The sequence below is a fragment of the Felis catus genome, chromosome B4, assembly GCF_018350175.1.
Source record: "Felis catus isolate Fca126 chromosome B4, F.catus_Fca126_mat1.0, whole genome shotgun sequence".
Taxonomy (NCBI): domain Eukaryota; kingdom Metazoa; phylum Chordata; class Mammalia; order Carnivora; family Felidae; genus Felis; species Felis catus.
This window is the reverse complement of record NC_058374.1, coordinates 41,676,834-41,792,454: the sequence shown is the minus strand read 5'-3', so window position 1 is coordinate 41,792,454 and position 115,621 is coordinate 41,676,834. Positions and strand designations below refer to the sequence as shown.

The following is a 115,621-nucleotide window of genomic DNA, read 5'->3' as shown; positions in this document are numbered from 1 at the left end:
GGAAGAGGCACAGTATCCATTTGGCTCCCAAACTCCTACTCTTTGCAGTACTTTCCACTGTCTCTCCCCTTTCTCGGGCTTCCCACCTTCTCATGGCTCTGTCACATCCACCCTCCCTGGGTTCCTTACTCCTCCTTCCCTCCTCATGCAGGCCACCTCTCTTGATGACTTCTCTCCCCCTGAATCTGCTGTATCATCTCTGCTCCCTCTTCCCGCTACTTCCTCCCTGCTCCTAACCCACTCACCCTCCAGCACACCTTCCCCCTCCCCCTCCCCCTCCCCTTGCCTCAGATTCCTGTGCAGAACACAACACGGCTGTGTCAGTGCAGAGAACTGGACCCGTTCAGGGTTCCAGTTGTGCTGAGCCCTGAGATACGTCCCATCGAGGCTTCAGAAGGGAGTAGCAAGTTGGTGGAACACCCAGGCAGGATGGCCGTGACTCCCCTCCCCCAGCCAGGAGGTACCCAACATCTCCAAGGCAGCACTCTTGATTGCCTGCCAACTAAGCTGAAGAGGGGACCTCCCCCTGGTTCTCCTCAAAGTCGGCCTCCTCTGTTGGATGGTCCCTCCACAGGGTGAGAGTAGGTGGGAGTAGACACACAATCATTGGTCTTGAAATAAAACAAATTCAGGAGAATCACAGCCAAGGTAAGGGGTCCCAAAGGGGCAGAGAGGCTTCTCTCTCAGCCCTGAAAGATCTTGAGGAAAATTCCTACTGGGTTGCCACCTGGGGTCCCATGGAGGAAATGGGGGGGGGTGTTTAATCTCACAACATGGACTTTCTTCTTCACTCTTAGGAGACCCTGAGACAGAGGGAGGCTGGGTGGTCACTGTGCCATATCCTTTCCAGAGGAGATAGCACTGAAAAGTGGTTTCTCACACAGGCCTTGGGGAACACAAAGGCTCTCAGAACTTCAGAATCGAACCAACCTAGGTGGTACTAATTTCAGCTCTGTCACTTCTTGACAATGTGACTTTAGCAAGACACTTAAACTCTCTGAACCTCTGTTTTCGCCTCTGTGAAATGGGGATCATAGTATCTACTTGTTGGGTTGTTGAGAGATCCATGAGATCACCTTTGAAGGGCACCTGAGAGAAATCCCATAAGGGGGAGCTCTCTTTTCAACAGGAGTGTGGGGAGGAGATGCTATTGGTAAAGTCTGTTTGTGATGCCCAAGGGGAGTGTTTCTGGAAGGCAGCAAGGGCTCCAAGGTGAATCCTCACCCAGACAGAGCTCTGCCAGCAATCAGAACTAGGGCCAGGGGATGGGTGGGCAAGGCAGGCTGGGCAAGTTTCCATGGTGCTAGGTCAAGTAGACAGTTTCCAGGGGCAGTGACTGGCCTGTTGCCCTCTGGGGGCACTCTCTCCCCACTAGGCCTAATAATGTCCATCCCACAGACAGAGGAGTCTCGGGTAGAAAAGTGCCTGAAAGGGAGAGGAGAGGGGGCATGGGATGAAGAACCAAGCAAAGGAGAAAGGGCAAGAGAGGAGGCTGGAGGGGAAGTAAGGGCCCAGGCAGGCACAGGGTGGGGCCCGGAGAGGGGCCTAGGGCAGGAGGGCGGGAGAGAGCCCGGGAGGGAAAGCGCCGAGGAGGGAGGAGGGAGGGACAGGGAGGGAGACCAGCGGCGCTGACACAGCCTCGATGTGTGGAACGGGCTGGGGTTTGGCCCACAGGTCAGGCGTCTGGCAGTATTATGGGATGGAGAGGCCTTAGGAGACAGGGAGAGTATTATGGGCTGGAACAGCCTTAGGAGACTGGGGAATATTATGGGCTGGTGAGGCCCGGATCCAACTGGAGGCGGGAGGAAGGGGTGCGGGGCGGGAAGGGGGGGTGGTGGTGGAAGGGAATATTATGGGCTGGAGGCCTCCTGCGACCAGAGGCAAGAGTATTATGGGCTGGCAAGGCCTTCGGTGGCCAGAGGGGGGAGCAGCGGGGGATGGCACCGGCTGCATGTGACTGAGGGGGGGGCCAAGTTGGGGGGGTGGCGAGTGGGGGTGGGGGAGCATATTATGGGATAGCTCTTTGTACCTACTGCGGGGACTGCTTCTCCAGAAGATATTATGGGATGTCGTGTGTGGGAGGGGGAGTGGGGCTGGGGGGATTATTATGGGATGGTGGTGCAGAATGGGGAGGGCCTGAGGAGCTCTTCTCCAGCCCCCCCACCCCTTATTCTCTTTCCATCCACTCTAAGGTCTGCCTTCTCTCTCAAACGGTCCAAGGGGAACACCTGAAATGCACCCCCCCCACACACGCACACACTTTGAGCACCTCAACCCATCCTAGGCATCTCCCCTGACTAGCAGACACCTCCAGGGTGCTCAGGGGGAAAGGCAGCCCCTGGAGAATGGGGAGCAAGCCCCAAAGCAGGGCTGTGGTGGCCAGTGGACCACACCTCCCACCTGCACGGTGTCCCCTTGGCTTCCTATCCCCTTGGGCCACTCTCCTCCCTCTTCTTCCTCCACAAAGTGGGGGCCCTTGATCCTCTTCCCCTCCCCCCTCCCCTCCATTTCCTCTCCAGCTCCCTCCACAGCCGTAACCAGTAAAACAGGCGGCCAGCTATTATGGGATGGCTGCTCCCGGCAGCTCTGCAGGGAGGGGGCGGTCACCGCGGAATGTCTCTTGTGGGTGGCTATTATGGGATGGCCGCCTCTCTTTTTTGGGGGGGGTGGGGGCTAGCAAGGAGAAGGATTATTATGGGATGTGCCCTGCACAGCTGGGTGGGGCTGTCCTGGGTAGGTGAAGCTCTGGGGAGGGGTGGGGGGTGGGGAAGGAAAGGAAGGAAGAGGGAGGGAAAGGAGCTGTGGAGGGTGGGGTGAGCCCTGGAGCCAGACCTGAGGCCTGGCAAGAGTAACTGGCTGGAGAGGTTCTTCTGTGACAGATGTTTGAAGGGGCCCCTGGGGCAGGCTGGAGCTGGTCAAATTTGAACCCTGGACACCTGGGTCCTTTTGCAGCTTGTGAGCTGCATGGTCGCTGAGTCCAGGGCCAGCAGAGCTGGGCTGGCGGTGAGAACGCCTGCGTTCTGGTGTTCTGGCTGTGTGGCACATCAGTGGGAGTGGTGCTCCTGGGTGAACACAGTACCCAAGTACTCTCCTCCCCCTTGGCCTTCCTGGATTTTGAGCCTTGGGACCATAGCTCGGGTAGCAGGGTTGGGCCAGGGGGGCTTTGCAACCTTGCAGTCATACCCAGGAAACAGAGGCTCTGTTGGTTTCTGAGGGGCAAATGCCTAGCCTGTCACTACAGCTCTCCCCCCCCCCCCCACCCCCCAAGCCCTGCGCGACCTGCATCCTGTCTAGCCATCAGAATGCACTGTCACTGTGGCTTTTTTTTTTCCCTATGTTGTCTTTCCAAACTCCTTTTCTGATAAAGCAGGAGAACACTGGTCTCTTAGACCTCTTATGTGCAGAGTTTCTGGGGCTTACACAGAACGGAGATGCAGAGAGAGCATGTGCTGAAAACTCCATGGACAACCCACTCTGAGTGTTATTCTAGGTTCTTCTGTACCACGGGATGGAAACAGAACTCTAAGGTAACCGGCTAGAGAGGCTGTCCCCCTGGGTGCGTTAATCAGGAGATTATCCCACCCTTAGTCTCTGTGGGCCAATCATGCTAGTGGTTTATTTATAATTTATCTGGAAGGGTAGCATGGGGCCAGGGTAGGGAGTGGGGGAGCATAGAAGCATAAAGACCACAAAAGCAATACATAAACACGTCCCAGCCTTCTCTGGAATTCAAGAAGAGAGAAAGGGATTCTAACATTCTTGTGGCGGTAGCAGGGAGAGGTGGGGAGTAAGATGACAAGGGGATAAGTGGGTAGAACTTACAGGGATAGGGGCAGGGAGGGCTGTGGGGGACAAAAGCTATCAGTGTTTATATCACGCACAAAGCTGTGACTACCCAGTTATAAAACTGTCTTCCTGGTTTACATTACGAATCATTGTAGTAATGTGGTATATATATGATGAAAAGTCTGTGGGGCAGATGGAGATATTACAGAAGGGAATTTGAGGCTGAGAGGCAGGCTGGATCCCCTAGAGAAAAGGGGAGAGAGGAGGGCACAGTAGATACTTGCAGCTCTGTATACAAAGGAGTTAAAAGAAGGTATACCCACATTATGGTATCTTAAAAGAGCTCCCTCCTCTCCCCTAAATGAGTACAAGGTTCATCTTTAGTACTCGGAACAATCATGGGGGAGGATTTGCACAAATGAATGGGGCCCAATCTTGGTGTCATGAGAATTGAATGAGGAAGACTGTGGCAGCTTTGCAGAATGGGGTAAGGGTCTGCATACCACATGGATGTGGCAAAAGGATTGTCCAGGGAGTTAAGTCAGGCAGGAGTTGGTGGAAAGATGTATCAGCATCACTTGTGCTCCGCTTAGAAACAAAGGGATGTTGACTTCCTAAAGCAAGCTCTTGTCTCTCCTGAATTTATTTGTCCTTGCCAGATCTCCAGCCCTGGGTTCCAGGAGGAGGGCAGAGTCCTCTGGCCGGGCCCTTTCTCTAGGAAAGTTGAGATTAGGAGGGCAACACAGAGATGGTGTGAGGTTGATCCTACTCACGTCTGATCAGGAAGGCCCCTCCTAGGAGGAAGTTCAAGTTTCTCTTCAACCTGTCCCACTGCCACAGGTCTTGGATTTGTGTGAAAAAGGCATATGAAAGCAAAGACAGACATGCTCTCGGGCTTGGGGGTTCAGAGCGGCCAGGCAGTGGTGATGGGACACTCATTTTCACTTGGATCCTGGTTCTCTGGGGATCAGAAAGAGGGCAAAGTGACAGGTTTATGGGTTCAGGTTCTCTGAGAGCTAAAGGGTTTTAAGATTGGGCTCTTGGACTTTCTAGGGCTGGGTCCCCAAGGTACCTGCAGGCCCAATTAGGGAAGGGGAGGGTATATGTTGAAAGGCTACCTTGTGACAAAATTGAATGAAGAAGGCATCCTGGAATGCTGACTTGTACATGGGAGGAGGGAAGATGGTGAATATTACACATCAAAGGGATTTTTTTTTTTTTTTGGATGGAGAATGAGGCTGCAACAAGATGAGGTCATGATCTCATGGTTCATGAGTTCCAGCCTTGCGTCCAGCTCCGTGCTGAGTGTGGAGCCTGCTTGGGATTCTCTCTCCCTCTCTCTCTGCCCTTCCCCTGCTTGCTCTCTGTATCTTTCTCAAAATAAATAAAAATAAACTTTAAAAAAAAGGAGGGCAGATGATATTATAGGATTTCAGTATTAGAAACACTGGATAGTTGAACATTGCTTTCCAATGAAAATCCCTTAGTTTGGTAGGGAACAGATGGGAGATATCTTGATTACCCATCTATATTGTAAATCCTTTTGGAATACCTTCCACCCTCTAGAAGGACTATTAAGAACCTCTACTGGGATCTGATCTCTCTCTCTCTCTCTCTTTTTTAGTTTATTTATTTATTTTGAGAGATAGAGCAGGAGAGAGGCACACAGAGAGAATCCCAAGTAGGCTCTGCACTGCCAGCCCAGAGCCTGACTCGGGGCTTGAACTCACGAACCATGAAATCACTACCTGAGCCGAAATGAAGAGCTGGATGCTAAACTGACTGAGCCACCCTGGAATCTGATCTTTCCTGAGATCAGTTGGGATTTGTTTTATTCTCTGTAACAGGAAATGGGAAATAGCACTCAGTAGTTCTTCCTGGACACCGGATATTCTATCTTCTCTCATAGTTTGATGGATTATTTGTACTTCTTGGAGGGAGGCATCTGGGGTCCTTGCATTCCCCATGGTGTCCAGCTTGGTGCCTTACTAGGTACACAGTTGTCGACGTCTGTTAGATGAACATGAGTAGTAGCAGTGAGTGAGTAGAGGGAAAGCAGGTCTAGACTCTTGGTATCTATATAGAAGGATCCTCATTTCACATTATGGTGGAATGTCCATCCATAGGAGTGACCCACGTGTGTTGATGAATGGACCACCTGACCTGGGGGAGGCAGGGTGAGGTGGGAGGAGGACTGCTGGAATGTTGAGAAATAGTCTAAAGACTCCTTTCTAAAATAGGAGTTTATAATTATTATGGGATGCTGTGGGTAAATGAAACTTTATCTAAATGGCTCATTTGGCCAGCATGGTATTTGATTGGTCTTATTCAAAACTAAGAGCTGGAGGTAAGTATCTGGAGAATAACTGGATTTTGGTTGGATTGCGTGGGACCCTGGGTTGACTCTCAGTTCCTGAGTGTCTGGAAATGGTGAGATGAGGAAAGGTAGGGTTTGTCCTAGACAGCAAGAGGCTTTATGCCTGGATACTGCTTTGGCCCAGAAAGGGATGAAGGTGTGTACAAGTTGGGGCGGGCACAGGGCAGTGTGGGTAGCCTGCTTCACCCTTGTGGCTCTGGTTGTTAGAATAGACTGACAGCCAGTGGAGGTGGGGGAGGTATGACTATGAATATTATGGGATGCCTGGCTGGAAAGGTATAGGAGTGGTGGCTGGAGATGAAGCATTATGGGATGTGAGGCTGGGTTGTGCTAGGAGTATTATAGTATGTCTGGTGGACCACAGGCTCCTTGACATTATTATGGGATATCAGGGTGTGGGGTAGGGGAGTAAAATTACGGGATATCTTTCCAGTGTTAGAGGAAAGGAGATTAGATGACCATCTCTGTAGGGTGCTGATCATTATGGGATATGTCTTTGACAGGGAGAAGTGGTTATCATGAGCTGTGGAGTTAGAATGAAATGTGTGAAGGCTGAGGGTGCTGGTGTGAGGATCTAGACCCTAGCCTGAGCTGCCCTCAGCCCCTGCAGGCTAGGGGGTTGGTTATTATGGGATGCCAGTATAGAAAGTAGGAAACTGATTATTACGGGATGTGTGTGGGAGGAGGCCGAAGTGTCCGTTGTTGTAATGTGGTGGGGGGGTGCGTTTCTGACTATTATGGGATATCAAACTGGGGGTGGATGAAGAGTGGTTATTATGGGATGTCTGTGGGGGATGGGGATGAATATTATGGGATGTGAGGCTGAAGTGCTGGGAGGGGTGCTTATTATGGGATGGCCATGAAAAGGAGAGGTGACGAATTATTATGGGATGTCAGCATTAGGGCCAAGAGTGAAGAAGTTGGCAAAGGGTGGCTATTATGGGATGTCTGAGGTGGGGAAAGGGTTAGTTGCAAAAGGTCTGCAATATTATGAGATGTCAACAGCCTTGGCATATAGGTGTATGGAGTGCGTGTGTGGGGGGGGTGGTGTGTGTGTGTGTGTGTGTGTGTGTGGTGGGGGGGGGGGGTGTCCGTGTGTATTATGGGATGGCCAGGAGGTGGGTGGTTGCCCGGGTGACACGCGCGCGCGCGCTCGAAGGGGGCGTGGCCAGTGGTTGCCTGAGCGACGAGGGGGCGGGGGTTGCCCGGGAGACCTAAGGAGGAGGGTGGCGGTAGTGGAGGGGGGGTTAGAGTTGGTTGAGGTTATTATGGGCTGTCCGTGGGGGGGCGGGGCCTGTGCGGTGGGATTTCCCGGCCGGTGTTTCGGGCCCTTTAAGAGGCGACGCCGGAGCCGGAGCCATTTTCCCCCCTTCGGCCGCGGCGAGGAGGAGCCGGAGCGGGAGTGACACCGGGCCGGACCCAGCGCGACCTGCGGCGGCTCCGGGGTGAGGAGAGCGCGGGGTTCCCAAAGAGACGCCCCTCTCAGCCCGACCAGCCCCCAGGCTCATCCCTCCACCCACCCCTTCCTGAGACGTCCGGGACTCGCGGACCGCCCCCTGCTTGGAGGAGCTGACCCTTCCTTTCCTTGGCCTGCAGGGCGCCCTGCCCCCCGCCCCCCCCTCCCCCCCCGCCCTAAGCCGGCCGGAGTCTTGCTCCCCTCGACTCCCACCTCGGGCTTGGTCTCCCACAATGCCCGGCGCCCGCCCCCTCGCCCTTTGCTCACTTGCCCCCCGGGACACGTGGCCCGGCCCCCTGCCTGGTGGGCGCTCCCTCGGCCCCCACGTCCCTACCTCCAGCCCCCTGGAGCCCTGAGCCTCCACGCCCCCTCGGCCCCGCGGCTCCTCTGGAGAACCTGAGTTTGTCCCAGAGGACAGCCTTTGGAGAGCTGCCCTGTCTGGGGACTGGCCCCTCCCCAGGCGCAGGGAGGCGCCCCCCCACCCCCAAGTGACCTTGTGTCCCCGAGCGCCTCGCTGCCTGCCGCCTCCCCCGGCCCCCCCCGCGCCGCGGCCACTCGGACACCCCCTCCCCCCGTCACACCCTGCTCGGTCCAGCCCGGTTTCTCCCCTCCCCAAGCCTGCACCAGCCTGCCCTCGGGGGCGTCGCTCCCGCTCATCTGGGGGGGCTCCAGTTGGGGAGCCGGCTTCCGGGCTGCCCTCGAGGAGTGTGGAACTAAGTTCAGCCTGAGTGGTTCGGGTGCCCTGCTAGGGTGGCTGGGGTGGGGGGGCCGCTGGTGGTGGTGGGCGGAAAGAGCGGGTGGGTGTGGGGGAGGGGGACAGTGCGCGTCACTGACTGTTCTCTCTTTCTTCCCCCCCTCCCCCGCACAGTGACTCGGGCCAGTGTAGAGGGCCCCAGGCCGCAGGCAGGAGCAGCTGGGCCAATTCCCTGGCCGGGAGCGGAAGGGGATGGCGTCGGGCCTGGGCTCCCCGTCCCCCTGCTCGGCGGGCAGCGAGGAGGAGGATATGGATGCACTTTTGAACAACAGCCTGCCCCCACCCCACCCAGGTAACATCTTCCCCAAGGGCCCAGGGCAGGAAGGAGGCATTTGGGCCCTCCCTAGCGACTCTGGTGAGGCAGGGTTGAGTTTCTCTCTCTCTCTCTCTCTCTCTCTCTCTCTCTCTGTCTGTGCAGAGTCTGAGGTGGAGGGCATCCGAAGGGAGTGGTTCCCTTCTGCGGAGCTCTTGTGGGAGGGGGTGGAAGCCATGTGCCTCCTGGGCTCTGGGACCAAGATGCAAGCTTGCTGCACTGTCTGGTCTTGAGGAATGCTATGCAGGTCCCCGTTGAGGGAGCTCTCTGGGCTGGCAGACCTTACCTTGTGTGGGTCCTTGGAGAAATGCAGGTGGCTGGGACCCCGGGGGGGGGGGGGGTGGGGGTGGGTGTTGAGGATTGCTTGCTGGAGACCAGCCGGGCATCTGTGTTAGCAGGATCTTGTGGTTGCTGCTGTGGAAAGGAGAGAGGGAGTGCTGGTTACTCTCTATCTGATTATTTTTAGCTTCTGATCAGTTACCGGTTTTCTGTGCTGTCTCAACTGTGTGAAGTTTGAATTGCGCTCCTCAGCTGGGTTGTAGAGCGCTTTTAGCCTGCAGATTGCTGGAATGTTTCGAGTGGGGAAATGATGGGGGCTAGGGGTAGGATGTCACAGCCTGAAGGTTATACTAGGGAGCACCCCCTTTCTCTGGCAAGTGGAAATAATCCAGACTTTTTTTTTCTTAGAGGCTTCTACCTCTGCGCAGGTAGCCTGGGGTTTGGGCTGGTGGCCTGAAGTGTTTGTGTAGGTGTGTTGGGGGTTGTTCTGTCTGTGTTTGGGGGTGGCTCCTTGGACTGGCCAAACTCGTATGGTTATAACCATCCTGCCTGATTGGAGTAGCCCTTGTCTGTTCTCAAATGGTGATTGATGTCATGCATCTAAGTGGATGTCTCTCTCTCGCCTGTCTTTCCTTTTTCAGAGCCCTTAGCTAAGTCACCTATTTGTTTCCTTGACTTTTTTTTCTCCAGGTGTTTGTTTTTTTGGTTTTTTTTTGACATGCCATTTCTTTATTCTCTCTGTTTATATTTACTTATTTTTTTTAAGTTCCAGAGCTTGCTGGTTCTGTTTTTGTTTCCCATCAAACATTTTTCACTTCTGCCTTCTTCTTAGCTCCAGCAGCAAGTTGAGGTGGTCTGGGAAAGATGTTTCTACATTGGGCATTTTCTAAGTGGAAAGTCTTCATTTGAAACTGGGGTCTCTTTGGAGAGGGGCAGTCATGTTACTGAGTCTTCAGCTGTTGGGATGAGAAACTTGGGCTTGAATCTCATCATCCTTGTGTAGGGCAAGGTGGCAAATTTCTGTGCTGTTGCCCAAGGTGGGGGTGGGGTGGTGGTATTAGTAACCTGATCTGATCCTTTCTGTGAGGGGCGAGAGAAGTAGACTAGTGCGATCTAGCCAATATTGGTTCCACATCTTGGCTTCCCATTGGGCCCTTGGTCTGGGGCTGCCCCCCCATGTTGATTGGGAGCTGTGCAGGCTCCCAGGGTGAACTCTGCCCCAAGCTGTAGCATGACCCAGTTTTTCCACTTGCCACACCCCATTCCTGCCCCTTTCCCAAATCTTCTTTTATGTCTCAGCCACTTTGCCGCTTGTCATGTCAGCACATTATCTGCCGGAGAAGTTTGGGGGTCTTATGTGGATGGGTGTCCCCTTCACTTGCTTGGGTTTGTCCTTGTGCCCAGCTCCAGCTTTTATGGAGGGGAGGAGGACGAGGAACCGAAAGATGTAACTGATTAGTGAGGGGGACGACATGGGGATTGCTGGGGAGCAGCCTTAAGAAAATGGTTCTTTCTGGTAAGATCCAGGCTGGTGTTCCTTTCCCAAGGGAATGGGAGGGGCTTTCTTGTGCCTGGCCTGATCCTGGGCTGAGTGGGGGGAGGCTGATGGTGCTTTGTCAAGCTTAATGTCTCATGTTCCCTAGTATCTGCCTTGCTCAAGAAGGGCGGAGTCAGAAGCATATTAGGGCTAGTTCTGGGGGTCAAGAGCGAAGAGCATGTGTAGGATTGAAGGAAGCATATTATTGTCCAGCACTGTCCAGGTGCTGCTCCTTTTTTTTTGGTGTAGACATCACTCCCATATGTTGGATAGGTGGCTCCTTCTAATCTGTGAGAGGTGGTTTAGGATCTATTGCTTGGACTCTTGGGGAAGGTAGGTGGTGAGGAGGAAACTGAGTTTCAGAGACTTCTGGTGGGTTCCCATTCCTCAACGTAAATCTTTTGGATATCAGAAATTTGAGGTTTTATGTTCTGACCGCAGCTCTACTGAGCCTTTGTTAAATCTTAGTACTGATGATTGAAACAATTATTATGATTGAGGGAGTAATCTCGTCCCTCTTGTAGTATTACCTTCGTGTCTGTCTTGGGTTTCTTTGCGTAGGACATTAGAGTGGCCTCTTGAGAACTGTGTCATCCCAGAATAGGTGTTAGGAGAAGTGGCATGTGGACTTGGGGCCAGGTAGTAATTTGGGAAGTCTTTGTGAGGGTAGTCTTTCCCCGGCTACCTCTATCAACCCCACCCCCCTCCCCTGCTACTTCCTGTCTGTCCTATGTTGGCAGCTGGGTGCCCTGGGCTGGCTTCTGCGGTCAGGAGCCATTTTCCCTCTCTTCAGTGGGTGAGGCACTCCCTCCTTCTCTCCACTCCCTTCTCCACTCCCCCCCCTCCCAGGGCGGGGGTGGCTTAGGAAGAAGGAGAGAGAGGAGGGAGGAGGGAGCTGGTGTGAATGTGTGTTAGTTACAAAGGAAGCTGCCTCCTGGCCTTCTCCTCCCCCTCTGTGCCCCTTCCCACCTATCCCTGCCCAGGAGCTCTCAGTATTACCCCAGGCTTTGTGTGTGCTCCCAGCCAGGGGAGGAGGTGGAGCCAGATGGGAGGAGGATGGGGGGGGGGGGGGCGGTGTGTGTGTGTGTGTGTGTCTGTGTGTGTGTGTGTGTGTGTGTGTGTGTAGGGGATGGTGACAGCTGGGCTGATTTGGGCCCCTGGGGAGAAGAGGCTACTGACCCAGGAGAAGCTGGGAGGAACAGTGGAGCTGGAGATGGGGAAAGGAAATTATGTTTGAGAGTGGGTGTGATATTGGGCTGGCAACTGAACCTGGGGCTTGGTGGGGGGTGGGGTGGGGTTGGTGGTTTTGAGCAGTGATGACCCAAAGTGGGGAGTGAAGGGTGTGGTTTATGGGACCCCTGAACTGATACCATTCTGGGAATGTCGTGAAGGTGTATTCTGTTGTTTCGGCCTTCTGGGTGGGACCTTTCATTCTCACTCCCTGGTTTATAGAATACTTGGTGGCCAGTTACAGGAGAGCTAGACCTATTTCTTTTATTTGGTTAACTCTCAGCAGCTTGATTTAGCTGCACTGGTGAACATACAGAGGACTCCTATTAGGTATGAGGGAAAGGAGGCAGGGGTCTGGACAGCTGCCTGAGGTGGGCCTGCTCTGGCCTGGCAGGCCTATTTCGGGTATATACAGCTCTCTCTTTGTCTGTTTTTGTCCTGAGTATCAGCTTCCTTCTGTGGAGAGTATAGCAGTTCTCTTCAGTGGAATCTGGGACAAGAGGTGGGGGAATAAAGTCTAAAGCCTCTGGATTAGGCTCTAACCTTTTGCTATTGATCTATTCTCTACCTACCTTTCTCTGCCAACTATGTGTAGAAAATGAAGAGGACCCAGAAGAGGATTTGTCAGAAGCAGAGACTCCAAAGCTCAAGAAGAAGAAAAAGCCTAAGAAGCCTCGGGACCCTAAAATCCCTAAGAGCAAGCGCCAAAAAAAGGAGGTGAGTGGGTGACTGGATGTTTTGGGGAATAAGAGGAAGAACAGAGGAGCTCTGTGAAAGGTTGAGGCGCGGGGTGGGGGGGGGGGCGGTGGCGTGGCATTTGTTTCTTCTGGAGTGGTGGGCCAGGTCCTGGGGATGAACCTCAGGGCTGTCCTGAGGTCAGCATGTGTGTAGCATGTGTGTGTCTGTCTCCCTCTCCCTCTCCCCCTTCCCTGCTCCAGCGTATGCTCTTATGCCGGCAGCTGGGGGACAGCTCTGGGGAGGGGCCGGAGTTTGTGGAGGAGGAGGAAGAGGTGGCTCTGCGCTCAGACAGTGAGGGCAGCGACTATACCCCTGGCAAGAAGAAGAAGAAGAAGCTTGGACCTAAGAAAGAAAAGAAGAGCAAATCCAAGAGGAAAGAAGAGGAGGAGGAGGATGACGATGATGATGATTCAAAGGTGCCTGGATCTCTGTCCTCTTCCCTGTGCTTGCTGTCAACTTCTGTCTTTTGTCTCCCAGATACTCCACTGCCCCTTAGAATGTTTTCTCTTCCTGTTTATAATGATTTTCTCTCCACTCTCCTCCCCTGGTCTTGCAATCTTTTGTTTCAACTCATTCCCTGAGCAGGGGTGGGCACTAGATGTCAGGTGTTTGACCTTGCTCTCTCTGCAGGAACCTAAATCGTCCGCTCAGCTCCTGGAAGACTGGGGCATGGAAGACATTGACCATGTGTTCTCAGAGGAGGATTATCGCACCCTCACCAACTACAAGGCCTTTAGCCAGTTTGTCCGGTAACAAGAGGGTTTTGGGGCTAGGGGAGGAGAGTGCTTCTGTAATCTCTTTTCACTTCTCTTTCTCTCTCTCTTTTATTCTTAAACTTTTCCTTCTTTGCTGTTCTTGTCCATCTCTCCACCAGACCCCTCATTGCTGCCAAAAACCCCAAGATTGCTGTCTCCAAGATGATGATGGTTTTGGGTGCAAAGTGGCGTGAGTTTAGCACCAACAACCCCTTCAAAGGCAGTTCTGGGGCATCAGTGGCGGCAGCAGCGGCAGCAGCGGTGGCTGTCGTGGAGAGCATGGTGACGGCCACTGAAGTTGCACCACCTCCTCCCCCTGTGGAGGTGCCTATCCGCAAGGCCAAGACCAAGGAGGGCAAAGGTGAAATGGGACCCAATGGGACTGATGTGGGCTTGGGATATGAGGACAGAGAAAACATGGAGATGTTCTTCTGTCAACCTAAAGATAGAAGTGGGAGGGAGGAATGAATCTTGGATTTAGGAGGGACATTTGGGAAGCTGGACACGGGGAAACCAGCTCAGGTAGAGGACACTTTACTGTCTTCCCCTCTTTCTGCCCTTTGCTGTGCATTTGGATTGTATGATCTTACTTGCACTCTTCTGGTTTTAGGTCCCAATGCTCGGAGGAAGCCCAAGGGCAGCCCTCGTGTACCTGATGCCAAGAAGCCTAAACCCAAGAAAGTAGCTCCCCTGAAAATCAAGCTGGGAGGTTTTGGTTCTAAGCGTAAGAGATCCTCGGTGAGAGCCCAGCCTATCCCGTTGGTGAGGGTGCCGTATCTGATAGGATGTTACCTATGTCGGGATCTAGCCTTCACAGTAGGCATGTAAACATGGGGAGAGTTGGCCCTAGAACAAGGTGACTAGACTCCTTATGTGATAGTCCTTGCTGGGATTCTAGCATCCCTAGTAAAAGAGGAATCCCTTCTCTAGCACTCCCCTTCCCTTGGCTTCAACCTCTAACCTTCTCCTTTTTTATTCTGTCAGAGTGAGGATGATGACTTAGATGTGGAATCTGACTTCGATGATGCCAGTATCAATAGCTATTCTGTTTCTGATGGTTCTACCAGCCGTAGTAGCCGCAGCCGCAAGAAACTCCGAACCACTAAAAAGAAGAAGAAAGGTGTGTTTCTTTTTTGTATCTGTGTGTGATGGGATGGGGTGGGGATGACTGGGGAAGAATCTCCCTAAGGAGATAGGAGTTGGTTTATTTTAGAGGGGGTGGGGGGAGGTAGTTTTTTTCTAATAACTGGGCTTTCCCTCTTCCTTGCCCAGGCGAGGAGGAGGTGACTGCTGTGGATGGTTATGAGACAGACCACCAGGACTATTGCGAGGTGTGCCAGCAAGGCGGTGAGATCATCCTGTGCGATACCTGTCCCCGAGCTTACCACATGGTCTGCCTGGATCCGGATATGGAGAAGGCTCCTGAGGGCAAGTGGAGCTGCCCACACTGCGTGAGTACCTGGCCATTGTGGCTTTTTGGAACCCTCAAGAGGAAGGGTGGGGTGATCAAAGATCTTTTGGGCTTGGGTGGTGTTGCTGGTGTGGACTTTGGGAAACATTCAAAAAAATGATGAGTGTGGTTCAGACTTGGGTGGGTGGGTGGGGGGTGGTAATAATCTGACTCTGGACTTTTACTGCAGGAGAAGGAAGGCATCCAGTGGGAGGCTAAAGAGGACAATTCGGAGGGTGAGGAGATCCTGGAAGAGGTTGGAGGAGACCCTGAAGAGGAGGATGACCACCATATGGAATTCTGTCGTGTCTGTAAAGACGGTGGGGAGCTGCTCTGCTGTGACACTTGTCCTTCATCCTACCACATCCACTGTCTGAACCCCCCACTTCCAGAGATCCCTAATGGTGAATGGCTCTGTCCCCGTTGTACGGTGAGTTAACTGACCCCAGCCAGGGTGGGATGTGTGGATAGTGTAATCTAGCAGAAGGGTTTATCTCTTCTATATGTAGGCATCAGGAGGCTGAGGTGCAGGAGAGGTCATTGGAGAACTGTATCTTTTAGCCCTGAGATAGGTATTTTCCTTTCTCATGCAGTCTGGGGATACTTTTGTCTGGGAAAATGTAAGACTAACTTTGAACGGAGGAGTTGATGCTCTGCCAGCTCTCTTAAGGAGAGTAGAGCAGTGTTCTTCCATCCTAGAGCATCCATTAGGTCTTGGTGGTTTAGAATGGTTTAATAGGGTCACTTAATTGCTTTTCAGTTACTTCATAGAGAGGAGTTCTAGGCTCCAGAAGTGGAGAGAGGGAGTTCTGTTATTCTTCACTAGAATGGTTCTTTTTAAAATGAGAAGTGTTATTTTAATAATTCTTTGATAATGTTGAGGCTGTGGGCTGTATCATTTCCTCCCCTTGGTAATGATTTGGTGTTGAATCATCTTTTTCTCTCAGTGTCCAGCTCTTAAGGGCAAAGTTCAGAAGATTCTAATCTGGAAGTGGGGTCAGCCACCATCTCCCACACCAGTGCCTCGGCCTCCAGATGCTGATCCCAATACTCCCTCCCCTAAGCCCCTGGAGGGGCGGCCAGAGCGGCAGTTCTTTGTGAAATGGCAAGGCATGTCTTATTGGCACTGCTCCTGGGTGTCTGAACTGCAGGTAAACCTGGGAAGGCTAGAGATCTGGGGGCCACAATGGAGAGGGTCATGAAAAACAGCCTTGTGGATGGAAGGAGTGAATGCCACTTCTCAGTGACTGAATCAACCCCTTTCTGTTTGCAGTTGGAGCTGCACTGTCAAGTGATGTTTCGAAACTACCAGCGGAAGAACGATATGGATGAACCACCGTCTGGGGACTTTGGTGGTGATGAAGAGAAGAGCCGAAAGCGCAAGAACAAAGACCCTAAGTTTGCAGAGATGGAGGAACGTTTCTATCGCTATGGGATAAAACCTGAGTGGATGATGATCCACCGAATTCTTAACCACAGGTACCAGAGGAGCTGGGCCAGACTGGTGGCTGTCTTGGGCATGCTGGAAATAGGCAGCATGTCCACTGGGAGACTGCTGCCAAAGGAATTGAGGAAACAGATGTCACCAGTAACTTAAACTTGGAAGAGATGTATGCTCCATACATTACTATTAACTGACTGAATCCTGGTATTTGAACCATAGAAGACTAGAGTAGATGTAATTTTAGGTCCAGAGACTGGTATGGTAGAGACTCCATATATGTGGCATTTGGCCTTCCTAGAAGTCTGTTTGGAACATACATTACTGGCAGTATTTGAAAGCGAGGCTTACTTAGGAGAAGAGGAGCATGGCCTTCTGGTTCTGAGGACTTTTTTTCTCCTTGACCTTGCAGTGTGGATAAGAAGGGCCATGTCCATTACTTGATCAAGTGGCGGGACTTACCCTATGATCAGGCATCCTGGGAGAGTGAGGATGTGGAGATACAGGACTACGACCTGTTCAAGCAGAGCTATTGGAACCACAGGTGGGTGACTTTGGTGAGGTGTGGAGTTGGTTCTTACTGAGAAGGACCTTAGGCAGCCTTGTGTTGTCTGTCTTCTTTAGGGAGTTAATGAGGGGTGAGGAAGGACGACCAGGCAAGAAGCTCAAGAAGGTGAAGCTGAGGAAGTTGGAGAGGCCTCCTGAAACTCCAACAGTTGATGTGAGTTGAGGCAGAAGAGGGAGGGCACAATTTGTTGGGTTGGGCGATAAATCTTGTGTGCACCAGTCTATCGATGGCACTCTGCCGGTAGGAACTTCAGAGCTAGAATGCTTCCCCACTTCTCCACATCTCTGTGAACAAGGGAAATACTAGGATCATTTTCTCTTTGCATCATCAGAAAAATAAAAACATAGGACATATGCTTTCTACGATTGAGAAAGTGTTAAGAAACTTATCAGAACCTGGGTCTTCTAACCCTTAATTCAGGGTTCAGTTCCTGTGGGTTTTATTTGTGTAATATAATATGAGGACTGTTAAAGTGAAAAAGATGACTCTAGGGGGAACATATGATTATTTACCTGGTGGCTCTTGTGTAGTAGAATTATTGTATTGCTAGGGAGGCTATGATGTGTCTTTCGTGAGATTGTAAGACCAAGATCTCTGATCGCCTGATAGGTTAGTTGCCTTGCGTCCTGGAGGATACTAAATAAAACACAAAATTACAATAGCTATTAAGGATATTTTCCCCCTCCATTTCTTTTCTTTTTTTCTTTTTTTTTTTTTTTTTTAGTGTTTATTTATTTTGAGAGAAGGGGGCAGGGAAGGGCAGAGGGGGGGAGACCGAGGATCCAAAGTGGGCTCTGTGCTGATAGCAGAGAGCCTGACGTGGGGCTCGAACTCGCAAACTGTGATCATGACCCAAGCTGAAGCTGGATGCTCAACCCACTGAACCACCCAGGTGCCCCTCCCCACAATTCTTTGTGGCTCTTGAGGATCTAGTGAGGATGTGTGAAGAGGAGGCAGCTTCTGTCTTACGGAAGGAAGGGAGCTCCTGGCCAGCTCTTCACTTCTTCCTTTCATTCTTCAGCCAACAGTGAAGTATGAGCGACAGCCAGAGTACCTGGATGCTACAGGTGGAACCCTGCACCCCTATCAGATGGAGGGCTTGAACTGGTTGCGCTTCTCCTGGGCTCAGGGCACCGACACCATCTTGGCTGATGAGATGGGCCTTGGGAAGACTGTCCAAACAGCAGTCTTCCTCTATTCTCTCTACAAGGAGGTACGAAAGTTGGGGCTGTGAGGTTTTTGTGTATGGGTATTTCGTGTTCGTGGTCTTTTCACACAATGAGGAGAAAGAAAAAAGGAAGAAAATAATTGGTCCCAGACCTTGAAGAACACTGTGGAATGACATGAAGATAGACGCTTTTTTTTTTTTTTTAAGTTTGTTTATTTAAGAGACAGAGACAGCACGAGTTGGGGAGGGACAGAGAGGGAGAGAGAGAGAATCTCAAGTAGGTTCCACACTGTAGCTCAGAGCCTGATGTCGGGCTTGAATTCACAAAACGGAGATCATGACCTGAGCTGAAACCAAGAGTCAGATGCTTAGCCAACTGAGCCACCCAAGTGCCTCTAAGACAGACATGTGTACATAGAGACAGACTGAGTGGATGGAACCTTGGGTAGAATCAGTGGTGGATGCATAGAGCCTCAGTCCTTGGGGGGAGAATACCTGTTGAGAGGAGCAGAGTTGTGGGTGGAATTAGCATGGAAAGACTTCTAGGAAGAAGTTGGGTTTTAAACTCCCTGTAAAGGCGAGTGTGACTTTGTGGGAAGGAGTAGGCAGGGTGGCGTTGAAAAGGTGAGGATAGGAGCAGCAGCACACGTGCCAGCCCTCAGCTGGTCCTAGTGTAGAGGTGGGCGCTGGGCCAGCATTGTGTTGGGGCCCTCAGTCCTTATTCTGCCACTTCTCTTCTTTCTCCAAGGGTCATTCCAAAGGCCCCTTCCTAGTGAGTGCCCCTCTTTCTACCATCATCAACTGGGAGCGGGAGTTTGAAATGTGGGCTCCAGATATGTATGTGGTGACGTATGTGGGTGACAAAGACAGCCGTGCCATCATCCGAGAGAATGAGTTCTCTTTTGAAGACAACGCCATTCGTGGTGGCAAGAAAGCCTCTCGCATGAAGGTATCTCACTGGGAGGGAGACCACCTTAGAGAGTTGTTGATGTGGGCTTAGTCTGCTTAGAGTGGGGTGAGGCCGAAGGATAACAGTTGGGGGGAGGGAAAGTCCCTTGGGTTTGCCTGCACTGGAGGAGTTGAACATTAGTGACCGGGTCACCTCCTTGTGCAGAAAGAGGCATCTGTGAAATTCCATGTGCTGCTGACGTCTTATGAGTTGATCACCATTGACATGGCTATCTTGGGTTCCATTGATTGGGCATGCCTCATTGTGGATGAAGCACATCGGCTCAAGAACAATCAGTCAAAGGTGAGAAGGAAGGGGGGAGGGAGGTTATGGCCTCCAGTTTTAGTTTTTTAGTGCCACCTACTCATTAAGGGGAGTGTTAGGAGGAGAGGAACTGGTCAAATGGCTTCTGCACTCCTTCCTTACTTGTGATACTCCTTGGTGGTCAGACCTTAAAAGGGAGATGGAAATGGAGGGGAGATGGCAGCTTAACCATTGGGCAGCAAAATAGCTTAGTTTGCAAAGGTATACTGGAGCCCTCTTTTCACTGAATTTTATCTTCTCCATCTGCTTCTCCAGTTCTTCCGGGTCTTAAATGGTTACTCACTTCAACACAAACTGTTGCTGACCGGGACTCCATTACAAAACAATCTAGAAGAGTTGTTTCATCTCCTCAACTTTCTCACCCCAGAGAGGTTCCAGTAAGTGTGTGTTTATCTGTAATCAGCTGATAATTCTGCTTCTAATTCTTCCTGTTGCCCATTTCCTATATGACTGTCTTTTCTTTTTCTGAAGCAATTTGGAAGGCTTTTTGGAGGAGTTTGCAGACATTGCCAAGGAAGACCAGATTAAAAAACTGCACGATATGCTGGGCCCTCACATGTTGCGGCGGCTCAAAGCTGACGTGTTCAAAAATATGCCATCCAAGACAGAACTGATTGTGCGTGTGGAGCTGAGCCCCATGCAGAAGTAAGTCAGAAGGGACAGAAGCACTGACTCCATTTTGTGGATAGACATCTACTAGTTTGCCAAGTGTTTCTTATTCCTCCCTGCATTCTGCTTCAAGGCATCTGGTGACAGGAACAAGCAAAGTCTACAGAAACCTAATTGTTTCTAGTCATAGTTCTTACTTAGTTAAGTACTTTATTTAACATGATGGTGTTTGTGCTGTTGGTGTTGGTGGTGCTTGTTAGGTTTCCTTAGTCCTGAAGCAAGATATGTTGGAAGGAAGATCTCAGACCTTGGGACTGTCTTGGGAGTTGTATAAAGGTTGTAAGTCCTATGAAGGCTCTTGAATCTGACTTCTCTTTCTGTCTTGCCCATGTAGGAAATACTACAAGTACATCCTCACTCGAAATTTTGAAGCACTCAATGCTCGAGGGGGTGGCAACCAGGTCTCTCTGCTGAATGTGGTGATGGATCTTAAGAAGTGCTGCAACCACCCATATCTTTTCCCTGTGGCTGCGATGGTATGTTGTGCCTCCTCTCGTTCTTTGCTGGGTTGGAATTGCTCCATTTTGTTCAGTGTTCTTTTCTTTTTGCTTCTTTCTTCAGGAAGCCCCTAAAATGCCCAATGGCATGTATGATGGCAGTGCTCTAATCCGAGCATCTGGAAAATTATTGCTGCTACAGAAGATGCTTAAGAACCTTAAGGAGGGTGGGCACCGTGTACTCATCTTCTCTCAGGTATTGTGTGGGAGGAGCTGGGAGCTTTGAGAGGGAGCAGTAGACAACCCTCAGTGACGTGAGGAAAGCAATTACCATCTGACTCCCCTTTAATTAAACTCTGCTCCTTTTCCAGATGACCAAGATGCTGGACTTGTTGGAGGATTTCTTGGAACATGAAGGTTATAAGTATGAACGTATTGATGGTGGGATAACTGGGAACATGCGACAAGAGGCCATTGACCGCTTCAATGGTAAGAGGAAAGGAGTACCTTCAATCCAGGAATTCTCCTTGACTCATGTCTTTGGATGGATTACTTGTTCTTGTGTATCTGCTTTTCTGTGTGGTTCTTTTGAGTTTTTGTCAATTGATATGGAAGAATTAAAGCTTTTGAGTGCCTTTGATTGGAAGAATGTGTTGAACTATTCCTAGCAGATTTTTTTTCTTTTGTTGGAGTCTTCGTTCTTTCTGCTGGAAGAAGAGCGTTGTATTTAATTAACCTTTTTCATTGTATCTTGAGGCCCACAGAGGGAGCAGGACTTAACCCAAGCTCAATTAGCAATTTCGTGGCAGACTTGTCTCCGTAGCCACCCCTCCCCCCTCCTCATTTTTTTATATTGTTTATTTTTTTAAAAGGTTATTTATTTTAGTAATCTCTACACCCACCATGGGGCTCAAACTCATGACCACGAGATCAAGAGATGTACGCTCTTCCTGATTGAGCCAGCCAGGCGCCCCCTCATTTTTTATTTTAAAATAATTTTGGACTTAAAAGTCGGAAGAAAATAATACAGAGTTCACATATATCTTCGCTCAACTTCTCTTAACGATAACAACTTATATAACCACAGTACAACTGTCAAAAGCAGGAAATTATGAGTGATGTCATACTACTAAGCTGTAGACCTTAATTGAATGTCACCAGTTTTCCTCCTAATGTCCTTTTCCTGTTTCAGGATCCAGTACTAGATCCCACATTGCATTTGGTTGTTGTGTCTTTTTCTGTCTGACATATTTCTTCATTCTTTCCTTTGTTGTCGTGCCATTGATACTTTAAAAAAAAATTTTTTTTTAACGTTTATTCAATTTTGAGAGACAGGGACAAGAGTGTGAGACGGGGAGGGGCAGAGAGAGAGGGAGACACTGAATCCAAAGCAGGCTTCGTGCTCTGAGCTGTCAGCAAAGGGTCTGACATGGAGCTCGAACTCACAAACCAGGAGATCATGACCTGAGTGAAGTTGGCTGCTTAACCCACTGAGCCACCCAGGCACCCCTATTGTTGATACTTTTTATGATTGCTGGTTATTTATTGTGTAGAATGTCTGTGAGTTTGGGTTTGTCTGATGTTTTCTCATGAGTAGATTGAGGTTTTTAGACTTGGACAAGAATACCATAGAAGCAATGCCGTGTTCTTTTTTCCCCCCCATTTATTTTAAAGAACTTTTTAAAAAATGTTCATTTATTTTGAGAGAGAGTGTGCACGCTTGCACACGCACATGGAGGGGAGGTGCAGAGAGAGAGAGGAGAGAATCCCAAGCAGGCTCTGTGCTGCCAGCGCAGAGCCTTTTGCAGGGCTCGGTCTCACAGACTATGAGATCATGACCTGAGCTGAAATCAAAAGTTGGACGCTTAACTGAACCACCCAGGTGCCCCTCCATGTTTTTTAAATTTATTTATGTTGAGAGTGAGAGAGAGGAAGAGAAAATGAGTGGGGGAGGGGCAGTGAGAGAGAGGGTGAGAGAGGATCCCAAGCAGGCTCTGCACCGTCAATGCAGAGTTGGATGTGGGGCTTGAACTCCCAAATCATGAGACCATGACCTGAGCTGCAACCAAGTGTTGGTTGCTTAACCGACTGAGCCACTCCGGTGCCCCACAGTGTTATTTTTGGTGTATCATGTCAGGGGGAGGACATGATGTTGATAATGTCTCATTACTGGTAATGTTAACCTTGATCCTTCAGTTCAGGTGATACCTGCTTAGTTTCTCCACTGTAAAGCTACTCTTTTTCACATTGTAATTGATAAATATCTTTTTTTTTTTAGTTGAAGTATATTTGACACAGTGTTAACATTAGTGTCAGGTGTGCAAGGTAGTGAACTTAGAGTGTAACTCTAAAAGTTACACTCTGCTCACCACAAGTGTAGTTACCATCTGTCATACAACACTATTACAGTATCACTGACCATATTCTCTATGCTGTGCCTTTCACCCCCACGATTTATCTGTTACATAACTGGATGAAGAAGGTATTTGAGAGTATGGTCATGCACTGTTTCTCCTCAAACTTTTACTACTCTGATGTTTGCCTGATGAGGTTTTGTATTTCTGACATTTTTTCTACATTTATTAATTGGAATTCAGGAGACACTTTTTTTTTTAAGATTTTTTTATTATTTTTAAGTGATCTCTACACCCAACTTTGGGATCGAACTCCCAACCCTAAGATCAAGAGTCAAATGCTCTACTGGCTAAGCCAGCCAGGTGCCCCTCAGGAGACCCTTCTAATGATTTTTGTTCCTTCCTTAGCACCGGGTGCTCAACAGTTCTGCTTCTTGCTTTCTACTCGAGCTGGGGGCCTTGGAATCAATCTGGCCACTGCTGACACAGTTATTATCTATGACTCTGACTGGAACCCCCATAATGACATCCAGGTGAGCAGAGGTAGTGGCCTTCATATACAGTAACTTATTGGTAATGCAGTGTTCTCTGTGAGGGCTCCACCATCTGGAATTAGTTGTTTCAGGGGAAAACAGTAGATTCTTTTTGTGTCTTTTACCTTATTGTGAACCAGAGAGTTTGGGTTAGCCAAGGTCTTAATTTGGGGGTAACATGAGAGAAGGTGGGGTCTGGGGGGAGGAAGTTTGTGTGAAGGCAAACGCAGAAGCAGGAAAATAGGATTACTTCAGTTTCTGACTTTGCATCGTGCCCACCTTCAGGCTTTTAGTAGAGCTCACCGTATCGGGCAGAATAAGAAGGTGATGATATATCGGTTTGTGACCCGTGCGTCAGTGGAGGAGCGCATCACGCAGGTGGCAAAGAAGAAGATGATGCTGACGCATCTAGTGGTTCGGCCTGGGCTGGGCTCCAAGACTGGATCCATGTCCAAACAGGAGCTTGATGACATCCTCAAGTTTGGCACTGAAGAACTATTTAAGGATGAAGCCACAGATGGAGGTGAGCTAGTCAGGAACTTGTTTTGGTGTGGGGCTTGGCCTCTCTAGAGGGTATATTTGATACTTAGGGTCCTGAGACTTGGACCTAGGGTCCTGTGGGACTTGCTTTTTCACTGCAGCTGCTGAATCTGACTTTGAGGGTATGGACCCCTGATTCTTTGTAGGAGGAGACAACAAAGAGGGAGAAGATAGCAGTGTTATCCACTATGATGATAAGGCCATTGAGCGACTTCTGGACCGTAACCAGGATGAGACAGAAGACACAGAATTGCAGGGCATGAATGAATATTTGAGCTCATTCAAAGTGGCTCAGTACGTGGTGCGGGAAGAAGAGATGGGGGTGAGTATGAGTCCAAGGCAATGCTGTGCTTGATGACTGGTCTGGAATTTGTTATTGCGACCAGGATGGTATTTGAGACAAGAGGAAAACATCTGTAGGTAAATCAGTACATTGAATTGATACACCTCTTTGAGAGTAAATATTATCACACATGGGCAGTCACATTCTCATTTTTGCCATGGCTATCAGGAAACTCATAGCCAGATTTCACACTCAAAACATTTATATATATATTAGCTCTTCCTTATCAGAATCTCATTTTATCTTCTGTAGTTTATTGATCCTACAAATAAACTTTTGATTTCTATCTCAAATCTCTTGGGAGAAAAGGCAGGAGATGAGATACATATCTGGGCAGCCTATTTCCCTGTACTTCTTTTTTTTTAGTATTTTTATTTTGGAGAGCAGGTGCTCGCATGTGTGTGCAATGAGTGAGTGGAGGAAGAGCAAAGAGAGAGAAGGGGACAGAGGATCTAAATCGGGCTCTGTGCTGACAGCAGAGATCCTGATGTGGGGCTCCAACTTACAAACTGTGAGATCATGACCTGAGCCGAAGTCAGTTGCTTAACCAGCTGAGCCTCCCAGGTGCCCCTATTTCCCTGTACTTTTTATAGCAATAGAACTGTTTTCCCTTTTTCTTTTCTTCCTTTCCTTTTTTACCAAAAACAAAACAAAAAACCCTAAAACTGATGAATGTGTGGCTTCTTTAATAATTTTCTCCCCCAAAAGTAGAGTATAAAATGAAAAAAACAAATTGACTTTTTCTTCTGGTCCTCTTTAGACCATTCAACTCGGAGTTCTTTGAAAATTGGCATAGCTTTCTGGCAGTCTTTGCCATCTTTTCCCAGCTTTCCAACTCAAAACCATCCCCCCTTATTGCTGTGTTTTTCTGATATATACCTGTTCTCTTTGTTTTCTTCTGGAGATGATGCTACTAGACTCTGTTGGAACTGTGACTGAGAAGTCTGACATAGGTGTATGGGCTGTAGTATTCAGTCAAAACCGCCCTCCTGTAAGGTGCTTTGTGTTTCTGTTGGGGCAGTGACTGCACGGGGGGGTGATTGGCTTGGGGCAGCACATGCTGAATGGTTGGGAAGGGAGGGTGATCCTCCCATTGATAACCTCTGCTGTTGACTACTCAGGTATACAAATGGCCCTCTCATTAGCAGCTGTGGCTGCCATCTACCTTATAAGATTTTTTAAATTGTATTTTTTGAATAAATAGTAATGCACATTCAAAATTCAGAAGATACCAAGTTATCTCTTTCCCATCTAGTTCCCTCCCTGGAGATAACTGAAGTTTTCAGTTTTTTGTATATTTTCCTAAAGGTATTTTATGTGCATACAAATTACATTCATACGTATGTATACATGCATGTGCCTATATATACATACATACACACATATAAACACTTTTTTCCCTTTTCATTTTAAACACAAAAGTAGTCATATATGATGTTCTGTACCTTGCTTTTTGTCCATTTGATTAATCTTGGAGATTTAGCCCACATAAATTACATAAAGAGCTCCTCCTCCTTTAAAAAAAAATGTTTTTAAGATTATATATTTTTTAACTAATCTCTATACCTAGTGTGGGGCTCATACTTTATAACCCTGAGATCAAGAGTCATGTGCCGTACCAGTTGAGCCAACCAGGCCTCCCCTTCGCCCCTTTTTTTTGCTGCATAATATATCTTTGTTTGTAAGTACCGTTATTTATTTACTTAAATATTTATTTATTTATTTAGAGAGAGCATGAACAAGCAAGCGGGGGAGGGGCAGAGAGAGTGAGAGAGAATCCCAAGCAGGCTCTGTGCTCTTAGCATCAGAGCCTGACATGGGGCTGGATCCCATGAACCATAAGATCATGACCAGAGCTGAAATCGAGAATTGGACACTTAATCCACTAAGCCACCCAGGCGCCCCCATGATTTATTTTTTAAGATTGAGGTAAAATTGACAGCATATATGTTTAGTTTCTGTTGTACAACAAATTGATCTGATATTTATGTATTTTGTGAAACGATCACCTGGTAAGTCTAGTTAACATCTGTTACCATGCATAGTTGTGCATTTTTTTTCTTGTGATGAGAACTTTTAAGATCTATTCTCAGCAACTTTCAAATATGCAATACGGTGATTATTAACTGTAATCACCATGCTGTGTGTTACATTCACAGTACTTGTTTATTTTATAACCGGAGGTTCGTACCTTTTGACCCTCTTCATCCATTTTGCCCACTCCCCACCCCCAGGAATTGGTTCAGTTAGTTCCATGATAGACATTTAGGGTGTTTCTAATATGCTGTTAGTAGTGGTTTAGTTCTAATGTAAGGGATTTGGAATCAGTTACTGGTCTTGAAGTGTCTGAAAAAAAGATTTTTGGAGGAACGTAAACATTACTAGAACATAAGAGAGTATGTATAATTTGGTTTTGTTTTTTGCACACAGTTGACAAATTTTTATGAAATTATGAAGAACAGAAGAGCTTATGGTCCTTCTACTTTATCTCTTATGAAGATTTTTTGTAGTATTTCAGAAGCCCTTTTTAAAAAAAATTTTTTTTTTAACGTTTATTTATTTTTGAGGCAGAGAGAGACAGAGCATGAACGAGGGAGGGTCAGAAAGAGGGAGACACAGAATCTGAAACAGGCTCTAGGCTCTGAGCTGTCAGCACAGAGCCCGACGCAGGGCTTGAACTCACGGTCTGCGAGATCATGACCTGAGCCGAAGTCGGCCACTTAACCGACTGAGCCACCCAGGCGCCCCCAGAAGCCCTTCTATTCTCCCTTCCTATCTAATCTCTTTTTCGTATATTTTGCTGTCTCCCAACTGTGTAGGTCTCAGTAAAAAGTGTTAGAAGAAAGCATACTGTCTCTTCATGCTTCTCTTGTGATAACGTCATCTCACGTTTTTCTTTAGTTATGTTGACTGCTAATCTCTATGTAATTATGAGGAGCCATGTCCTGTCAATTAAATTTCTCTTAAGTTCTTAGGTCCAACCAGGCACACTAAGTATTTCAGAGTCCAGTCCTGAAAAGGAGCTAGCACAGTGGGAACTGTGAGGACCAGGGGTAGCTGGTGGTGCTGACTTCAGCACCCCTGAGTCCTGGCCCTCCCTCTGTCCCAGGAGGAAGAGGAGGTAGAACGAGAAATCATAAAACAGGAAGAAAGTGTGGATCCTGACTACTGGGAGAAATTGCTGCGGCACCATTATGAGCAGCAGCAAGAAGATCTAGCCCGAAATCTGGGCAAAGGAAAAAGAATCCGTAAACAGGTCAACTACAATGATGGCTCCCAGGAGGACCGAGGTGTGTGTGGCCGGCCCCGCCCCCCACCCATGGGCCGTTCCACTAGAGCAGTGGGCCCCGCTCATCTGCCCTCTCTCCCTCCAGATTGGCAGGACGACCAGTCCGACAACCAGTCCGATTATTCAGTGGCCTCAGAGGAAGGTGATGAAGACTTTGATGAACGCTCAGAAGGTGAGGGCTATGCCTTTCTGCTGACTTTTAAATGTTACTTTGTTTAATACCTCTGTCAGTGTCGCTTATGCCTCCTTTTCTTTTTGCAGCTCCCCGCAGGCCCAGTCGCAAGGGCCTGCGGAATGATAAAGATAAGCCATTGCCTCCTCTGTTGGCCCGTGTTGGTGGGAATATTGAAGTAAGTGCTGTTTGATTCTAAGGAGGGGTGATGGGTGAGTGATTGATATTTGGTCTTTGATGGAGTAAGACCTGCTCCCTCTCACGTAGGCTCCTTCTTCTTCTAGGTACTTGGCTTTAATGCTCGTCAGCGAAAAGCCTTTCTTAATGCAATTATGCGATATGGGATGCCACCTCAGGATGCTTTTACCACCCAGTGGCTTGTGAGAGATCTGCGAGGCAAATCAGAGAAAGAGTTCAAGTAAGTTGAGAGCTGGAGTGACTGTACAGAGCAAGAGTTTTTAATCTCTGGTCATTCCACACTACTCATCCAGGCTGTGCAGGGAAATTGTCCGTGTTCTCTGTTGAAGTTGATGGGTGAAGCTGTTAGTAATAGGGCTCTTTGTGTTTCTAGCTTCCCTAGAAGAGAACCTGGGGCGTGGTGTGGGATCTGGAGAACCATCCTTCAATGCGACTGTGGGCTTTATCTCAAGATGGAGCCAGAGTGGTTGTTGCCTAAGTTAATGCCTAAGTGGTTGGAAAGATCTCATCTAGGAGTTGGCCTGATAGCTGTTTAACTCATTTTTCACTTCCTTACTACAGGGCTTATGTGTCTCTTTTTATGCGACATTTATGTGAGCCGGGGGCAGATGGGGCTGAGACCTTTGCTGATGGTGTCCCCCGAGAAGGCCTGTCTCGCCAGCATGTCCTTACTAGAATTGGTGTCATGTCCTTGATTCGAAAGAAGGTGAGCCCTGAGCCTCTTTTCATTGTTCAGGGTTTGTAGGGGAAACTGGAGGGCCAATAGGAAAGGAGCCTAGAGCTGGAATTGAGTCTTCACTATCTTGTCTTATTGCTCCAGGTTCAGGAGTTTGAACATGTCAATGGGCGCTGGAGCATGCCTGAACTTGCTGAAGTAGAGGAGAACAAGAAAATGTCCCAGCCAGGGTCACCTTCCCCAAAGACTCCCACACCCTCCACTCCAGGGGACACACAACCCAATACCCCTGCACCTGCCCCACCTGCTGGTAAGTGTGCTTGTACTCTTTTTCTGTCTTTTGTCCTTGCCTATGCTTTGTCTGCTCCCTTGTGCTCAGCTCTAACAGGGGAGTCTGGCAGGACACAGAGCAATCTCCCTCTCAGTTTAGGAGAGCCGTCCTAAGAATAGGGCTGGCTCTTAAAGGCACGAGAGGACAACTTAAGATGAGACAAACTGAGCGGGTGTGACCTTCTCGCTGGTCTAGGACCTTCCTCCTAATTAATTGTCTTCTGTTGGTCTGCAGAGGATGGGATAAAAATAGAAGAGAATAGCCTCAAAGAAGAAGAGAGTGCAGAAGGAGAAAAGGAGGTTAAATCTGCAGCCCCAGAGGCCACTGTCGAGGTAAGAGATGGGGGTGACTGGATGCCATACCGAAGGTAAATGGATCGTTCATCCTTTTCGATCGTTGGCCTGTTTGCTTCAACTTATGTCTTTTTCCTTTGAAGTGTACACAACCCCCTGCCCCTGCCTCAGAGGATGAAAAAGTCCTTGTTGAACCTCCCGAGGGAGAGGAGAAAGTGGAAAAGGCAGAGGTGAAGGAGAGAACAGAGGAACCGATGGAGACAGAGCCCAAAGGTATCCACATTTTCAAGTACTACATTGTGCAGATCCCTGTGAAGCTCTTGGACTTTTAACTGGGCTATGGGGTATCAGGAAGAAGTGAAACCCTGAAGAATCCTGCACCCTTGAATTTAAATTGAGGGTTTTTTCCCCCTTAAGATGTCTTTTATGATGTTAATCATGGAGATTTAGGATTAAGACTGTTCCAGGGCATGTGGGTGGCTCGATTAGATAAGCGTCAGATTTCAGCTCAGGTCATGATCTCAGGGTTTGTGAGTTCAAGCCCCAAGTCAGGCTCCTTGCTGACAGTGCAGAGCCTGCTTGGGATTCTCTCTCTTTGCCCCTTCCCCATTTGCATGTGCTCTCACTCCCCTGTCTCTTTCTCAAAGTAGATAAATAAACTTAAGAAGAAAAAAAAAAGACTTCCATTTGGTTATGGTGAGGAACAGAGAACATTTTTATTTTTTTATTTTGTTTTTTAAGTTAATATGTAAATTTAAAGCAAGGATGAGCAGGGTAGGGGCAGAGAGAATCCCAAGCAGGCTCTGTGCTGTCGGTGCAGAGCCCCACTTGGGGCTAGATCTTGTGAGATCATGACCTGAGCTGAAACTGACTGAGCTCAACTGACTGAGCTACCCAGGAGCCCCCTTCTTTTTTAAGTCAATTAATTAATTATTATTTATTTATTTTTGTTTTGTTACAAAAAAATTTGTTTAATGTTTATTTTAAAAAATTTTATATTTTATTTTTTTTGAGAGTGAGTGCAAGTGGGGGACGAGCAGAGAGAGAGAGAGGGAGACATCCGAAGCAGGCTCTAGGCTCTGAGCTGTCAGCACAGAGCCTGAGTGGGGCTCAAACCCACGAGCTGCTCGATCATGACCTGAATTGAAGTTGGACCCTCAACCGACTGAGCTACCCACGTGCCCCTTTATTTATTTATTTTTTAACGTTTATTTATTTTGAGAGAGAGAGTGCACGCAAATGGGAGAAGGGCGGAGAGAATCCCAAGCAGGCTCTGTGCTATCAGTGCAGAGCCAGAGTCAGGGCTCAGTCCCACAAATTGTGAGATCATGAATGACCTGGGCCAAAATCCAGAGTTTGATGCTTAATCCCTGAGTCACTCAGGTGCTCCAAAAGATTTTATTTTTGAGTAATCTGTACATCCAACATGGGGCTTGAATTCACAAGCTCGAGATCAAGAGTTGCATGTCTGTGACTGAGCCAGCCAAGCACCCCAAAACATTCTTCTTTATACACTCTCGATGCCATCTGTTCTCCCCAGGTGTTGCTGACGTGGAGAAGGTAGAGGAGAAGTCAGCAGTAGATCTGACTCCCATTGTGGTAGAGGACAAAGGTGGGTGTTTGGAGAAGCTGGTTATGATTAAAAAGGACTCTAAAACTAGATGCAAGGATTTTATCTCTGGGATAGCCCCTGGCCTCTTCCCATCCACACCCATATAGCTATTTTATCCCAAGCTAAAAGACTCCATCTGTCCCTACATATGATTGTCATGGGCCGGTGGCATCTTTTTCTGGGTTTGAGAAACAGTGTGGAGAAAGGGTGGAGGTGGCTGGATACTTGCAGCATATAATGCTGTGGGTAAAGGCCAAGGTGCTATGCTTTTGTATGGCGCTGATATTTTTCTTCTGCATATCCTGTAGAAGAGAAGAAAGAAGAAGAAGAGAAAAAAGAGGTGATGCTTCAGAATGGAGAGACCCCCAAGGACCTGAATGACGAGAAGCAGAAAAAAAATATTAAACAGCGATTTATGTTCAACATCGCAGATGGTGGTTTTACTGGTATGACAATGAGGGACCATCTGGGGTTAGAAGCATCTAAAGTGAAATTAGGGTTCCTGTACAAAGACTTCATTAGATGAGGGACTGTCAAGCTGATTCTGTGTTAGAAAGCCATAGGCATGTTATACTACTAAGATGGCATCTGTGGGGGCAGAGATAAAGAGTTTTTTGAATTCTTAAAGACATTTGTGTCTCTTTTTCTCCCCAACCTTCCCCAAATTCTCTTCAGAGTTGCACTCCCTTTGGCAGAATGAGGAGCGGGCAGCCACAGTCACCAAGAAGACTTATGAGATCTGGCATCGGCGACATGACTACTGGCTGCTGGCTGGCATCATAAAGTATCCTTTGCCTGAGTCTGGGCTGAGGTTCTTGGTGAAGGTTTCTGAAGATCCCATGTTTGAGGTTCTTTCCTTGTTTTGTTTTTCCTGAGCAATTTTCCAATAGCCATGGCTATGCTCGGTGGCAGGACATCCAGAATGACCCACGCTATGCCATCCTCAATGAACCTTTCAAGGGTGAAATGAATCGTGGCAATTTCTTAGAGATCAAGAATAAATTTCTAGCCCGAAGGTTCAAGGTGAGCAGGATGGGGAGGAATGAAATGTTGAAGTGACAGCTTTAATTTTTATTTTATTTTATTTTATTATTTATTTATTTTGGGGAGAGGAGGAGGGGCAAAGAGAGGGAGAGAGAATCCCAAATAGGCTCTGCACTCTCAGAGACCAGACGTGGGGCTTGATCTCACAAACTGAGATCATGACCTGAGCTGAAATCAAGAGTTGAATGCTTAACCAGCTGAACCACCCAGGCGCCCTGAAATGACAGCCTTTACAGTGCAGAAGGGACTACAAAGGAGGTAGTCTATTCATGCAGCCATGCTGTTTATTGTGTTTTCCTGTGTATGTTACTTAACTTTTTATATTGTGAAAGGCTTTGTTCCCAAGTATCTTAAATATTAGAAATATGGGGGCACCTGGGTGACTCAGTCGGAAAAGCATGCCACTCTTGATTTTGGGGTTGTGAGTTCAAGCCCCACAAATACAGAGATAACTTAAATAAAAAGTTAAAAAAAAAAAGCAAGAAAATTAAGACCTAGAGACTCGAAAGTTAACCAGCTCTTCAAGGGCTGAAGATGACTGTGCCTAATAAATGACACAGACAGAATGGCACCTGGCTAACTCAGTAGGGCATGCAACTCTTGATCTCAGGGTCATGAGTTTAAGCCCCACGTTGGGCATGGAGCCTAGTTAAATACATACATACCAATAAATGACACAGACATGCAGTGGATATGTTGGGGGAACACTATAGGTTGGAGTGTGCAGAAAAGATACAGAGATGGGATTGAATTGGATCTTTGAAGAGGGAGGGCTGTCAGTGGGCTAGTGGTACTTTTATCTGCATCTGAGAGCACCTGTGTGGATAAGGGGTGGGGTGGATGCAAAGAGGAGATGCAAAGGTAGAGCTTCATTCTCAGAATCACTAGAGTTAGTAAACCCAGGGCTGAAGAGAGTCTCAGTCTAGAATTCGGCAAACGTACATTGAGGGAACCTTTGTGCAGACCATCAAAATGGGATACCATGAAGACAAGATATGGGGATTTTAAGCTGACTGTAACTGGGGGGTAAGAAATGTACACTAATAAATCTTCAAACGTGTGCCAAGCAACGAGTGGCACAGGGATACAAAAATAAGGCATGGTGCCTATTCTCAAGGAACTTTTGGTTTAAGGTAGAGGCAAATGTGTGATAAAATGAATGCCACTCTGTGTATTGGGAGGGATTCATATGGAAGTTCTCCAGGGAAAATTAGGGAGCCAGAAGAGAGCTCCCAAATGGCTTTGTGGAGAAGCTGGTATTGGAATTAAGTTTTGATTAATGTAATAGAGATAACTGGATAGAAACAGAAGGCTGTTTGAACCAACGGGATTAGGTAGGGCAGAGACCTAGAGGCAGCAGAGCTTATGGTGTTTGTAAACAGCAAGTAGTCCAGTCGGGCTGTAGAGAACACTTGTTTGGGTGATGGTGGGAGGTAGGTTGGAGAGATAGGTAAGGGTTAGAGGTCAGTAGGTGCGTTTTTTGGCACCAGATGATAGTTTGGACTTGACCCTATAGTTAGTTATTGGGCAGGCATTGAAGGATTGTGAAGAGTTTTGATATGACCAAGGGAAATGGAAACAGCATTCATGAGATTATAGAACTGCTGTACAGTCATGAGGTAGTAAAGGCTGGGCTGTGGTGCTGGTTGTAGAAAATGAAAAGGATAAGATAAAGGAAACAAAATACCAAATAATTGATAGGATTTACTGATTTATTGTAGGGTCAGCAAACCTTTTCTATTAAAGGGCTCAATAGTAACTATTTCAGGCTTTGTGGGATGTACATGTTGCAAATACTCTCGTAGTGTGCAAGTAGCCACAGGTGATAAACGAGTAAGTATGAATGTGTTCCCATAAAACTGTATTTATTGATGCCAAAATTTGACCTTCATATAATTTTTACAAAGTGTCACAAACTGTTGATTTTTTTCTAGCCATTTAAAAATGTAAAAAACTGGGGCACCTGGCTGGCTCAGTCGGTAGAGTGTGCAATTCTTGACCTTGAGGTTACAAGTTCGAGCCCTACGATGGGTGTGGAGATTACGTAGAAAAACAAGGTATTTTTTTAAAATGTAAAAAAACCATTCTTAGCTCTTGAGCCATACAAAAACAGCCAATGTGCCAGATTTTGGCCATAGGCCATAGTTTTCTGACTCTTGACTGATTGGATTTGAGATACAAACTAAAGTTTTGAGCCTGAGTCACCAAGAAAAATGATCATTGGCAGTTCAGAGAAGTATGAGGAGGGAGCAGTTTGTAGAGTTAAACTTTAGAAAAAGTCCTAGTGTTCTCCCACTACCCCATCACCATAAACAAGTGGGATCAGAGTGATCAACCACATGAGTGGGATCAGAACACCCAGTGCTTTGAAATGAAGGTTCAAAAAGCATCATTTGCACAGAGGTGCTGGCTGAACTGGGAAAGGAGAAATCACTTAAGGGAGTGCGTTAAAAGAATAGCAAGCCAAGGGCTGGCCCTGGAGAAAGCTCATAGTATGGGACAGGAAAAGGCAGTTGGTGAAGGAGACAGGATCTGTAGATTGAAAGTAGATGCTTGGTCTGTCTGGGGATAGATTATTCTGCTTGATGAAGCATGTCCTGTGGAAGAAACAACAGCCCATTATTCTCATACTGTCCTATTTCCTGACCCCTAATGGCTTTATTGTTTTTAAGAACCAGTGGATGGATACTTGAGCAAATTAAGTCTTATAACTTCTGAAACAGCATTCTGTCCCTCGGAATATATTGCAAAGAACCTTTTACGTAGCTCCATCAGGTGACGTGTAAGTGTTCATTGCAGCATAATTTTTGGTGGTGGGGCTTGTAGGCAACCTAGATGTTCAGCTGGGACACTGGGAGTGTGCATAGGTAAAATGTGGGTTCACATCATGAAGCGTTCTAAGCAACAGAAGAAACAAAATATATGTAATAGAACAACATAAATTGAACAAATTAAAAAGATCTGAAGTGGGGAAAGGAAGAAAAAGCTTTTTATGTGTACAGAACAACATTTTGTTAAATTAGAAATATGCACATGAACCAATATTCAGTCTTCAAAAACACCAAAAACCACGCAGTAAGTATATTATAAGCGTTGCCTATTGGGGAAGGAAAGGGAATGGAAATGAGATATGGAGACAAAAGAAAATAAAATAATTTTAAAAAGTAAAACAACTTAAGTGATATGATGTGGTAGGTATATCCATAGAAGGGACTATCATGCAACCACTAAAAAGCATCTTTTGTCAGGGGCGCCTGGGTGGCTCAGTTGGTTAAGCATCCGACTTCAGCTCAGGTCATGATCTCATGGTTAGTGAGTTCAAGGCCCACATCGGGCTCTGTGCTGATGGCTCAGAGCCTGGAGCCTGTTTCGGATTCTGTGTCTCCCTCTCTGCCCCTCCCCTGCTCTTGCTCTGTCTTTCTCTGTCTCTCAAAAAATAAGTAAATGTTAAAAAAAATTTAAAAAAAAAAAGCATTTTTTGTCAAGAGCAGTTAATAATAAAGGAAGGTTTTTACTATGGAATTTTGAGTGAAGCCATGATGTAGATCTATAGAGAGAGAGTGATCTCTGGTACATAAAAAAATATATATGCAAAGAAAAACCAGAACATGTTAACAGTATCTTTAGGAGGTGCAATTACTTACAATCTTAATTTTTTATACGATCTACTTTCTAAATTGAAACTATCATTTTTGTATAAGCAAATCAATAAAGGGCAAGTAGTTTTAAAAACATGGACTTCCAAATGGGGATTAAAAAAAGCAAAAGCAATGTGATGTTGAGCTGCTTGTGTGTGGGGGAGCCGTCTGTAAGGTTCTTTATAGGTTCTGAGAAGCCTGTCAAAAATCAGAGTAAGTATCAGTCCAACCCCCATCTCCTCTTTATCCTTCTCTAGCTCTTAGAACAAGCCCTGGTGATTGAGGAACAGCTGCGCCGGGCAGCTTACCTGAACATGTCCGAGGACCCTTCTCACCCTTCCATGGCCCTAAACACCCGCTTTGCTGAGGTGGAGTGTTTGGCGGAGAGTCATCAGCACCTGTCTAAGGAGTCAATGGCAGGAAACAAGCCAGCCAATGCAGTCCTGCACAAAGGTAGCCAGTGGCTCCCCTGCCTCCTGCTGACTCGGTCTCCTTCCTCCTCCCGAATACATAGTTACTCCTTGTTTCCAAAACTTTCAGAGTTCCTCTGGCTGAGATCTTTGCCTTCTTCCTTGAAAAGCTAATATCTTAGAGGCAATCAAGGACAGTGGTTCTTTGCCTCTTTTAACTCCATATATTCAAGTTCTTGGAGGTGGAAAGCAAAGCAGAATAATAGAGTATCATCTGAGATAATTTAGAGGTGACTTCAGGTGATTTAAGATCCAGTCAGATTCTAGATCCCTTTCAACATTTTGTTTCTAACTAAAGTTCAAACATGGGGGGTGGGGTGGAGGGTGAAATGAGGAAAAAAAGGCTGTTACAAAGGAAGGAGGAGATAGCTCCAAAAGCTGGAGAGGGAAGATGATGAAAAAGGAAAGAACAGGAATAAGCTTCTCTCATGGAGGGAGAATACAGACGAGACAATATGGAGCAAAGTGCATTGAGGGCTAAGTGGCATAAAAAAGCATAGCATCATGGACAGTTGGAAGTGGAATATAAGACGTATGGGTATGGTGGAGGCCAGTCAGGTGACTGACTGACAGACCATACTCCAGCACATCAGTCACTTGGATCACTGAGAAGTAACAGAGGGGCCTGGTTCACCGTGCTAAGAAGGATCTCAGTCTTGACTACCACAGCTCACCATCTGTTTCTCCCTGCACCCCTACCCCATGCAGTTCTGAAACAGCTAGAAGAACTGCTGAGTGACATGAAAGCCGATGTGACTCGACTCCCAGCTACTATAGCCCGAATTCCCCCAGTTGCTGTGAGGCTACAGATGTCAGAGCGTAACATTCTCAGCCGCCTGGCAAACCGAGCACCCGAACCTACTCCACAGCAGGTAGAGTGTTTTCTTCTGGCCAGCTGTTCCAGCAGAGCCAGTCTGGAACTTGTAATATTGCTCTCCTGGTTGGGGGGTGCAGGGGCTTACCGGGTGAGTTCCCTTGGGATCAGGTAGATTCCTATGGTTTGGAATTCTGACTCCCTTGGCTCTCTTTCCTGTAGGTAGCCCAGCAGCAGTGAAGATCCGGATCGATGATACCACCTCCACCGCTGAGCAGTGACCTTCCTCACTTTCCCTTGCCCAGCTTCTCCCCTGGGGCCTGAGAGACCCTCTCCTTCCTTCTGCCCCATCTTCCACATTGTAAAGGAACAGCCCCCAGTGCACTGGGGAAGGGGAGGGAGTGAGGGGCGGTGGTGCCCTTCCTGCTGGAGAGACATGCAGCAGTAGCGCCGGCGCCATCTGCAGGGAGCTGGCGGGCTGGCCTTCTGGGCCCTGGCTTCTCCCCACCGTAACGCCTGTTACACACAAACTCTTGTGGGTTCCCGCCAGGCTTGAAGAAAACGATCTGAATTTCTTCCTCCTTTTGGTTTTATTTTGTTGGTTTATTTTGTGTTTTCTTTTCTCCTTTTTTGGGGGTATTCAGAGTGGGCCGGGCCCCTGGGCGAGACACAGCTACCTCTGTTGGCATCTTTTTAATACCAGGAACCCAGCGGCTCCAGCCACTGAGCAGCTAGAATGAAATAAAGTGGAAAAAAAAAAAAAAAAAAAAAAAGAACCAAAAGCATAAAAAACCACAGCAAATTTCTTGATGAAAATTGAAAATAAAAGTTTCCTTGTATTTTAGTGCTCTGGTTCAGTGTGGGTGTAGGTGCAGGTGGATGAGTGTGTATGACAGGAGCTCTGGGAAATGTGTATTTGAAACCTAAGGGGGTCACCTTGTGTTCTGATATTCTTTAGAAGAGCCATGTTCTGCGTGCATGTGCCTTATGTGGTGGGGATCAAGGATGACTGCCACCTGGAAAATGCGAGGCTCCAAAACCATACTTGGGTTCATACCCTGTACTACTGATTCATGGCTTTGTGACCTGAGGGAGTTAACTTACCTGGGCTGTAGATTTCTCCTATAAAATAAAGATATCTTCTTCATAGAGTTGTGAAGATAAAAATAGTAAAGTGCTTGGAAATGTTTTTAACAGCTGCTAAGCACCGCCTTAGTGTTTATTTGGAAGAAGGCTGTAATTTTTTCTTAATGTGAAATTATAGGACACAAGAAGTCTTGCTCTAGCCTCTAGAGATGTGAACCCAGGCAGAGACGAACCTTACTTAACGGGCTGAGCGGGGGTTTTGGGGGCCGAAGAAGCGGGTCTCCTAATCAAAGGGCTGGGAGGTGAGAAGCATGCGATTCGTTGGTCTTGAGACGATGGTAGGGCGGAGGAGGGCCGAAGTCTCACGCCCTGGTTGGAGGAGCGGCGGCGTGGAGGTACCAGTTTTTCCCACTGATAACTGCAATGAGGCAAGAGGCCAACCCTTTGCGGACGGGGGTGGGGTGTGTGGGGTGGAGGGGGCGTTGGAAAGCGTCCCGTCCGCATTGCTTTCTCCGCTCCCGGGGACTGAGTGGAAGCGGTCCACCTGCGAATTTCCTCCGGCGGTGCTGCCGCCAGCCTCGCGCGCGTTCCCAGGGGGAGCCTACGTTCTGGGTTCTGCGGCCGACCGGAAGAGGCGGGGCTACGAGGCGGGAGCGCTCTGTGCGCCTGCGTGAAACATTTCCGTAGCGTGTGGTGTCCGACCCTAGTCTCAGAGTACACGTGGAGTGCCGAGCCGCTTATCCAGGGGCCTCTCGGGCCTGGACCCTATTTCAAGTGAGCCGAGGCTTCGGGTGGGTGTGGAGGAAGTTGGGGAAGGGTGACTGCACTGACTCAGACTGGGGCGTCGGGAGGGGGACGTAGTACAAATGGTGTGGGACCCAAGGGCCGGGTCCAGCATAAAATGGAGATTTTGTCATGCCATTAGGGGCTGTTGGGAGTGCTGAGTCGAGATTCGAGGCGATTCCCTTTACCAGTCTAATATGCTAAGTGTGCGGTCTCCGTTTCCCTTTCCAATACGCGCGACTCTACCTTCTCCCATTTTTCTTTTCCCCAGTACTATGGGGCGCAAGTTGGACCCTGCAAAGGAGAAGCGCGGGCCAGGCCGTAAGGCCCGGAAACAGAAGGGTGCTGAGACCGAACTAGCCAGATTCTTGCCAGCAGGTAAGGGTTAGGCCTGGCCTCCTCCCCTCACCTCCTCCCTTTCTCCAGTTCTTTAGGTTTTGCTCCAGTTTTTCATCTGTATCATATCCCCTTCCGTTTTTAGTCTCTGTAGTCACTGTTCAAGTAGACTTTTCTTTGAGCCGAGTTACCGAATTTAGACAGTTTCTAGAGGAACCAGAGTATATTGTGTGAGTTATTAGAAAGTAAGTATGAATCAAACACTGTCCTTATTACTTACAGAAGACGTAGCAGGGACTGAAGCACCCATGCAAGGGGAGGTCCAGTTTAACATTGAAGGGATTTAGACGACCTACACAGAGTTTAAAAAGATTTTAAGCTGGGGGACACCTGGATGACTCAGTTAAGAGTCCGGCTCTTGATCTCAGCCCAGGTCTTGATCTCAGGTCACGATCTCACAGTTTGAGGGATGGAGCCCCTTGTAGGGCTCTGTACAGCGCAGAGCCTGCTTGGGATTCTTTCTCTCTCTTCTCTATGCCTCACTTTCTCTGTCTGCACCTGCCCTGCTTGTGCTCACTCAAAATAAATAAATAAATGTTAAAAAAAAAAGATTGTAAGCTGGGTTTTGGAAGATGGTTGACATGTTAGTAAGTGGAAGTTGAGAAGAAAGTGGTCACCATCAACTAGTTGTGTTGTGGAGGGCATGGCTATGGCAAGGCACAGATCTGATTCCCACATGTCTGCTGCATGGAAGGCTGGGGTGGGAGAGAAGAATGGACAGGTACTTTGTGTTGGGCATTTAGAGAAAACAGTGCAGATTATTGAGGTATTAGAAAGTGCTAGGCACTATACTGAAGCTTTTGGATACATTATCTTGCCTCATTCATCTCGTTCTCTTAGTGCCCTGTGAGAGAGGCATTGTTAAGGAGATGAAAGCTGAGAGATTAAGTAACTTGGTCGTGTAAATGACAGGGCTGAGATTTAAACTTTCTATTTCTTGGAGAACATAAGAAAAAATCACCTACAAAGGTAAAATCTGTGGTTGGTTACTGAGTAAATTGAGAGGAAAGGAAAGGAGAAGACAAGACAGTTTTGTTTGTTACATAACTTTGTCCATTTCTTACAGACTTAGCAGTGTTTGAAATGGTGGAGCTTCTACAGGTCTTTCAACTCCTTCGGTCTTCTGTTGGCAGACTTACGGCGATGGCAGAAGTGGTAGTGTAGGGACCACAGTGCCAGATCTGCGCAGCTTAGTCTTTGCATCTTGGTTTTGCCACAGAAGGAGCAAGTGTATGTGCCATGCTGGCTTATTTCAGATTGTTTTCACCATTTTCCTGAAGGAGGAATCATAACGGGTCCCATATTTACCAACCCATTACCAGTTCAGACCTTTGGTGCGTTTAGCCATGTCTCTGTACACTAGGTCCAAGGCCAGAGAGAAAAGATGAATTTTGAATCTTTTGTTTTCAAGATGGTAGTAATGCTATTGATTGAAATCAGAAACCTGGAGGGAGGCCCAGTTTGGATTTGGGTGATGCACAACTAGATGGAGATCATCTTTACGTCTCTCATCCAACTCTTCCTGGAGGGCTATGAAGCAAGTTACAACCTACTCCCTTTAATTAGTGAATTAATTTTTTCTTCACTTTTATTTTCTAATGTTCTTTTTTCATTTCCCCTGTGACCTACTGTTTTGCCTCTCTCTCTTTTTTAAATACAGCAGGTGATGAAAGTTCTAAGAGGCTGTCTAGTCGTGCTCGAAAAAGGTGAGTGTGGGTGTCCAGACTTCCATAGACGAAATTGGTACTGTTCATCTTTAGTCACATGATTACACGTGATCATACTGATGGAAAGGGTTGTTTGGGGACTGTTGCATTTCTATGCATTTCTATGGCAGAGTCTAAAGGTGTGTTCTGTTTCCTCCACATATCGTTTCAGGGCAGCCAAGAGAAGGTTGGGTTCTGCTGAAGCCCTTGAGATGCCTAAGTTTCCTGGGGCCAAACCATTCCCTGGAAAGTTACCAAAAGGTCAGTGAACATAGGAGCTGTGTGCTACATGAGAAGTCCTCTACGTCCTGGGTAGGGAAGGACTTGTTGAGCATTTCTGGAGTGAAAGGAACAGCCAGAGGACATTTTTAGGGGTAGAAAGTACAGGGTTCATCAGTGTGTGCCTGCCATCAGTCTAGGATTATTCAAACCCTTAGGAGCCTCTGGAGGAGCTGTCCAGACACCTGGTAAGAAGGGAGCCCAGTCCTTACTCCGTGCTTCTCAAGGCAAGAAGCGTCCAGCACCAACTCACAGCAGTGAGGAGGAGGAGGAGGAGGAGGAAGACGACTCCGAAGAGGATGATGTGGTGAACCAGGGGGGCCTCTGGGACTCTGAGGACAGTGACGCTGATATGATAGATGACTATGGCGCTGACTCCACTTCAGAGGACGATGATGAAGGTGAAGAGGTGAGGTTTCTCTCTGTGGGTGTTCAGGAAGGGATCCTTGCCTTTTAGTTTTTCCAGATCCTTTTTTTTTTTTTTTTTTTTACATTTGTTTATTTTTGAGAGACAGAGTGAGACAAGGTGAGAGTAGGGGAGGGGCAGAGAGAGGGAGACATAGAATCTGGAGCAGGCTCCAGGCTCTGAGCTGTCAGCACAGAGCCTAACATGAGGCTCGAACTCATGAACCGCTAGATCATGACCTGAGCTGAAATCAGACGCTTAACTGACTGAGTCACCCAGGTGCCTGTAGTTTTTCCAGATCCTTGAGAATATCCGTCAGTGATGAGGATACGTGGAGTAGAGAAAAGGGGTTTTAGCATTCCGCCACTGTTTTCCTGTCATCTGTGTTTTTGCTCAGTGCACATGCAAGTATAGAAAAGCTGTAGGATAGAGCATTTTGAAATAGGAGACTGTTCAGCGGTGGTGAGGATATGGTCAGGGGAATCTTTGAATGCCCAATGTGAGGGGAATAGAAATGCATACACATTTTTTATAAAGCATTTGGTATCTGAGAACCTTAGGAGTTTCTTCCTTTTGAACTAGTAATTCCGTTTAAGAAGATGATCCAGAATGTGGACAAAGATTTATTCACATTTATGGGGCGCCTGGGTGGCGCAGTCGGTTAAGCGTCCGACTTCAGCCAGGTCACGATCTCGCGGTCCGTGAGTTCGAGCCCCGCGTCAGGCTCTGGGCTGATGGCTCAGAGCCTGGAGCCTGTTTCCGATTCTGTGTCTCCCTCTCTCTCTGCCCCTCCCCCGTTCATGCTCTGTCTCTCTCTGTCCCCAAAAAAATAAACGTTGAAAAAAAAAAATCTAAAAAAAAGATTTATTCACGTTTATGTAGGGGTTCCTGGCTGGCTCAGTTGGTAGAACATGCAACTGTTGATTTCAGGGTTGTTAGTTTGAGCCCCATGTTGGGTGTAGAGATTACTTAAAAAAAAAAAAAATCTGGGGCGCCTGGGTGGCTCAGTCAGTTGGGCGTCCAACTTCGGCTCAGGTCATGATCTCATGGTCCGTGAGTTTGAGCCCCACGTCGGGCTCTGTGCTGACAGCTCAGATCCTGGAGCCTGTTTCAGATTCTGTGTCTCTCTCTTTCTCTCTCCTCCCCCGCTCATGCTCTTTTCTCTAAAATAAATAAATGTTAAAAAAATAAAAATTAAAAAAAATCTAAAAAAAAATTATCTATGTATTACACAATTAGTATATGTTAGGAAAACTCAGGTGATACAGGGTTGTATAGGATGAAAAGAAAGTTCCCATTTGCACTGTTTCTCACAGTCTGCCTTTTCTCTACAGAGTTACTGTTAGGAGATTTGCAGACACGTTGTGGACCTTAATGCCCAAAACTCTGAAAACTGCCAAAATAACCAATATGCTTCAGTAAATTATGGTTCATTTATATACTAAATTAACATTTGGCCGTTATGTCTATGAAAATGCTGGTGATCTGTGAATGAATGAAAAAAGGCAGGAAACACATGTGAAAATGCATCACGATTTCAACTATGAAAAATAGTATGTCTGGAAGAAATGTGGCAAAATGGATATCCAAGGACAATTTTTGTCTCTTCTGTATACATATGGGGGTGTATTAACATTCAGAACTTTTAATGGGAAGTGAGTTACACACAAAAGTAGAATAGTGTGATGAAACTCTATGATGTTACTTAGTTTCAACAATGGTTGACATATTCACTTCTATTCACTTCTTTAGCTTTCCTCCTTCCTTCTGAGAGTTACATTTGCATTTAGGAAACAAAGTACAGAGATGGGATACTACTTGGGAGAGTGACAGAGCAGGCTTTGCATTACTAGCTCCTGCCTCTTTTTTCAGCTGCTGCCCATTGAGAGGGCTGCCCGGAAGCAAAAGGCCCAGGAAGCTGTTGCTGGGTGAGTTTTGGAAACTCTTAGGATGGAGCCCAGGCAACAGCTGGGATGAAGGAATTGAGGAAGGAGGAGGTGTCTGTTTTCATCTGTGAATCACTGTTTCTGGACCTGTTTGTAGGAGCCAATGGAGTGAGGAGGAGACTGAGGAGGAGGAGGAGGAGGAAGCCGAGGAAGAATCCCCTGAGTCAGGCCCTCAAAAGAATGATGAGGCAGATGGGGGCCTGCAGATCAATGTGGATGAGGAGGAGCCCTTTGTGCTGCCCTCTGCTGGGGAGATGGAGCAGGATATCCTTCCAATGCAGGGTGAGGGGTAGGGAGAAGGTGCTTGAGAGAGGGGATTTCCAGGCCCTGGGACGTCACCAAACAGTTCCTTAACACGTCCACATGCCCAGGCTCCAGACTTGCAACGAATTCACAAGCGCATCCAAGATATAGTGGCAGTGCTGCGTGACTTTGGGACGCAGCGGGAGGAAGGTAGATCTCGTTCTGAATATCTGCACCGGCTTCAGAAGGATCTGGCCACTTACTACTCCTATGGAGACTTCCTGCTTGGCAAGCTCATGGACCTCTTCCCTCTGTCTGAGGTAATGAATTCTAATCTAAGGCCCCTTCTGCTTTTCTTTTCTTATCTTCTCTGTTTTACCCTGAATGAGGCAGGCAGTCCGTCTCCTTGCTCTTTTCTCTTCTGGCTGAGCTCCTTGGCCAGCCTGACTTGCTCCCTGCCATTTTGCTTCCTTAGTTGGTGGAGTTCTTAGAAGCTAATGAGGTACCTCGGCCCATCACACTCAGGACCAATACCTTGAAAACCCGGCGCCGAGACCTTGCTCAGGTGAGGGCTGGATTTTGAGATTTATCTCAGGGAAGTGTTGACTTCTAACCCCAGAGACTCCTCTTTCTCACTCTGAAGGGGGTTGGGGGACTGGGGTCTTAGTACGTAAGCATTTCTTGTACAGGCATGATCCCAGGAGGCAAACCCAGGCAGGCTTAGTGTCATGCTGGATTTATCTGACTGACTCAGGGCCCAGGACCTCTGTGGAGTGGGAGACTCATCCCTTCAGCCTCTGTTCCTTGTGACAGGGTTAGGACGCTGGCATCAGGGAAAAAGTGCTGCCTCAGAACAAAATGGGAGTTGTCTGCCTTTTAGATCATTGAAGAGTTGGTAAAACTGTGGTTCCTGCCCCCAGAAAAAGACATGACACACATGAACAAACAGTATTTTAAACTCCTCGTTTCCAAGGGTTCAGGGACCCCATGGTAAAGACCACTGTTCTACGGTTAGTGGTGTGGTGTTGTATGTAGTCTTTCTCCTGGTGCGAAGGTAACCTACCTGATCTTTATCTTTAGTGTGTTGTGATGTTACATTTTTGGATGGCAGGGGTGCCTGAGGCTTTTGGAAAATCAGAGTTCAGTTCCAGGAAACAAAAGGACAGGAGCTGGCAGTCTGCTCCATTGGGCTGGAATTCAGACCTTGAGTTGGAGCCTCAGGCTAAGGGAAAGGACATCATAGGATGGTATGGGAGAGGCCACAGCCAATGAGTCTGTGGTGATTGTATCATGACTACAAGCTCTGGAAGTGGTGGTGCCACAGGCCTCAGTGGAACCACGTTTTCATATTTCCACCTGTTTTCTGGGTGTAGGAACCTACAAGGTTTTAAAATCTTCATTTTATCTTCAGGCGCTAATTAACCGTGGCGTTAACCTGGATCCCCTGGGCAAGTGGTCAAAGACTGGACTGGTGGTATATGATTCTTCGGTGCCCATTGGTAAGTGTTCCCTGCCTGGAAGCCCTTCTGTCCCTGCCCTCGTCCCAGCATGTCACAGATGGGTGTCCTTCCACAGGTGCTACCCCCGAGTACCTGGCTGGGCACTATATGCTTCAAGGAGCCTCGAGTATGTTGCCAGTCATGGCCTTGGCACCCCAGGAACACGAGCGGATCCTGGACATGTGTTGTGCTCCTGGAGGAAAGACTAGCTACATAGGTATGAAAAGGGAAGGTGGGGTAGGAGCCATTTGGCTTTCTGCTTTTGGAGTAGATGGGGTTGCTAACTTACTAGTGTGCAAGAAAACCATACACAAGCAACTAGCAGAGTAGTGAGGAGTGTAGGCTCTGGAGCCAGCCTGGTCCAGCCCCATGTGTGCCACTAACTACCCATATGACCTCAGGCGAGCCCCTGGTCTTCTCTCGTTATCTGTAAAATGGGGTGGTAAGTGTCCTTGGTTTGGGGGTTATATTATGCTTGGGTTGTTAGGATTAAGATACACTGTTAGAAGTCCTTGGTCAAGTGTTCAGCACACAAGTAGTCATAACCATTTCATTTAGCTGTTAGCACCAAAAAGATGTTCGGTAACAGCGAAAGAAACCACACCAGCAGTCTTGTTCATCTCAGAGTGCAGATTGGGTAGACCCGTACAGTAGACTGTGGGGAGGAGGCTTATTGGGAGTGAAGTTGCCTTGAAGCAGTGAGACTTCACTTACGGGTTCTTGGGCAGGAGGGTGGCCAGCGGGTGTGGAGGCAGAGGAGCTGGCTGGTGAGCACTGTGCCCTCTCTCCCCTCAGCCCAGCTGATGAAGAACACAGGTGTGATTCTTGCCAATGATGCCAATGCTGAGCGGCTCAAGAGCGTCGTGGGTAATCTGCACCGGTTGGGAGTCACTAACACCATCATCAGCCACTACGATGGGCGTCAGTTCCCCAAGGTGGAGTTCCCCTATGTGTGTCTCTCTTGAGGTCTTCCAGTTCACCTGTCCCCTTCCTGACCTCACGGTATTTAGACTTGCTCCTAGGAAATAATGGTGCGGTACAGGTTGCCAAAACATCTAACTAACCTACCCCTTCTCCCCAGGTGGTGGGGGGCTTTGACCGAGTACTTTTGGATGCACCCTGCAGTGGCACCGGGGTCATCTCCAAAGACCCAGCTGTGAAGACTAACAAGGTGAGGAGTTGGGGGGTGGGGCTAAGGGTGGGAGTGGGGGCCAGCTGAGAGGGCTTGGCTGGGCCTTGCAGAGGTGGAATGGGAGGTAGAGGGGCACCTTGAGCAGTTAGTAGCTTGCCTCTTCTGAGGCTGCCTTTTGAAGTTTTGACACCCTCGTATCGGTCTCTCCTTGGGACAGGATGAGAAGGACATCCTGCGTTGTGCTCACCTTCAGAAGGAGTTGCTCCTGAGTGCTATTGACTCTGTCAATGCCACCTCCAAGACAGGTGGCTACCTTGTCTACTGCACTTGTTCCATCATGGTGAGGCCTTTGTTGTGGCAGAGCAAGAGGGGACAGGGCTAGGGGTCTCTTTGCCCCTTAGAGCTCTCTTCAACTCCAGCTCTGCTTTTCCGTCCATTTTTGTCTCCCCCACGTATCCAGGTGGAAGAGAATGAGTGGGTGGTAGACTATGCCCTGAAAAAGAGGAATGTGCGGTTGGTGCCCACAGGTCTAGACTTTGGCCAGGAAGGTTTTACTCGCTTTCGAGAAAGGCGCTTCCACCCCACTCTGCGTTCTACCCGCCGCTTCTATCCTCACACCCACAATATGGATGGTTTCTTTATTGCCAAGTTCAAGAAATTCTCTAATTCCATCCCTCAATCCCAAACAGGTAAGCAGTCTGCTCTTTCTCCCCTTCATCACCCACCACCTTTGCTCTCTCTGCCTTGAAAGAGGCGTGTGACGCAGGAAAGGGAGGTACTTCTGCCTCCCTTACACCAGCCTTTGCGTGCTTGGATGAGAAGCCTCTTTCATTTCAATTAGAATTGTTCCGGAGCCTGGACCCCATTTGAGTGTATGTTAAAGCACACGTACAGATGGGGACTTTTCCCTTGATTCTGCCAAGTCGCTGCAGTCTTTCGGCACTAGATGCACTCCCAGTGCAGTTGTGGTTTCTTTTCCTTCTTGGCCAAGGGGTGCCTTCCTGGTAATAGACCTCTGCTGGTCCAGCACTGTCAGCACCGGGTTGGCACAAGTCTCCTCAGAACTATCAGCAGTTCTCTGAGTCCATCACGTTAATTGCAGCTCTTTTTCTCAGTCATCTTGAGTCTGGCCTGGATCTCAGAGAGAAGGGTGGGGTTTCTGGAACAGGCTTGATGGTGCTGCATGCTGGGATATAACCCAGGTTTAGTTAGAAGAGGGAGAGGCAGGTTTCTTGGACTACAAACTGTGACTTATTGAGTTGATTTTTTTATTATTTAAGTAACTTCTTAAGTTCAAGCCCAGCATGGGGCTTGAAATCATTACCCTGAGATCAAGAATCATGTGCTCTACTGACTGAGCCAGCCAGGTGCCCTGATTTTTTTTTTTTTTCTTTATAAATAATGTCCCTCACAAAAGTCACATCTGAATGTTAACAGAAACCTTAAGAACTAGAACTAGAGAAATTTGCTGTAACTTTTTTTTTCACTGTAACTTGAAAAGTACCTATTTAATGTCATTTCTCACTTATGTCTTACTGGCTTGTTTCTGGTTGCTATGTGTGACTTATTTTCTTGTATCTCATCAAAATCCACATGAAAAAAAAAAGGTCTTTGATTTAAAAAGCCCAGTGCTTCAGGTGTATTCAGGATTTCCCTCCTCCTCAGAGTGCCTTGTTACCTCCTGCCCTCAAGGGGACAGAGCTTCGTTTGAAACCTTTTTGCCTATGGGTGGGGAATGATCCCTTTCTCGTAATTTATTTTTTGATCCTTTTTTCCTTAATACGAGGTTCAAATATGACTTGAGTAAAGGCCGGGTGATGTTAAGTAATACGAATTTAGGTAGTGTGCTCTTAGGCACTATCCCAGCTGTGTGGAACACTTGGCCAACAGTACCCAGGCAGTTTTCTTACCTTAATACCATTTACCTGCTCCACTAATGATGAGGATCCAGTGATGAGGCCCATTTTCCCAAACCATATGCTTAATTTTAAACCAGGAAATTCTGCAGCTTCCACCCCTACGAACCTAGACTTGCCTGAGGTGAAAGATCAGATGACCCCCAAGCCTAAGGGCAGCAGCCATCCTGCCAAGAAAGCCAGAGTGGCTGTGAAAGCAAAGCAGCAGTTGCAGAAACGGCAACATCCCAAGAAGGCCTCCTTCCAGAAGCAGAATGGCATCTCCAAAGGGACAGACTCAAGTTCGCCTACTGTATCTTGTGACACAAAGTCCCAAGCTGCTTCTAAGCTCCAAGATAGCAGCCAGCCAGCTCAAAAAGCTGAAGTGATCAGGGGACCAAAGGTGCCTAGGAAACTAAAGCAACAGTCAGCTATGCCACAGGCCTCCAAGAAAGTTGCCTTCCGAAAGCAGAATGCTTCCAGGGGCACGGACACGGAAGTGCCAGTGCTGTCCCTCTCCAAGACCCAGGCCACTCTCAAGCCTGAGGACTGTGATCAGCCCCTTGGAAACAGCAAAAGGGCTGAGAAGGTAAAGCAGCAGTTGCCAGAACAACCTTTCAAGAAAGCTGCCTTCCGGAAGCAGAATGGCACCCCCAAGGGGCCTGAGACTTCCACTGTGTCCCTTCTCAGTTCCAGCCGGCCCCCACCAGCGAAGAGGAGAAAATCTCAGTCCAGAGGCAGCAGCCATCTGTCGTCTTAGACGAATGGTTGAAAGTAGGCAGGGGTGGTTCATTACTGTTAATCACTGGTTTGGAACTATGGCCTCTGTGAGGTTGGTGTCCCCACTGTGCATATGAAATCTAATACACATTTTATACTCTCTGGCCACTGTGTGTTTTTTGAGGGGACTGGGTCCTGGCTTTGCTGCTTAAGGGTAGGGCTGGGAAGGTGGGACAGGGACCCTCTGAAGAGAGGAAACTGGTATGCTGAGAAATCAGTTTCAGGCTCCTGGGTTTCCGTGGTCTCAGGGAGGAAGAGTCATGGAGTCAGAGCTTAGGGTAGTTGGACTCCGGCGAGAGGAGGGCAATAGGGATGTAGGGAGGATGGACATCCTGCTACCAGAACCCAAGGAGTACTGAAGGGCCTGGATTTTATATCTTTCTGCCACCCTGGCTGGATTGCAGGCGTGGACTGGGGTCCGCTCAGCCTCAGACCCGGAAAGGTCCAGGTGCCAGCCTCCAAGTGAGCCTTTCATTGGCTTCTTCCCTGTCCTTCCCCGCCCCCCTGACCTCTGCCCCTCCCGCCGAGCTGTCTGATTGGTTGTTCCGCGTCCGCCTGGCGCCTCATTGGCTCTTCTCCCTTGCCCTCCATCCCTGCTCCTGTAGCGGTCTCGGTCTCCCAGCAGAAGACGCAGCCATGAATCCGTTATTCGGCCCCAACCTCTTCCTCCTACAACAGGAGCAGCAGGGGCTGGCCGGACCGCTAGGGGAACCCCTGGGAGGCGACCACTTGGCCGGGGGAGGGGACGTGTCCCCGGCGCCGCTCGCCCCGGCCGGCCCGGCTGCCTACTCGCCGCCCGGGCCGGGCCCGGCGCCCCCCGCCGCCATGGCACTCCGCAACGACCTGGGCTCCAACATCAACGTGCTCAAGACCCTGAACCTCCGGTTCCGCTGCTTTCTGGCCAAGGTGCACGAGCTGGAGCGCCGCAACCGGCTGCTGGAGAAGCAGCTGCAGCAGGCGCTGGAGGAGGGTAAGCAGGGCCGGCGGGGCCTGGCTCGCCGCGACCAGGCCGTGCAGACCGGCTTCGTCAGCCCCATCCGGCCCCTGGGGCTGCCCCTCGGCGCCCGGCCGGCCGCCGTCTGCACCCAGTCGGCGCGGGTGCTGGGCTCGCCCGCGCGCTCGCCAGCCGGCCCCCTCGTGCCCTCCGCTGCCAGCCACTCGTCGCCCTCCACCTCCACCTCCACCTCCTACTCCTCGTCAGCCCGCTTCATGCCCGGCACCATCTGGTCCTTCTCTCACGCCCGCCGGCTCGGGCCGGGACTGGAGCCCACTCTGGTGCAAGGGCCTGGCCTGTCGTGGGTGCACCCCGACGGGGTGGGCGTCCAGATCGACACCATCACCCCCGAGATCCGTGCGCTCTACAACGTCCTGGCTAAAGTGAAGCGCGAGCGGGACGAGTACAAGCGGAGGTAGGGGACCGGGCAGGTGGGGACCGGGCTCAGTGTCATGCCACACATGGGGCCTGGACTAGGTGTGGGTCCAGGAGAGGAGAGCATTGCGGCCCAAGAATCAGGGAGGAATAAAATGAGAGTAAAGTTCCTGCTGTGTAAGGAGGAGCTTGGAAGTATTTACACGGCATTGGATACAGGAAGACGGGAATCCACAGGGAATGCAGAAGTCGCACTCGTGACAGGAAGAAGGAGACTCGGAGCGGAGTGCTGTGAGGAATACATATTTTTCTTGTGGCTTTTCTTTCTGTCTCATCTAGACCGCAGTGTTTGGCTGCCCCTGTTCTGTGGGGTTGTATGAGACGTGAAAGGGTCTCGCATTTGAGAGGTCACATCTGGGGTAATACCAGTCTCAGCCCCCAGGGCACTTTTGTGATAGAAGCTCCAAGTACTGATCAAAAGGATAATCGCTTTCATTTGGGAGTCTACTGAAATTAGGAGGGGGTGGTGAGGGAGGGGCTGCATCTCACAGTGGGCGATCCTACCCCTGCTCTGGGTTTCCCAAAGCAGTGTCGGTGGAAACTGGGTACCTACCTCCTCAGTTCCATATGAAAGGCTCTGGGGCCTCAGAACATTGTGTGGAGTAAATAAAGGAAAGAAAAAAGAAAAAAGAAAAAAAGGGGAAAAGGAGTTCCCTAGGGAAAGGGGGAAGGGACTGGTAGTTGTCCTAGGGCCATGGAAGCTGGGGGAATCTGTAAAAGCACAAAGAGCCAAAGGATGACGAAATGTGAGTAGAGCCAGCAGAGGAAGTGAGTGGGGAAAAGTTGAGAATATGGACACACCCTGTGAGTACAAGGCATCTGGAGGGCAGGCCCAGTGCTCCCTGAGGATGAGGATTTGGCTTTCTGCGGGGGACTGGCAGGGTAGCACAAGGGGCCAGGAGAAGGGATGTGATGCTAGCGCTGGCTGTACAAGTGGATCCCTTAGAGGGTTGATAACCAGGCCATTAGTAAGGAGCACGAGCACAGCCAGCTCTTTGTAGACTTTGAGGGATGCCATGGTGGAGGAGGAGGATGACAGGTCAGAAGGAGGCTTTAGTTTGGGCGCCATCAGGTTTAACCTCTTAATCAGCTACTCTGACCCCTTGTGGACAGGCCTGGGAACTACCTTTGCAGTCCTGTGTTGCAGCTTGGTGTGGGCTGGGGCTTGGCTGAATGCTATGGGAAATTACCCCTGAGTCTGGGGGCAACCTTCAGGGGTCTGTAACCTGCTAGAGTCTAGCAGATCGCAGATCAGCAGGCTTTCTGAGGTTGAGTCCTGTCCTCATGCTGGCTTCCTTCGTTGTAGTCCATGTTATAAGTACCTTTGGGACTCTCAGACCTCCTAAAGCCATCACGCAGATGCCACCCAAAACCAGCCTGCCCCTGCCCCTGCCCCTGCCCCCGCCCCTGCCCCTGCACGAGTTAATTAACACTGTCAGCAGCAGAACGGGGGCAGTTCTGGAATGCATCCATAACCACAGAAACAACTGCTGTTCTCCGTTTTTTTTTTTTTTTTTTTTTTCTTAACTGAAAGAGTGTTTGTCCTTGGTCCAGCTGTCCAGGGCAGCAGAGAGTTATTCCTTGGGGACTGATGAGCTCATCGCTCTGCAGCATGCTGCTGTGCAGAGGGCCCCGCAGCTAGAGTTGTATGGTACGTGACACTGGCAGTTACTCATTCTTCCACCCCAGATCCTGTGCCCTCGTTCTGTTCTCTTTAAAGCAACACTGTAGCTCCTGTCAGTAGCCCGGAAGTCATGGGTATAGCTTGAGCACTAAACTGGGAAGGAGCTGAAGCCTCCTGGGTTCTATTTTCAGCGCCCTTGCTGTGTGCAGCCTTGGGTGGATCTCTCTTTCCTGGCCTCAGTTTTTCTAGTGTAGGAATGGCCCGGCTTCCTCACTTTGCTCCAGGATATAATTTATTTGGGAGAGAGGTCTTTAGTAAACACAGAATACACGGAAATTGTTCAAATTCTCCTCATGTCTAGGGGACCTTGTAAGTGAGATGAGATTTGAATGGAGGTCGGAAGGAACCTATTTGTGGGAAAGTCTGGATGGAGAGCAAATAGGATTCTAGTAAGCATCCAGGGGGACCATGCGACTCTTGATCTCGGGGTCCTGAGTTTGAGCCCCATGTTGGGTGTAGAGATTATACTAAAAAAAAAATTAATAAATTTTAAAGAATTCTAGTAACTTCTAGATGACTTATTTTCAGATTTTGTGTGTGTGTTCTAAGACTGTGTTCATCTCAATCCTTCCCTAACTTCCTTACTTAAATTTCTACCTGAATTTATCGCTTGCTACCCTTTCCCATGCATCTTGCCCAGGGCCATCGTCCCCTTGTGAGTCTTGCTTTCTTTCTCCAGGGACTCACAGGCTCAGGAGTATGAGGGTACTGCGTTCCATGCCTTCAGGTTGTAGATGGAGAAACCACAGGCCCCAAAAAGATAAAGTCTTATCTATGAAGCTGTATAACTTGATGCTGCGAGGGCCCCTCACTGGCCCCGGCTGTCTGAGGATGCCAGTGCAAAAGTGGGAAGGACATGGGGGCAGCAGGGAAGGGTGGACAGAGAGCCAAGAGGGCCTGGGGCTGGGCTGTGTGATGGGCCAGCAGGGTGGTGGCCAGGCTGGCCGCCTCTTTTCTGCCCATGCGGGAGGGGCAGCGGGTGATGTAGAGGAGTTATTATTAGGAACACTGCAGTGCAGATGCGGGGGAGGAACAGGGAAGAGGCTGCAGGCGAACCCAGGGAGGAGAGGAGGAAGGAGGGTTGGGGGGGAGGATGGAGGTGGGGAAGGGAGGATTGAGTCCCATGTCTGCAGAACCCACTCGCTTGGGCTTTCATTTTTCTTGCCGTCCTCTTTGAGACTTTAGCCATGTTTCTGATACTGTGGTTTCTCTCGTGGTATCACCCCCTCCTTTCTCACACTGGAAGAAGCGGCAGACACTGAGAGTCTGTGTGAACGGGGTCTGAGAAGTTCTGCCATCCCGGCCACCCTCGCAGGGTCCCAAAACCCTAAGCAAGGCCATGGCCGCCTCCACTGCCCTTTCACCTTGGCGATGCCAGGGCCTGTGCGCCGGCTCACCGTGGACTCACATTGAGTGAAAAACCTAGCCCCGGGCAGCCAACCCTGCCTGCGGCCAAGGGTGTCTTTTAGCCACTTGGGGTTCTAGTCTCGGAATTCTAGAGCCTAGGACATGCTGCTTCTGGTTCCCAGCCACTGTAGAGCGAGGCGCTTTTTCATACTCTGATCTCCCTGTCCCTCCAGGTTTGGGTGCCTGGGAACTCCAGGCTCCTGCTTCCCACAGGTTTCTTGCTTCAGGGCCAGCCTGGTCTCCTCTCTACGGCTCGCTTCCACGGGTCCTGGGTGGGCGGTTTCTGGAGCTTGTGGGGGATGGACTTTGAGCATCTCCTACCAGGCTCTTGACCAACTCTGTTGATGTGGTGTGTGTCCTGCAGCTGCTTCTCCAGGGTTAAATGGCACCACAAGAGGCAGGGCAGCGGGCTAGAGGAGCCCTGGTCTGGTGCAGGCAGGAGGCGGGAGACCGGATCTGTGCCACTGAAGGTGGGGGACCGGGCTGGTGGGCCTGGTGGTCTGGTGCGGGCAGGACAGGGGAGGAGGCCAGCCAGGCAGCTGGTGGGGCTGGGGCCTGAGGGGACGGGCGCCATGAGGGAGCACGGTGGCAGCAGTTGCTCTTAAATACAGTTCCTGGGGCGCGGCCCAGAGGTTCCGGGAAGGCAGCTGGCCGACTCGCACTTGCCAGGAAGTGTGGAGCCACCGGACAGCTGCGGCTGGCCACCCGCTGGCCGGCCAGACATGGCTGCCCACAGCCCCGGTGCATCTAGGGCACCAGACCTAGAGTCAGGGAGAGGCCTGAGCCAGAGGGGTGGGGAGCAGGGAGCTGCCGGGGCGGGGTGGGACTCTGCACCCACATTCCCTCCCTGCCCCCCGTGTCTGCCAGGTGGGAAGAGGAGTACACTGTGCGGATACAGCTGCAGGAGCGAGTGAACGAGCTGCAGGAGGTGAGGGCCGCCTGCCCCCCCCAGCACCCTCAGCCCCCTGCTGCCCACCCGCCCCCCCCCCCCCCACCGCCCTTCCTTGTCTTCATCTGCCTCCTACCTCGGCAGCGCCGCTAGCCGCTAACGGTGGGGCTTTCTCCCTGACTGCAGGAAGCCCAAGAGGCTGACGCCTGCCAGGAGGAGCTAGCGATGAAGGTGGAGCAGTTGAAAGCGGAGCTAGTGGTCTTCAAGGGGCTCATGAGCAATGTGAGTGCAGCCGCCGCACCCCGAAACCGGCCAGAGCAGGCGGGCCCCTCGAGTTTGGGCCGGTTGACTTCCTGGTCACTGCCGCCGCCTGGTGTGCCGTGCCTCTCCCTCTGCCTGCCCCCCACCCCACCCTCATTCAAGAGGGAGAGAAGGAATGGAAATCCCAGTGTCGTGTCTGAGAGGCAGTGTGGCCTCCCTCATTTCTAGAGGTGGTTAAGCAGTTAGTTAAGAGGCCAGATCCCGGCTCTGCAAGCTGCTAGCAGTGTGGCCCTGGTGAGTCCCCCCACCGCTCTGCCTGTGTCCTCTGTGGAATGGGCGAGGCAAGGCGCGTGCCCCTGAAGACATACTCTACTTAGCACCATGCTGGCACAGACGTAATGCTGAAGTGTCAGCCGTTCTTCTTGTAATACTTTCTCCACTCTTGTAACTGCCACTGGCCTCTCTCTCTGGCAGCGTAAGTTCTGGGAGGGAGCCCCTGCACGTCCCGGGCCACCGTGTCCAGGGCTCCCCCCGCCCGTGCGAACAGCGCGCCAGCTGCATGAGCAGCCCACGAGTGCCGGGGGAGGGCGTCCAGGAGGAGGGGTCAGCGATGATATGTGACTGGAAGGGTGAGGGTCTTGCCAGGGCCCTTACTGGTCCTTGTCCGGAGTGCTGGCTGCCTCCTCACCGCTCCCTGCGTTCCCCGGACAGAACCTGTCTGAGCTGGACACAAAGATCCAGGAAAAGGCCATGAAGGTAGATATGGACATCTGTCGCCGCATCGACATCACCGCCAAACTATGCGACGTGGCTCAGCAGCGCAACTGTGAGGACATGATCAAGATGTTCCAGGTGAGGGCACTGGGCTGCCCGCAGGCCCCGGGACGAGGGCAGGCCTTGGCCCCAGACACCCTGCCCACACCTCCCCGGTGCCTGAGCTCCTCAGGAGAGGGTGGGGGCAGGCCGTGAACCTTGCATCATTGCTGGCTGGGAGCCGGGCCCTGCCCTCCTTCTTGGAGGACCTTACCTCGGCCCCCTGGGGCCCTTGGTGGGACGAGGCTTGGGGGGCAAGGAACAGCCTCTGAAAGAGAAGGTTTGGAAGCGTCTCTAACACCGTCTCTCCCCTCCCTCTCTCTCTCCTCTGTCCACCTCCTCTCCTCTCTTTCTTTCATCTTTTCTTGCTTTCTCCACAGAAGAAGCTGGTTAGTTTTGCTCTCATGCAAGCTTTTTAATGTCCCAGTCCCAGTTTCTAAACCACCCAGGCCTCAGCCGTCAGTTTTGACCCGCTGGGCTTTTCGGCAGATTTCTTTTCCTGTCTCTGTTTTCCTTGCCCTTCCCCCCTTTACTCTACCTCGTGCCCTCTTTGCTTCATTTCTATCCCTTCTGCGGCTTTCCAGATCTGGATATATGATTCAGGTTCTCCTTTGTCTACACCGCGTCCTCCTCTTCCTTGCAGCCAAAAACTTTCCTTTTAGTTTGGTCATTTCATTAGAAAGACTTTTTTTTTTTTTTTTTTTAAGAAAACAAATCCTCTGTAGCCATTATGCACATCATAGCGTGGTCACAACAGGCCATTTCTACCCTGATCTTACCGCCCTATTTTCTGTTTCTTCTTTTTCTTCCTTCTCAGTCTGCAGCCCTGTCCCCATCTGTGTCTGTCTGCCTGTCTCTCGGTAACTCTGGTGTCTGTTCCTGTCGTTGTAACTGTGTCTTCTCTCTCTGTCCACCCCGCCCTCCCGCTGGTTCACGCTTCTCCCCTCCCACCCGCCCCACCCCTGCCGGCGCCCACCCGCCCTTCTCCTCATGCACCCGGCCTCGTCTCTGTAGTCTCTGCACTTGTCTCCCATTAAGGTCCCATCCATGGGGGGGCGGAAGCGGGAGCGCAAGGCTGCCATCGAGGAGGACACCTCCCTGTCGGAGAGTGACGGGCCCCGCCAGCCCGATGGGGATGAGGAGGAGAGCACAGCCCTCAGCATCAACGAGGAGATGCAGCGCATGCTCAACCAGCTGTGAGTCCCGAGTCCTCCAGGCCCACCCTCAGCAGCCCCCCAGAGGCCGGAGCTCCCCGACAGTGGCCCTCCGCCTGCAGGAAGGCCCCACCCCCCTCTTGACAGCGGGTTCCCTGTCTCTAGGAGGGAGTATGATTTTGAGGACGACTGTGACAGCCTGACTTGGGAGGAGACTGAGGAGACCCTGCTGCTTTGGGAGGATTTCTCAGGCTATGCCATGGCAGCCGCAGAGGCGCAGGGAGAGGTAACGGCCCCTCCCGGCCTCAGGGCCCCGCCAGTCCTGCCCCCCAGCTGGACGCCCCGTCCCCCCCTCCCCTCCCTGCACTCCTTGCTGCTTTCCCTCTGTGGCCTCCATCCTGTACCTGCCTCTCCCGTCTTCCTTCTTCCTTCTCTCGGCTTTCAGCAGCTTCCTTTAACCGGACTGTCTCTCTCTCCCCTGCCTCGCCCCTGTGGAATGCCCCCACCACCCTCCCCATTGGCCTCTCCCTTGCTTCCCTTTCCGCTTCAGCAGCAGGAAGACAGTTTGGAGAAGGTGATCAAAGATACCGAGTCCCTGTTCAAAACCCGGGAAAAAGAATATCAGGAAACCATTGACCAAATAGAGGTAAGACTGGCATTGAAGCCGAGGCCCACGGGTGGCCCGTGGGTTGTGAGTGGGGCGGCGGGACCCCAGACACCAGGCCTTCCCCCTTTCTTTTGTGGGGTGGAACCTTAAGAAAGACCTCAGGTTCTCCAGGGAGGAGGACGGATGTGGGCTCTGATCTCAGCCCTGTCACCTACTTTCTACCACTCCAACTTCTAACAGGCTGCTTATGGTCTCTCAGCCTGTTTTAGTTGTCACGCGGGACCTTTTTTTTTTTTTTTTTTTAAGCTTAGTTATTTTGAGAGAGAGACAGAGTGAGTGGGGAGGGGCAGAGAGAGAGAGGGAGATACAGAATCCCAACCAGGCTCCTCACTGCTAGCACAGAGCCCAGTTCGGGGCTTGAACTCACAAACCGTGAGATCATGACCCAAACGGAAATCAAGAGTCAGATGCTTAACTGACTGAGCCACCCAGGTGCCCCTCAAGTGGGATCTTGATTGTACCTTCCTCACAGGGTTGTTTGAAGATCAAATGAAATGATGCACACGTAGAGCTGAGGGCAGTGTCTGTCTCCTAGTAAGCATACTGCATGGCGGCTTTATTAGTATTATCACTCCTGGTGGTGTGATAGTGGAGTCCTCTAAGAAGTGAACTTGAACTTGGGTGATTCTTCAGTTCAGCCTTTCAGCTGATGGAGGAACCTCCGTTGTCATTCCCTAGCCTGGAAGATCCTTCTCGAGATGGCAAGGGAAGCGGGTGCTCTAACTTAGATGCTAGGTCTGCAGGGCTGTGGCGGTTTGTGGCACCCTGGGTGGCGGGGCTGAGGGGAGGGGGCTGGCTGCAGATCCTGGGTGCCCTCTTGCTCGTGGAGAGGACCCTTCCCTGGCCCTGAGCGCTCGGCTTGGGGAAGATGCATGTGGGCCTCTGTAACTCTCGGCCTCTCTTCAAGCCCACATAGCACATTTATACCCTTGCTTGTCTCACACCACCCGCATTTTGAGATGGAAGTTGACAGATGATTCTCCTACATGCTCATCCTCCCAACACACATCAAGTGGTCCTGCTCCTTTAAGCCAGCCTGTTTTTGTTGCTTGCCCAGGCAGACAGATGCTAAGTTTTAAAGGTGCAGCTAGGTTTCTGTTCTCTGTTGAGTAGAGGGGAAGGGAGAGTCGCTCTCTGCTCGCTCCTTGACACCCATGTCACAGTCTTCCTCTTTTCTCGCAGCAGATTGGTGTTAGGAGAGGTGTTGGGAGAGCTGACAGGGGGCTTTGGGTGCAGTGCTGACACTGGTGACCCATCCTGGGGTCACTGGAATAGATGCAAGGAGCATTTCCCATTGTCGGTGGTAAAGCCAAGGGCCAGGTGGAGGTTGGGAGGGAGTTCATCCTTCCTCTCCATCTAGTCCCAGCCCTACCCTGTCTCTGGCCACACAGTGAGTCTGCAGTTTTCAGTGGAGGCTGTTAGATGCCTCCCAACTGTGGTGCTGCCTCTCCTCACCCCTGCTTTAAAATTAAAAAAAAAAAAATTTTTTTTAATGTTTATTCATTTTTGAGAAACAGCGCGTGAGCAGAGGAAGGCAGAGACAGAGGGAGACACAGGGTCCAAAGCAGGCTCCAGGCTCTAAACTGTCAGCACAGAGCCCGACACAGGGCTAGGACTCATGAACTGTGAGATCATGACCTGAGAGGAAGTCAGATGCCCAACCGACTGAGCCATCCAGGCACCCCTCCTCACCCCTGCTTTAAATGCATGAAGTAAGGGCATACGTACAGATATGTACAGACAGCTGGTGGTCCTAGCCTTGTCTTTGGATAGAATATAATTGCTTCATTTCTTTCTTTCCTGTCCTGGTGAGTGCTGGGCTCCGGAAGCTAGCCCCTTCCCCTGCTGCTCTCCTTAGCTGGAGAAATTGGGGTGTAGGTGGCAGCCAATCTGGGCAAGAGCTGGTGACATCATGCCTTCCTGCACTGAGCACGCCCTGCTGCTCTGGAACCAGGGCCGCCATCCGAGCTGTACTCACTAGGCTTCTGACCCACCCAGGCCACCATCTCTTCTCTCCGGCCCTGTGACCCATTTACCTCTTCCTCCCAGTTCCCATCCTCTCCCTGTCCAGTTTGGATTAGTTCTGGGTGGTTTCCTCTATCCAATTCAGATTATTCACGGGTAGTTTCCTACCCTTTCTCTTTGCTCTCAGGCAGTCAAGCAGGTTACTTCCAAGCCGTTTTATTCTGCCTCTCTGTTTGGCCCCTGTCCTTTGTACCCCAAACAAAGAGAGGCAGCAGACTGTCTCTGGCCCAGATCTTTTCCACATCACCCCTCCTCTCAGCTCTACCTCAAAGCCTGTGGCAGAATCTGGCTCAGAGGGAGTTCGTATTTCCTTGATTCTGAGCCCACCTTTTCCCACATGTAACATTTCTTGAACCGGGATACATCTTATACGCAGTGGGACATTGGGTGTGGCAGAAGTCTTTCTGTTGGACTCTGAGAACTGCCCACTCAGGAGACAAGAGTGGTAAGAGGAGGATTGAGCCTGTTTCAACAGTGCGGGGCAGGTCCCCTCCTTTGTGCCATGAGGCTTGTGGCTACTTCAAAAAGGCTCACTAAGTAATTTCCCATCTTGGGGCTGGGCACATGCAGAGATGAGTAAGACCTGGGGCTGGGAGCGGGGGCGCCTGGGTGGTTCAGTTGGTTGAGCTTCTGACTTCGACTCAGGTTGTGATCTCGAGGTTTGTGAGTTCAAGCCCCTCATGGGGCTCACTGCTGTCAGCACGGAACCCACTTCAGATCCTCTGTCCCCCTTTCTCTCTGCCCCCTCCCCTGCTTGTGCTCTCTCTCTCTGAAAAATAAACATTAAAAAAAAAATGGAGGTGCCTGGGTGGCTCAGTTGGTTGAGCTTCTGATTTCGGCTCAGGTCATGATCTTGTGGTTTGTGGGTTCGAGCCCCGTGTCGGGCTCTGTGCTGACAGCTCCGAGCCTGGAGCCTGCTTCAGATTCTGTGTCTCCTTCTCTCTTGCCCTTCCCCCACTTGTGCTCTGTCTCTATGAAAAATAAAATTAAAAAATTTTAAAAAGGCCTGTGGCCACCTTCCAGGAGCACCCAAATTAGTGAGGGAGACAGACTGGGTGCAGCATTGTATTGGGCCTGCAGGAAGCCCAGGGAGGGAGCAAGGCCGTGCACAGATAGCCACCCTGGGCTCTCTGTCCTGCCCACACTTAGGTTCCTCTTGTCAGTGAAGGTCTGTTGCAAGAATGCAGACCTGTAGCAGAGACCTCTGCCTTCCTCTGTAGGCAAAGATCCCCAGGAAAACTAAAAGGAATGATGGTATATTGGTGCCTTCTGGCTTGATCGGACTTTTTTATTTAAAAAAAAAATGTTTATTTTTGAGAGAGAGAGAGAGAGAAAGAGACAGAGACACGGAGCAGGGGAAGGGCAGAAAGAGGGAGGCAGAGGGTATGAAGCAGGCTCCTTGCTGTGAGCACAGAGCCCAGTGCTGGGCTTGAGCTCACGAACCGTGAGATCATGACCTGAGCCAAAGTCAAGAGTCAGCCACTTCGCCGACTGAGCCACCCAGGCGCCAGCATCTGACTTATTTTGAAATCTGAGCCTTCACCCGTGGCCACCTGGGCCCCATGCCTGGTGCTCTTGGTGTGTTAGCCCCTGGGGGTTAGGGGCAGAGGCACTGCTGACCTGGATGGTCTCGTCCTGCGCCTGCCACAGCTGGAGCTGGCCACGGCCAAGAATGACATGAACCGGCACTTGCACGAGTACATGGAGATGTGCAGCATGAAGCGGGGCTTGGACGTGCAGATGGAGACCTGCCGTCGGCTAATCACCCAGTCTGGAGACCGGTGAGGACCTCCCCCTGGAGTGTGGGGTGCGGCCCGCCTTCTGTGTCCTCCTCCAGAGGTGCATGCACCAGAGGCCGTTGGTGGGCAAGCCCTGAGAACCCTGTAGCTAAAAACCAGCAAGGAACAGAAGGGGCATGGGGGCAGTTTTTTATAGAAAGCCAGGCCCACAGTTCGTGCATCTCTCTGTGAGTTAAACCCCAACAAAAAAGTAAGTTCTAAAAAGTCACAAAAATACTACAGAGAGACACAAAGCTGGGGCCATCAAGTCTGCACTCGGGCTCAGACAACATCTCTCATACTGCGATTTGAGATATTTCTGAACTCTGAGCCTCCCAGAGTCCCCAGGATAAAGACAGGGACCATATCCCCCATCAGGGTGGGGCGGGAGGGATTTCCCTCTCCCTTCCCCACTGCCCTCACCCTGCATCCACCCTCACCCCTGTGGCCCTCCTGCCCTTGCCTGAGATGGCATTCACTGGCCTGCCAGAGAGTAAGGCTATGGGAGAGGAATGCCAGTGTCATCAGGATTCCTCCCTGCCCCAAGGTGACAACTGGTGTTTTTTTCTAGAAAGTCTCCTGCTTTCACTGCGGTCCCGCTTAGCGACCCGCCGCCGCCGCCGCCAAGCGAGACTGAGGACTCCGATCGCGATGTCTCATCTGATAGCTCCATGAGATAGGGACCTACCTCCAGCCTGGTGGCCTGGGGCCCCACCCTGCCGGGAACTCACAGAGGCAGAGGGGTGGGGGGTTCACAGAAGGGGAACGCCATCCGTCCCGCTGCACCAAGCCTCGCCCCTGGGGACTGGGGCGCTCCTCCCTCGGGCTTCCTGCCTTAGTCCTTGGCCTTCAGGGTTCTGAGGTGTCTGGAGCGAGGCTCAGCCTGCCCTTCCCAGGTGACTCCCACCACAGGTGGGGCTCTCCTGCCTTCACGCGTGGGCGCCTGCTACTTCTCATCTTTAAAATGCTGCCAGAGCGATCGTGGCCCCTTACTTTCTCCATTGAGTAAGGAATGTGATTGTCAGATCTTCCTTCCATCTCTTGAGGCCTCGAGCCAGCTTACTGTCTTTGATTCTGTACTGGTGCTAACTGGCCCAGGCACTGGTATGAAGTGGATTAGGCTGGTCCTTCCAGGGCTTGTGCAACACACATGCAGTGGGAGAGGGCTTCCCTCCAAGGTGCAGGTGGCGGGAGGAGGGACCGGGCAGGGCGCTCTGTCCCCCCTTGCGTTGTCATCCACCCGTGGATGGCAGTGATGGGGCTGTGACCCGTCCTTTATGGAAGTGCCATGCATTGAAGGGGCCTCCGGTCTAGGCGGCTTCTGGATCCGACTGGGTGCAGTACCGTGGAGGGAGATGGAAGTTTCCCAATGCTGAGTGGCAGAGAAAAAGGTGAAGCTACTTGTATGTGTGTGTGCATGTGGTGTGTGTGTGTGTGTGTGTGTGTGTGTACATGTGTGCTCAGGGTCTCGGTTTCTTCAAGTATCAGCTGAAGATGTGCCTCCTCTGTGCCTGTCATACACTGAGAGCAGCAGGCTGAGATGTCCTGGACTTGGAAAAGCTTGGGAGAAACTGGGGAGCTGTGAATACGGACACGTCAGCATAACTGCCTGAGGGAAGCTGTGCTGAGCGGACATTTGAATGGAGTCTTTAATAATAATGAAACTGGCGAGTATTTATTGAACACTTCTGTGTCACTGTTTCAAGCACTTTCTGGTAGTAGCCACACCATCCCCTCTGTGAGGCACACACCGGTTTTCCTCACTCAACATACAAGCACGTGCAAAGGAAGGCACCTGGAGGTGGTGCCCAAGTTGAACAAGCGGCAGAGGCCCTGGACCACAGTTTGTGCATTTAACCCTCTGTAAGTTATACCTCCACAAAAAAGTTTTAAAAAGTCACAAAAAATACTAGAGAGACACATGCTGGGGCCAAGTCTGGTTCTGGGCCCAGAACCAGGGCCTCTGCCCACGTGGCTGGTGCCAGCCTGTGTGTCTGCCCACGGAGTCCTCACCCACAGATGACGGCAGTAATCCTCTTAAACCGAGGTGGGCATTACCCCTTTTCCCGATCATTTGCTGCACAGTGCTGTGCACTTATGTAGCCGACCGAACATAATCCTTCTGGAAAACCTTTAGGGGCTGGGTGTAGCGGATCACTTTGCAGATGAGTAACCAGGGCACACAAAAGTAAATAATTTACTCAAGACCTCACACCTGTGAGGCAGGGTGGAATTTGCACCCTGGCGGTTCGACTGTGTTCCACGTCGCTAGGGCTCTGCTTCCGAGTGACCAGGTAACCAGTCAAGGCCGCGAGGACTTGGTAGCCCAATTCCTAAGCCCTGACTCCCTGTGCCAGTGTTCCTCCTCCAGGGGGCGGCAGACAGAACAGCTTTCAGAGAGAGGAAGCCAGGTGACCCAGTGACAAAACAGCCTTGTCCTCTGAAGTGGACATGCCCCATCACATAGCACCTAAAAGCCTTGGAGGGAAACTAAGCCAAAGCGCAGACTGGTCTTCAAATTAGTGAGTGCCCATGCACATGTGCTTTTGTAAGGCCTTTCACTTGGGCCCAGGACCTACAGCGGAGTTTTAGGTCTGGTTGGGGTATGCTGGGCCCTTCTTGGGTACTCGCAGCAAGGTCTATTTCTCTTTGGCACCAGCCTAGCTCCCCTCCCGTTTATCCCAGACCCTGGAAAAAGCTAAAAAACAAAACAAAAAACCCACAAGAGTTGATTGGATACAGTATACTTTATTGATGGTACATGATAAGGTAGGGCTCCCCAAGCCCCTCCCCTTCTTCAGGGGGTCTGGGATGGAAACTGGAGGTCAGGAGATTCTCAAGTGTGTTGGGTGACGAACGGGGGCAAGGACTACCCAGCAGCTGAGGGCCTCTCTCTTCTTCCTCTTGCTGGGGCTGGTGGTCCAGGGGGCTCTTACTCTTTGGAGGCCATGTGGACCATAAGGTCCACCACCCGGTTGCTGTAGCCAAATTCATTGTCATACCTGAAAGAGGATCACGAGTTCAGGCCTATTTTCATGAACCGGCCACCAGAGGGCGCCACACCCCCCCCAACCACACCCCCCCCCAACCACACCCCAGCAGCATACCAGGAAATGAGCTTGACAAAGTGGTCATTGAGCGCAATGCCAGCCCCAGCGTCGAAGGTGGAAGAGTGGGTGTCACTGTTAAAGTCGCAGGAGACAACCTGGTCCTCAGTGTAGCCCAGGATGCCCTTGAGGGGGCCCTCTGATGCCTGCTTCACCACCTTCTTGATGTCATCGTATTTGGCCTAAAAAGGTAAAAACGAGATGGTTATTCAAGTTCCAATCTTGCTGTTTTTTACCCAAGACACAAACCCTGAGCCCACGAATCCTTTTCCAACTCCTACTTACAGCTTTCTCCAGGCGGCAGGTCAGATCCACGACGGACACATTGGGGGTGGGGACACGGAAGGCCATGCCAGTGAGCTTCCTGCAGACAGCAGGCAAAGCAGGGTCAGTACTGCTCCTCCCGGTTCCACAGACCCCCAGGGCAGAGAACAGCAAGGAACCTCACCCATTCAGCTCTGGGATGACCTTGCCCACAGCCTTGGCAGCGCCAGTAGAAGCAGGGATGATGTTCTGGGCAGCCCCTCGGCCATCACGCCACAGCTTCCCAGAGGGGCCGTCCACGGTCTTCTGGGTGGCGGTGATGGCATGGACTGTGGTCTGCAAACATGGAGGAGGGAGTGAAGGCCCGCATAGCACCCCTAAAGTCATCTACCCCTTGACCCCCTCCTCCCCTGGGAAGACTTGAGACAGTGACCTGAGCCAGTCCCTTGGAACCCCCAATGCCCCATGGTCCCCACAGCCCAGGGCCACATTCGAAGAAGGGAAGAGGATCTAGCCCTGGGTGAGAAATAAACACGCTGGGCACTTTCCCCATCACCCGTACCATGAGTCCCTCCACGATGCCGAAGTGGTCATGGATGACCTTGGCCAGAGGGGCCAGGCAGTTGGTGGTGCAGGAGGCATTGCTGAAAAGAGGGAGGCAAGTCAAGGCAAGAACACGTCCACCTGGCAACACACAGTACCATCTGACCACCTCCCCACTCCCCTCTCCCCCCTGCTGTGCTCACCTGACAATCTTGAGAGAGTTGTCATACTTCTCGTGGTTCACGCCCATCACAAACATGGGGGCATCAGCAGAAGGGGCAGAGATGATGACCCTCTTGGCCCCACCCTTCAAGTGAGCCTGTGGTAGAGTAATCGTCATAATCCACACTCTCCCTCTCCTCAAGGGTTCCCCATCATTCCCGCTATACCAAACCCCACCCTCCATCTTTACTCTCCCTGCCACTCACCCCAGCCTTCTCCATGGTGGTGAAGACCCCAGTAGACTCCACAACATACTCAGCACCAGCATCACCCCATTTGATGTTGGCGGGATCTCGCCTATAAAGGGAGACAAGTCGAAAGCTCGGGGACATGGGGTACCATGTACCACCCAAGGTTGTCAGCCCATCCTAGTAACTCCCTCAAAGCAAATTCCACCCTGTTCCGTCTTCTACACTTACTCCTGGAAGATGGTGATGGGCTTTCCATTGATGACAAGTTTCCCGTTCTCAGCCTTGACTGTGCCGTGGAATTTGCCGTGGGTGGAATCATACTGGAACATGTAGACCTGGAGGGACAAGTGAGGGCCATCAAGCGGCTGCACTTCAGCCAGGGTCTGCTCCCTACGCCAGCTGTGGGGGCAGCACTCACCATGTAGTTGAGGTCAATGAAGGGGTCATTGATGGCGACAATGTCCACTTTGCCAGAGTTAAAAGCAGCCCTGGTGACCAGGCGCCCAATACGGCCAAATCTGGTAAAGACAAGAGGCGAGAAGGAATGAAAAAGGGGTAGAGAATTCTCCCAGGCATGGAATCAGCCCTAGACCAACCCATCCTCTTCCAGAGGTTAGAAGATGGCACTTCCCTCCAGAAAAGTCCAAGAGGTCTAATTTTATCTTTCTTGAGCAACCCTGCCAGGACAGCCTGGCCAGAAAGTGAAGCCTGCCCAAGAAGTGATTAGGTTCAGAGACTGGCCCAACTCCCCAGTCATTACAAGTCCTGCAAAGGAGCAATGGCCATGCAGGGCTCTGCTCTGGCCACCCCCGCAGTCTGGACACATGCCTGGCACATGGCATTTATCTCCCCCACTATCTGTGCCCTCCCTGGGAATGCTTGTTCCCTGTCTGGCCCAGCATCAGGATACACCCTCCAGGGAGCAAAGAGTTGCATACTTAGCATCACCAAGTTCAAAGGGCAAGAGTAAAGATCAGAAGTTAACTGGAAGGGGAAAGCCCATCTCTTCCTCCAAAACGAAGAGAAGGGGAAAAAGGAATGCTTCTCAACCCCCTGATCTGAGGGCTCTAGTTTGCTAAGCCACTTGTCCCTGCAAGCCCTCTTCCAAAAATCAGGAGTGGGAGCGACAGATGTGTGTGTGGGGTGGGTGGGGGCAAAAAGAGTAGTAGCCCAGGCCCCAAGCTGCAGAAAGGTCAGGCAGCTATATTTAACCCCAGATTAGAGTGGAGAGGGGATCTGATTTCTGGAAGATGGAACGGGGAGAAGGGCAGGATTCCCAAGGCTCACAGACACCTAATCCTCCCAGTGACCTTTATAGCCTGGCCTTTAGGGTTGGGTCAGCTCTAGGTATGGACGGAAGAAAGGAGCCTCCAGGAGAGCCAGTGTGATGAAAGGGGCTGCTGCTACAGAAGCCATTTTGTAGTGGAAAATTTCTGCCCATGACTCAGCTCCCCCAACATGGCACTAAGCTGCAGCTACCACACCTCTCCGGAAAAGGGGGGAGGAAAAAAAAGGACTCAAGAGGACTCCCCTAAACCCATGTTTAATTCATCAGAGAATCGTCTAGAAGAAGCATCCCTGAGGGGAAATTTGATTGGCAGCTTAAGGGATGGTCTCCGGTCAGAGTTCTGAAGTCCAGCTCTTTTAAGAGCAAGACCGAGGGAAGCCTTGCCTCACCTGGTTTACGGGATAAAGGCGACTCCACCCCACCCAGGCAGGATCAGGAGGGTTAGTCATAGGCGAGGAAGGAGGAACAGTGAAGAGCTAAGGAAGGTTGCCTAACGGTGGTTCATTCACTTCCTTCCCTGTTGCAACATGGCGGCCGGGTTCCCGCAAACGGGCCCTCCCAGCGGGCTCTGCACCCAGCTCAGCCCCGGGCACCCCGGTAGGTGGGGAGGCCGCCGGCCGGTGGGGGAGGGGCTCCTTCCCGGCACGTGACCCCGCAGGGCGCGAAAGCAAAGAAAGAAGCCCCAGCTGGGGATTAAAGGGATGGGTCCTATGCCGGGAGGGGGGCGCTCTCGTCTATCGGAGGCAGGTGGGGCGGAGGGCTGCGGGCGGCTCGCGCCCGCGGGGGCGGCTTTGCATGAGGAGCCACAGCTTGGGGGAGGGTGGCCCACGCGGCTCTTTAAGGCGGGAGCCTCGGCCAGGTCAGAGCGCCGACCTTGAGTTCTCCTTGGGGTGGGGGTGGGGGGGTAGGACCACCGCACCCACGTCCCTCACGCGCTTGCGAAGACTAAGCAGGGCAATGCCCGCAGTAGCGGTTCGCCCGGGGCCGCGGGACTCGATGCCCCACCCTACCCCACCCCCTAACTCACCCGTTGACTCCGACCTTCACCATCGTGTCTCGGGGACGCGGCTGCGGGCAGAGAAAAGCGACCATTAGAGCGCGGGGGCGGGTGGCGGCTGCAGCCCGGCCGCTGCCCTCCCCTCCCCCCAGGCCTCCATTCCCAACCCGCGCTCGGGCACGTCCGTCTTCCCGCCCCTGCAATGCGGGGGCCCGGCCGCGCGGCCCACCCCCTGCCCGCGAGCGCTCCCGGCCCCCTTCTGAGCCGTGCCCGAGCCTCCCGTGGCTCCCCGCAGCCTAGCTTTGCCTGGCTTTGCCTGGCTCTACCTGGCACTGCACCAGAAGATGCGGCTGTCTGTCGAACGGGGAGGAGCAGAGAGCACCGGCGGAGGCTGCAGTCCCAATTTATAGCGGCGGGGCGTGGCGGGGAAAAGAGGGGGTGCGGGCCCCGCCTCCCGCTGGCTTGCCCAGTCACGGCCCAAGGGCGCAGAGGCCTGAGCTACGTGCGCCCGTAAAGCCGTGAGTAGCAGGGCCCGGTTTTTTTTTTTTTTTTTTTGGTCAAGTGTGCACGCACCTAGCATGTGGGCTAGGAACAGAGTGGGGGGGAGGGGACCGAGACGGGCCCAGTGGAGCCAGGGATCGCTGATGGCACCTAGGGCAGCCCTGTGGGCATGCAGCAAGCTGTGGACTCCAGGGCTGGCCTCCCGGTGACAACGGAAGACCTCCGGGAGCCAGGACCGCTGCACATATGAAACGGGAGGACTTTCGGAGCTTGTGGGATGGGGAGTTGGGGCCAGAGACGGGTTGCTCGCGGCCGCACGCTGCCACCCCTCCCCCCCCCCCCGTCCCCTTTCTTTCAGAGGCTGAGAGGCGGGAAGGCTGGGGAACTTATTCTCAAGGCTCTTCGGTAGTAGCGGGGGAACCGCAGAGGAAAAAGGCCCGGGAGGGGTCAGCCAGTCTCAGGCCGGGCCCTGCCCAGCCCCCACTTTCCCCTCCCCAGGCCCTGGCTCCCGGCCTCTCTGGGCCGGGGGCCTGGGCTGGCACTGGGCAGTGGGGGCCTGGAGAGGAAGGAGGCTTGGCGGGCGGCTTGAGGGGGAGGCTTCTGCACTGAAGGTCACGCTGTCCTGCAGCTCGGGCAGCCCGGAGAGGTAATAATTGGGGCGGACAAACCAGGCCCTGTGTGCACCAGCTGCTCTCCCCCAGGCCGGGCTAGGCCTCCCACAAAGTCGCTCCCGGGAGACCAGAGTGCTGTGCCGCCAGGGCTGGGACACAGTGCCCCCTTCATCTCCTCCAGCCCGGGGCCGCTATCGGGACGTGAGGGCGGAAGTCCCTCCCCATCCTGGGACGTGCCGGTCGGCCCCAGAGCCAGGGACTCCTCTTCCCTGCCTGCGCCCAGGGGATGTTGGGGGCAGGGTGAGGAGTGCAGAAGAGAGAAAAAATTGGGAGGCTTTGGGCACATGGTGGGAACAGGCCCCCAGACCCACACGAGGTGGAGGAAGGGATCCACGCCACTCCAACAGTCTGGAGCCCACGCTGCGCCAGTTTTGCGAGCTGAGGATGGAAGAAGGGCTACATTTGAACGCTTGAGAGGACAGAGGGTTTGGAAGGGGGTGGGGTGGAATGGACATGGCCCATCAGCAGGTGCTGGGGGCCGGGGATCCAGGGGCCTCTTTGCTGGCCCAGCGTAACCTGAGACCAGCCCCCTTTTCTAGCTGAAGAGCCTGTGGCTAAGTTTAGCCTGCCTGGTGATAACCTTTGCTTAAAAGGCAGAGGGCACGCTCTCCCGCACCCCGACTCCAACCCTGGCCCCTGCCCTTTCTGGGACTGCCCTCCCTCCTTGGGGCCCCAGAGCCAAGTCTGTATCTGTCTGGCGGCCTCGTGCATGGTTGGTTTCCAGGCTTTTCATGAACCCCAAGAGTAGGGCCAGAGGGCACCTAATGGTGACAGGAGGTGGCAAGTGCCACTGGCGGTCTGCTGGGGCCTGGCACTGGGACCCAGCTGTCCCTGTTCCATTCCTGCTCATGCTCAACCAGGACCATTAACCCTTTCCCTGGAAAGGGCCTCAGGGGCCCCTCCGAGCCCTGGCACTACCCGAAGTGCGTGTGTCATCTTTCATTAGTGTCTTCTGCCAGAGGGAGCTCAGTGCCCACAGGAGCATTACTGATGCAGCCTGCTGTTGTCATGACAGCAAAGACACCAGTGTTGTCATGAGAACACGCTCACTGCCTCTGGTCCAGGTGACTCAGCAGAGCAGACTTGGGGAGCTGAGGGGTGGGCAGGCTGAAGCAGTGCCTGCGCTGAGAGCCGACTTGCCACAGACCCTGGAACAGTTAAGGAATCTCTAGGTAGACAGACCGACTCCACAGATATTATCTAGGGCTGGAGGGGATCAGGACCTGACCTTCCATCTGCTCAGCCGGCTAGGTCAGTCACTGCCTCAGAGATGGGCTCAGGGAGCACGCCGGGGGAGGGGAGGACGCAGATCAGCCCTTGGTCTAGAGAAGGGTTTCTCCACCTCGGCACCACTGATTGGCATTTTGGGCCAAATAATTCTGTTTTGGGGGTCTGTTTTCTGCATTGTAGGATATTTAGCAACATCCCTGGCCTCTGCCCACTAGATGCTGATAACATCCCTCCCACCTAGGTTGTGATGACAAAAAACTATCTCTAGGCATTGCCAGAAGGCCCCCGAGTAGCGCCACACTGGTCTGGAGACTGGCCGCTGCACGCTTCGCCGCCGTGCAGCAATCCTGTCCCTCATGCGGTGTGGGGAGGTGGAGGAGGGGAAGGTGAGGCACTGGGGGAGCATGGAACTTATCAGATCTTCAGACAGGCCCCAGGACTTCGGGGCTCCTCTCCTTGCTGCCTGCATCTGGGCTCACGTAAGCTGAAACAGACAAGCTTAGGAAAAATGTCTAAAAGTATATAAAAACATTTATTCATTAGGAAACAAGGAGACTGGCAGACATAGAGTCCAATGAAAGCAGCTCAATTCAGTTCAGTAAGGCCAGTTTAAGAGAAATGCTTTACATCATAAAGACCATTCTATATTAAAAAGACAAGAGGACAGGCAAAAACGGTATTTTACAAGGGAGCGGAATTCAAGTTCACTTCATAAGATACCCCGCACAGCAGGGACAGGAACAGGCAAGATGACTTCCTAGGGCCTGTGCCTTCGAGGAGGTGCTCGGCGGATGGGGGTTGTTTTCTTGGGTGTCTCGTCTTCCGTCATCTCTGCTGAAAGCTCTATTCAGAGGATTGGAGGAGGAAGAAAAAGCTGAGTCACAAAGATGGTGAAAAGTAGATCTCAGAGAACAAGTGGGACAGCCCCAGACTAGGCCCAGAAACAAAACCCATACTGTGCCCAGAGAAACACACCTGGGGGGAGGGCGGGGGCGGAGAGAATCTACATGGGCAGGACCCCATCAAAACTGGCCTCCCCCCATCCCTCCCCAAGCTATGCTCCCTGCGAGCCACATCTGGGAGGGAGCATCCTACCTTCCTCGCTGGACTCATCACTCGAGAAGACAATTCTGGGTTTCTTTTTCGAAACTCGCTGTTGGGTGTTTGGATGCCGACGGGCAGTGCGGTGGGGCTCAGGAGTGACAAAGTCACCGTCTGATGAGGCTGCAGAAGCCAGATGCTGGTGCCGCTTGGAGACTAGAAAAGGCCAACACATGAGTCCCAAAAGGATACTCTGAGAGAAGGGCCCGATCTCTCCACTTGTGGGGCTGCCTCACGTACCAGTGGATGGTTTCTTGGCTGATGGGGCTCTCTGGCTACCCCCCTGGCCAACCTCAAGGTCTTCCACCGCATCCAGCCCTCTGGTGTGGCAGACCCGAAGCTTCTGCTCAAATTCATCTATTACAGCCTGGAGGAGGGAAGAGATTAAGAGCAGGCCTGGAAGGGGCACCTGGGTGGCTTGGTCAGTTAATCGTCAGACTTTGGCTCAGGTCGTAATCTCAAGGCTCTTTGAGTTTGAGCCCCGCACTGGGTTCTATGCTGACAGCTCAGAGCCTGGAACCTGCTTCGGATTCTGTGTCTTGGTCTCTCTCTGCCCCTCCCCCACCGATGCTCTGTATCTCTCTCTCAAAAATGACCATTAAAAAAAAAAAAGAGCAGGCCTGGAAACTTATTTCTAAGATGAAAAAGAAACAAGGCCATGGAAAGAAAGACATGGTGAAAACATCAATGCATATCACTGAGAGAACCCAACCCAGGGAGGGTACACACTGCAGGACTACAAGTATATGACATTCTGGGAAAGACAAAACTGTGACAACAGTAAAAAGATCATTGGTTGCCAAGGGTCGGGGGACAGAGGGCGATGGGGGAGCACAGAAGACTTCTTGGGCAGTGGAACTGCACTGTGTAATACTATAATGATGGACACAGGCCACAACACACTTTGTCCAAACCCACAGAATGAGTGAGTGACCCCTAAGGTCAACTATGGACTTTGGGTGATAATGATGTGTCAACATAGGTTCATCGATTGTAACAAATGTGCCACTCTGGTGGGGGAGACTGAGAGCGGGGGGGGGGGGGGGGGGCCTTTGCATGTGTGGCGGCTGGGCACATGTGGAAGAACTCTACCTTCGACTCAGTATTTACTTTTGAACCTAAAACTGCTGTAAAAGATAAAGTCCATCTTAAAAAAGAGAAAAAGAAAGACACAGGAATTGGAGACAGAAAGATCTGGTCTCAGGTGGTGCTGGTTACTTCGCTGCAGTCGAGCCGAGGGAGGGGAACGGGCGGGGTAGGCGAGGCAGGTCCGGGCAGTGCAATGCAGATGAACTCATAGCACCGGGATGGCTGCTGCGCTTACCTTGCCCTCGGGCTTGGCTCCGCGTCGCAGTTTGCCCACAACTGACGAAAAAGCACTAAAGATGGACTCATCCGACAGTTTGTCCCCAAAGCAGTCAAAATTGTCCAGCATCCTGCGGAGGCCTCGCTCTGTGAGGGGCAGCTGTGACACACAGTAGGCCAGGTCCCGATACTGCCGCTCGGTCCTGCAGATGGCAAAGGCGTCGTGAGGAGCAGCGAGATGGAGGAGCGAAGGCCCGTCCTTCCCTGTCGGTGCCTCACAGCCTCAGGGACACCCCTTGGGAAGCCGGCATACCGGGCAGTGCGGAAGCGCTGACACAGCTTCTCCACCAGGCTCTCCGTCTGCTTGTCCTTGGTGATGTAGGAGAGGAGCTGCCTGAGGAAGGGGAGATGTGGTTGTGTGGCCTCCCAGGGGCAGCTCCGTCCCTGTCGGGCCAGTCCTGTCTTCCCCTAGCACCCACCTTCTGTCATCGTCCTGCCTTCTTCCTAGACCCTCAGAAAAAATCCACCCCATCCCCTCTGCGAAATTCTCACCGAGAATGGGAATTTGTCACAAAAACTGCTGCCATGTCGTGAGGACTCCTATGCGCCTACCGCCGCACTAGAAACTCTATGGTACTGAAGCCCCTCAAGAACTAAGGGGCAAGTGTCAGAGGCCTCACTGTACAGAGGAGGAACAGGCACAGAGAGGCTAAGTTATTACTGAAGGTTATACAGCTACAAAGTAGCAGAGCTAGAGTTCAAATACAGGTTTGTCTGATTCTTAAGCATGTGCTACATGAAAACTGTGCCCCAAGGCTCAGGGAACCATACTTCATGATGGTGTGGAAAGGCTCTTCCTCCACCCCTCCCTCGGGGTCTGACAGGCGGCTGATGATATCTGGAAGGAGATTATAGATCGCATTGCCCTGTGAGAGAGAGAGTCATGTTATCGACACAGGGTGTGTGTCTGTGTGTGCGCGCCTGTTCCCTCGACAGTGGTCTCCCGCTGCCTCTCACCTTGTGGGAAAGCTCATTGAAGAAGTTCTTGGCCAGGGCAGCGATCTGAGGCGCGGGGTCGATGAGCAGCACAGCCATCTCGCTCACCTGCCCCTTCACCTTGACCATGTCCTTTAGAATCAGGTGGGTCATCACCAGCCCTGCTGTTCTCCGCACCTGCTGAGCTGGGTCCCGGAGCCTAGGAGTGAAATCTCAAGTCACTGGCACTAATGGTGAGTTATATTGGGACACTGGTGGGAAAGGCCCTCAGCAGGAATCTGTTGCCCTTTCTTCTTCTTCTTCTTCTTTTTTTTTTTAAAGTAAACTCTACCCTCAGCGTGCGGCCCTAACTCATGAACCCAAGATTAAGAGTTGCATGCTCTATTGACTAAGCCACCCAGGTGCTCCTCTATCACCCCTTCTCAATGTGACATTCTAGAAGCAGTTAGAAAGCTGGGATTGGGGTAAGAGGCCAAGCTTGGAGCCAACGCTTTGGACAGAGGTGCCAATTCTTTTGGGGCTATACTTAGCGAGGGCCTGTACAGGTCAAGTATCAAGCAGATATCAAGGAAATGCTAAAGACCAGAGAAACAGTTTTAGTGATTTTCATCCTGACTGAACTACAGCCTCCCAGGGCTAGCAAGGCCTGCTACAGTGTCATGAGGGATCTCTCACCGAGCATACAGATGAGGTGTCCAGGGGTCCACCAGGTTAGGGAAGCGGATGGCCAGATCCCCAGCAGCAACCATGAGGTTAGACCGGACAATGGGGAGCGAGGACTTTTCCAGCATGGTGAACAGCAGGCGAAGCTGGGAGTCGCAGAAAGTGGCACTAGGGGCAAGGAAAGGATCATCAGGGAGAGGCACCATCCCCATCCTCTCTGAGAGGGCAGTACTGGCCCCAGGGCCTACCTGATCATGCAGAACTTGCCAAGGGCAAGTGAAGCGGCTGCAGAGAGCTCTGGGTTGCTGTAGAGGCCCGGGTTGTTGCAGACTTTAAGCAGAAGCGGAACAAAGGCAGCCAGGATCTGTTTGCCTGTCGGAAGAACGGCTCTAGGTCTGGGACAGGTTATCTCGGCCGGGGAGCAGTTCCCTCAGCAATTCTTCTTACCATCTAACAGCTCCTTCTCACAGATGCTGCGGATGAGTTCTGCCTCTGGATCATCAGCGGCAGCGCCCGCCAGCCCCATCTCCTCGTCTATGGTGGTGTCAGAGCTTGTGTTCTAATGGGGAAGAAACCAGGGATCATGGCTCATCCAAGACAGCATTTTTAAAAAATTTTTAATATTTTATTTTTAAGAGAGACAGCATGAGCAGGGGAGGGGCAGAAAGCAAGGGAGACACAGAATCTGAAGCAGGCTCCAGGCTCTGAGCTGTCAGCACACAGCCTGATTCAGGGCTCGAACCCATGAACTGTGAGATTATGACCTAAGCTGACATAGGATACTTAACTGACTGAGCCACCCAGATGCCCCCAAGACAGCATTTTTAACTCCAGCCTGTCTTTCATTTTGCAGGAATGTGTCTGGGGAAAGGCAAGTTCTGTAAAACCATTCCTACAGTGGTCAAATGTGTCTATAAAGAGGAAGCACACCTTAATTAAACAGGAAAAGAACTAGGACTCTGTAGTTTTACTTCTAAGTTGCCAAATGTGAACTGGCAAATTCAAAGTGGAACAAGCAGCATTATTTTCAAGTTGCTAAAGCATACTCCTACATCTCTGAACTCATCCTCACAGAAGCACGTCATTTCCTGCATACAATCAATAAACGGATCATGGGGACAATGGTTCAAGGTCACAGAGGTCAGACCTAATTCCACTGCTGCAAGATACTCTGTGTCTTATTTGTCTGCAAGACACCACTGCCTCTAGTGGAAAGAACACAAGGTCCCCATAAGGTGGCAGGCCCAGCAACCACGGCTGATGGGAAAGGGGGTGCGTGTGTGCTTATTCTAACAAGCAGTGCCTGAGGGGCAGCCTAGATTTCATGCTGAGGTCCCTAACTCAACGCTCTGTTTACCTAAAACTTTCCTTCCTGGGTGGTCACCAACAGACTGCTCCATCTTTGTTCTCACTAACCTTTCCCAGTAACAGCAGCAAGGAGGCAGGGTGTCTTCCTCATTTAACAGTAGAAAAGCAGAGGTTCCCAGAAGGAAACGTGAGTGACCCACAGTCAGGAAATAAATCCGGGAAATGCTTGGGACACAGAACCAGACACGCAGGCACTTCATTCACCTTCTCCTTTGGATCCTTAGTCTTCTGCTCCTGCTCTTCCCGAAGAACCCGGCGCCGACAGAGCTCCCCGCTCACTGCCTGTTCCAAGTGCACCAGCTGCTGCAGAGCCACATCTCCAGCCAGGGACAGCAGGTTCATCAACAGGAAAGTGGGGAGCATGGGGGTGTCCTCTGGAGGAGGGGAGGGAAAGCAGGGAGAAAGAGATAAAATTAAATCTCACAGGACCCTGCATTCTGTGTTGATGGCTCTACCTCTTGCTCATGTGCCATACACAAGCTGGCGCAGAAGAGAGAGATGGAGACGGGGGAGGGTGGGCGGGGAGGGACGGGGATGGTGGCGGTGACTGGCCCAGTCTGAGTGACAGAAGTGAGACAGTGTGGTCTGCGGAGGGTCAGGGGCTGCTGTAGGAAGCAGTGCTGGCCGTGGCTACTGGCTCGACAAGGAACGCAGTAGACTCTGGCTGCTGCCCACGGGGGACCCTCTGGCCTACTTACTGGGGACCTCCTGGGTGGCGCTCTTCTCCCCCAGCTTCTCCAGGGCCTGCTTCGCACAGCCCTGCAATATCTGGGCACAGATCACCTCGGGGCCCTCTGCCAGCTGGTAAATGAGGGTCACTGCCACCTCTTTGAATGGGATCCAGAGTGGGTCTGGGTGGACAAAGCCTGTAGAGAAGGGAGAAGTCACCCACTGCAGACAAAGGACTCCATTCTACCCGAGGCCTTCACGATAGCTCACCTTTTGTGACCACCTCTTGCAGTCGCTCAAACAACCTATGTTGCTGAGGCAGCCGGAAGGGAGGGTGACGTTTGCTCAGAGAAGGCTGTCGAGAACAGGAAAGACAAAAGATGGGTATGTGTTGAGAGTGTGTAAGAGGATGGCCACTCTCCTTGTTCTGGAGACCCTATGTACCTTTCTCCTGTCAGAGATGTTGGCAATAGCATGGCACACCTGCTGGGCCAACCTGTAGTCCTGTGGAAACTTCTCATCCAGTCCTATGCTCACCAGTGTGTCTAAGTTGCTTCCCACGATTTCTGGTTTTCCTCTAGAGGAAGGAAACCACACAGTCAAAGCTAGTCAAGGACAGGACTCTGTGGGGGAAAATGCCAAGCGGGGTAGGTAACAGCACTCAGTGCAAGGCTAGAGCCCTGGAGCAGACAGCAGAGGCTCTGACATGGGGCTGGCCCCTCAAAATCCCTCTTGCTGTACCAAATCCCGTTATTTCTGCTGCACGGGATGCAGAGGAGGGCACTGGTACTATTTTATTTTTCACTTAGGTAGCCGACTCACGCACACAGCTTGGCTGGGCCTGACTGCTGTTATTAAAAGAAAGGGAGCTTTCTCAGAACCTTCCCTTTCCCTCTTATTCCTAGCGTCTGTCTGGATCTGAGCCTCACCGTGCCATCATCCCAAGAAGCATGACAGAGGAACAGCGCTCCAGAGGAGAGCAGGGGACCTTCTCGGTCGCCCGCTCCCACAGCAGCTGGGTCACTGCCGGTTTCAATTCATCCTTCTGCACAAACTCACAGAGCTGAAAAGAGAAAGGGCTCAGGCCAAAAAATAACAACCCCCCCCCCCCCCCCCCCCCCCGCCAATCCTTGGTTCGCTTCTCTGAAGAGAACGTTGAGAGCCCGAAGTGGGTAAAAGCAATACTTAGGGATGGAAAAGGAAGAAGGAGGCTCGAAATGTAAAGTTGGGGTTTGGGGAGGTACTTGCACCTCTGTCACTTTTCTACCTTCATGCCTTCAAAACTACATTTATTAAGATGACATATTGAAGTCTGTGTGAGTCCAGGGCTCTGACTACATTCCGGGGATTTCTAGTAGCTGTTGTTGTTGTGACCACAACTCAACATGTCTAAAACAGAAGACTCCATCCTTCCTTGCCTTTTCATTTTGCCCAGGGTACCAACATTCTCAATCACATATGCTTAACACTTCACAGTCAGCTAATTTCTTCCCCACTTAATCCTATCCATTTTTCCTTTATAATCTATCTTCCATTAAGTGCAACTCCACAGCTTTTCTCCCAGCCCCAGTCTAGTCCTTTGATGCTGCACACTTACAGAAGGTCCGTAGACCTCGTCTCTAGCCTCCTCTCGAACCAACCTGTATGCTCCTGTTGGACCAGTCTCCCAAACATCTTCTTCATCACACCACACCTCTGCTCATCATTTAGAAATAGCTCTCCTTTGGAGCACTTGGGTGGCTCAGTCCGATAAGTGTCCGATTCTGGCTCAGGTCATGATCCTGCAGTTCGTGAGTTCAAGACCTGCATCAGGCTGTGTGCTGACAGCTCAGAGCCTGGAGTCTGCTTCAGATAGGTTCTGTGTCTCCCTCTCTCTCTGCCCCTCCCCCACTCACGCTCTGTCTTTCTCTCAAAAATAAATAAACATAAAAAAAAAAAAAGAAACAAAACTCTCCTTTGCCTATAGTAGGGGCTCTGGACCAGGAGAGCTAGCCTGACATTTCAGCCCAGCGGCTGCCACCAGGCTCCTTTTCTCCCCAAGAGAAAAATGTGGCTGGCGGCAGTGCTCCACCTGGTGGAAGCTGGTGGTCAGCACCACCTCCACCTGTCTCCACAACCCAAATACTTGTACTTCAAAAGCAGGTCCACCTCACTACAATGCTGGCCAACAAGGTGAAAGTCCTGGACTTGTGAAAGGCATTCAGGGACCTTTACAATTCAGTTCCAACCTACACTCCCACTTTATTATCTTTTGCAGATAACAGTTTCCAGCCAGAACGTGATCTTTTTCATGCCACAACTTTCTGTGCTCTTAATTGGCTTTCCATCTACATGCTCCCTCCTTTCTCTCTCTACATCCTACTCATCAAGACCCTGTTTAAGTCCTACCACCTCCGGGAAACTTTCCTTGACTGTTCTACCTCATACTGCTCTCTTGCCCACTCAGGACTCGTCAGGGTAACGTACAAGGTATGAGTATGTTTTCTGGAGCTCTTATTGCCTGAGTCTCTGCCACCAACCAGCTGTGATTAGCCAAGTTCCTTAACCTCTCAGTGTCTTAAGCTTCTCACTGTAAAATGTACACTAACAGTATTACCTCACTGGGTGGTTGTGAGGGTTACACAAGTTCATATGAGCAAACTGCTAAGAACAGTCCCTGGCATGTCATTAGTGTTACCCTATCACCATTGCTGCTACAACCATTACCTGTGCCATATTTTTTTGGCACTGAATTACCTATGTGCCACATCATTCTATAACTGTTTTATGTTTTTTGGCTACCCACTATACTGTTGGTTCCTTTTAAGTTAGGAACTTGAAAACAATCTTATACTTTGTGGGGCTGAGTAAACTGCTGAACACGTACATAGTAATCACTAATACTTGTTGAATGAATAAAGAAAATAGAAGTAAGGGGCGCCTGGCTGGCTTGGTCAGAAGAGCATGTGATTTTTGATCTCAGGGTCATGAGTTTGAGTCCCACATTGGCTGCAGAGATTACATAAATAAACAAACAAACAAACAAACAAAGAAAGAAGAAAGAAAGAGAAAGGAAGGAAAAGGAAAAGAAAAGAAGGGAAGGAAGAAAGGAATGAAGGAAGGAAAGTAAGGAAAGGAAAGAAAGAGACTTACAATTTCCTCAAGACACTGGATAGTCCCAACTGAGGCATCCACTAGTAGCAAAGAGAGATTCTGAATCAAAGTCTGGGCTTTGGCTCTGTGGGAATAGCAGAGAGCAGAGGTCATTAAAAACTGGCAAGTTAAACCTGGCAAACAGGTGATTAGGACTATCCCACCACAGTGTCAGATGACTTTACTGGAAGTCCAGCCCCGCCCTGAGCCCCATTAGATTCAGGGCTCCTCAAGAAGGATGCCCCCGCCCCCTGCCATTCCTGTAGGAGACTGCAAACGTCCCCTGAGAAGCTGACCCTGTTAAAGCTGGCAGAGGCAAAGGTACCACATATACCTGGCAGAGTCCCCTCTGGGGCTGAGGTAAAGCTGGCGGTAGGCATTAAGCACAGCTTCCCGGATGCCAGGCTCCTTAGACCAGATGAGAGGGAGCATGCGGCGCACCCCGAACAGGGCCTGAGGTACCCCAAATTGGAACACCATCACAAAGAATTCAATCACCTCCTGCACCACTGAGGGGAGAGACAGAAATGTTACCCATCTGCTTGGCAAAATTCCCCCAATACTTAGAGATAGAACCTTTCCTACTGTAGCAACATGCAAGTGGAAGCTTCTTCCATTTCCCCCGAGAATATCATCCTAGATGGCCCTGTCGTGAAATACCCTATGCATACCACGTCTGCTCCACAGAGCTAGACAAAGCAAATGGAAATAAAGAATCCTTGCCTTTTGAAGGAGCAGACCGTTATCAATAAAATACAGGCAAGACTGGTTTTTCCAACCCCAAGACACAGTCCTTACAGAGAGGGATGCTGGCACACCTGTAGTTGTGTTTTCATACATCATCTTGCTGATGATGCTAATGGCCTCTGTAATCTTCAGAGAGAAGCTGTAGGCGTCCTGCAGATACTGCACCAACATCTCCTGCTTCACCAGCTCATCGCTTTCCCTGTATTTCATGGGCTCTGACACACTGGGCTTGTCTTTACTGTCTGTCTGTCCTGGGCCCATGTTCCCTGCAGAACCCTGGGCATTCTCCTGTGTGGAAGCTGCTGGGCCTAGGAGTTAGAGAATTCTAGGATGGTTATTGCTCGAAGGTGTATGGGGAAATCTATCGGCTACAACATCCCCGGATAGTTCTTTCCACAATGGGAGGGTATACACTTAGAACCTACTCTAAAATGTCTTGGTTCATTTCTCAAAAAATTCTGAACATCCTCTATGGTTTGGAAATACCATTTCACGCCATATGACTATCAATCTTAGGTCCATGGGCTGTATCCATTCCAGGGCACTGCCAAATCTCCTCTGGACTGCTGTGGCACAGTGCCTCCTGGCACTCCCAGGCCAGTGTCTGGCATAAAGTAAATAGCCCATCGATACTAATTGAAATGTTTTGTTTGCTAACTGAAGAAGGAAAAGAAATACCTTTGAAGATAGTCCCCAAGAGATTCAGGAACCTGGTCTCCTCTGACTCCTCTGGGTCCACATGACTGAAAGGCTCAGACTCCTGGAAGTGGTCTATGGCTTCTCGAGTGAGAATGATGGCCTGCCTGGAAGAACATCCACCGGTCACCAACTTGGCACCCACGGGAGTGTCACTGCAGCCTTCTGTAATGCAGCCTACCTCATGATTACATCGAGAACCTAGACTTACTGCCCCAAAGAAAAGGAACACTTCTCATGCTTAAAAAGTTGAGAAGTGGGGCGCCTGGGTGGCTCAGTTGGTTAAGCATCTGACTTCAGCTCAGGTCATGATCTCACGGTTCATGGGTTTGAACCCCAAGTCAGGCTCTGTGGTGAGAGCTCAGAGCCTGGAGCCTGCTTTGGATTCTGTGTCTCCCTCTCTCTCTGCCCCTCCCCTGCTAGTACTCTGTCTCACCCTCTCTCTCAAAAATAAAAACATTAAAAAAAAAAAAAAGTTGAGAAGCACCTACAAGGGTGGAGCTCAAAACACTTTCCCATTTTTGAAGTGACAAGGCTTTACTACATAGTCTTCAAAGAAACTCAAATAAGACTTTTCAAATTTAAAGGTCACAAACCTACTCCAAACATCTACTTAAAAACTTTGCTAAGTCAAAGTTTAGAAAAAGTAAGTGTTCAATAACTGATTAATTTATGGGACATCCATACAATGGGAGTCAATGTTAGCATAAAAAAGAATGAGGCAGCTATTCATGTATAAATATTAAACACATTGCAGTACGTTGTTAAGTGAAAAAAGCAAGGCGGTAGATTAGTGGGTAGAAAATTCTTTTTTTTTTTTTTGAAAAAAAATTTTTTTAACGTTTATTTATTTTTGAGACAGAGAGAGACAGAGCACGAACAGGGGAGGGGCAGAGAGAGAGGGAGACACAGAATCTGAAACAGGCTCCAGGCTCTGAGCTGTCAGCACAGAGCCCGATGCGGGGCTCGAACTCACAGACTGTGAGATCATGACCTGAGCTGAAGTTGGACGCTTAACCGACTGAGCCACCCAGGCGCCCCTAGAAAATTCTACCATTTGTGTAAGAAGGTAAGGAAAAGAACATATGTTACACTATACGTCTTTGTTATCTCTAGAAGGGTGTGCGATAAACTTGGAATGTTGCTTCCTTGTAGGAAGTGAATCTAAGTAGCTAGGAAATAGGTTTGGAAGGGACTTTACAATGCATGTCCTTGTTATAATTTAAAATTTTGTACCGTGTGAATGTACTAATTTAAAAAAAAAAAAGATTTTTAAGTAATCTCTACACCCAATGCGGGGCTTGAACTCACAACCCTGGGTTTAAGAGTCGCATGCAATACTGACTGAGCCAGCCAGGCTCATTTTTTAATGTAATTTTCTGTTCTAAAAAATACTATTATTAAACTGTTAAAAAGTTTTTAAAAGAAGTTTTGTTCTAACACACGTTTAACTGGCATCAAATACCTCAGTTATTAAGACCATAACCCAGCACTGACTGCTGAGGTTTTCTGAAGGAGGAGGGGACATCTTTAACATGAAAAGAAATCTTTATTTTAACTGACAGGAGAAAATACTAATATGGTTGGAGGCAGAAGAAGCAGTTATAAAATTACAGTACCTCTTTACACCTTAGCAAAGTAAATAGACACCAGAGAGACATAAGGGAGAGCAAACTAGCCACCTTCCATTCAGTCTTTTCTGAACAGCCTAATTAGGTAGGAAATAAATCAGTAACTTGTGGCTGAGGTTTAAGGAGACCTGCTGATAGCTAGAAGGGCTTTTGTTGCTAGCTGCCCTGAAGTTCTAGAGTCACAAAAACACTGGGGGAAATCTGTTCTCCAAGGTCAGGATTAACAATGAGGCTGATTTCAAGATTAAAGTAGGATTAACGGAGTTTAATATTATTTATTAGCTCACAGGACTTAGTAGAAAGAAATTAGAGACCACATGATCTAATCAATTGCTTTTTTTAAAGGCTTTTATTTTTTTAAAGGTTTTTTTGTTTGTTTGTTTCTTTTTAAAGTAAGCTCTATGCCCAATGTGGGGCTTGAACTCACGACCCTGAGATCAAGAGTTGCATGCTTTACTGAATGAACCAGCTGGGCACCCCTAATCAATTTCTTATTTTACAAATAATGAAACTGAGGCCAAGGAAATTTAAGCAACTTATTTAAGATTATACAACTAGAATTATACTTACAGGCTTTCTTCTTCAAATGGAGAACTTTTGCATATTTAATTATAATATTATTTACATTTAGCTGTTCTCATGGTTTCTTTAAACATTTGTAAAAGTAGAAAAGCATGCTTAATTGTGGACTGTGCCTTTGGCATAAATCTGGTGTTCAGGCCATTATTATAATGAAAAACACCTACCATCACTTGGTGGCAGCATACCCCAAGTACAGTTCATTTCATTTATTTAAACAAAAATTTTTTTAAGTTTATTTATTTTGAGAGACAGAGACAGAGAGAGAGTGAGAGCAAGCATACAAGCAAGGGAGGTCCAGAGAAAAGGAGACCGATCCAAAGCAGGCTCCACAGCATCAGCGCAGAGCCTGACACTGGGCTCAAACTCATAAACTGTGAGATCATGACCTAAGGTGAGATCAAGAGTCAGATGTTTAACCGACTGTCCCACCCAGGTGCTCCTATTTACTTTTTAAAGACTTTTATTATTTTTGAGAGAGAGAGAGAGAGAAAGTGAGCAGGGGAGGGACAGAGGATCCGAAGCAGGCCCTGAGCTGACAGCAGAGAGCTGGATGTGGGGCTTGAACTCATGAACCACAAGATCATGACCTGAGCAGAAGTTGGACGCTTAACCAACTGAGCCACCCAGGTACCCTGATGTTTTTTTTGAAGACTTTTAAAAAGATTTCTTTTTTTCTTTTTCTCTTTCTTTCTTTCTTTCTTTCTTTCTTTCTTTCTTTCTTTCTTTCTTTCTTTCTCTTTCTTTCTTTCTCTCTCTCTCTCTCTCTCTCTCTCTCTCTCTTTCTTTCTTTCTTTCTTTCTTTCTTTCTTTCTTTATGAGAGAGAGCGAGCGCATGCGCACACAAGTGAGAGGGTGAGAGGGGCAGAGAGTGAGAGAGAGAGAATCCCATGCTGTCAAAACAGACCTCAATGTGGGGCTTCATCTCACAAACTTTAAGATCATGATGTGAGCTAAAATTGACAATCAGACGCTTAACTGACTGAGCCACCCAGCTGTCCCAAGTGCAGTTCCTTTTAAAGAAATACTGTTCCTCAAAAGTTAACTCTAGAGGCGCCAGGTGGCTCAGTCAGTTAAGCGTCCAATTCTTGGTTTCAGCTTAGGTCATGATCTCACGTTTTGAGTTCGAGCTCCATGTTGGGCTCTGCGCTGACAGTGCAGAGCCTGGTTGGGATTCTCTCTCCCTCTCTCTGCTCCTCCCCTGTGCTCACACACACACACTCTCTCAAAATAAATAAATAAACACACACAAAAAAAGTTAACTAACTCTAGGGGCACCTGGGTGGCCCAGTCCGTTGGGCATCTGATTTTGGCTTAGGTCATGATCTCACAGTTTGCGAGTCTGGGCTCTGCACAGGGGTCTGTGCTGACGACTCAGAGACTGGAGCCGGCTTCAGGTTCTATGTCTCCCTCTCCCTCAAATATAGGTAAAACATTAAAACAAAACAAAACAAAACAAAACAAAAAAACCAATGGGGGTGCCTGGGTAGCTCAGTCAGTTAAGCATCCGACTCAGTTTTGGCTCAGGTCATGATCTCACGGTCTGTGAAATGGAGCCCCGCATCGGGTTCTGTGCTGACAGTGTGGAGCCTGCTTGGGGTTCTCTCTCCCTCCCTCCCTTATTCTTTCCCCCTTCCCGGCCCACGCTGTCTCTCAAAATAAGTAAATAAACTTAATAAAAATACATACATATATACATACATACACACATAAATAAGTTAACTCTAAACCTAAAAAGATCATTAGAGAAAATCTCACTCTTTCACATACTTGTAACTAGCCTTGGCAAGCAACTGATGGATGCGTTCTTTCACGTCTTCGGTGGTCTCTGTACTAGCAATCACCACAGGAATCTCCTCTTCTTCCTGGGGAAGCTTTAGCAGCTGCCACAGGGTAGACCTCAACTCTGGCAGCATGGCTTCCCACTCCTCCTCTGGGTCCAGCACTGCAGCTGAATGAGAAAGTCTCACTTAGACTCTTGGAGTTTCTGATGGCAGGGAACAGGATGTCTAGGGTGAGGATTCCTACACAGTAACTACTTACAAGCAGCTGCAGTTCGCCTCTGGGCCCTCATCTCTTGTAATTTCTGGGTTTCCTTCTGCAGTGGTCCAGCAAGGTCAGTGTCACTAAGCTACCAAGGTAAAATGAATATCAGGGTCATTAAGTCACATAATTTCATTCCTGTTTCCATTTATTCTTTCTCTTTTGGGTAGATCAAGCCTACTTACCTTGCAGGAAAAAGGATTATTGGCAAGAAAACTGGCCAGCAGCTGAATGGCATTTTTACATACTAGCACTGACTTGTCTGCCAGACGTCCCACTGCTAGGGCCACCACTGCTTGGAAACGTGTCAAGGGGAGAGCCTATGTGGGGTAGGAAGAGAAGAATGAGCTCACGTACCACATCATCCATTCTGTTCATCATACTCAAAATGTTCTTGAAGTACACTGTATGTGAGCTACCTACTCACTCTAAAGAAACTTTTCTATGGGATATAAAATAGTTACTCTTTGTCGTGGTTAAGACACAGTATAGTCCTTAAATGGAGCCAGGCATCCTTGTCCTTGGTAGAGGAAGACCTTTATTACTGGTAGTAAGAATGTGAATTCTAGACTCTTCTGTGGGACACGGGATTCCTCTTTTCTCCAGCCTGTCTACAGAATACTGTTATGTCTTTATCATGCAGAAGGCTATTCACCTTCTGCTGGACGATTCGGGTAAAGAGCTGCAAAACACGGCTCCGCACAAAGGAGTTGACGTCGTGGCCATGGGCTTGCAAGGTGTCCAAGAACTGGTCTCTGGTGTCTCGGGCTGCTTCCTCCAGTTGATCACCATTCAGAACCTGCAGGACCATCTCCGCCATAGCTGCCAGCACAGCATTGCGCATCATGTAACTCTACGGGAGAAGTGGTCTGGTCTGAGGCTCCTCACTCCAATGCTAACTCTCCCTTCCCCAAACTCTTGGGCCTGTCCAGGCACAAAGAAGAGGTGAGGCGTTAAGTTAAGGGTAAGCTTGCTTCACTCTGACTTTTTCTGGTCAGTTGCCTAGGCATCCACTCCTGAGATCAATGGAAGGGGCCTTGTCTGCTTGAGAATATAGGGACAAAATAAACAAGAACCCCAATTTTTTCCCCATAAGGCTCATCACATCTGTACACGTTTAAAAAGCATTAATTTCTACCTTTCATCTGAAGCTTCAAAGCCTTTGATCCATCCTAATAAAACACCCCCTTCCCTCCTTCTTGCATTTTACTGACAAAAGAATGAAACACAGAGAAGCACAAGTCAGCCCTAGGGTGCCATGCAAGTCCACTGCAGAATGTGAGGAACAGGGGTTGGGGTTTTTACCAGGCCAAGAGCCAGAGAATGGAGTCTTGCACAAGAAGTTATAATACACTAGATGACCTAGGAGACTATCTTTGTCCTTGATATTGACCCGGGATGCCCTGCATCAGTGCGGGAGGCAGCCAGGCAGAAAGAATTGAGAGTGGCACTGTTCAGAGAGTGCAGGCAAGCTCTATGGTAGGAAGAATGGAAGAAGCTTCATCCTGATGAATGGAAGGGACTCAGAACGATGGCCGAGTGACTCTCACTAGACCTAAGGCATGGAATTGCCATCCCCTTACCAGGCGTGGATAAAACCGGTTGATACTGAAATGGAGATTAACAAATGGCTCTTTAGTCAATAAACTCTATCTGCTTCTCTGTAGGAAGAAACTGCCACCAAGTTATGCTTAAACACCTTGACTTCACGGGAAAGCCATCTTCTTGTTATAAGAAACAGCCTTAAAATTCCCAGAAGAACCTGAGATTCCCAGGGGACCACTTACCTCTCCATCCAGATGATCCAGCAAAATGCACATGCTGGACATCAGGATGGCTGGGATGTGTTCTGCTAGTTCTGTCAGAAAAGCTGCAAAGCCCTTTGCCCCTGAGGGGTCCCGACTCAGCTCCTGGGGACATTTCTGTCCAATCTCTCTGTGCAGGAAAGAAAGCACAGCCACAGCAAGATAATTCAGTTCCCAGTAAGGGAAGGGAAGTCAGGTATCTAAAATCTAAAGAAACCTAGTATGTACAGAGAACGCATTTCTAATCTTTCTTTTATCTTCCCCCTGAGGGAGATGAGAATCAGAAACTTAGACAAGAGTCACCTTACAATCTCTCCCACGATGCTCTTCATTCCATAATCAGTTGCCCACAGACTCACAGCCGCCACCAGTACCGGTGCCAGGTGTTCAAAGTGCTGCAGCATCTGGATGATCTTCACAGTGGCACCTGTGGAAATACTACACGTGAGAAATTATGGGCAAAATGGAAACCGCGGGGCAAGGCAGAGGGCTAACTTACTGAGCATATGATTATAACGTGTCAAGGCGACACCAAGCAGGCGTGTTATAGCTTCCCGGGTGGGGCGGTTCTTCTGGTGACTAATGGTGGGGTTCTCCAGGAGGCGGTAGCAGCAGCCAGTAACCAAACTGAGAAAAGGAAGGAGGGAGATGATGAAGTCAGCTGTGTGGATTCATCTATACTGGGGCCCTGCTGCTTTCATTCTCCTCCTGCCCCAAAGTCAGGGTCTTCTAGCTTTCTTCATTCTTTTGATCACCATCTACACCAAGGTGCTTTGCTTTGCTGACTCTAGATAGGTGCTCTGTCCTTCAAGATTACCAACCTTCAACCAGTTATACTTATACAGAACCCAAATAGATGATAAAGGGTAGGAGAAAGTAACCAACGACTTCCCATGGTTAAACATCATGGTTAATTCAGTTCTTATCTTGGTTGACCTTTTAGCTGCACTGGATGCAGCTGACCACATTTCTCCTGGAAACACACTTCATGTGGCTTCCCAGATGCCAGACTCCCTTCTCCAGAGTACAGTAAGGATTTCTGCTCTCCTCTAGCTATGCTTACTGATTTGGTAATCTCAGACTTGGGGCATAAATACCATTTATATAAATACACTGACTGCCCAAATGGGTACCCTATTTCAGACCTCCCTCTCGTGCTCCAGACTTGCATATTCAACATCGGAATCAGACAACATTGCTTGGATGTCTGATAAGGACCTCAATCTTTGTATCCTCTCTTTGTATTCAAACTTTGAACTCTCTCTTTTTTTTTAAGCATTTTAAAAAAGTTTATTTATTTGAGAGAAGAAAGAGAAAGAGGAAGCAGGGAAAGGGCAGAGAGAGAGAGAGAGAGAGAGAGAGAGAGAGAGAGAGAGAGAATTGCAAGCAAGCTCCATGCTGTCAATGCAGAGCCCAATGTGGAGCCTGAACTCACGAACCGTGAGATCATGATCTGAGCCGAAATCAAGAGTCAGCTGCTTAGCTCCCTGAGCCAACCAAGCATCCACCCCCGCCTCTTTTTATGTTTATTCTGAAAGCTCAGGTCAAAACCCTGAGTGAGTCATCCTTGACTGAACTCTCCCTCAAACTTCATACACCTCTGTCAGACTATCCTGTAAGCTCTACCTTAGGGAAAAAAGTACAGAGTCCATCCACTTCTCCCCATATCCACTGCCACTCTTGGGTCTAAGCTACCATCATCTCTTGCCCAAGTTACTGCAACAGCCTCCTAACTGGTCTCCTGCTTTCTTCCTTTCCTTTCATAGTCTGTTTCAACGCAACAGCCAGGATGATCCTGTTAAAGCCCTAGTCAGACCACGTCACTGCCCTGCTCAGAACCCTTGAGTGGCCCCATCTCACTCTGAGAAAATGCAAAGTCACCATGATGGCCAAGGATCTGCACAGTTGGCTCCCCACTGCTTCTGGGATTTCACAGCCTATCCCTTTCACCTGCTCAGTTGCCATGTCTCTCGCCTCACTGCTACCACCTGTACATGCCAGATACATGCCTTCCTCAGGGTTTTTGTACCTGCTGTTCCGTTCCTCACCCTTGTTTATTCCTCCATATTCTCGTGCCTCATACGGCCTCCTCTGGGTTTTTGCTCAAATGTCACCACCTCAAAAAGGCCTTGCTAGAACAGCTGATTTAAGATCACAACTCTCGGGGCATCTGGGTGGCTCAGTTGAGCATCCAACTTCAGCTCAGGTCATGATCTCATGGCTTGTGAGTTCGAGCCCTACATTGAGCTCTGTGCTGACAGTTGAGCCTGGAGCCTGCTTCAGATTCTGTCTCTCCCTCTCTCTCTCTCTGTCCCTCCCCCGCATGCTCTGTTTCTTTCTCAAAGAAATCACAACTCTCTTCCATCAAACTCCCCATCCCCTCCCCTGTTGTTCTCCACAATCATAAAGTATAAAACAAACCATGTATTTTACTTACTTTAAAAATCATCTTCTGCTCTATAATATAAACTCTAAGGACAGAAACTTATGTTTCTAGTGCCTGCAATAATACCAGCCATGCAGCCAGGAGATTCTCAGTAAATACTATGTCATGAATGAGCAAATGGGCATTAAAGATAAGAAACTCATGGCAGTTTCTAACATTTGTTATCTACTTACTAACAATTCTATGTTATGAGTATACTTCTATGTCTTACATACAGAAGTGAGGCATGAAGTGAAGTATTCAGAAAGAAGACATATCTAGCAACAGAGCCCTCGTTCCTCACAGTTCACTATGACCATCTTAACCACCGACCTGACAAATTCCTCTTCAATTATTGAGTGGTTCCACAGGTGACGAATGTCCAGCTGGAGCAGCTGCGTTAGAAGCTGAAGAATTGGTTGCCTCTCTTCTTCCCAGTCAAAGCCGTGGGCGGCCTTGGCCCGGGTTTTCTTCCCCTAAAAAAGGATCATGCATACATTTAGGGAAAAATAAGGAAGACAAATCAGGTCAAAATCTGCTAGTCTGAGTGCCCAAACTGTCCAGTATTGAGATAAGGTAGAAACTAACACAGCAGATGTATTACAAATTGTAAAATATAAAAGAGGTCCTTGTCAGGGCAGGATATGCTGTGATATTTTTGAGTACTTCCTCATAAATCCTAAAAAAGGACAGACAGGATTCCCAGAATTGTTGGATTCTCTTCTTTCCCATTGACCCCCTGATCTCTCCAGGCCCCATGTTGAGTGAGCCAGGAACTCCAATTACCTTCCCAAGGTCCAGGTCCATGAGGCTTGTCTGGCTGCTCATGGTCTCAAAGGATTCCACGAGGCGTATCAGAGCATAGCAGTTCATTTTGAGGGCATTTAGGTGGGCGCTCCTGTCTGATACACTCAGAGCTGCATCATCCAGGACAGTGGGAAGTTCCTGGGAATGACGGGATACCACTGCAAGGGGCAAAGTCCGGAGTCGGCTTTGTTCACTTTCCTCATCTGCTCTGGCTTCCAAACACCCAGCATCAGCAGCCATCAGATTACCAAAGATCTGTGTTTCATCTCTCAGTGGCCACAACACAAGCCAAGTCCTTTGGGACCCCTGACCCCGACACGCTGAACACGCCCTGTCCCCACTCTCTCAGGCCAGCTACCCCAGTTTCTCCTTGGCAACTGGAAGAACTACCTCTATTAAAGAGAGGCAATTCAAAAGTAGGAAATATTTCTTGTTGGTCTGCCCTTACAGCGAACACACACAACTCTGTATTGTCCACCAAGATTACAGACCTTAATAGGTCAAAGGTCCCCGGGCTTAGCCAAACCAACTGAATCACCACAGCCTTGATATCATCACGTGGCTGATAAAATGTAGGAAACAGTAAACAAACAAACAACAACAAACACCTTCCATCCCCTACCCCCTGACCCATAAACACCTTTCATCAGGAATTCCAGAGTATCTTCCTTGAGGCCAGGATCTATACTTCGAAAGTGACTATGAGGGAAAGAAAGTGTGGGGGGTGAGATAGGAAACTGCAGAGCCCATTCTAGATCAGATCAAACCTGAAGAATCTAAGACTTAAACACATCTGTGAAATTGCTCAACTGGTGTGAAGTTGGGGTCAATGCTCATTAGTAGAATTATCAGCACCCCGAACCTTTATCAGTGAACCTATAATTTGGAATTTCAGGACTAACATGCAACGTTAAGGTAAACAGCCACTAGTTCTTACAGCACCAGCCAGATGTGTTCTACTTACTGTAGAATGCTGTAGACAGTATCAAAGTGCTCCAGCATTGCCAGGGGCCCCTGAGCTCGGAAGGCAGCCTGAAATGCTACAAAGATGAAAGAAACGAATCAACACAGAGGGGAGATACCTTGTTGGTAAATTCCATTCATGGCAGAAAATCCAGTTAATGACTTTTACTGCTTGAATACCAAAAAGAGACAGTTCACTTCAATGTAACCTATTATGGTTTTTTTAAATTGTGAAATGACAAAAAGTGGCAAAAACAATACAGAGTTCTTGTACTTTTCACTCTGATGATGTTAACATCTTCTATAACCACAGTACAAGAGTCTATAAGAAATCAACATGAACTCAATGCTATTAATGAATCTACAGACGTTATCTGAATTGTTAGTTCTTCTATTTATGTCCTTTTTCTGGTCCAGGATCCAATCCAGGATCCCACAATGCATTCAGTTGTCATGTCTCCTTAGTCTCCTCCCATCTTTGTCTTTCACAATCTTTGACACTTTTGAAGTATACTATTCAGTTATTCTGTACAATGTCCCTCAGTCTGGGTTTGTTTGCTATTTTCTCATGATTAGATTGAGGTTATGTATTTTTGGCAGAATGACCACAGAAGCGAGCCTCCTTTCAAAGCATCACACCAAGAAGTACATGGTATCAATGTCTTATTACTATGTTAACCTTGATTACCTGCTAGTGTTCGCCAGCCATCTCCTCTGTAAAGTTACTATTTTCCTCTTTTGCAGCAAATAAGTATCTTGTTAGGGAGATACTTTGAAATTGTACAAATATCTTGTTTCTCCTCACATTTTGCCCACGAATCTGTCCATGATTCTTGCCTGCCACAGTTATTACTGAGGTGTTAGTAAACACTTTGACTTTTCTTTTTTCTTTCTTTCTTTTTAAAAAGATTTTAAAGTAATCTCTATACCCAACATGGGGCTCGAATTTACAACCGAGATCAAGAGTTGTATGCCCTGCCGACTGAGCCAGCCAGGTGCCCCTATATGGTGATTTTTCTATCTCCATCATTCCTTCTACACTTACTAATGGGAATGCCACTCTAAGGATGAGCTTCCCTTTCCCTCTGGTTATTTATTCAAATTGGAATAGACTCACGGTTATTTCCTTTATTCTGTTTTAATGCATTCCTACTACTATTTATTTTGTTGCTTAAATGATCCCATGCTTGACCACTGGGAGGTCCTTCAACTTGGCCTGCCTGCAGTCCTTTCAACATGGTCCCTTCACTTTTGCTCTCTTACTTTCTGGTATAAGATGTTCATCTTGCACTTTCCCTGGCCCAGTTCTGCAATCAACCATTCTCAACAGAGTCCTCATTTCTTTTGTGGAAGTATGGCATGTAGAAACCAAGTTCTAGGCACTAGTTAGGCTTACTGCTATTGCACTGTATCTTTGTTTTTAGGTCCTCTCAGTAGAGAATAGAAGGACATGCACGTGTATATACATACATACCTGTCATATCTGTTTTGATCTGTTTATATATTAAAAATATGAGTTAATTTACATATTTTACTTAACCCTAGTATACACATAAAGCAGTTTCAGAATTGCTAACCCGTATTCCTATAAAAAATATTTTACTAACTCAGCTTACAATAATTGTGTAAAGTTCTTTCTTCTAGAGTATATACACAATTACATTTTTTTTTTTTTTTTTAATTTGAGAGACAGTGAGCGAGCCCAAGTGGGGGAGAGAGGCAGAGGGAGAGAGACAATTTTAAGATTCAATAAAAAATAAACATTCAAAGTATAATTTAAAAAAAAGAATGAGACACAAAGCACAAGCTCTTTGGTAATCCTTCTTCCCTATCAACAAACCTCTCTGCCAACATCTTCCCATTTTTTGCTGGAGTCTCAAGAGAAAAGCTAACCTGTCCCACTGCCCCAAAGACGTACCTCCTCTTTTTCACCTTTGGTTTTATCCTGTCCAGGAACTGCTCTTATTCTGCCAGCATGCTCAGGCCTCCCTTCTTTATATATTTATTTATTAAAAACTTTTTAAAAATGTTTGTTTATTTACTTTTGAGACACACACACACACACACACAGAACCTGAAGCAGGCTCCAGGCTCTGAACTGTTAGTGCAGAGCCCAACATAGGGCCTGAACTCACAAACCATGAGATCATGACCTGAGCCGAAGTCAGACGCTTAACCTGACTGAGCCACTGAGGAGTCCCTTTATATTTTTATGTTTTAAAGTTTAATTTATTTTGAGAGAAAGAGAGCACGAATGGGGGAGGGGCAGAGAAAGAGGAAGACAGGGAATCCCAAGCAGGCTCTGCACCGCCACTGTAGAGCCTGACACAGGGCTCCAACCCACCAACCAAACCCCGAGATCACAACCTGAGCCAAAATCAAGTCAAACACTCAACTGACTGAACCACACAGGTGCCCCAGGACTCCCTTCTTTAAAACAAAACAAAAACACTCAATGCCTTTCATTTGACTTTGCTATCATATCCCTTTTAAGATTTATTTATTTTTGAGAGAGAAAGACAGAGTCGCAAGTGGCGGAGGGGCAGACAGAGGGGGAGGCACAGAATCAGAAGCAGGCTCTAGGCTCCAAGCTGTCAGCACAGAGCCTGACTCATGGCTCGAACTCACGAAGCATGAGATCATGACCTGAGCTGAAGTTGGATGACTGAGCTACCTAGGGGCATGTGGATATCCCTTTTAAATTGTGTCTCCTCTTTCAATTTCCTGATCTGTTTGTGGGATTTATCAACCTAACAACTATTCTCTCAAATATTACCAACTACCTATTTTTTTTTATTACAACTAATGATTTTCTTCGTCCATATACCTGTTTAATTCTTTGAAGCATTACCTACTGATCTGGTCTAGAGTCAGACTGCTAATTTAGGTTTATATTTGGCTTGAACACTTACCAGGCCAAGCTACTTAGCTTACTAAGTCTGTTTCCTCTTCTCTAAGTGAGGAATAATACACAAGATTGCACATCATAGGGCTTTTCAGAATTTTTTGGTAAAGGTTAAGTAGAAATAATCCTGTGAAGCAGTCAGAATAATACTTAGCACACAGTGTAACTCAGTATATGTAATTTATTTATCACTCTCTTTTTTTAAAGTTTATTTATTTATTTTGAGAGAGAGAGAGAGAGCAAGCAGGGAAGAGGCAGAGAGAGAGGGAGACACAGAGGGAGAGAGAGAATCCCAAGCAGGCTCTGCACTACCAGCACAGAGCCTGATGCAGGGCTCAATCCCATGAACTGTGAGATCGTGACCTGAGCCAAAATCAAGAGTCAGACGCTTTAACCGAATGAGCCACCCAGGCACTCCGGCTATTTACCACTCTTACAAACTTCCTTCTGTAATCTGGAAAATATAGAAAAATGGAAAAGAGAAATACACAGCAATTAACATCTGGCTAACTTTTTTCCATCTCTTTCCTATGCTTAGTATTTCTGCTGTTGAGGTCATATCACATACTCACTTCTCTGTTCTGCTTTTTAAAACTTAATATTATGGGGTGCCTGGGTGGCTCAGGCAGTTGAGCATCCGACTCTTGATTTTGGTTCAGGTCATGATCCCAGGGTTGTGGGATTGAGCCCTGCATTGGGCTCTTGTGCTGAGCGTGGAGCCTGCTTGGGATTCTCTCTCTCTCTGCTTGTCCCCCACTCTCTCTCCAAATAAATAAATAAAACTTAATTTTACAATAAGAATATTATAAAACCTTTGTAAATAATTTTAATGGTCACATAATAGTCCATCATATATATATATATATATATATATATATATATATATAAATTAACTTACTATTCCTCTATCATTAGACATTATATCTTTTTTTTTTAATTTCTTTTTCTTTTTTTTTTTTTTTCCAACGTTTATTTTATTTTTGCGACAGAGAGAGACAGAACATGAATGGGGGAGGGGCAGAGAGAGAGGGAGACACAGAATCGGAAACAGGCTCCAGGCTCCGAGCCATCAGCCCAGAGCCCGATGCGGGGCTCGAACTCATGGACCGCGAGATCGTGACCTGGCTGAAGTCGGACGCTTAACCGACTGTGCCACCTAGGGGCCCCTTTAATTTATTTTTCTAATGTTTATTTTTTGAGACAGAGAGAGACAGAGTGTGAGCTGGGGAGGGTAGAGAAAGAGGGAGGCACAGAATCAAAGCAGGTTCCAGGCTCTAAGCTGTCAGCACAGAGCCCGACATGGGGATCAAACTCATGAGCATTGAGATCATGACCTGAGCTGAAGTCGGACGCTTAATCGACTGAGCCACCCAGGTGTCCCTCTCTTCTTTATAATGTAGGCTTCATGTCCAATGTGGGGCTTGAACTCAGGACCCTGAGATCAAGAGTAGCATTCTCTACTGAGTCAGCCAGGTACCCCTATTGTTAGACAATATGATATTTCTAATTTTTTCCACTAAAATTCACATTTACTCCCTTGGCAAATCTGGATTAAATTCAACTGCCTGCTTACTTCATTCATGTAATCATACAAATAAAAATAAAAATGGCTTGACAAAAATATACAATCATGCTAACTATTCTTACTTTAAACTTATGACCATTAATCTCAAGTGGGCCCTTAGTATTTCTTGGTAAGCCTGTTACAAATTCCCAGGCCTCCTCACCTTCTTCTAGGCAATTATTTCACACCTTTCCTCTGCTCATAAGATCAAGGCCTTCTTCCCCAATTCCTTCTCAGTTAAAGGCTTCACTTCCTATCTCACTGAGAAAATAGAATCACACAGAAGAGGGGCACCTGGGTGGCTCAGTTGGTTAAACAGCCAACTTTGGCTCAGGTCATGATCATGCAGTCTGTGGGTTCAAGCCCCATGTCGAGCTCTGTGTTAACAGCTCGGAGCCTGGAGCTGGCTTCAGATTCTGTTTCTCCCTCTCTCTGCCCCTCCCCTACTCTCTCTCTCTCTCTCAAAAATAAACATTAAGAAGCACATAGAAGAGAACTTCCAGCTGCCCCAAGATCTGTATTTCCCCTCACTACCTGCATCTGTGCCCAGCTACTCTGTCTTTTCTTTTGCTACTGCAGATAAACTGTCCCACCCTCTAGTAAAACCATCTCCTCCCTCTGTGCACCAGATTACACACTCTCTTACCTACTAAAGATACTGCTCCAACAATCTGTCCCCTCTCCCTCTTGCATCATCAACCTAACCTTCTCTGATAGCTTCCATTCAGTACATACACATGTAATGCCACCCATCTTATAAAAAATCCTCCCGGGGAGCCTGGGTGGCTCAGTCAGTTAAGTCTCTGACTCTTGATTTTGGCTCAGGCCATGATCTCAGTTTGTGGAATCCAGTCCCACGATGGACTCTGTGCTGACAGCATGGAGCCTGCTTGGGATTATCTCTCTCTCCTTCTCTCTGCCCTTCCCCTGCTCTTCCTCTCTCTCTCTCAAAATAAAAAAATAAACAAAAAATCCTCCCTCAACTCTACCTCCTCCTCCATCATCACCTCATTTCTCTGTTACCCATGAAAGCAAAACAATCAGAAAGTTATCTAAACTCTGTCTTCCCATTTTCTCATAAACCCACCTATTTCAATTAGCCTTGTGCCCCCACTACTCCTCTGAAACCGCTTTCCCCAATCACCACATTGTGAAGTCCAGTAATTAATTTGCAGTTGAGCTCTCCACCTCTTTTTGAAACATCTCTTAATTTAGCCTGTTTAGTGCCTTTGTTCACTTTCTGCCTCAATGACTGGTCCTCAGTTTCTCCTACTGGTTCTTTCTCATCTTTCCAGCCTCTAAATACTGGGCTGTCTCAGCTCTTACATCTCTAAACTGCTTTTTGTCTCCATCTACACTCAAATTTCATGGCTTTAAATGGCCTTCTACATGCTGAACATTAAACCCCAAACATATAGCTGTAGCGGGCACCTCTCCCCCAAACTCCACAATTCTACAACCAACAGCCCAAAGCTGCTCCTCTCATAAGTTACCCCATCTCTGTAAATGGTACTTCCATTTTTCTAGTTGCTCGGATCCAAAAACCTTGTAATCATCCTAGATTCTTTCTCTAACCCTGTAAATCCCAGCCAATCCATCAACAATCCTGTTGGCTGTACTTTTTTTTTTTTTTTTAATTTTTTTTTTCAACGTTTTTTATTTATTTTTGGGACAGAGAGAAACAGAGCATGAACGGGGGATGGGCAGAGAGAGAGGGAGACACAGAATCGGAAGCAGGCTCCAGGCTCCAAGCCATCAGCCCAGAGCCTGACGCGGGGCTCGAACTCACAGACCGTGAGATCGTGACCTGGCTGAAGTCGGACGCTCAACCGACTGCGCCACCCAGGCGCCCCTCTACTTTTAACATCTATACAGATCCTGGGGTACCTAGGTGGCTCAGTTGTTGAGTGTCTGACTTCGGCTCAGGTCATGATTCATAGCCCTTGAATTTGAGCTCCGCATTGGGCTCACTGCTGTTAGCATGGACCCTGTGTCAGATCCTCTGTCCCCGCCTCTCTCTGACCCTCCCCCGCTTGCACTCTCTCTTTCAAAAATAAATAAAAAATATTAAAAGGCAAAAACATCTATTCAGAACCTAACTTTTTATGAATACCTCTACTGTTATCACCCCAGGCAAGGCAAGCTACCTGGTACTACTGTATTACCCTCTCAATGAGTCTCCTGCTTCTTCCCTTGCCCCTCACACTATTCAACACAATAGTGATACTTTTAAAATGTCAGACTGTGCCATTCCTGTGTTCACACTGAAGCTAAATCTTTATTATGACCTACAAGACTCCAGATTAGTGCTTCTCTAACTTAAATGTGCATCTGAATTACCTAAGGATATTCTTAAAAAACGGATTTTCTGATTCAGTAGTTCTGGGATGGGTCTTTATCTTGGATTTCATTTTTTTTTTTTTTTGGATTTCTGATAAATTCCTAAATCATGATTCTAATTTGCTGGTCTGAAGGCCACAGTGTAAGGAGCAAGACTCTAGAATAACCTGCACCACTTCTCATCTGACATCTTTCCCTAGCTTACTCCACTCCAACCATATTGGCATTTTCCCACCTCCGAGCCTTGGCACTGGCTTTTCTCTCTGCTTAGAAGGCCTATGAGAACTATCTGCATAGTTTACTCCTTCACTTTTAAGGCCTCTGCTCAAATGTCACTGATCAGCAAGCCTTCACTGATCATCCAACATAAAATGCAGTTCCTACCCTCCCACACCATATTTTGTTTATCCTGCTTACTTTTCTCCCTGGCACTTATAGCCATCTGACATAGTCCTTATTTATTTATTTCTTGTTGAGAACCTTGAGAGAAAGAACTTTGTCAACTTGTCTGTTTTGTTTACTGTTGTGTCCCCAGGACCCAGAACAGTGTCTGACAGTGTATCGTCAGTAAATACTTATTGAAAAAGGAAATGATTTGATCTTATAGAACTTATAGTTAGGGTTCTAAACACCAAAAGCAATGTAATTATTATAAAAAGAACTCTTTTTTTTCCCAACGTTTTTTTATTTTATTTTTGGGACAGAGAGAGACAGAGCATGAACAGGGGAGGGGCAGAGAGAGAGGGAGACACAGAATCGGAAACAGGCTCCAGGCTCTGAGCCATCAGCCCAGAGCCTGACGCGGGGCTCGAACTCACGGACTGCGAGATCGTGACCTGGCTGAAGTCGGACGCTTAACCGACTGCGCCACCCAGGCGCCCCTAAAAAGAACTCTTAAAGTGAGTAATTATTCATTTAAAAAATGATGCATTATAATAACTGAAGAACAATTTACTACACTGTGCAGCCTGTGCAATTGGTGACGCATATATCAACACTATATGGAGAGAATAGTCTATCTCCACCATAGTGGATTCTGTTGACTTGCCAGCTACTGGTTGACCTCCACACTCTGCGTTCTTTGCTTACCAAATGGTGAGATGTCTGGGTTTAGGGAGGCTCCTAGATAATAATCTTTATCAATTTAGACAATCTGGGTAAATCTGTATCCCTTATCAGTAATTAGTTCAGGGAAATAGGCAAAATCCAATTCTGGCTAGGTCTGTTGGGAGGCTTCCGGTAAAGTTTTAAAAAAAGAAAGAAGTATACTACTTCTTTACTACTTCTGTACATAAGAGCAAGGAGCTGGCATCTAGCAACCATCATGGCCAAGAGGAGACAAGCTGGAGTTAAATTATCAAGCTGCTGCATTAACCAACCCTTCTTGTTATAGAAGATAATAAATGAAGTAGGCTATTATCCCTATCTTAACAGATGAGGAAACAGGTACAGACAGAATAAGTAACTTGTCTAAGGTGAGAGTGGTAGAGCCAGGATTCAAATTCAGATAGCTTGGCTCCAGAATCTTAATCTCTACTCTATGTACCTCTCTAAAACAACCTGAAAGACCACTTCCAAGAAGTATAGTGACATTACAAGGTCTTAGTGATAATGTATAAATTGCCTTGTTCATCTGTAGGTTTCAACAGATAACTGTATTGTGCATATACTGTTCAGTGTTGTAGGTGTACACATTTTTTTCTTATTATTGCACACCCCTGGAAACAAGAGATCTAGACTCTAAAAAAGTACTACCTGAAACAGGTCAGGTCAAGCCCCATACATTCTGAGAAAGCTACCTTTTCCTATAACTTTTAAATCCATCAGAACTTAGTTTTGGCACATGGTAAGAGGTAAAGATCTAAAATAAGTTTTTCTCCAAAGAGTAGCTGCATACATCAAGACTGTTTTTTGAATGATTGAGAAAAGGAGGTCAGTGTGGATACTCTTCATGTAATACATCCCAAGCAATGCTAGGAAGAAAACCATGAATAGGAAAGATGGGTTCTTTGCCCTCATGGAGCTTAGCAGTGTAGTGCAAAAGGCCAATAATATAATTACATGGGGGATGGCTGTTTTGAAGGGCCAGGCACAGTAGCCGCTACGAAGTCTTACCTCTAAGCTGTGATGGAAGATGTCGGATGGACAGTACCTCTTGCACTACATACTGATTCACTCCTCCACTTTTCAACAACTCCTCTGGGGCTAAAGGCAGATGGAACTCATACAGCTGGGGACACATCTTTCTCCCACTGGCTCACAGGGCTGGAAACCAAACAGCAAACAGATCAAGATCTATATCTAAGGACTGTCTTTTTAATCTGGTTCTATTATTCCTCCACCCTCAGATATATGACGCTTATATCAAACTTATACCACGGCGGTAACGTTATCTTAAGAGGATGTGAGGCAACCCTGGACTAGTCCAGGATTCTAGTCCAGAATCTAATTCTAACTGTGACTCTGCTATTTGGTTATGTCACTTACCCCCTGAACCTCATCTGCACAACAGAGTTACTAATCTGATTATTTTGCAAAGTTGCTCTGAGGATCAAAAGAGTCAAAAGACAAGAGAATGTTTAAAGAAATACAAAGTGGCAGGGCACCTGGGTGGCTCAGTCGGTTGAGCGTCCGACTTCGGCTCAGGTCATGATCTGGTGGTTTGTGGGTTCGAGCCCCGCATCGGGCTCTGTGCTGACAGCTCAGAGCCTGGAGCCTGCATCAGATTCTATGTCTCCCTCTCTCTCTGCACCCCCGCCCCCCCCCCCCCCCGTCACATTCTGTCTCTCTCTCCTTCAAAAATAAATAAACATTAAAAAAAATTAAAAAAAAAAACAAAGTGGCATATCAATGCATCAAGTTAGCATTTCCATTTTAACGGACATTTCCATTTTTATGCACTGAGAGAAGGCCTCACTCAAGGCTAGGGCAGTGGGCCAGCATGGACTAGTGCGTGTCCTGGCTCCAGAATGGGAGAGTATTAACATTTAACATCTGTTTACTCTGTGTCACGTTCTTATTAGGCTATTTGAATATATCATATCTGATCTAGTTCTTCGAATGCCAATCTCATGGAATGCATGATAACACAACCCTATTTACAGATGAGGAAACTGAAGCTAAAAAAAAAAAAAAAAAGGTTAAGAGATTTGCCCATATTCCGCACGGGTCTGTTAAAACTTACTGTTTCTACTACATCTTACCGCCAGAATTACGCCTAATATCGCGTCATACTGCCCCATCCCCAACCTTCCCAGTCTTTCATTCCCCGCTGCCCATTAACACCACACCTCAGAAAAGAACTTCACCCGCCGCTCCTCCGACTCAGGACGTGGGGCCGAAATGAAGGAAAAAACACGGACTGCACAATACGCACCAATCAGCACCGCAGCACTCAAGCGGGCAGAGAAACCGGCCAATCCCCGGCAGGCGGAGGCAAAAACCCGCCTCTTAGCCAGGCGCCGCGCGGGCAAAGCCACAAAGGTGGAGTTCAAATCTCAACCGCCGTTAGGAGGCCAATCGCGTCACTCTCTGCAGAGACCCGCCAATCACATCTCAGGAGCCTGGAAGCCAGACGCGCCGCCAGGGGCGGGGCAGGGTCTAGATCCCCTGCCCGCCTCCCCTCGTCTCGCGGCTGCCTCATTCTGCCGCCCTTTCTAGCTAGGCGGTGATAGCGCCCTTGGGCTAGTGACCCACTCAGTCACCGCCCCGGCCCCCCCCCCCCCCGCCCCGGGGCAGGAGGCAAGTCCAAGCCGGGAGTTAAAAGGTTTAGGCTCTAATCCGTGTTCCGCCATCTCCTCTATGTGACGTCCAGCAGGTCACTTCACTCTCTGCGCCTCAGACTTCCTCCCCGGTAGAAAAGGGATAATGAAAACAGCTACAACACAATACTGCTGTGAGGCACAGAAAAAGAGGTTTTGGGTTCCGGAGTTTGCACCTTCATCTCCCTCACAGTTGAGGGACGCCCCCAGGAAAGGGTGAGTTTCCTCGAAATTCAGTTTTGGGGCGTCCTGGGCAACGACGAAATGAATCCCTCTGCTCTTCCGACTCTCCAAGACTTCGGCGGGCGAACCGGAAGCACCTGGGCGGGGTGGGAAGGGAGGGAGGGGTTTCAAGGCCTCTGTACACCGGAACTTGGAGGGTGGGGTTTGTGGCTGGGGAAGGAGGAGCCAAGACGGGTCTGGCTGCGGGAGGTACCTCGATGAGACCCAAGATGGCTCCTTCCGTCTAGTGTCCTGTGAGGCTGGCGCGGAAGGTCCCTGTTAGCTCCTCGAAGATCACGTGTGACCCTACTCTTATGCTTGTGTGGTTGCTGTTGTAGGGAAGAGACGAGAGCAATGGCAGGGAGCCTCTCTTTGGGGGCAGGCAGGGTCCTATGGGGCCGGGTGCCCCTATCCTGCAGAAGCTTCTCTCTGGGTAAGTGGCTGATGTAGAAATTGCCCTGAGAACTGCTTGTCAGTAAGCGGCTCAGACTCATTCCCTTTCTTCCCCGTCCCTAGGTACTCCTGGAATGTTCCACGTAAGGCTCACCCTCCCGCCTCCCAAAGTGGTTGATCGTTGGAACGAGAAGAGGGCTATGTTCGGGGTGTATGACAACATCGGGATCCTGGGTAAGATTCGATTCCGTGGTACAGAATTTCAGAGTAATTTTTTACGTAAGATTATCTTTTTTTCCCCCCACCAGTGTACGAATGGTACCATGCTCAGTAATAAGAGCCGACACTTAACGTGCGTATTCTGGTTGTTTTTGACGCTGTTCTTAGTGCACTACATGTATTAATCCTTACAGTAAGGGTTGTTTTTTGTTTTTTCAGTTTACAGGTAAGGAAACTGAAGCACAGAGGGGTTAAGTGATTTTTTTCCAATGCTAGTAAATGGCAGTGCCAGAATTTGAACCACAAGCAGTCTGGCTCCAGGGTCTGTGCTCTTGATCGTGTAGGTGCTGCTTGTCTGTAGGCGCAGCTCAGGAAAATGTAACTGCATGCTGAAGGCTTAGCTGGTGGAGGCTGTGTTTGTTGCCTCTTGTCTGGGAACTAACGTGTTCTCTCACATTACACAGGAGACTTTGAAATGCACCCCAAAGAACTGATCAGGGGCCCCAGATGGCTTAGAGGCTGGAAGGGGAATGAATTGCAACGTTGTATCCGAAAGAAGAAAATGGTTGGAAATCGAATGTTCCTTGATGACCTGCACAACCTTAACAAACGCATCAGCTACCTCTACAAACACTTTAACAGACATGGAAAGTACCGGTAGAAGAGAAAGCTGGGAACTGTGGAAGAGACACATCTGTCACGGGGGGGGGGGGGGGGGGGGGGGGGGGGGGGGGGGAACAGTACTTTTCCCTTTGGGATTTGTATGCTCTCTAATAAAATGGGGCTTCTTTGGAATCTGTTATCTGCTCTTTATTTTACTCCTACATTTTATTTTACTCTAGATGTTACTTTTATTCATTCAAGTAGACTATGAACTCTGGCTCATCCATCCATAAGTCTTAGGTTTGGACTTCACCACTTGCCCATTGCAGACTAGCTATATTTTTAGCCTTTAAAAAAGAAAAGGGGGTGGGGGCCCCTGGGTGGCTCGGTCAGTTAAGTGTCTGACTTCAGCTCAGGTCATTGATCTTGCGGTTCGTGGGTTCCAGCCCCGCATCCAGCTCTGTGCTGACAGCTTGGAGCCTGGAACCTGCTTTGGATTCTGTGTCTCCCTTTCTGCCCCTCCTCTACTCATGCTCTGTCTTTCTTTGTCTCTCTCTCTCTCTCAAAAATAAATAAACATTAAAAAAAAAAAGAAAACGGGGCACCTGGGTGGCTCAATTGGTTGAGCCTTGGATTCTTGATTTCTGCTCAGGTCCTGATCTCACAGAGATCAGAGATTGAGCCCCTAATGGGGGCTCTGCGCTACCGTCGAGGAGCCTGCTAGAGATTCTCTTGGCCACTCCCCTGCTCTCAAAATAAATAAATTAAAAAAAAGAAAAAGGAAATTGTTGGCACTTTTTGACATTTAGCTTTTCATGTATTGAAAGTGGTAATTTCTTATTGCTTCATAATGCTGTTATCTTAATGTATGTTTGAAAACATTTTCACACTGGAATGAAATGTAACAAATAGAATTATGCTTGTTCATTATTTTCATCAAAAATATTGGGTACATTTTCTAAGTTGAGAAATGCAAGAAAAAATGTAATAGATAACATGATTTCCTAGTTAGGGGATAAAGATATATTCTCACATGTACACTTTAATATGAGGCATTAAGTACCATATGAATGGTTTGCATACTAAGCCTGACTGATCATCAGAATCACGTTGGTAGTTTCACGATTTCAAAAGCCGGGTCTCTGCCCCCAAAGATTTGTGATCTGTAGAGCTGAGCTGAGTCTTGCACATCTACTTTTTTAAAAAATACATTAAAAAAAATACATACAATGGAAATTTTTTAAATTACTGAAGGGTAATCAGGTAAAGAGTTTTCTCACAGCCTGTTTTTTTTTGTGCTTTGCAGAGGCAACCACTATTTTTTTTTTTTTTTTTTTTTTTTTAGTCCTTTGGACATAAACTGTATATGTATAACCATGTATTAACTCTATATCTCCTTTTGAAAAGAGGATTCTATTTATTTTTAGTTTTTATTTTTAATGAAAAGAGGATTCTATATACACCGTTCTATACCTTGCTTATTCACTTAATACAACCTGGATTGTTTTATATCCTCACATTCTATACCATAATGATTTAACTAGTTCCATTTTGATAGATATTTAGATTGTTTCCAGCCTTTTACTTTTTCAAAGCATGACTCCTAATTTTAGACAATTCTGATTGTAAAATCCCTCAGGTGATTTTCATTAACCATGTTTAGAAACCACTGGTGATAAATGATCTAAATAAGAGATTGTATTAGGTCTAATCAGGAGAGGCTTCCTAGAAGAGGCTGGATTTCAGCAAAGAAATAAGTGGTAGAACATTTCAAGTGGGGAAGAGAAGAGTGATCAGTGGTGCATATGACCCAACAAATCCACTCCTAAGTATATACCCACCAGAAATGAAAACATGTTCGTACAAAAAGTGGTACATAAATGTTCATAGCATTGTTATTCATAATAGCAAAAAAGAAGAAACAAAGCAAATGTCTATCAACTGATACAGAAAACGTGGTATATTCATGCAATGGAATATTATTCAGCCATAAAAAAGAATGAGGTACTGATACATCTAACAACATGAATGAACCGTGAAAACACTTTAATAAACCAAAGAAGGCAGTCATAAAAGGCTTGTATTCATATGAAATGTCCAGAATAGGCAAACCTACAGAGACAGAAAGTAGATTAGTTATTGCCAGGGAATGGGATAAGGGATAGGGAATGAGAGATGACTGCTAACAGATACAAGGCTCTTTTAGGGATGGTAAAAATGTTCTGGAATTAGCAGTGATGGTTGCACGACCTTGTGAATACACTAAAAAACAATTGTATACTATATAATCATATGGTATATGAATTATATCTCAATTTTTAAAATGGTGTAGGAGACTTGATTTATTTCTAAATTAAGCTTTATTTTTAGAAAATCAAAGTAATGCATGCATATAGTTAATTAAAAAGAAGGGAAAGTCGTGTGACAAAAAGCCCCCTGCTTCACCTGTCTACCCTCCAAACTAGCTTCCTAGAATGAAAGGCTCTCACTTCTTTGAAATATTTTGGTATTTATTATCATAATTTGAAACAATATGCCCCACTGCTCTTTATGATTTATCAGCTTTAGACTTTATTAGCTTCCTGTTATGAAAGATGAAGATTTAGCCCAATGATTTAAAATAAAAAACCTGTTAAGCTAGGAACAGGAGGAAATTTCTTTAACTTGGTAAAGATTACATACTAGAGATCAACCACAAATATTTAATAGACATGCATTCCCTTTAAGATCTGTAATAAGACATAATAAGCTAAATACGTCAGAAAAAGACAAATATATGATTTTTTTTACAAATATATGATTTAATTTGTATGTGGAATTTAAGAAACAACAGATGAACATAGGGACAGGCAAGGAAAAATAAGGTAAAAACAGAGAGGGAGGCAAAACATAAGAGACTGTTAAATACAGAGAACAAACTGAGGATTGCTGAAGGGGAGACAAATGGGAGGATGGGCTAAATGTGTAATGGGCATTAAGGAGGGCACTTGTTGGGATGAGCACTGGGTGTTATATGTAAGTGATGAATTACTGGGTTCTACTCCTGAAACAAATACTATACTGTATGTTAACAAAGTTGAATTTAAATAAATAAATTTTTTAAAAAGAAAAAAAGATTAGTAACAAGACAAGGATGCGTACCATTCCTGTTGCACTTTAACTTAGTATTGAAAGTCCTAGTGAATGTCAAGAAAGAAAGGAAGAAAGAAAGGGAAAGAAAGAAAAAAAGAGTGGATATGAGGGTTGAAAGAATAGAGATCAAATTATGATCATTTTTTTAATATTTATCAAATTGTGATCATTTACAAATTATATGATTTTCATTGTCTAAAACAGGAATCTTTTAAAAACATATTTAATGTTGATTTATGTATTTTGAGGGAGAGAGAGCGTGAGCAGGGGAGGGGCAGAGAGAGAAGAAGAGAGAGAGAATCCCAAGCAGGCTCCACAGTGTCAGTACAGAGCCCAACGTAGAGCTTGAACTCACGGAGTGTGAGATCATGATGTGAGTTGAAGTTGGGGTGCTTAACTGACTGAGCCACCCAGGCTCCCCTAAACATTTTATTTTTAAATAATCTCTACTCAGTGTGGGCTTGAACTCATAACCCTGAGATCAAGATTCACATGCTCTACAAACCAAGTCAGCTAGGTGCCTTGGGACTTCAATATAAAAAATTTTGAAGAACACAATTCAACCCATAACAATAGTCTTTGGTGTCCCCAAGTTGTTAGTTCTTGAAATTCATGATTCCTTATAGCTTCTATAGATTCTCCAGGTTTGATTTTGGAAGAGGAAGCCAGTGGCCTCTATTAGTTATCCTGTCAGGAAACTGGATTTACACTCTGCAATCCTCTCCTTTCTTGTAGCCCTTTCCCCATTCCTCTTCATCATAGTTTTATCAGCATTTTGGCTTAAATCAGTAGACAGTATTTACATTATTAGGACTATGTAAATATTGTTTACTACTTGGTGTACTGGGGGATAACTAGTGTTTCTTATTTAAAAATTCTGTATCTTGGGGCGCTTGGGTGGCTCCGTCGTTTAGGTATCTGAGTGGCTCAGGTCATGATCTCGTGGTTCATGAGTTTGAGCCCCACATGGGGCTCTCTGCTGTGAGGACTTCAGAGCCCACTTCAGATCCTCCGTTTCCCTCTCTCTCTCTGTCCCTCCCCCAATTTCTCACTCAAAAATAAACAATCATTTAAAAAAAGAAAAAACATTTAAACAATAAAACCTCTATATCTTTATCGAGATACAATTCAACCAATCCAATGGATTTTAGTATATTCACAGAGTTGTACATCCATCATCATTTTGGAACATTTTCATCACTACTCCAAAACGAAATCCTATGCCCCTTAACTGTCACCCTCAATTCCCCCTCCCTCCCGGTTCTAGACAACCACAAACCCACTTTCTGCCCCTATACATTCTTGCCTATTCTGGATGTTTCATCTAAATGGAATCATACCAGATTTCATCCTTTGTGACTGGCTTTTTAAATTTAGCATAGTGCTTTCAAGGTTCATCCACGTTGTAACATATATTAGTACTTCATTCCTTTTTATTACTGAATAATATTCCATTGTATGGATACACCACCTCATATTTATCCATTCATCAGTGGGTGGACATCTAGGTTGTTTTTACTTTTTGGTTATTCTTTTTTTTTGTTTTTTTTAAAAGTTTATTTATTTTGCGAGAGAAAGAGAGCACAAATAGGGAGGGGAAGAGAGAGAGGTAGAGAGTCCCAAGCAGGCTCCACACTGTCAGTGTGGATCCTGATGTGGGGCTTGAACTCATGAACTATGAGATCATGACCTGAGCCGAAGTCAAGAGCCAGATGCTTAACCAACTGAGCCATCCAGGTGCCCTGTGGTTACTCTGAAAAATGCTGCCATGGACATTTGTGTAACAAGGTTTTGTGTAGACATTTTCATTTCTCTTGGGTATAAACCAAGGAGTGGAGTTGCTGGGTCACTCTATGGTAACTCTATGTTTAACTATTTGAGGAACTGCCAACTCTTTTCCAAATTGGCTGCATTATTTTGTATCTCTACCTGTGGTGTATGGAGGTTTAATTTCTCTACAGGCTTGTCACCATTTGGTATTCTTTGTTTGTTTTTCATTATAGCCATCCTAGTAGGCATAAAGTAGTGTCTCACTGTGGCTTTGATCTGTATTTCCCTGATGGCTAATGATACAGAGCATTTTTCTTGTGCTTTATTGGCCACTTGCATATCTTATTTTTGAGAAATGTTTATTTAGATCCTCTGTCCATTTTCAAATTTTTAAAATTATAATTGAGTTGGAAGAGTCCTTTATATATCCTAGATACAATTACCATATCAGATATCTGATTTGCAAATATTTTCTTTGATTCTGTGAATCCTTTTCATTGTCTTGATCACGTTCTTTGAAGCACAAAAGTTTCATAATTTGCTGATGCCCTGTTTATTTTTCCTTTTGCGGTTTGTGCTTTTGTTATCATATCTAGGAAATCATTGCTTAATCCAAGGTCATGAAGACATGTAGCTATGTTTTCTTTTAAGACTTTTAACCCAGCAATAGCACTGCTAGGAATTTATCCAAGGGATACAGGAGTACTGATGCATAGGGCCACTTGTACCCCAATGTTCATAGCAGCACTCTCAACAATAGCCAAATTATGGAAAGAGCCTAAATGTCCATCAACTGATGAATGGATAAAGAAATTGTGGTTTATATACACAATGGAATATTACGTGGCAATGAGAAAAAATGAAATATGGCCTTTTGTAGCAACGTGGATGGAACTGGAGAGTGTGATGCTAAGTGAAATAAGCCATACAGAGAAAGACAGATACCATATGGTTTCACTCTTATGTGGACCCTGAGAAATTAACAGGAACCCATGGGGGAGGGGAAGGAAAAAAAAAAAAAAACAGGTTAGAGTGGGAGAGAGCCAAAGCATAAGAGACTCTTAAAAACTGAGAACAAACCGAGGGTTGATGGGGGGTGGGAGGGAGGAGAGGGTGGGTGATGGGTATTGAGGAGGGCACCTTTTGGGATGAGCACTGGGTGTTGTATGGAAACTAATTTGTCAATAAATTTCATATAAAAAAATAAATAAATAAATAAAATGAAAAAAAAAACATCAATTCTCTTACATCAAAAAAAAAAAAGACTTATAGTTTCAGCTCTTACATTTAATTTTTTGATACATTTTGATTTAATGTTTGTGTATGGTGGGAGGTAGCCATCCAAATTCATTCTTTTGCATGTTCACATCCAGTTGTCCAGCAGCATTTGTTGAAGAGACTATTCTTTCCCCCATTAAATGGTCTTGGCACCCTTGTTGAAAATCAATTGACATAAATGTAAAGTAACTTCTATTTCTTTTTTTTTTTTTAATTTTTTTTTCAACGTTTATTTATTTTTGGGACAGAGAGAGACAGAGCATGAACGGGGGAGGGGCAGAGAGAGAGGGAGACACAGAATCGGAAACAGGCTCCAGGCTCTGAGCCATCAGCCCAGAGCCTGACGCGGGGCTCGAACTCACGGACAGCGAGATCGTGACCTGGCTGAAGTCGGATGCTTAACCGACTGCGCTACCCAGGCGCCCCAGTAACTTCTATTTCTTATTTAACTTTTTTTTTTTCTCAAGTTAATTGCCTCTTTTTCTTTTGTATAATTTTCTATGTATCTAGCTCTAATTTTTTTCCATATATCCCATCGGAACTGTTAAATACTTGTTCATATTATTTTTCAATTATTTATTATGTATTTATTTATGTTTATAATTTTTTAAATTTTTATTATTTATTTATTTATTTTGAGAGAGAGAGAGAGACAGCTTGAGGGGGGAGGGGCAGAGAGAGGGAGAGAGAATCCCAAGCAGGCTCCACACTGCCAGTTCAGAGCCTGACTCAGGGCTCGAACCCACGAACTGTGAAACCATGACCTGGGCTGAAATCATGAGTCCAACGCTTAACTGACTGAGCCACCCAGGTGCCCCTTATTTATTTATTTTTAAAGTTTTTATTTATTTATTTTGAGAGAAAGAGAGTGTTTATGCACGTGTGCATGAGTTGCGGAAGGGCGGAGGGAGAGGGAGAGAGAGAATCCCAAAAGGGCTCCGTGCTGTAAGCACAGAACTTGACCAGGGCTGGATCCCATGAAAGCCGAGATCAAGAGTCAGATGCTTAACCTACTGAGCTACCCAGGCACCCCTTATTTTTCAAATATTTAAACATGGCAGATACTTTATCAGTTTTTTTCTCTGGAGACTTTCCTGCAGTTTTTTTCCATCCTCTTGCTTCAGTCAGGACACATGGCACAGCTTCCATACCCAGGATTTTCTTTAAGCAGTTTTGTGTGTGGATCCAGCATTCCATTCCTTATATCTATCGCCTTTCTCTTTCCTGTTTGCCAGAGTGCATCTTGTAGTAGCCTACTTAGAGAGGTAAGAATTTTGATAATGAAAGGAGTCTATATTCTTCTTTTGATATACATTGATCTTTTAAAAAAAATTGATCTTATATTGGTAGTTAGATTGGTATGAAATTCTAGGTTAATGGTATTTCTTCGGAATTTTAAAGACACTGCCACTTTGTCTTCTATCTTCTAATACTGTATTGAGATGCTATTCTGATTCCTGTTCTTTTCCCCCCTCTTTTTGAATTTTTTTAGCTTCTTCTCTTTTTTCCAAAATATTCCAATTTCATAAAAATGTGTCTTGATATGCTTCTTTTATCTTTCGTTGTGTCGGGCACATAGCACACTGTTTAATCCAGAGAGACTTGTTCAATTCAGGAAAATTTTCTTTTATTTCTTTTCAATCTCTGTCTTTGGGGCGCCTGGGTGGCGCAGTCGGTTAAGCGTCCGACTTCAGCCAGGTCACGATCTCGCGGTCCGTGAGTTCGAGCCCCGCGTCGGGCTCTGGGCTGATGGCTCAGAGCCTGGAGCCTGTTTCCGATTCTGTGTCTCCCTCTCTCTCTGCCCCTCCCCCGTTCATATTCTGTCTCTCTCTGTACCAAATAAATAAATAAACGTTGAAAAAAAAATTATAAAAAAAAAAAAGAAAAAAAAGAAATCTCTGTCTTATATCCTGTTTTCTCTTTCAGAATTCCTGTTAGTCAGATATTGGACTATTTGGCTTGATTTTCTAACTTTCTTTCTTCTTCCTATCCCTACCTCTGTTGGCTCTTGCTCTTGGACCTTTGTTCCTTATTTGTTTGCAATTTTTGACCACAATTTATATTTTTTGGAACTGCATCTGTGGAAATTCCCCAGGGCCTAGATCAAAGATGAGCTCATCCAGAGAGAATTGCATCACTTTTGCCAGGTGCTTGGTGGGACTGTCAACCTAGAATCACTTTAAATTCTTGCCATTTTGTTCTTAGGATCAACAAAAAATTCAGACAGTAAAGCCACAGCTTGTGGTCATAAAATCTTTACTAGTGTTTACAAGAAAAAATAAAATAAAAAAGATCTCCACTAGGCACCTAGGTTCCAGACAAGCAGTTTCCTATGAAGTCCCCTAGGGACAGCGTGGGTGTTAGAATATTTTGAATCCACTCTTAAACGAGGACATAGAGGTTCTGACTTAATGGTGGGGATCTTCTGTTAGATTTCCAACCCCAGAAAAGCCCTGAGCTCTGTCTCCCATGACACAGTGGCACCTGGTGAGTCCATCACCATGCCTAAATTCAACTTTTTAGCAAATGCCGCAAGGCAAAACAGACTTCAGTGCTCAGCTTACCTCTCTGGGTAGCAGCTTTGACTTTGACTTAGTTTTTGGTCTATAGTCTTTATTTTGGTCTACAGTCTATTTTCTTATCAGCTCATAAATGCATTAAAATTTTTTTTAATGTTTATTTACCTTTGAGACAGACAGAGACAGAGTGTGAGTGGGGGAGGGGTAGAGAGCGAGGGAGACACAGAATCTGAAGCAGGCTCCAGGTTCTGAGCTGTCAGCACAGAGACTGACTGGAGGGGCGGGGGTTGGGGTGTGTGTGTGTGCTTAGGAGCCCTGAGATCATGACCTGAGCGGAAGTCAGCTGCTGAACCAACTGAGCCACCCAGGTGCCCTGTAAATTCATTTTAAAGATCACCTTTGAGGCAAAAAATCTAGAATAGCTAAAACAATTTTGAAAACAACAACAATAATAAAGTGGGAGAAATAGTTCTACCTGATGTTAAGACTTACTATTTATAGCTACAGTAATTAAGACAGTGTGTTATTGGCAGAAGGAAGGACACATAGATCAGTGGAACTGAAGAGAACCCAGAAATAGATCTGCCCAAATATGCCAAACTGATTTTTAAAAAAATTTTTTTAACGTTTTATTTATTTTTGAGACAGAGAGAGACAGAGCATGAACGGGGGAGGGGCAGAGAGAGAGGGAGACACAGAATTGGAAGCAGGCTCCAGGCTCTGAGCCATCAGCCCAGAGCCCGACGCGGGGCTTGAACTCACGGACTCACGGACCGTGAGATCGTGACCTGAGCCGAAGTCAGACGCCCAACCGACTGAGCCACCCAGGCGCCCCAATGCCAAACTGATTTTTGACAAAGGTGCAAAAGCAATTCAACAGAGGAAGGTTTGCTTTTTTCAACAAATGGTCTGGAGCAATGGACATCCATAAACAAGAAAATGAACTCTGATCTAAACTTTACACCTTATACGACAATGAACTCAAAATGGATCACAGACTTATATGTGAAACACAAAAATGTACAACTTTTAGAAAATAAAATAAGAAAATAATCATCAGGATGTAGGGCTAGGCAAAGCTTCTTAGACTTCACACCAAAAGTATAATCCATAGGAGGACAAGTTGATAAATTGGATCTAAACAGAATTGAAAACCTTCGCTCTGTGTGAGATCCCTTTGAGAGGATGAAAAGGCAAATGACAGACCAGGAGAAAGCACCTATCAGACAAAGTACTTTATCTGGAATATTTAAAGAATTCCCAAAACTCAATAGTAAAAAAATGAACAACCCAATTAGAAAATGGTCAGGGCACCTGGGTGGCTCAGTCGGTGAACCATTCGACTCTTGATCTCGGCTCAGGTCGTGATGTCAAGATTTGTGAGATCAAGCCCCATGTTGGGCTCTGTGCTGACAGCACAGAGCCTGCTTGGGATTCTCTCTCTTCCTCTCTCTCTCTCTCTCTCTCTCTGTCTCTGTCTCTCTCTCTTCCCCTCCCTTGCTCACGTGCACTCTCTCCCTTTCTCTCTCTCTCTCAATATCAATAAACATTTTTTAAAAATTAAAAAAAAAAGAAAATGGGCAAAAGATATGAGCAGACCTTTCATCAAAGAGGATATATATATAGGAGGCAAAAATCACATTAAAACATGTTCAACGTAATCAGCCATCATAGAAATGAGAGTTAAAACTACAATGATCCCGGGTGCCTGGGTGACTCAGTGGGTTGGCGTCTGACTCTTGATCTCAGCTCAGGTCTTGAACTCAGGGTCATGAGTTCAAACCTGGCATTGGACTTCATACTAAGCATGGAGACTACTTTAAAAAAAAAAAAAAGAAACTACAATGATATATGACTACATACCTATTGGAATGGCTAGAATAAAAAAGAAACAGTGACAACACCAAGTAGTGGTGAAGATGTGGAGAAACTGGATCCCACTTACACTGCTTGTGGTAATTTAAATGGTAAAGCAATTCCAGAAACCAGTTTGTCAGTTTTTTCTGAAACTAAACATGCAATTACCTTCCAACCCAGTAATTGCTCTCTTGTCCCAGAGAAAATTATGTTCATGCAAACCTGTACATGGCTGTTCATAGCAGTCTTATTTGTAATCTCAAACTGAAATCAGCCCAAATGTCTTTTTATCAGGTAGATGGTTAAACAAATTATGACGTATCCATTCCACAGAATACTACTCAACAATGAAAATTATTGATACACACTAATTGGATGGATCTCAAGGATATCATGGAGGAAGGACTGCTTTTTCAGCAAATGGTCCTTGAGCAATGGGACATCCATAGGCAAAGATGGGAAAAAAAGCCAATCTTAAAAGGTTTCATTTGTATGATTCCATTTCTGTAATATTCTTGAAATAAAATTATAGAGATGGAGAACAAATTAGTGTCTGACAAGGATTGGTAGGTGTGGCTATGAAAAGATAGCACAGGGGAGTCTTGTAGTAATGTAACAGTTCTGTATCATGAGTGTGGTGGTGGTTACAGGAATCTACATTTAAAGCTACATGCACATGTGAATGCATGTAAAACTGATGAAATATGAATAAACTCCATGGATTGTACCAATGTCAATATCCTGGTTTTAATAGGGTACTGCTATCACTGGGGGAGCTAAGTGAAGGGAGATGGGGAACCTATCCGTACTTTTTTGAGGGCCACCTCGTGTGAATCTATAATTATTTTTTTAGCAAGTTTAAAAACATAGTAATTGTTATTTTTTAAATTTATTTTTAATGTTTATTTATTTTTTTAAAAGTTTATTTATTTTTGAGACAGAGAGAGACGGAGCACAAACGGGGGAGGGTCAGAGAGAGGGAGACACAGAATCTGAAACAGGCTCCAGGCTCTGAGCTGTCAGCACAGAGCCCGACGCGGGGCTCGAACTCACGGACCGCGAGATCATGACCTGAGCCGAAATGGGCCGCTTAACCGACTGAGCCACCCAGGTGCCCTTTAATGTTTATTTTTGAGAGAGAGAGAGAGACAGAGACAGAGAGAGAGAAAGAGAGGCAGAGCATGACTGGGGAGGAGCAGAGAGAGAGGGAGACACAGAATCCCAAGCAGGCTCTGACAGCTCAGAGCCTGACTGGGGCTCAAACCCATGAACTGTGAGATCATGACCTGAGCCAAAGCTGGACACTCAACTGACTGAGCCACCCAGGCACCCCAAAACATATTAATTAAAAAAAATTCAGTGCTTTTAAGTTTTTTTTCCCAGTGATCTTAATTTTTTAAAAACTCGGTGATTTTAAGGTTTTTTTCCCAGGGGAGATTTGGTGGGTTTTGAGGGTTTAAGCAGGATTGTAACATTTGGATAGATCATCCTGGTAGTTTCTTAGAGGATGGATATGAGGGAGGGCAAGACTAGAAGCAGAAAGATATAGTTCACTGATTCTAGGAGGCATTTTTTCTTTTCATTTTAACATCTAAATTGGGGGGTGCCTGGGTGGCTCAGTTGGTTGAGCGTCCAACTTCAGCTCAGGTCATGATCTCCTAGTTGGTGAGTTTGAATCCTGCCTCCGGCTCTGTGCTGACAGCTCAGAGCCTGCAGCTTGCTTGGTTGGGATTCTGTGTCTCCCTCTCTCTGCCCCTCCCCGCCTCTCAAAAAGAAATAAACTAAAAAAAAAAAAAAAAAAAAGATGGTAAAAAACATCTAAATTGGGATGTTTCACTGTAACTATTAGCCAGATGGTAGTCATACCGTATTTGTCATACCTACTCAGAAGAATCAAAACTTGCCAAATGGGTGTCTAAGGCTTGGAAGAAAATTCTGGAGACAGAAGAGAAACACTCTACTTTAAGAAATGCCGCATCACCGAAGCCCTCGATGGCATGCACAGAGGACTACACTGTGTGAAAAATCATGGACATCTAAGAGTAAGTAAAAAAAAAAAAAAAAAAAAATAATCATAAGAGTCAGGCTCTGAATGTGAAGTTTTGGGAATACTGTTACCATGTTGCTCTTTTAAAATTTCCTTTTTATGTATGCACAAGAGTGAACTATTATAAAAATCTGTATCTATATAAATCTACACTTTCAATAAATATAAAATAAAAATTCTAAGTGATAAGAAAGCAGTGTCAGTTTTCTTTTTTTCTTAGCGGAAGCTAAAATAATGGTAAGTTTTACAACGGATAGTGTCCAGGCAAGGG

The 115,621-nt window shown here is 48.0% G+C and overlaps 6 protein-coding genes, 2 long non-coding RNA genes and 2 other non-coding genes across 34 annotated transcripts; 7 read left to right on the top strand and 3 right to left on the bottom strand.

The window, feature by feature from the left end:
* Positions 1-7,452: 7,452 nt before the first annotated feature.
* On the top strand, positions 7,453-37,311 carry CHD4 (chromodomain helicase DNA binding protein 4). Of its 7 annotated transcripts, none has more exons than XM_023256722.2 (40): positions 7,453-7,608; positions 8,488-8,665; positions 12,328-12,449; positions 12,692-12,886; positions 13,101-13,219; positions 13,345-13,586; positions 13,836-13,963; positions 14,210-14,345; positions 14,498-14,676; positions 14,866-15,105; positions 15,623-15,826; positions 15,949-16,154; positions 16,529-16,660; positions 16,741-16,837; positions 17,706-17,897; positions 18,601-18,801; positions 18,967-19,104; positions 19,381-19,502; positions 19,597-19,770; positions 20,129-20,270; positions 20,356-20,487; positions 20,603-20,720; positions 22,994-23,118; positions 23,404-23,641; positions 23,805-23,980; positions 27,111-27,291; positions 27,376-27,462; positions 27,552-27,640; positions 27,747-27,880; positions 28,222-28,366; positions 28,481-28,646; positions 28,902-28,999; positions 29,104-29,233; positions 30,501-30,572; positions 30,881-31,018; positions 31,248-31,356; positions 31,463-31,595; positions 35,512-35,710; positions 36,433-36,596; positions 36,761-37,311. In XM_023256722.2, the coding sequence occupies exons 2-40, from the start codon at positions 8,566-8,568 to the stop codon at positions 36,776-36,778; spliced, it is 5,721 nt and encodes a 1,906-aa protein (XP_023112490.1). In that variant the 5' UTR covers positions 7,453-7,608; positions 8,488-8,565; the 3' UTR covers positions 36,779-37,311. The 7 variants fall into 7 exon arrangements, with proteins under 7 accessions (XP_023112490.1, XP_023112492.1, XP_023112489.1 ...); XM_023256724.2 differs by having other exon boundaries at positions 12,671-12,886; positions 14,537-14,676; XM_023256721.2 differs by having other exon boundaries at positions 12,671-12,886; positions 27,114-27,291.
* LOC111561579 lies at positions 28,677-28,816 on the top strand. The gene has a single exon (XR_002744221.1).
* A 912-nt stretch (positions 37,312-38,223) lies between the features above and the next one.
* Positions 38,224-48,793, top strand: NOP2 (NOP2 nucleolar protein). 2 transcript variants are annotated; one of them, XM_045061294.1, is made up of 16 exons: positions 38,224-38,415; positions 38,679-38,785; positions 40,464-40,509; positions 40,682-40,770; positions 40,947-41,197; positions 43,067-43,122; positions 43,238-43,404; positions 43,504-43,703; positions 43,859-43,948; positions 44,795-44,882; positions 44,959-45,099; positions 45,678-45,817; positions 45,964-46,053; positions 46,232-46,354; positions 46,475-46,703; positions 48,011-48,793. In XM_045061294.1, the coding sequence occupies exons 2-16, from the start codon at positions 38,683-38,685 to the stop codon at positions 48,667-48,669; spliced, it is 2,472 nt and encodes an 823-aa protein (XP_044917229.1). In that variant the 5' UTR covers positions 38,224-38,415; positions 38,679-38,682; the 3' UTR covers positions 48,670-48,793. The 2 variants fall into 2 exon arrangements, with proteins under 2 accessions (XP_044917229.1, XP_006933509.2); XM_006933447.5 differs by having other exon boundaries at positions 38,226-38,398.
* Positions 48,794-49,263: 470 nt separating this feature from the next.
* On the top strand, positions 49,264-62,479 carry IFFO1 (intermediate filament family orphan 1). 11 transcript variants are annotated; one of them, XM_023256710.2, is made up of 10 exons: positions 49,264-50,098; positions 54,077-54,137; positions 54,285-54,380; positions 55,071-55,211; positions 55,553-55,561; positions 56,187-56,368; positions 56,492-56,612; positions 56,877-56,972; positions 60,669-60,799; positions 61,372-62,479. In XM_023256710.2, the coding sequence occupies exons 1-10, from the start codon at positions 49,326-49,328 to the stop codon at positions 61,469-61,471; spliced, it is 1,710 nt and encodes a 569-aa protein (XP_023112478.1). In that variant the 5' UTR covers positions 49,264-49,325; the 3' UTR covers positions 61,472-62,479. The 11 variants fall into 11 exon arrangements, with proteins under 11 accessions (XP_023112478.1, XP_023112484.1, XP_023112476.1 ...); XM_023256708.2 differs by having other exon boundaries at positions 49,267-50,098; positions 55,556-55,561; positions 61,368-62,479; XM_023256709.2 differs by having other exon boundaries at positions 49,267-50,098; positions 56,880-56,972; positions 61,368-62,479.
* Positions 50,105-53,611, top strand: LOC123386519. Of its 2 annotated transcripts, XR_006600496.1 has the most exons (3): positions 50,105-50,349; positions 51,673-51,769; positions 53,574-53,611. It is a non-coding gene; the product is annotated as an uncharacterized LOC123386519 (long non-coding RNA). The 2 variants fall into 2 exon arrangements; XR_006600495.1 differs by lacking the exon at positions 53,574-53,611 and having other exon boundaries at positions 51,673-52,555.
* A 1,045-nt stretch (positions 62,480-63,524) lies between the features above and the next one.
* Positions 63,525-67,851, bottom strand: GAPDH (glyceraldehyde-3-phosphate dehydrogenase). Of its 2 annotated transcripts, XM_006933438.4 has the most exons (11): positions 67,735-67,851; positions 67,439-67,479; positions 65,542-65,641; positions 65,352-65,458; positions 65,139-65,229; positions 64,914-65,029; positions 64,730-64,811; positions 64,352-64,503; positions 64,189-64,267; positions 63,904-64,085; positions 63,525-63,798 (listed from the first exon to the last, which is right to left on the bottom strand). In XM_006933438.4, exons 2-11 carry the CDS (start codon positions 67,459-67,461, stop codon positions 63,729-63,731), a joined length of 1,002 nt encoding a protein of 333 aa, XP_006933500.1. In that variant the 5' UTR covers positions 67,462-67,479; positions 67,735-67,851; the 3' UTR covers positions 63,525-63,728.
* Positions 67,852-70,323: 2,472 nt separating this feature from the next.
* NCAPD2 (non-SMC condensin I complex subunit D2) lies at positions 70,324-101,629 on the bottom strand. Of its 6 annotated transcripts, none has more exons than XM_019834406.3 (32): positions 101,487-101,629; positions 99,665-99,814; positions 90,742-90,817; positions 90,418-90,476; positions 89,757-89,935; positions 89,304-89,446; positions 87,045-87,172; positions 86,849-86,972; positions 86,528-86,675; positions 85,396-85,593; positions 84,926-85,060; positions 84,741-84,828; positions 84,468-84,648; positions 80,470-80,594; positions 79,863-80,099; positions 79,379-79,553; positions 79,045-79,129; positions 76,842-76,975; positions 76,357-76,489; positions 76,183-76,267; positions 75,942-76,109; positions 75,448-75,617; positions 74,323-74,434; positions 74,124-74,247; positions 73,888-74,043; positions 73,234-73,411; positions 73,048-73,142; positions 72,530-72,610; positions 72,236-72,419; positions 71,152-71,278; positions 70,906-71,067; positions 70,324-70,653 (listed from the first exon to the last, which is right to left on the bottom strand). In XM_019834406.3, the coding sequence occupies exons 2-32, from the start codon at positions 99,789-99,791 to the stop codon at positions 70,568-70,570; spliced, it is 4,203 nt and encodes a 1,400-aa protein (XP_019689965.3). In that variant the 5' UTR covers positions 99,792-99,814; positions 101,487-101,629; the 3' UTR covers positions 70,324-70,567. The 6 variants fall into 6 exon arrangements, 4 of the variants coding, with proteins under 4 accessions (XP_019689965.3, XP_019689964.3, XP_019689967.3 ...); XM_019834405.3 differs by lacking the exon at positions 101,487-101,629 and adding an exon at positions 100,840-101,138; XM_019834408.3 differs by lacking the exon at positions 101,487-101,629 and adding an exon at positions 100,926-101,138.
* On the top strand, positions 73,328-75,676 carry LOC109501438. The gene is made up of 2 exons (XR_006600494.1): positions 73,328-73,445; positions 75,468-75,676. It is a non-coding gene; the product is annotated as an uncharacterized LOC109501438 (long non-coding RNA).
* LOC111561591 lies at positions 90,012-90,340 on the bottom strand. The gene has a single exon (XR_002744233.1). It is a non-coding gene; the product is annotated as a small nucleolar RNA U85 (small nucleolar RNA).
* MRPL51 (mitochondrial ribosomal protein L51) lies at positions 101,267-102,853 on the top strand. Its single transcript, XM_023256717.2, has 4 exons — positions 101,267-101,526; positions 101,871-101,965; positions 102,049-102,159; positions 102,609-102,853. Exons 1-4 carry the CDS (start codon positions 101,417-101,419, stop codon positions 102,803-102,805), a joined length of 513 nt encoding a protein of 170 aa, XP_023112485.2. The 5' UTR covers positions 101,267-101,416; the 3' UTR covers positions 102,806-102,853.
* Positions 102,854-115,621: the final 12,768 nt, after the last annotated feature.

What these genes read in the sequence shown, in the direction of transcription:
- NOP2 (XM_045061294.1), top strand. Translation starts at nt 38,683, where the DNA reads ATGGGGCGCAAGTTGGACCCTGCAAAGGAGAAGCGCGGGCCAGGCCGT. An exon ending in TGATTCTTCGGTGCCCATTG is followed by an intron (nt 44,883 to 44,958) that starts GTAAGTGTTCCC and finishes GTCCTTCCACAG; the next exon opens with GTGCTACCCCCGAGTACCTG. An exon ending in CATCCCTCAATCCCAAACAG is followed by an intron (nt 46,704 to 48,010) that starts GTAAGCAGTCTG and finishes ATTTTAAACCAG; the next exon opens with GAAATTCTGCAGCTTCCACC.
- NCAPD2 (XM_019834406.3), bottom strand. Translation starts at nt 99,791, where the DNA reads ATGTGTCCCCAGCTGTATGAGTTCCATCTGCCTTTAGCCCCAGAGGAG. An exon ending in TGGATCATCTGGATGGAGAG is followed by an intron (nt 85,594 to 86,527) that starts GTAAGTGGTCCC and finishes CTTCTCCCGTAG; the next exon opens with AGTTACATGATGCGCAATGC. An exon ending in CGCCACCCAGGAGGTCCCCA is followed by an intron (nt 75,618 to 75,941) that starts GTAAGTAGGCCA and finishes CCCCTCCTCCAG; the next exon opens with AGGACACCCCCATGCTCCCC.
- MRPL51 (XM_023256717.2), top strand. Translation starts at nt 101,417, where the DNA reads ATGAAAACAGCTACAACACAATACTGCTGTGAGGCACAGAAAAAGAGG. An exon ending in AGGGACGCCCCCAGGAAAGG is followed by an intron (nt 101,527 to 101,870) that starts GTGAGTTTCCTC and finishes TTGCTGTTGTAG; the next exon opens with GGAAGAGACGAGAGCAATGG. An exon ending in CTGCAGAAGCTTCTCTCTGG is followed by an intron (nt 101,966 to 102,048) that starts GTAAGTGGCTGA and finishes CCCCGTCCCTAG; the next exon opens with GTACTCCTGGAATGTTCCAC.
- IFFO1 (XM_023256707.2), top strand. Translation starts at nt 49,326, where the DNA reads ATGAATCCGTTATTCGGCCCCAACCTCTTCCTCCTACAACAGGAGCAG. An exon ending in TCAAGGGGCTCATGAGCAAT is followed by an intron (nt 54,381 to 55,070) that starts GTGAGTGCAGCC and finishes TTCCCCGGACAG; the next exon opens with AACCTGTCTGAGCTGGACAC. An exon ending in CAGCGCATGCTCAACCAGCT is followed by an intron (nt 56,369 to 56,491) that starts GTGAGTCCCGAG and finishes CCCTGTCTCTAG; the next exon opens with GAGGGAGTATGATTTTGAGG.
- GAPDH (XM_006933438.4), bottom strand. Translation starts at nt 67,461, where the DNA reads ATGGTGAAGGTCGGAGTCAACGG. An exon ending in TCATTGACCTCAACTACATG is followed by an intron (nt 65,459 to 65,541) that starts GTGAGTGCTGCC and finishes TTGTCCCTCCAG; the next exon opens with GTCTACATGTTCCAGTATGA. An exon ending in CCCATCACCATCTTCCAGGA is followed by an intron (nt 65,230 to 65,351) that starts GTAAGTGTAGAA and finishes CTCCCTTTATAG; the next exon opens with GCGAGATCCCGCCAACATCA.
- CHD4 (XM_023256718.2), top strand. Translation starts at nt 8,566, where the DNA reads ATGGCGTCGGGCCTGGGCTCCCCGTCCCCCTGCTCGGCGGGCAGCGAG. An exon ending in GTGTTGGTGGGAATATTGAA is followed by an intron (nt 27,641 to 27,746) that starts GTAAGTGCTGTT and finishes TTCTTCTTCTAG; the next exon opens with GTACTTGGCTTTAATGCTCG. An exon ending in TGCACCTGCCCCACCTGCTG is followed by an intron (nt 28,647 to 28,901) that starts GTAAGTGTGCTT and finishes GTTGGTCTGCAG; the next exon opens with AGGATGGGATAAAAATAGAA.